Source organism: Echeneis naucrates, chromosome 9 (assembly GCF_900963305.1).
Source record: "Echeneis naucrates chromosome 9, fEcheNa1.1, whole genome shotgun sequence".
Classification (NCBI taxonomy): Eukaryota; Metazoa; Chordata; class Actinopteri; order Carangiformes; family Echeneidae; genus Echeneis; species Echeneis naucrates.
In genome coordinates this window covers 22,156,879-22,277,279 of record NC_042519.1, presented here as the reverse complement: position 1 = coordinate 22,277,279, position 120,401 = coordinate 22,156,879, and the positions used below count along the sequence as shown (strand labels likewise).

The following is a 120,401-nucleotide window of genomic DNA, read 5'->3' as shown; positions in this document are numbered from 1 at the left end:
TCAGAACAGCAGTGAAAACAAAACCCCGTGGACTTCCTGTTTTATTCACCAAGCGTTGAGCTAGATGAGGCATGAACCAGAAAAGAAGTCAGAATCAGATCATTTGGGTTTTCCTTTTCTAAAGTCTGCAGCTTTAGATGGGATCTGTCAACAGATTGTGAAGTAGAAGAGACTAACCTGGCCCGTGTACTAAAAGTCCTGACTAATCTTGGCATAAGCCAAAAGCACTTAGTTCACTGAATGCAAAAGAGGTGCAGCACCCTAACCCTACGTATCCTCTTCTGACTGAATATAATTTCCCCTCAACAACAAAAGCTCTTTATTTTCTGTACAAACTTTACTTTTTACTTTCCCCCTGGCTGCTAATTATCTTTTATCTCTTGAACTTAGATAACCCTCAGTGTATGGGCTGTGTTACATATAGCTAACACTTGTGTGGCTCAGAGTTCAGCTGGTCGAACTCACATTTTTATTCTGCCAAAAGCAGAGAAGCTGCTCGCAGCAAAGCTGAATTATTTTGCTATTATCCCAAATTATTTTTAATGAATCTTTCTGTTATGTTGTCTGAGCTTGTGCAACAGTCTCAGAGGTGAGTTATTCAGTTTTTCTGTAATTAAATCAGTCAGTCCAGGTCTGTTTTCACTGGGCGTTTAATTGAGGTCTTTAATGTTACTAAAGTGCACTGAAGAACATCCCACCTGTGATGAAGAGCAGATGTGCTGAAGTAAACCCAAACTTTTCAGTCATCCATCTAACAAAAACAAAACAAAACAAAACAAAAAATTCTAATTTCACCGTTGGAAGTAAACAGCTTAACAGTTCAACAAGCCAATTATCTGTTTTCATTTTTTATTTATTTCTTTATTTTTTGTACCTCCCCGCCACATCTAAGTGCATCACACTAATGAGAAGGTGGCAAGTAAACAGAACAGGAAGTTAAACGCCCTTACCATCCGTGGCACCACTTTTAGCTCTGCTAAAGTAGGTTTCATTTGAAAAAAGCCATCTAGAGATTCTGTCTTTTATGTATCACAACACGAGATTCAGAGTTTTTGCCATAAAGTTTGCCAAAATGCACCTTGGTAGCTGGCTGTAGTTTCTATAATTTTTGTGTAAAACCCAAAACAATAATATATATCTTCCAATGTAGCTGTTCAGCTTTTGCTGGTGATCTAACTGGGTGAATTTCATGCAAATCCAAAGATTAAATAAATGTGCTCCAACTGTGAAACGCGTATCATCGTCCCTCTGCACTTCAGAAACACATCCTGAACTCTTTGGGTCCTGAAAACATCCATCTAGGTAGTCCCAAAGTAAAAATACCCTGAAATTGTCAGTTTAAGTGGCAGACCTTTCGAGTGCTTCCTTTATGGAGGTTGAGTTCTGCTCAAAGTGACGACCAGAAAAGTCGCTGCAGCAGTAATGTACATCAGGCCGTACGTACAGACGTGACTGGGTTCAGCAGGGTTCTTTAGCACATTCAACCCATCAACAGCATGGCAGGAAGCCACCATGAGTGGGAGGTGGTTGGTAATTATGTTTGAAGGGCATGACACTGGGCTGGGGAGAAAGAGCGGTGCAATGGCCCTGCAGCGAGGGAAATCAGCGCTGGTGTGGCGTGTGAATTCACAAGTGTGTAATAAGTGTGTATGACGGGGAATATCTGAATTCTTTCCACAGGTGCTTGTCTGTGATTGGCATGAAGTCGTTGCCTTCATCCAGATGACGTGGACAACACAAGGAAGGTGACACCAGGTGAAAAACACAATGGCATTGATTGGCCCTTTTGAGATTTCATTTCATTGTTTTGTGTTACTGGCAACCTTTTTGGTCCATAAAGCTACTTCCTGCCTCCACACCAGCTGTCTGAGGGCACATTGAGATGTAATGTTCAACACTTGCCTGAAAAATACAAATTAACATAAATATTTCCAAATTAAGAAAAAAAAAAAGAGGACAGGACTTCAGACGCCTGGTCTTTATTTAAGGGGACATGTCAAAATGAGCTGCTGTTTTTCCAAGTCGGTCTCTCACCTCAGGCGGTGGTAGAAGTTGTTTTACTGTAGAAAAGAAAAAACCTGATTTCCTCTCCAGTGGAGATGTAAAGATTTCAGATTAGCGTGTGCCCCGAGTCGACTTCAGGGGTGCTCCGAGCTTTGCTCTTTTCCGTCGTGCTTATTGAGCCTCATCTCTGCTTTGAATTAAGTTAAAGCTGATGTTCACAGACTAAAGTCACATCTGTGAATTAGCACAATGCTTAATCTTAAAATAGGAGTTTGAGAGATTGAAATCCAAAGGTCACTCATACGCTGCCCTCGTTTTCATTGCCACCATTCTGAAACATCTTGATAAACGCTCCACTGTGTTCTCCAGCTGCTCCGTCTGTCTCGTTCCAGCGTTTTCCCTCAAAAGTGAGTGAACCTAAAACAAGCTAAAAGAAAAATAAGATAAAACTAGTAAAGTTCAACAGGGAGCCAAGAGAGAAAGAGATTTTTCTGCAGCTTCATCACATCCACAGATTTCACGTTGTATTTTTCAGCTTTTCCTCCTCACAGTGAACTTCTAAATGACGGAAAGCTGCAGAACAGGCAGCTCCTGACTCGACCCTGTGAGACTGTTTTTGCAAATTTTAGTCACGCTCTTTTTTTCTGAAAGACAAAACTTCCAAATGAAGGCGACTGTGCCAAAGAAACTTTTTTTCTGCTTTCAGACAGAAAAGCACTTGTGCTATGAATCATTTAAGAGCCGATGTGTCCCCTGCTCGACTTTATTTCTCAATATCTTTGAACGACAGCGGTCAGACTGTGGCGTGTTTGGTGGCTGAGGTTTCACCCTTCAGAGAGCAGCGGGTTCAAAGACAGACCGGCACCAAGGGCTGCAGCAGATAGGATGAGGAGAAAGTGTGGCGTGTGGACAGTGTTCAAGTCATCTCTTTATTCCACCATTTGACCCTGATGTGCTCAGGAGGAATTCAACATCTGAAAGAAAAGCGGGATTAGAAAAAGCCACCAAAGCAGGTGGCTCGATTGGAACAGCGCTTCAACCTTCTGATAACATTTTCTCTGCAGCTGGGCCGCCCGGGCTTTTATTTCACTTTGCTAACAGAGCCTTCACAAATATCCCAATAGAATGAGCAGGTTCAAACAGATTTCTGACATTTTTCTACCTGGCACCTCCTTTTTTCATCACGCAGACAGCAGACGGTTCAGTCGAAGTCGTTAAGTCTAACGTAGCCGCCAGCAGAGACTCAACTCTCAGCGAGATGAGTTTGTTAGCATTAACGAATATATCAACCCCATCTAACCCTAACCAGATGATGGCTTTTCTCAAGAGAAGATTAGTCAGGCATCACCTCACCTAAACGCTCACACGGGGAAAGGAGACCCCTCGTTTAACACGGAACAAGGAATTTAAGATGGTGGTGGCTCCTAATTTAGAATATACAGCTGCGTGAAATGGAGCTTTACTGGTATTATACGAATTGCCTGGAAAGCATTAGGAAGATTAAAGGAGGACAACTGATTCCAAATATATGCCAAATTATCAGACAGTGGAGCCTGAAAAATGTGTTTCTGGCTCTAATACCAGAGCGTTTCACTTTGGACGGAGCACTTTGATACTAGACTGGCTTTATAATTATATCAGAAGTTGAAGTGAAAGACGGAGAGGTGTCTTTTTTGGATTAATAATAACTGAATCGACGTGACTTCACAATCTTACAGTTGTGTGGATTGGCTTGCTAACTCCAGCCTGCAAATATTACCAACTGTGACTGAAAACTTTAAAATGGAAACGACTGTGCAGAGAGCCGTCATGCCTTGACTAATTATTCACACATGTATTTTTAGAATAAGGAATTGGCCAGTGGACATTTTCCTTTTAGTGAAATAATTCTCCGCACCAAAAGCAGAACATTCTTTAATCAGTTTTGATTCTAATCACGGAAGAGATCAGTGGCAGTTTGGTGCTTGATAACTGAATGTTTCTGTGAGGAAAAGTGGCAGAAAAGCAAACATTCCTCTATTTCTGAGTGAAAAGTGTAAGAGGCAATGACATGCAGTGATGAGGTCCGTCCTGCGGCCGTGATTTGTTATTTTAGAAAACACAGATCTATGCATTGAGCCACTAAACACGTAGCACTCTAAAGGTAGAACGGGAGTTATTTCAGGTGAAGCTGGTCCCGCTCTATAAGGAATTTCCTTCATATTTCAGGCCAATCAAAGCTTTTTTACTATACTGTGTATTAAATGGACTCACACTTTACTACAGAGATGCAGATGAACAATTTAGAGTAAGGAAAGGGGGGAAAAAACAAAATCTGCTAAGTGGACTAATCTAAACGACTCAAAAGATGATGAGCTGCCTCTGAAGAGCAGACAGGCATTCATTTTGCAGCCTGCCCACACATACCCTCCTGACCAAATATTCACCAGGCATGTAGGCAAACCATCCATCTGCATTCCTGCAATCCTCTGGGGTCTGCAGAAACAAGAGATTCATGGAGATCACATGAGGACTGTGAAAGAAGACTTTCTCAAAGCAAATGCTGCTTCAAGGAGGGGAAAAAAAAATCACAACTAACCATCAAATATGTTTATTTTGAAAGAAACACCGGCTATAAATAAGTCAGTTAAGCTCAATGTCCAGAAAAGCTTGGCATGCCTTCATCGACAGTTATTAAAGGAAAAAAGTTGTTGGCCGACAGCTCGGTTTTAAGGATACGCACCGTAAAAGTACAGTAATGCAAAAACTCAATCGTTGTCGCTCAGCTGTCTACAAAAACCAAAAACGTTCGCGCCTGGAGGAATTGTGTTGGCTTAACGAACGCCTGAGAAATAGGAGCTAGAAAGAAGTCTTTTTAAGAACATTTCATCGTCTGAAGAATGCCGCAGTTTAACTCTGATGGTCGTTTTTACTTGTGTTACTGTATTTGGGCTGACTTGAAATTGTTGTGTGTCTGTAATATCTTCAGCAGAAGAAAACAAACACAAAAAACTGTCCATTGTGCACATTCTTTGTCCGCACATTACAATCTTTGTCTAGCGGCCTTCCCAGGACGGTGGATTTAGTGTCTATCTGGCAGGTCCCTCACCAATATTTGGCTTGTTTTGGCTGTTGTGTTTCTTCTTTTTGGGGGTTTTGTCAACATGTTGAAGGACATTATGTGTTTATCTACTTTGCCTCGATGTAATCCTTTCATTTCAATTAACACACAAAAAGCAGCAACTTTATTTGAAAGTCAGTGGAGAGAGAGACAGTTTTTCCAAACGAGGGGGAAATTTATGTTCTGTGTATCAAATGACATCACAGATTCTTCCTCTTGTTGTGTTTTCATGTTCTTTTGGCCATTTATCCATTTCTCATGTAATAAAAGCTGCAGAATCCCTCGACATTTAACACTGAATGTCTGAGCAGAGGAGACTAATCGAAATGCTGAGATCATTCCGTAGATTTTATTATGCATACTATAACTGAATGTGATGTGACTGGAGCGTGCACAGAGAGCATCCACTCTTTAACTTTTCTATTCAGGGCTCCTGCTGTACTTTCAAAAGGAGGTGCAGAGGTGCAACTGAATTGACTTCTCCAGGCTCATAAATTTTAATATTTTCCAGGGCTTGATATAGTAATGGTTGATATCAACATAGTAGACTTAAATTTTGGGGGGACTTATTATTCGTGTCACTCAGGTCTTCAGGTGCCTGCTGCTCTTTATAGCAAAAAGACATTTTCCTTAGAAATAAACTCCTCTGTATGGAGGATCAGTGATGTCCCAGTTAAAGTAATAAATACTTTGCTTGATTTCATATAAAACCAGTGACTCTAAATCCATCAATACATGTAAACTACAACCTGAACATTTTATAAATACAGGTGTCAATGTACAAATTAAAAACAGAAATGGAAAACTAATCAAGAAGTCACTTTAAAAATGCCAATAAGGAACTTTTTAGAGTTAATAAATGAACCGTATTAATGAAGTATTTCTTTCCATTCTTTCTTCGAATTGAACTGCACTTGTATAACATGTTTTCTACTCTTAAAGAACAGAAGCAACAACCATCTGTCTTGTGATCACTGGACAACCTGCTTTACCTCACGAGTCGTAGTAGATATCCGACATCCTACACTGATGCCCGTTAAATCAGGAATTTAAGGAGATTTAGGAGGTTTTTATACTTCCTTAGCATCACTGGTCCTCTCTACTACTGTCCAACTAATTTAAATGGAAATTGTACAATGAACTGGATAACCTTTCATTAATTTCATTAATTTTCACTTTTTGGTATAAGAACAGAGTTTTGTCTCCCCACCCACAGAAACTTCATATTTTGTGTGCACAAAAAGTCTGAATTAGTCATTTTTATTGCATATGTAAATTCAAGAACAAAGGAGAAAAGAGGTCTTGTCTTGTTCATGTAAATAGGAATCGTTTTCTCTGTTTGATGGCCATTATCTTCTCCACACTCAGTTACTGAGCTCTGCATCCCTGCTGCCAGAAGTCTCTTTTATCTCAGCATTAAGATAATCTCCTATTCTGCTTTCTAGAAAATCTTATAACGAGCGTTTGATAGACAGCTGTGGAGGAGGAGGAGGAGGAAAAAATTCAACATCAATCTTACTGCCAGGAAATCTCAATGTCATATTATGGCACTTTGGAGATTCATGAAGATGCCGGGAGCAGCTGTTGTCTGGAACACAAGTACATCTGTTTATGTTTAAATCAGAGAAATCCATTCAATCATTCAGACACAAGCATCTTATCAAGTTATGGCTCACCTGTGACTGTATTCCTGCAGATCTGCCAGGAACAGAAAACCATCAGCATGACTTTGGAGTTGTGTTTCTGAAAATTCATATATTCAGTTTCCTCAAGTCTGTAATCAAATGGGGAAAAAAGGATGAGAATGTTTTGACTTTTTTTGTTTTGTAAAATTACCAAGTGCCCAAAATCGCAGTTTAGCGTAGCATGTATGATAGTTTCTGAAATGAGCGGTTAGAAGACATTTGATATATTTCTCATATTCGTCTTCTCCACATTGTTCCTTAAGGTGTCGTCGATGTCACAGTTCCTCTTCAGAATCAGAAGTCTATTTTTTATTTTTTTATTGTCATTGCCCCCCAAAGAAAGCAGCACAGCTGGCTGAGTTTTCCACCTCCTGTGTACACTTGGCTTGTCTGAGTTGTGTTCCTGGAAATCCACTGAAAGTTTAAAAAAGGCACTTGATGGGAGCAGTTAAACTTGAACTTGGAGTTAATTTTTAATGGCAGTGGAAACGAGCTGTGGACGCACCACTGATGTATTTTTTAACTCAGTTGTCAAGTCGACAGAACAGATTTGTTGCTCATTTAGACATTCAGCCGTTGTTGTTGTGTTTTCTGCCCACAGATGTCGTGATGTCCATCTGTCACGCAGATCTGCTGCTCATCCTATGAGGCCAACCAACGCTGGATGGGAGGCGAGAAGCCAACTGAGCGAGGCTGCGGCAAGACCCAGAGAGTGTCTTGGTCTGAGGTGAAAGTGCTGACACTGCTGCCTCATTCCTTGTGTAATGTAAGTCTGGTATTCACTCCTTTAAGCTCTGTGTTTGGTCTCTGCCAACTCCTGAGGGTGATATGTGTCTCATCCCCTGCTCAATGATTCACTGACTTTGCTGCTTGGTGCAAAACCAAGAGAGAAAACCAGCAGTCTCAACATCTAAATCAAAAATAAACTCACGATGAAAGACATTTAGCTATGGCAGCTTTAAATAATAGATTATATTCATATTTTTACTTCTTTAAGTTTTTAGGAACACAGCATAAAAAAATAGGATTGTTAGAGGAGACCAAGGCAAGTTGTAACAGCCAGTGACCAATTAAAACCGAGCTGTGATGATGTCAGGCCGCTGTGAGCTACACACAAAAAGAAAAGTTCTTCAGTCACAGTGACATTTTAGTGTCTAATGAATTTTAGATGGTTTCGACTTTCACAGAATAAAGAAGCAGTTTAACGTCATCCTTTCATTTTAACTTGAAACTCGTGTGCTGAAGCAGTTAGTGGTGCATCGTGGGATATAATCATCGTAATGATTCATTAAATTATTGGAGCCGTATTTAAGGAGCACTCAGAGTGGATTTTTCTTTCCAGCACGTCCAGGCAGTGGCAGCGTAAAACAGGCAGGAGTGTCCCTGCAGATTATTTGACAGAGGCCCCAATTCAAGTTAAGCGAGACGAATCGATGGGATCGGTCGCCAAGCTCCATTCCATCTGTCATGTCGCGTTGTCCTGACGTTGCAAGATTAACAGAAGCTACGAGAAGATGGCTAAAGTGGTAAGCCCCATGCAGGATATCATAGTACTCACACTGAAGCACAAAAGGAACGCCAGGCTTCAATATCTGAAGGAAGCAGCTGATCTGTGTCGTGGCTTAATCTCCAGAGTGGTAAAAGTGATGGACCTGAATTAAAAACGGTTATTTTTATCTCGACGTTGAAGCGGCAGAGATGACTGATAAACAGATTTTTCCCAAACGTTGTTAAGACTTCATCGTTTGCACTAATTGTCGCTGAGGGTGATACATCATTCATGGGAAATCTCATGTTTATTCTGGACCTACTAGTAGGTCAGGAAGTGTTTATGCACGAGCTGGCAGGGGAACGGTGACACTAAACACCCCCAGTCAGGGGATGAGGAATCCACAGCAGGATGTGAAGGCTTTCCAGGCCTCGTGACAAACCGTCCAAAAGTGCACGGCCACGAGCGTCACATATCCAAACGTGGCTTTGAACATGGATGAGATGGGTCAGTCCTGAGAGTTTTGGTAGTATGCATTTTTCATTCTCCGCTGGCACAAGGACAACGAAAAGGTGAAAAATACGAGAAGAAATCTGAGAGTAGGGGAGGTGGTACGTTCCTCTGTCTTCCCTCAGACAAAGAGCATTAACCAAACACTTTAAGTGAAATGCAAATTAAGATAGAAAAAAGGAGCCCGTCCTCCTTTTGTTTACTTTATGAATAGGAGTCAATCTAACCTGAGCATCTCCGTACAAACGGGGTATAATGCATTCATGAGTTTCATTCAGTTGTATTCACACTAAAGGATTTGCAGGAATAAAGAGATGCGAAGTGTCTGCTGTTCTCACAGGAAGGCTGTAAAGATAAAATTTCATTCACAGTCGCTTCCAGTCTTCCATTAAAATCTGGTCTAAAGCAGTGACACATTTGGATGAGACAACAATCTGAGCAATGAACGTCTTCACAGCATCAGTGACACGTTTTGTTTTAAAGCAAGAGAGAAAGAGGCGTTATGAGTCCCAAAGAAAAGGTGATGAAAGGTGAAGCTTTGGGTATATTGTTTGGATAGAACTTGTTTGAAAACAGAAATGAGGATTGTGAACATTTTTAAATGTGTTGATTTGAACAGGTTGATTTATATAAACGTCAGCTCAGGATCAATTCATGACTAGCAAGGCTGTAAGTATGGAAATGAGGCAGATCTCCGAATCTTTCAAGTCTCTAATATTCGAGTCTCAGACTTGTTTTCTCAGGTTGGAAAGGTGGAAAGGAGTTCCTGTGAAGGTGCATGATTGCTTTTAAATCATGACCAAAAAAGATGCTGAGGTCTGACATTGCACAGAAGCTCTCGAACACTTTACCGCTGATTTCCGCGATAAACACTTCAAATGCACGTGTTTGAACTGACACACCAGTTGTGCCTTTTTTACATTTTTATTGAAGACAGAAAGATTCAAAAATGGGACCAGCCAGCTCTCTCCTCTGTTCAGTTTGTAAATTAGAAATGCAGATTTATGAAGTATGCTGGGTTTCTCTCATGCAAGCAATTCTGTCCCCACCATAATACCGTAAATTCAACAATTAATCAAACAATTAATCCTGAGTGTTCTCGTACAGCTGTCAGTCATGAGTGCTTGAAAAGCGGCCAGTATCTGGGGACACTGAGGGATTGTATCTTAAATCTGCATGAAGTTAACACATTTACTTACACTGCAAGTTTATTATTCTTTTTTTTTTTTTTTTTGCAGCGTGCTTTCCCTCTGCACTTGAATTGCCCACACAGAACTCATCAGAATGAGAGAGCACCAGAGAATTGCTGATGTAGTGAGCAGCACTGCATCTCTTTTGATATTCAGGAGGGGAGGCGAGGTGATTATTACATTATGGCAATGATTTGCCAATAGTGAGCAGCTCTATGTGCTATGTATGTATGTATGTATGTATGAGATGTATAGATGAGGTGTGAAAATTGCTCAAGAACCAAACAAACCGTGCAAATCAAAAATCATTCAAATCTGTCTTTAGTTCAGATGGATCTCAGTCAGCAGCTCTAAAAACAGCCAAACTTATAAACACAAGCTGAAAGGTACATTGCAAAAAAAAAAAGAAAGTCTGTTATTAATACAAATAAATCTACCAGTGCAGCGAAAACATGTCAGTCTGCTTTCCATATAAATAACCAAGAAATGATGGTCTGTGTCTGCAAAGGAAAAAGAAGAAGCAACTTTCTGCACTCGTATTCTAAAATAATTGAAAAAGTTGAGTTGTATTTGACACTTTTCTCTAGAAAATATGACTTCTGCTCAATAAGTAAACATCTTATATTTGTTATTTTGAATGATGTGTGTTTTTTTTTTCATACGTCTATGAGCTCTTCCTTAAATACTCTGTTTTGATCCAGATGTTTCCCATCATTTCGTATCATCTCTGCACTGTCGTCTTATCGGCGGAAATGAAAGTAGACAGCGTAGTGATCGTTGCTGATGATAGAAAGATGGCCGTCCTTTTTATTTTTCGGCAGCTATTTTGTTTTGACTCTTTTTCTGGACCGCAGAGCCGACCTTATTAACTGTGACTGATCAAGTTACATCATTTTCAGCTGAGTTTGTCCCTGTTGGTGTTTTCCTCTTTAAAAAATGCTCGCGCATATTGACTTTGTCAAAAAAGCATCTAACAACAAATGGGACTTATTTTTATTTATTTATTTATTTATTTATTTGGTACTTTCCATGGAAGATGATTTCCAGGATTGGACACCTCTCTGTGCTGACAGCACGGCTGCTAACTTCCTTCCCAAAAGATCTTTTTCCAGGTTAAATGGAGCCAAAATCACCACAAAACTTTCTTTCTGAAGTGTGCTGCGATTTGTCCGTCACAGCTTTAAAACGATCTTCGTGCATTTTAGCATCCCGTCTTCCAGTCAGTATTTTTTACTTTTACATTTACAGAACAAGTAAATGTAAATATTTGAGAATTCGCATTAAAGTCCGTGTGTGCGTGCAGAAAACGGGTAGCTGACGCCGAGCAGACAGCCAGTATGATGCGGTGCAGCCGTGCGCTCGGCTCTGACCTTGTCTTGTTAAACTAATGTTTCCCACAGCAGTGCAGGGAGTAGAAGTGTTAACACTGACAGTCTAGTCTCTGTATTTCCTCTGTCTGGTGGTCAGACGCACCATCAGCCAATCCACACTGCAGTGGAATAAGAGTGAAAAGTTCAAATATTGGACTTTCCTGTGAAGCTGGTTTGGTGACGGCCGGTCTGTGCCAACATCAGCACAAAGGGATGAGGGTAGCGAGCAGCTCTGCAGGGTCTGTGGCCGAGCCGGTATGTGTCTGACATGTGGGAGCAATATCAGTGTGAAGCTGTGAATCTGTGTATGTATGCACCCCCCCCCCCACACACACACACCCTTCAGCTATTATTCTCCATTTTTTGTCTCTTTCATGCGATGTGCTTCTTCATTTTCCTCCTCAAAGACTCGTGCGTTCTGAAGGTGGTTTATTATGGAGATTCAGGCAATCCGGGAGTTTTCTGGCTTTTTTTCTCCACATGTTGTCAGTTGAGAAGGAGACTCTCTGCCACTTCCAGGTCTTTCTAGAGAAAGGTTAACTCGTTTCCTTGAGTGCTTCTGTGGAAACATGGACTTGACCCCGATCGATGCCCCTGAACCAGAGCGTGTCTCAGCGCTGTTCTCAGGGAATCTCTCTCTCTGCTTCTCTGTACTTGTGATCCTTTCAGGTTTTTCCTCAGCCCTGATCAGTGTAATGCTGATCCAGGACCTGAACCGGGTTTCAGTTTTTTTTTTTTTTCACGTGTTGTTCACGGACTGGAGGTTTTGTCTGGCCAGTCGTGGTTCTTAGTCTGGAAGTCTCTTCCATCTCTGGATCTCTGGAGCTGAGCCAGAATGAGGATCGAGTGAGTTCTTGGCCACCTCTCTTACCGAGCTGCTCTTTTCCTGGTTAGCTCCAGGAAGACGTTGGTCCAATCTTTGTCCATTTCAGAATTATTGAGATGTTTCTGGGGAGCTTCAGTGGAGGAGGAATGTTTTTATGCCTTTCCCAGAACTGATCTTTTCTTTCTTCCTCTTCATTGCTTGGTTTGTGCTATAGCCTTTTTTAAAAACAGGTGTCAATTAAATCCATATTTTTACTGCAGTGACTAGAATCATCATACAACAGAAGGCGTCATATTTTTTTATTTATTTTATTTTATTGTCAGAAAGACTTATGACCCCCTTTCTAAGGTTTCTGCTTCAGTCAGCTGGAATCATTACAGAAATCAGCCTGACAGCCCCGAGGACACAGTTAGCATTAGTTAAGTGTGGAATGAAATATTCACCGTGCTCCTCTATAATTTAAATCATCACTCGTGATGTCATTCTCACCGCAGCTAAATTACAGGTTGTGTGCTTTGTATTAGACGTGCTCGTTACACAAGGCTCGCCAAGAGAGGATACCATTAACACCTGCAAGCGACATTACAACACCCAATTCATGTGCCGGGGCTTTCTTTAATGACAGCTGGACATATTTATCGGGCAACTTTCCAACATGTTGATGAAATGTTTTAAATGTTTTAAATGTCTGGGTAGGAAAATATGTGTGACATTAACAAACATAAATGCCAAATCTCAATAATAATAATGATGACAGCTCCAATTCAAAGTCAGGGTATCAGACATGGATGGAGAGGCGTCAGCCCAGGCAGGATTTGTTATTTTTGTAGTTACTTGTTGGGTCTCTTCAAATAATTCAATAAAGAGTTTGGTCTAGACTTGCTCTATATGTAAAGTGCCTTCATGTAGCGTTATTTTGATTTGGTGCTATTCAGATAAATCTGGTTTGATTTGATTTGGGGAAAAAAATGGCCCACATTAGTGTCGAGGATTTGACACAGTTTAAATGTTAATCATCGCTCCTGGAGGAATAAATCAGCTCAATGGAGGCTATCGGAGGCATTTTAAACTAAATTAATGAGCCAAGACCAAAATAATTTGCAACAAAACAGACAATTTCTGAATAGCAGAAGTTTTTCTGGATTTGATTTTTCAAAACTTTCAAAACTCAGAACTCAACAATGAGTTGAGATTCACAAATAAATCAGTCTGCATTTCTGTGGTGGCACAACATTTTACAGAAGAAACAACAGATGAATGAAAATATGCCATCGTAGCATCTGGCAGTATTTTCCAAACTACCTTCAGCCATCTATTAAAGATGTATGGTGTTTACACTGCGAGTCAAATATTAAAAGCCCAGACTTTAAATATTTCAGATGTTTTGGAGGTCACCTGTTCACTTTTTTCAACAAGTCAGCCCAGCAATATTACTTTTGAATCATTAAGATCAGCACAAGACCACAGTTGGGGCAGTTTGCTAATATCTTTGTTTTTCAAATCGCTGCTCGACTGGAAAATGTCCAAATTACACACAAAAATGGATTTAATTTGTAAAAAGGCAGATCAGCTGTGACTAAATATGAACATTTCTCCCACTGCAGTTGGCATCCATCCGTTTTTTATTACCTCCATTATCAAACAGGCGTGGAGTGAAATAAATGTTAAACTTCTTTTTTAAATGGAAGCTAAAATGATTTGACAAATCTTAGCATTGTCAATAACCTTAAGAGCCTTCTGGAAAATTAAGCAGCAGGAGTAAAATGAGCCAGAAAGTATTTCATTTGTATTTCCAGCCTGCGTGTTTCGAGGCAGACGGCCTGGCTCTTTATAAGTAAAGTCCCTTGATGCAACTTTATGATGAGTTGGCGTTATACAAATGAATCTGGTTTGATTTGATTTTGAAGAGAAAAGGAGGACTTTACCTGGTTTGGGGAAATGCTGAATGGGGCTGATGTCGGTCAGCTGGCGCGCCGTTCCATCCGGTCTTAAAACTTCCGTTTGAATCATCCAGCAGTCTGTTCAGTCGTCTGGCTGGAGATTACTGTTTGGATGAAATGAGGATTACAGAAGTAACTGGACTGATCTGTTTACTTACACATGTGCAGCGTTTGCAAAGAGCTTTTTGTTGTAGCCTGCTTGTTCTGGATTGTGCGAAGGTGAAACATGTTTGTTTGGGAGATTTTCCACATTAGTAATGTTTTCACATACACAGAAAACTAATTTAGAGGGAATATCATATCGTGCATAAAATCTGCAAGAATAATACCAATAATACAAGCTTGCATGAGTTATGAGTGGAAGAATGGATCCATATTTTGGCGCTGTTGTTTTTGTTTTTATTTCATTACACAGTTGTCATCATCTTTTGAATAATGAAATTGGGATTTGTGTTGTTTGGCTGCTGTCTTTACTTGATCCAGTTACACCCCATGGTTCACACCTCAGGGAATTGGACCTTCATTGTTGTTTTGTTTTTGTTTTTGTTTAGTTTTTTTGTCGACTCCACCACATAACTGTGTGTTTTTGGCCAAATGTGGAATTAGTTATAAGCTTTGAATGTACGTGCTGGCTGAATGGTAGCGGGTGTATTTGAATGTTATCTCATCTGGAAAAACTGCCGGTCTTCTGTCATTCCCTCCTTTTTGTAACTCTGTATGTTTACAAGGAAGATTTCCATTTCTGAGATAACTCAACATGCTTCATTTCCATTTCCAACCTGCTAGGATTTGTCTCATTTGGAAGCCTCTTGGACAAATTTGCATTAATTCACACCCACTCCTCCTTCCTGTTAAGCTCCCTTTTGAACTAGCAGAATGACTCTCTGTATCATAAACTGTTCAAATATCTCACTAAGTCTGAAGTCTCTTTGGCTGCCTGGGATTCTGTGAAATTGTTATAGTTGATATTTGAACAAGCAGTCTGGATCCGTATAACTGAGAGGAGTTGCTGATTAGCAATTTTCACATGCTGCTGATTGACGTTGTATTTAAATAGCAGAATAATTGTGTGTTTCCAGTGAAGTAACTTATATTTATATGATGAAAAATCTTTTTACCTTTTTACTTTTAACACGAAGTTAAACCAAGTCAAGTCCTCAATGGGAAGCTTCAGCCATAGATACTGCAGGATTCAGCTAAAGAAATACATTCATTTATAAGAAGAATTGAAGATTTGAAGTGAAGCCAAAAGAGGAAGATGAGAACAGACAAAGGCGTAAGAGTTATGGAAATGGTCAGTTTATTATTTTCTGCCATTTCCCAGAGTGAAATAAAACTGAAAACCTAAAAGAGAAAAGCATCTTAGTTAGCCTGCACTAACACTGAGGTGAAACTGAAAAGGTTGTGACGCTATTTATTCACAAATTAAATCAGTTTTATAGTCGGTGAGGTCGCTGGCGGTCTGAACTGCCCTTTTCCTCACGTTGGAAGTCTGCATTTCCTTTCCAGTGTGTGTGGTTATGTCATGTGTTTATGCAAAGCCTTGGCCTTTACTTATCTCTGCCTTTCATAACGGGAGCAGCTAACTGTTTTCCAACTCTGGGAGTGAATAATCTTTCAGATGTTTGGATATTATGAATGGATGCATCAGTTGTGGTGAAAACGCGCTGCCTTGGGCTGCCTATGCAAAAATGTTTCTTCTCTTTGGTGAATACGAGGTTTGGGTCGAGTGGTGCGAAGGCGCCTCAAAGGCTAAACGTGTTGGAGGGAAAAATAAAGATGACCTTGGCAGCACAAAAGACTATTTCATAATAAGAAGAAATAAAAGATGATCAGTCATGATGAGATCTGCTGCCCAACGCAGACGTCCGACGTTAATGGACTCATGAAGACCGAATAACCTGACGTTGAATTTCAAGCCTCAGATTCTGATCATAGTGTTACTTGGACAAAAGGAGCTATTTTCAGACTCCTCCTTTCACTAGCTCAGCGTCTTCCTTATTCTCCAAGGCCGTAATTAATCAGCCAATTAAAGAAAAACATTTGGTAGTTTGGTAAAACATCAGCTCTCCTCTTCTCCTCCTCTTTTCTGACTAACGGCAGACGGATGGTTCAGTTCACGTCTACGTTATTTTACAGACGTGTTGTACAGCAGGAGAGAAAACGCACAACACAGCAGCTCGTGGAGATGACTAGCACCCGGGGGGGGGGCTCTGTTTCAGCTTCTGTTTAGAAGGTGACGTGGATAACCATCAGATTGTAGCGGGGGGGCATCCTGACCCAGTTCTGACTCCTTATGGGGGCCCAAAACAATTATTCACCTTCACAGTTTGGGCACAGTTTACGTCTGAACTTCTTCTGTTCAAGTGAGAGTCATGAAAGCAGAGCGGTGGGGGGGTAGGATGGAGGCCGGGGGCTGTGTGGGGGGGGGCAACCCTCCACTTTCATTATTCACTATTGTTTCAGCGGTATGCGTGACATGCTGCAGCAAGTAAGGGATGGCTGCAGCTTTGAGGAAGGACCGCTGGCTCACGGTGGGCGGTGTGTCCAACAGCCATAAAATCGTCAGGAAATTTCATCTGACAAGGGTTCACATGCTAATGAAGCAGAACGTCTCAAATGGGTAGAAACTTTTCCGGAGAGATTCTGTTTTTTGCCGCTTTTGCCGAATAATGAAGAAACGTGAACAAGCTCCTGTTCTGTGTTTTTTTTTTTTTTTTTTTTCTCTGTAGATTTTAAATGAGGCCGCTAAGTGAGATAAAACATTTTCACACAGTGTGAAACAATCTGTTATATCATCTGCCTTCAGTGTCTTCTGATTCATCAGATGGATCTTTTGTCTCTGGATGGTTTCTACAAACTCCTGAAATGATAAGATAACAATAAATAAGTCATTTCTAGGTTAAACCAAGTTAAAAGAATAATAGTTGGAAAGGTTTTGTTTTGTTTTGGTTTTTTTTTTTTAAAGGAGCCTGATAGACCACGGAGACGTTCTCCGTCTCTCTGGCCATTGTCTAATTTTTTTATGTGGCTGTTGTGGATTTGAATTTCACCTAGAACATTTTTTTCCTCTTATTCTGAACCAAAAAGAGGGGGGTGTGTGTGGGGGGGTTTAAGGAAGTGACGTATTTCACAGATGGGGATGCTGCTGTCTTCCAGTTGGCTCTCAGATGTAGGATTTGTAGATGTGAGGACTCAGTCTGTCACTTTGGCTCCAATGTGATACAAAAATAAATAAATTAATAACCCCCCCCCGGGATTATTTCATACAGTCAGCTGTTTCTGTGTGATATCAGTGATGTCACGATGTTTCAGGATGTTTCAGGATGGAGAGTCTTAGCTGGGGCCGCCGTTCCCGCTGAGTTAGATCTGAGGGTCGTTGAAATTCACAGACTGCCGGAGGCTCCGCTGGTTCGGTTTCCCTGGAAACGGCAAAGGGATGGTGGGAATTGAGGAATGCAGGACACCAGTGGTGACATTCCCATGTGCTGGGAAAGGCTTTCATTCCTTCACTCATTGAAGAAGAAGAAGAAGAAAACGCTGCTAAATAATGTGAAGAAACATCACTTCCTGCGGCGCTGACGGGGTTAGAAACTGTTCAGCAAGTGAAGGGACGACAAATATACAGGAGAGATGAGCAGAACAAAAAGGTTTGAATGTATTTACAGAAGTCTAAAAGAGGGAAATAAGCGTGGTGAAAAACATTTAAACGGACGGGCTCAGAGTCGGGCTGACTAATATCTGCTGCTCAGCCGACCTTTGAAACAGGGATGAGAATTAAGTCTCAGTATGAAGTCCATTTAATAGTTTCTGATGAAACGATCCTTCAGCCATAAACAACTGATCCAAAGTTGAATGTTAGCTGGTAATCAGCCAGCAAAAGAGAGAAGGAATTAATAGTCATGCTTTCTCTACATGAAAGTACAGAAAGTGAGGAAATTTTTCAGAAACACCGTGTTTGAAAATATGGAAGAAGCCTTGAAATCGACCCTTTTCTTTCTGATCTGATCTGATTGTGTGACATCATCACTCATATTTAACTGTAAACATCACGTCTCTCCTCTTCAGTCAGTTCAGGCATATTAGAGAACAAAAGGCCAAAACATGAAGGTACATGAAGAGGCACTCAGTTTGTGCTGCGCTCCCTTTTCCATCCACATGGATGCAGTGAGGTTTCCTTTCACCTGCACACGGAGACACACAGAGAACAACAACAGCAAAAAGATCTCTCCTCAGGAGGGGGGGGGGGGGCGGCGGGGGCTCCCATTCAGAATATGACAACCATGTTTTAAATTATGTCAGATCCCACCACACACACCCTCCCTCTGCCGGAATGTCTCCTTTCGTACAGAGGAATTTTATTACCCCACCTTCCCTCTGTCGTGGTGTCACTGGGGGACAAAAACCCGCGCTGACCCCACGGGGGGGCATCTGCTCCGCTCGCCACCTTAGATGCACATTGTGACTCCGGCATAACTTCGCCGTCAGACGTCACGAGTCATTGTGTCGGGGAGCGTTTTTTTGTCTGTCGGGGGACAAAGCGTGAAAGAGAGAAAAGAAAACAATCCAGATGCCTCCTCGGAAAACGGCCCAGCTCGCCCCCTTTTACAATGCTAGTGGGGGTCAGCTTTGTTCCAACGTCGTCGTTTCAGAGAAACCAACTTTCAAAGCACATACCTACGTCTTGTAATTAGGTTAGCCCCCCTCAGTCTGGACTGGCTGATGGCTCGGTCCTTTCTTTCTTGGGGATTGGGCAAAATTATACAAATTAAAATCAGGTGGTGGAGCCATGTATTCATTGTCTTCGACTGAGTACCACTTACCCAAACCCAACGCACGCAGAGGCCGTAATTAAAGACTTTGGAAACAATGGCTTTTCACCCCGAGTATAATATTTGTTTGCCTTGTCTGCTTTTTGTAAATATGGTGAAATCGTTTGCTTCAATTAGAGAAAAAAATAAAAAGAAGAAGTAGAACCCCAGAAGGGGGCTTGCTGTCTTTCAAAAAAAAAAAAGTCCAGATGTCTTTGCGACTTAATTTTACACTTAAGTTTTCTGGAATTCACTCAAAAAGAAGAACAAATGAAACAAAATGTGAAAATACTCAGCACCTAAAGAAGAAGAAACTGCACCCGGAAGTGCCAAAAGTAAAAGTAGCTTTCATCAGATCGACTGATAAATATCATTAACTCCTAACGGGATAGTTACCAGACTGGAGTGTTTCTCGGGAAGTTGCTGCAGGAAAAATGCCTGTAACTGTCCTTTTATTAGCCGTTTCGACATCTGGAAGCCAGAAGAGTGAAGGAGATAGAACTTGAAGTCATCACTTCACCAATTTAAATAATTATGCAGGCTACGAGCTGCCGCCCACGAGGTCACGTCTTTCTATCACTACACACAAATCACGATACTTTTTATGATACAGTAGAAGCAATAAAGAATATAAATCATATCAGCAGCCAGAACTGTGACAGACAGTTGGACTAAAAACAACTTACTTCTTGAATCTTTTCAAATGGTTTTCCCTTTTAAACAGAAACTTGTGGATTGAGAGGAACTCTGCCTTTTATCTTAAACAATCAAACTGGTTTTGCAAGCTCGGCCTTAACTGGAAAACATTCAGCTGTAAAATATGGAGGAGCTGAAGCTGTCAGATAAATGTAGTGGGATTAACGCACAGACCAGCTTCACCGGTTGTCTAAGTGGCCTCCAGAGACCTCCGTATGTCCTTGACGGACTTCCTCATGTTCTCCGGCAAGAATGGGAAAGAATATGTTTTCATTATTTAGCATAAGTAGCTCAGACAGATGTGGGCTGAGCTTTTAAACGCTTCCTGGGAGAAAATCTTATGAAAGGGCGGTCTGTGGTCTAATTTCCATCAGTTTAGGCTCCTTTATGTGAAACGTTTGAGAAGCTCTGCAGTATTTCCCCCCTGAGATGTAGACGGCACCATTACGTTCATTTAAATGTCCTGAACGGCAGACGGAGGGTTTTCTAAAGCAGGAAATGGACGGAGCCCCGTGTTTGTTTTCCACTCACGTAAAAAATAACAACGCGGCGGTTGTGTTACACTTCTTCAGTGAAAGAATACAGCAGAAATGTCACTTTTCCCGCTCGGTGGAATCGCAGGGAGCGCTTGTTTTGCTTGAATGACGGACAATGAGCGATCCCACACCTGTATAAGCAGAAAACATCTGTTCTCTCCAGCGACATCCTCTTCAAAAACGTCTTTAAAAAAAGAAAGAAGAAGTGAAAGAAAAAGTGAAATCTCCTTCCCGCTCCCTCTTGAGTTAAAATGTTTTATCACACTTATCTGAATAGAAATCCCATTTTGGCACAGAGGCCTGCTTTCAATTTGCTGCATGTGACTCACTGCCAATTGTAACAGCAACTTATTTGTCTGGCTCCGCGGTTGCGAGGAAGACCAGATGTTGGACTCTGAGGCCAGATGAAGGAAGTCTGAGGGTCTGTGTCTGTGCGGCGGGTCAGGGATGGACAGGATGTTGATAGACCAGGAAGCCAGTAAACTCTCCTGCTTCTCTTCACCTCCTCGTCCCCCCATTTGTTTCCTTCTCATCACCTACTTCCTCTCACCTTTGTCCCCTCCCACGGCAGCGAGGCCGTGAGGCGTACAGATGTGCCGGTCCATCACGTCTCCTTATCTGCAGGTCTCCGAGCCGACAGAGCCGACTCCATCACAAACAGGAACGCGAAGAAACGCCGCCGGTCTCCCTGAATCCAGCGTCCAGCTTTGGGTCACCAGGAAGGAAAATGGAGAGACGGCTCTGTAACGTCTGCGCCGCCGTGCCCGATTTAAAAACTGTGATATACATCATCATGTGTGTCCCGTGTGTGATGCCGACGCCGCCGCTCCGTTGGTTCATTCGCACGAGACAAAACAGAGAGCCCTGACTTCATCAGAGCAGGACAGACCTCTTCTTCCTATTCGACCTCATCTTTTTGTTTCCTTCTGAAGTTCTGCCCGTTTCCCTTCATCATCGTCTTCTCCTCATCTCATTTGTTCCTCCTCTTCTTCTCTCTCTGCTTTGTTTGTGCCTTTTTCCTCAAATGAATCAGAGAGCTCTTTCAGGCAGCCAATTCTGGTGTCAGAAAAGTTCACCTTCAGAGCAGCATTGGGCAACAATACAAGCAACTAACAGAGAGGTCAAAGGTCAAAGCGCCTTGAGACCATTACAGAAACCAAACCAGCCTTTGGTGGAGGTTTTATGTGTACCTCAGAGAATTTATTGGCTCGCTCTTCCATTTATTTTACTGTCCTTGGGCACAATATTGAGCTTTTAGTATCTTATTTTATTTTATGAGTTGAACACCAGCGTGTTGCGTTATTTACCCCCATTTATATGACAACTGTAATCTGTTTTGTGAAATGTAACACACGAATTCAGAGGAAGTTCACATAAATATTGAAAATGACACATTTTAAACCAGTTCTGTCTCAAAGAAATAAAAAAAATAAAAAAACTAAATCAACTCAAAACTCATTGACTTGATTTTTGTACAGAAACCAGACATTTTTTTTTTTTATTGTGTTTTAAAATATATCCAGACAATTTCCCTCATGTGTGTTATTTTCCAGCTAGTTTTCAGTCAAGTCATGTTGTTTGTTTTAAACCAAGTCTGTAAAAGAAAAGCAGAACGTGACTCAGCAGTTATTGATCCAAATCAACATCTTTACTCTGTTGATTGAACTTAACTTGGCCGTTTTATTATTCTCACCATTTTAAACAGAAACTTCTCATATATTTTGATTTAAATAACTGCTGTTGACCTGAAGACGTAAAGTTTTTTTTTTAACTTTTTGGTTTATCCTCTTTCCAAACAAATCACATAACACCTTCTGACGTTTATCCCAATTTCAGTGTTAAGATTTGAATGCAGGACTTTGTACTTGGCTGTTGCTCCCAGCAGCAGCTCAGAATCCGAACCTGGTTCCTCAAATCCAGTTTGGAGGTTGGAGGCGTTTCAGCATATCTCATCACTGTGAACCATCAATATTTATAAATGTCATTGCTATTCAGAAGGTGTGAGCCCGAACTATGTGGCTGCTTGTTAATTCGACATTCAATACAAATGTTTTACAGCCTAACCCCCGCACCACCCACAGACACACAATGAGGCAACGCTTGGCTCACATTTCTTTAGATGACTGCGACCTCCCCTAACTCCATATTACATGTGGCTCTCGCCCTCAGTCGGCTCATGAGTGCTTTGTAAAAACATTTTTTTTTTTTTTTTTTTTCAGTCTGAATATTTTAAAACTCACAACATTATTCTGGGAAACGTGAGTGATGGTGCCAAAAACACAAACAAACAAAAAGTTCCAAAAAACTCACCAACAATTGAAAGAATTTAAATCCTCTAATTAGGACTAGTTTTACAGATTTACAGTTTTACAGAAGTTGGACGTCCCGCTCTGTCCTTGTCCTCCTGTCCCACCGTGTGTCCAGAAGAGGAAAGGTAGGTACAGTCAGTGCAGCGGTGTCCAACGTGAGGCTCCCGACCCCACAGAAGGGACACGAGATCACTCCGACGGTGCAGCTGTTTATAACTGCAAGGATTTTTACTAGTTTGATATTTTTTTTGACGTTTTTTGAAATTTTCACTGAGCATCTGCTGAGCATGTGTTGAAAATCTAAATCAAACTATCCTCCTCTTCCTCTTCCCCCCCATCTTCATCCTCTGCCCCAGGAGTCCGTCACTTTAAGTCCAGGATGATGTCAAACACATTTAGTCATTGGTGATTTTCACCCTGATATAGAGATGTGTGATGTGTATTGTTCAGCCCTGTTAAGTCAGAGGAGGGCGGGGGCTCCTCTTCCTCCTCTTCCTCCTCTTCCTCCTCTTCCTCTTCCTCCTCTTCCTCCTCCTCTTCCTCCTCCTCTCTCCTCCTCCTCCTCCTCTTCCTCCTCTTCCTCCTCTTCCTCCTCTTCCTCTTCCTCTTCCTCCTCTTCCTCCTCCTCCTCCTCTTCCTCCTCTTCCTCCTCTTCCTCTTCCTCCTCTTCCTCTTCCTCCTCTTCCTCCTCCTCTTCCTCCTCCTCCTCTTCCTCTTCCTCCTCTTCCTCCTCCTCTTCCTCCTCCTCCTCCTCCTCTTCCTCCTCTTCCTCCTCTTCCTCTTCCTCCTCCTCTTCCTCCTCTTCCTCCTCCTCTTCCTCTTCCTCCTCCTCTTCCTCCTCCTCCTCTTCCTCCTCCTCCTCTTCCTCTTCCTCCTCTTCCTCCTCCTCTTCCTCCTCCTCTTCCTCCTCTTCCTCCTCCTCCTCCTCTTCCTCCTCTTCCTCCTCCTCTGTGTTCAGGTACAGGATTACAGCTTTTTTCTTTATTTTTATTTAGATTTTTTTAACTCTGTCATTGTGTTAGTCCTGGCCCCCCTCCCCAGGATTAAAATCACGGAGCTGTGATCTTCCTCCTCCTCCTCCTCCTCCTCCTCCTCCTCTTCCTCCTCCTCTGTGTTCAGGTACAGGATTGACAGGATTACATCTTTTTTCTTTCTTTTATTTTAATTTTTTTTTTAACTCTGTCATTGTGTTAGTCTCTCTCTCCTCCCCAGGATTAAAATCACGGAGCTGTGATCTTCCTCCTCCTCCTCCTCCTCCTCCTCCTCCTCTTCCTCCTCCTCTGTGTTCAGGTACAGGACTGACAGGATTACAGCTTTTTTCTTTCTTTTTCTTTTTATTTTTCTAACTCTGTCATTGTGTTAGTCCTGGCCCCCCTCCCCAGGATTAAAGTCACGGAGCTGTGATCCTCCTCCTCCTCCATGTCTCTGGACTGGGGGGGTGGGGGGGCGTGCCGACGTCACTCAGGGCTGGTCCTGCTCTTTATTAGCCGGAGGAGCAAAGTGCCAGGTCGGAGCTCCACACTGCAGCTCTGTCCGGCCGGAGGCGGAGGGGATGTCCTACTAACTTCACCCAAACTTTCTCAACAACAACAACAAAACAAAACCAAAACAACAACAACAACAAAAAGAGAAAAACCTGAAAAACACTGAGTGACTGACTGACAAAGTGTCGCAACTCGCCTCACTCCCGTTTAATGAAACCTGTTTTTATTTTGCTGCCTTCTTCAGACACGTTGATAAAGTTTTGAATGAAGTTCTTTATTTTTTATTAATTATTATTACTTTTTCCTTTTTTTTTTTTTTATTTTGAATTTGACGTTGGGATAAAGTTTTTCTTTATCATTTAAAGACTCGTGATGGCTGTCCTGTCACTAGCGTTCCTGCTTGTATTGACTTCAGCTGCCAAGGTAAGTGTCTGCACGCAACAGAATTGATTTGATTTCATTTTCACTTTTCCTGGTTGATATTTGGGAGGAACGCAGCTGCTGGTGTGGAGCCGATCGGCTCTCCCTTTCCACTTTTTTACGCACAGTTATTGCGCACAAACGCTTCCTCTGTCACACGCATGACTGTAGCCTGTTACATAAGACACGTCAAATAGAGGCATTTCTGTTCAGGCTGTGTGTTGTTATTTATTTATTTATGTGTGTTAAAACAGGCTGCAGGGCGGTTTGTGTTTCTGCTGCCTCTCAGATAGATGATTCATGATTTCCCTGCAGCTTTTATTTGACTCTTAACCAGCTCTCTGTGTCTTCTCTTGCAGGCTGGTGAAGTAGATAGAGAGGGTAAGTCCTGCTCCGTTTCCTCTTCCTCTTTGTACAATCATCAGAAATGAGCTGTGAGAAAAGTGGGAGATTTTCCTGAGGAGGACAACTTGGTGCTCCGAGATCAAAGTGGGAGGAGAGTCTGTCTGTAATACACCCTCCCTCCCTTCCTCCCTCCCTTCCTTCCTACCTACCTTCCTACCCTTCTCTACCAGCCCACCGTTCCTCCTACACACACACACACACACACACACACACACACACACACACACTTCTGCTACAGGAGCACACTGCTTCAAGGGCTTTGTTATACAGGAAAGAAAATTCCACTTCTAAATCCTGCACATCTGTTATTCATTGTGAGGGAAACAAGTGAGTTGCAACAGCGTCCACGTAGGATCCTTTTACGCCCGCTGTTATCTCCGGAACACCTCCAGGGCCCTCAAACGCCGCCATGACAGCTCCTCGGTCTGCCGCCGTCAGCTCCGCTTCGCCCTCCTTCAGTGTCGTTTCATTTGTTCATGTACTGTTTATACCCTCAGCTTCATCAGTAGAAGAAGCTCCCGTCAAGCCAACCGCCAGCTCCTGTTGCACCTGGCTTCTCGCAGAGTCCGCCTTGTACTTAGTTTAGGTCACGTCGCTGTCGGGTCATGTTCCCACCACAAACAAACCGCTCCACAATTAGTTTCTCTGAAGGATTGTGGTGAGGCGTTTTGGTCAGTGCCCAAGCACTCGATTGTTGTGTTCTGCCCAAACGAATCGCACCAAGGGAGAAAATGAAACAGAGTCTGATTCAACCAGACTAAACAGAGAAAAACTCCCAAAGTGGCCCAGAACTGTTCTAACCAGAGTCCAGATTCATTTATGGCTCAATTTTTAATATTTCAAAGTGCTTTTTTTGTCCATAAATAACAACTAACACTGTTAATTTTTTTAATGAAACCATCAGCTGAAGTCTTGAAGATGTCCTTCATTTGCTGTTTGGTGGAAGGACACTCTCACATCCACCCGTCCCAGCGTCCAGGAAATTGTTGGCTGAAGTCTTTGTGGTTTGTTTTAGTTCTTTGAGGTCAGTTTAATATCCAGCCTGTCCCCCTTCCCGACCTTCGAGATGAGAGGCCACTCGTCTCTCTTGAGTGGAACATTGTGAATGAGTTTGAAGCCCGACTGTCCAAAGGTTTGAACCGTTATCTCCCTTTGTCGTCTTAATTGCATCTCATCCCTCCTCAGACTCGCTGATTCGTCTTTTGAGCGGACTTTGAAGGGCTCTGAGATGGCTTACGTTAGAGCTTCGGTGGTTTTCAAATTGAGGCGATGCATCAGCCAGATGGTTGAGGTCACAGTGATGTGTCAGGTACTAAAAAATGCACATAATTCCTCGCTGTGTTTCTGAGCTGGCTGTGTGTCCTATGTGGTGGATTGTTGTGCAGCACGTCCCTCCCAGTTGCTCCACAGTCGTTTGGTGGAGCTCTGGTGACTGTGAAAGGTCAACTGTATGATTCACATCATGGTCATCGCCAACAAGCTCATTCATTGGTATTTATCATAAAGCACCAAGTAACTGAGAAGGTGAAAGAGAGTTTTCTTGTTTGTAAATTCACCAGTTTTTAACTCAGGGGTTGAAAAACTTGGCATTTCTTGGCTCATATGTCGCTCTCGCTTTGGACAACTGGCCAAGCAGATGTTGCGCTTAGATGTGTTTTTGTTGGTTGTTAGCAGAGATTTCAAACCTCTGCATTAAATGTCAGGTTCCAGTGTCAGACCCTCACAATCAAAGAACAACGGGCGTCTTTGGGGAGCTGCCATTTTGCACCGACGTTCAAAAATCATGTAAGTGGAGAAATCCATCACAGTGGAGGGAGAGAGACACTAATTTCTTCTCTCACAGGAGCACAAAATAGACAGTGGCAGCGGTGAGAGATGCCAGTTTTACTTTTGGTTCTTTTCTGCACGCTGGCTCTGCAAAACCAGTCCACAAACTTTGCTTTGCTTTGCTGAGTGTGGTCAGGCAAAGCTGAAAGCACATTTGCTGAGTTTTTCAGGGGTCATGGCCCCGAGGTTAGCTGCGGACGCCGCTTTTGATCAATTAATAGACTGCATATAATGAAGCAAGTCACTCTTTTCAGGCCTTAAACTCTACAAAAAAAAACAAAAAACAAAAAACAATCTTGACAAAAAATATCTTTTGCCCATTAACTTACCAATGAATGCCCTAAGAAGACTAATAACCTTCATCAACCAACATCAACAGATACATTTCCACCAAGTTTTGTGTTAAAGCTGCAACAATTCACTGAAAAACTCATAAATTTTATCGTCCAAATGTTCCAAACATTCATGTTTGTTTTATTGAATTATGCTCGGGGTGTAAACTGTCAGTAATTATATTTAGATAACAGCTCTAAAATTCCAGTCTATTTGTTTTTACTGTTTAAAATTTGGTGCCTATTGCTAAATGGCATGATTTCAAATTGGGGACTTTTGCAACTAAAGAAGTCAATAGATGAGGAGAAAACTAACAAAATAAAAGCTGGTAGCCTTCATCACTTTGACAGAGTCGGGATTTTGAACAGGCTTGAGTCTTTTCTGACATGATGATAACAGCAGGTCTGTGAAGTGATGTCTGACTTTAGCTCTTTGCTCAGTTGATTTTGTCTTTTGCTCAAAATTGGGACCCCTTGGAGAACAGCCACATATTCAGAGTTAAATTTGACCTTGTAAACCTCCAACTTTTTTCAGCCTGTCAGTTCCAGCAAATCGCTGCAGAGATCAACTGTACCTACTCAGAATAGTAAGCTTCTATTCTCTTTTATTCCTACATAAACAAAATGGATTCCACTTCTTGGTTAAAGGGTTGCAGCTCAGGTTAGTTGGTCTTCCGTAGGAGTCTGTTCAAAAATAAATGTTCCTTTAAATGTCAAGCTTTCAGAGGACGAGGAATTATGGCAGAAAACGCTCTAATTTTACCCTTGATGCCACTTCATGAGCTGAGCTGAACCAAACCTTTATGGATGAGTCAGAAAAGAACTTAAAGGCCGCAAAAACGTATTTGTTTTTCAACCAGCTTCTTACTGGGAGCATCTGCATGAACACAGTTTTATATTGTCAACGTTTTTAAGTCAAGATGAATGAAAAAGTTAAAGTGCTTTAATCGATAGTTTTTATCAGAAGCCAATGTGGGCGGCGCCACCTGCTGTAATTAACTTAGAGAGTTACCGTCTGTTTCTTTAGGCGGCAGGTATTCCATGTAAAAAAATACACTTGCAACTGCAACTTAAAATAAAATATAAAAAGATTTTCCCAAAGTCACAAATACTGAAATCTGTAAAAATGTTGGAGTTGAATGGTTAAGTGGATGTTAAGAAGATCTAAAAATACACTCTTTCCTTTCTTATGAGAAGAGGAAACGGCCCCAGAGATTAGACCTGGGCCTCCTGAGGATTAAGCAGCTCTCTTGTCTCTCCTGTCAAACACAAACTAATGAACGGAGCTAATTCTTGACTTCTCTTTGACCCGTGGCTCTATAGAGTCTTCATCCCTTAAAGATTTGTCACAGCAGCTTTCTCACAAAAAATCTAACTGGGGAAATGTGAAATACTCCATTTAAAAAAAACCTCAAACAGCCTCTTTCAATTGTCTCCGTGTGGTTTGTGTTGGTTGAAGGGGTGAAGTTAACATGATGTAGCTGAGGTGTTGGTCTCATTTTCTCAGAATCACCATCAAAGCCACTGTGAGATGTTTCTCTGTCTTCACAAATTGGATTTCCTTTTTTTTTTTTTTTTTTGCCGTCACATGTACAGTGTGTGCAAACTGTGATTTGTAAAGCATGTAATTTCCTTAAACGTGTAATTTAAGTTTCACCATTGACACCTGTTTGAAAGTATTCGAGTCAAAACCTATATGATAATTACACGGTTCCGGTGTTCATCTTGCACCCAGCCATCGAAACATTTCTGAATGCGTCTGCCATTGCACACATTTTTTAAAAGCAAACCAGCGTTGGGTGGAAATTTCCTTTGTAAAACTGCGTGTCTCTCAAGTGCCCACAGAATTTCCTCGCACAATTGACTCGACCACAAATTTGCCGACGAACACGGCCCTGAGGGCTGATAATGATTACCATCCCGTCTCGGATACATATTTTTTGGTGCGAGGTATTTACTTTGGGCGCGTTATAGGCCGTAACAGCTTAGGAAGAGCTCTCGGAAAGGCGTATTTTCTTTCCCCTCGACACTCTCTCAGCCTGCTGTCGAGCTGCCAGATCTAAAAGCTTCATTACCTAAAAGACAGACTGGCAGCGGTCTTGACGAATTTCAGATCTGTAATGGAGAAGTAAAGCATACACAGAACGACCGCAGCGGCTTCAACCAAACGCCGATGGATTAGCACAGAATCAGAGCCACTGGAAGGGAAAGGTGTAACTTCTGCCAAAATGTTGTCCAGCGCACGCCGTTCTGAACGATCAAATACATGCACGCTACAATTTCACGTAGACTGATTCCCATTTAATTCACTTATTAAGTAAATCCAGCCTCCCGGGAGAATTACCACTCAATGACAGTAATAACAAGGACAGTTATAAATTGGGGATACCTGATATTACGTCCATTCACAGATAATGAGCCATTTATTGGTCAAAAACACTTAACCAACATGTCATGGCTCAAGTAAAACTCCGGAGGGACAATATTTGGGCTGGATATCATTTATTTCTGGCTCAGCTGGTTCCAGGCCTCAAATCTGTCCCATTTTCAGATCATGCTTACACAATTTGACTCCCAGTTCTGACTTCGCCCTGTCAGTCAGACACAGCAGGGTCAGATGTGGAAGAACATCTTTCGTTTTGCTGTCTGGAGCTCAGAGCGCTGTGTTGTGTAGAGTGTTGTTATCTTCCCGTTGCCTCGGGGAGAAAAAAGGTCACATTGTGGTTGTTTTGCAGATCAGCTGAGGAGCCGCCTGAAGGAGTACGGCCTGGTCACTCCCTTCAGCACCGACTCTCACGGACACTTCCTGTCCCACCTGCTGTCGGCCACCCACAAGCAGCGCGTCAAGAGGGAGGCGTTCTCCGCCGACGCGGAGCAGAAGATTTTCTTCAACATCACCGCCTTCGGGAAGGAGTTCCACCTCCGCCTGCGACCCAACAACAGGCTGGTGGCCCCCGGTGCCATGGTGGAGTGGCACGACGAGGTCCAAGGATCCGTGAATGTCAGCGACGGCAACGTCACCGGCACCAACCAGACTGCCAGCGATGTGCAGGAGAGGATACTGCAACGCGAGCTGCTGAAGACGGATTGCACCTTTATCGGGGATATCTCAGACGTCCCCGGGGCCTCGGTTGCTATTAACAACTGCGACGGACTGGTAAGTCCTCCTTCGCCGTAAAGCCCCTGACTTCCCCGCCCCCCCTAAAAGCCTGTCTTTTCATTCCCAAAGTGCCATGACCTTATCAAGTGACACCAGGGGATTTTCAGACGTCCGTAACTCCTTAAGTTTAGCCCGTCTTTACGTCAGCACTCGACATTTTTACAGCACATTGTTCCAGAGATATTCCCAGACGGAATCACTTTTTGTACAGCAGTTTGTCACGGGTGAGTGCCTATCCATTGCACCCACAAACCTGGCAGATCCCCCCTCCCGCCACTCCGAGCTCTTCCCAACATAAAACACGAGTAGCCTTTGTGCCTCACAAAAGTCTGCAGTGCTATCCTCCCCATCACCCCTCATAAAACACTTGAGCGGTAATTGGGAAATGACCAGGGCAGAAATCTCCTCCGTTAGCCAAAACCAAATAAAACCAAAACCTCTGCTGGTTTCTTTTTTTGGAAAAAGCAACATGAAGGTCGGAGCAGAACTCTTCAGTTCAGAATCACCGCCGTGTTAGAAATGTAAGGCTGCCGTTGTTTTAGCGTTTTATTCTGAACAGCAGATCAGCAGAGGAAACTGAACGAAGGATGAATTTATCCCGTTAATAAGTGCAGTCTGTGTAGCTGCGGTCAGATGTTGCCTAAGTGCACTAAGAAGAAACAGGTGTGCTGCTCCTCAAACCAGTTTTTTTCCCCAAAAGAGAGCGAATGATAAAAAGTAAAAGTTACCTCATGTCTGGTTTAATTTTGGTGAATTTTATTTCCATTTCAGCGGACTGACAGAGTAAAGGCTTCATTAGAGCCTTGAACGTAATAAATGACTCCCCCCGGCTCAGAGGCGTGTCCTCAAACATGATGTCAGGAATTAGAAATGCAGCTGCAGACTAAATGCACTTAACAGCATTTATCACCTGACGCAGGAGTTACTTCACCACACTAGTGGTGGATCTGCAGGAATGACAGAGACAGAGAGCGTGCACAGATATTTGATCACTGTCCTCGGAGTCGCCCTCGCTGTTTACCTGACGGATCAGTTTGAGTGAGATATCTCAGAAACGATTACACAGACGCCATTTCGCGTCGCTCATTAACTGGTCAGTGTTTCAGTTTGTGCGTTCTGGCTGTAGTTGATTTCCCCTCAAGAGGACGATCAACGTAAGAAAAACGGAGCTGCAGCCGTAGAAGACTGTGAGTGTGTGTGTGTGATCGTGACAGATCCAAACCCGGGCCGCTGCAGTTTGGACGACGCCTTAATGGTACACTTTCTGAGAGATAAATTAATGGTTGGCTTGAGTTTCTTCAGGGGTAATAATGCTAAGAGGTGGTAATAAAGAACACCATCTTATCTTTTAAATTATATATTATCATGGCAAGGAGTTTAATCTGTTCACAGCGGTGCCAGCTGCAGCCTTCCTCTGCCCCTCAGGGGCGATACGTTGATGTGGTGACTGTCGATGAAAGTGCTTGAAGGACTTTAATTGAAATCATTGTGAGACATGAAGCTGAGACGTGGCGGTCTGCAGATATCTGTGTGTGTGTGTGTGTGTTAAACCCCTGAGGATTTGAATCTGGGCCAGAAGGTGCTCAGCAGGGGTTCCCTTTATTCTCTCCACGTTAAAACAGTTGTAACAAGGCAGCACATGTTGAGAGAGATTCTCACAGGCGCCTGTGGGAGTGTGAAGGCTTTGACAGATTTGCTCGCCAGCAAAAAAAAAAAAAAGATAAATAAATAAGTGCAGCGTGTGCGATACTGACGCTGAACTGGCGGGAGAAGGTCGTCATGATATATGAGCTCTTTTTTTTTTTTTCATGGTGCTGACTTAAAGGAGGAAAGCTGACAGGTTTTGTTTTGGGTTTTTTGCTTGAAAGCTGAATCCGACCGTCACGGCGCCGTTTCAAGTGAAGGTCAAAAAAATCGTACCGTGATGAAGCTGAAAGAACTCAAACAGAGGACATCAAGCCCTGCTGCGGTGAGACGGACATCAGTGAGCCAAATCAATCAATCAAAGATAAATACGACACGTGCGTCATGACCCTGAAAGCTTATTTCTAATAAACAATGCTCTTTTTAAACATTTAAAAGGTAGTTACTAACTTCCCGAGGCTGGAAAAACTCATTTAGACACAAGTGAAATCTCTGAATTATATTTAGTGAGGCAATTTCAGCGAAGCAGTTTTAGAGCGAGGCCGGAATAAAGCACCAGGCATTAGTCCAAATGAGAGGAGGCTAAAATGGTCAAAGTGCGTTTTCCTGTCTCTAACGAGCAACAGAAAAAGCACTTGAACTTCCCAGAACACAGGCTTGACCTCCCGCATTTCATTTAAACCCTTTTTAGCTACTAAATCGATCCTCAAAATCATTTCTGATTCGTTTTCTCTTAATAGTTTCCACTCAACAACCAACAAAGTCCACAAAATTTGAGTCCTAATTAACATCTTATATGGGTTGGTCCAGACCTCCAACCTCAAGAGGGGCCCCTGAAACTAATTTTATCCCCCAGGGCCCCTGTTGGGGATTAATCCAGCTTTAATCAAGGTCACCATCAACACAGGACATCATTCTGTGAAAATCTGAAAAAAGAAAAAAAAAAAAACCCTCTGTGATGATGATGCATGATTTTTTTTTTTTTTTTATTAGTAAAATCATGAAGAATCGTAGTGATGCAAGAAATTCATCAGTCCATGATACAAATTGCCGTCGATCACAGACTGAATCACCAACAGTACAACTAAAAATGTCTCTCCGTGGAGGAAAGCTGCTTTCGCTACAGAAATATAATTCACAATTACTTTTTTCAAACAAACGAGCACGCACGTCCAAATAAAGACCAAAGTGAGGGATTTCCTGGAGATTTAAACTAAATTCTCAGTTGAAATAGCATTTAGGAAATGCTCTGCTCTTTTTCTGAGATGCTTCATTCTTTCTGAAGTGAACAAGTTGTGGCGTCTCTCCTTGAAATGCTAAATATAATCTGTAAAAATATCACAAAGGCGGCACGAAGCTCCGAGATAATGCCAGTCAGTCCTGCGCTGCAGGATTTTGGTCGTTTCCTTTGATTGGAGCAGGAGGAAGCACTTCATCACTCGGACAGTCTCGGCCTCTCCAAGTCTTTCTTCTTTAAGAAATTTATAGTTGAAGCTTGCAGGAGATCCAGAGCTGAGTGGGGGCCACACAGGATGTGAGAGTTTCTGCTTTGTAAATACTGTTGTGACAGGATGTCACTTTGAAGACGGCAGGTCAGTCGCTTTGTTCAGTGAAAGGATGATTTGAGACGGCTGCTGCTGTTACCAACGCAGCTCATGCACTTAGCAGGAACGGTCACACAAGTATGAAGGGGGAAAAAAACAACAAAACAGCCAGAACCAATCTGAATATTTTCTACAGCGTTTTGCTGATCTTATTTTCTCAACTTTCTATAACCGGAGTCATTTTCTAAGCTGTCAACGTCGTTCAGTGTAGAATTAAAGAAAAAAAAAACAAAATAAAAAAATAAAAATTGCCATGAAAAATGAGTGAAAACCAAAAGCATTTTACCATATGTATGAAGAAAATGAAGAAACCCAAGAAGGCATTCGCGGTTCTTGCTTTGACCACTAGTTGTTTGTGTGTGTAAGTGATTAAAATGGACCCAGACATGAACTCTGCCACTCTTTGTGCTTTAAAATCCAAATTTCTTTTGTCACTTTCTGTGCTGTCAGCATCACTTCCTGTAAACTGCAGCGATCGCTGCTCTTACACAACAGGAAACAACACATTTACCCCGTGACATTCTTTTTCACAAAAACCAGTTCTAAATTTTTTCAATCAGCTAAAGCACTTTATCACATTACAGTTCCATCAGTGCCAATATACAGTAAAATATCCACTTTTTTTCTCAATGGATAGTTTGATTTTTACAACAAAAAGGCCAGAATCTGTATTTATATGGACATAATGTCTTTCTGTGTGAGGCGCCAGTTCTCTCCCCACCTTCTGTTGCTGGAAGGAGGCTATGAACCATAAAATCACTACAAGGGCTTATTTATTGTAAACTTTCCCCTTTACAGCAGGAAACGGACGTGAAGCCACGTTTAGTTGAACATCTATACAATCTGGACAAAGCTGACGTTAACCAGTAAAATCATGAAGGTGCCAAAGAATAAAATCTGGGGATAAAATAAGTTTTGTCACATTAAATTAATAAATAGGTAAATGGTGATGTGGGGTGAAAGGCAGCGAAACCAGAACACGACGCGGTGCAGAACTGGCTGCAGAACGCCATCGTCACTCGTGTTGTTTGCAGCTAAATGCAAAGCGTGCAGGACTGCTAACTCCACATCAAACGCTCTCCAGAGCAGAGGCTGCTGGAGAAAAAGCCTGTCGTTGAGGGCCGGCCGGCTTTGATCTCAAGTGGTAGCCCGAACCCTCGCTAGGTGTGTGTTTTACTGTATCTTAATTATAGCCAGGCTGCTGTCTGGAAGTCTTTACTGCAGCCCGGCTGACGGCTGAACGCTCACGAGGCAGATGCTTCTGCTTCAGCAGCAGAAGGGTTAGCAGCGTGGGGGGTGAAGCCGGCCCGATCTGGGACGCCACCTTCACGCTGGAATGAGACAAGCAAAAGGCCGCCATGATAAAAACTGATTAAGTTGAGGTGAGGACCGGAGGTGGATCTGTCAGAGTCACAGCAGAGGCCGTGTTGGAACACAGGATGAGTGGAAAAGACAGAACTTATTATTCAGGATTTGATGCGTCCTGCTCTCATGGACAGAAAGAAAACCCTGATGCTTTAACCCGTTAACATCTAAGATTCCTGTCGTCCTCCTGGATTTTTCTGATTCACAAAGCATCCTGTCAGTTAGTGCTTTTTCCAGTTTTTCCAGAACACTTACAACCTTCAACATACGGCAGTTTATAGAATGTGTTAACGGTGAACAAGGAGCAGAGTCGCCGACCTCCGGCAACAGCGCGGGTGGATTTACCGCCGTGGCCCAATGTTGGCTGCGACGCGCAACTTCTCAGTTTTCAGAAACCGCTGGAATTTCTCCTTTAGAGCAAACATTCACGAAATTTGACCAATTCGAAGTGCCGTCGTGTGAATGTGCTGCCAGCGGCACGCTCGTTTTCAAAAGGTTCAAATGAATTTGATGAGAGCGGCCATTCGGTATCTTGGCTGAAAAGAAAAGTTCTTCTTCATCTGTGAGGTGCGAAGACTCTTCGGTGCTCTTTGATATTTCGAGGGCCTTTTTTCTGAAGACACATTAGTCTGATCAAAGTCTTAAAATTTCGAACTCATCTGTCGCATCCTCTCTACGTAAAGATGAAAGAGTTTGTCTGAAATCTTTTACTGTTTCACCTTTTTTTTTTGGGGGGGCTCCAACAAGGTGTTTGCTTCTGTCGACAAGATCTAATGACAGTGTTTGATCCTCCAAACATACCTGGTCTGTTAGGAAGCTTTCAATAAAAGGGACGGCACTTTTTTTTTTTTTTTTTTACAAGTTCAGTGAGTCTGTCATAAACAGTCAGGAGAAGGAGGGATATCGGTCAGTTCTGTCAGTCTCTCTCTCTTTCTCTCTCTTTTTTTTTTTTTCACGTGGGTGAAACCTACAGCGCACGACTCTTTAAAAATAAGGATGAGAGCAAACAGCGAAGGAATGCGGCCGACCTCGAAATGTCAGAAGAGCGTGTATGCTGTATCATCCTCCTCCTCCTCCTCCAACATGACTCTGGCTTTCCCTCATGAACTCACAGGGTTTCCTTGTCACAGACTTGATGGTTCACATACTGCAGATATTTTATTGTGGGATCGTTACCCAGAAAGGCAAAGAAGGGGGGAAGCGCATGTTGCAAGTATTTTTGGACTAAATACTTCAAGACGTAATCTCTCCATCTGTTTCTTGTCCAGACGTGTCCGGGGGGGGGGGGGGGGGGGGGGGACAGTCAAGGAAATTAACAAGCTGCCTCCTAAAACTGATTTTAAAACAAATCACACAGTGGCTGACGGAGCTCCAGGCCTCAAAAAATCTTCTCATTCATTTTCCTCGCAGTGAAAATCTCCACACACCATCCCATATACCAGATGGCATGGTGTGGTGGCGCATGGAGAGATTTTGGATGAATTAGAGCGCCGACTTAGAGCCAGGCCTTCTCCTGTGTGTGACCTCACAAATGTGCTTCTGGAAGAATGGTCAAAAATTCCCATAAACACACTCCTAAGGCTGAAGAGGTGAAGCTGTTGTAGCTGACGTCATATTAAACTCTGTGGATTACGAAGGGGATGTCACTTCAGTTCTAATGCGATTCCAGGCAGGTGAGCGAACACTTATGAAGACGCACCGAAGAGGCCAATCAAGTCTTCCTCCAGGCCGGATCCTTCCGGTGATAGTTGTCTGCTGTACGTTTTATTGCGCTCCAGCAGCGTAGTTCTTCTTTGGCCTTATTTGTCCACATGCAGGCCCGTATGTGGATGTTCATCAACTTCACGCTTTTAAACAGCAGCACGCGTGTCCTGAAGGGTCGCTGGAAAAAAGTTTAAGGTGTAATTACTACGACAGAGAGGCAGAGGAGGAAAATGACTGATCACGGGAAAAAAGAAAACCTCCTTTCCTTTTCCAGAGAAATAAATCCAGTTTGGCTTCACTTTTTAGAGACGCACATCACTTCGATCTGAACTACTATCAGATGTCGACCTGCCTGACCTTGGAGTTGTGTAACGGTCTCACACCACTCTGGTACTGTTTATACCCGTCTCGTGTTCTTGATAGTCTTTCTTTTACGGCTCAGATTCTGAATCCAGGCTGTGAGCGTTTCTCTGAACACAGTAAGACCGTAGAACCAACACTGGTTTACAGTCAAAGAGCACGTGGAGCTCGACATTTTAGGAAATCAGTGCTCAGTGCACCTGCACGCACTTTTCCAAAGCACTCGGCAGGTAGATTGGACAAAGCGTCGTCTCTTCATGTAATAAATATTCCTGAGTAATGATTTCATGAGCTCTTCCACCGCTGGAAGACTGCAGCTGTGTGTTTGGGCTCGTCACCACGCACCGTTATTCCTGACGGTGTTGCGTGATGAAACTTGATGAAACCGCCGCAGTGCAATCTCTTAACTCGTCGTGGGAATTGAAATCACAGCCATTTTTGGGGTTAAAAAAGAAAAAAAAGGAAAATGGCATCCCTCTTTATTGTCACCGTTGTGCTGACAGGTCGTGATTTCAAACAGAAATCTGTTTGATTTGCTGCCACATGTCCCTGCGGCTCAGTGCTGCGCGCAGGTTTTTCCAATCCCGCTGATTACGGAACCTAAGATCTGTGTCACATGTGACTCTTTGGTCTGCAGTCTGAACGACGTCGACATGCCGCAAAGTACCAGCTTTTGTTTCATGGTGATAAACAAACCGTAAGCTGCCTGGAAAGGCCTCAAAGCAACCATGAAATGCTGCTTAAGCCGCATTCGTTTGTTTCCATGAAGCAGGACAGCTGGAACAAAGCCCCGTGTTGCATGACGGAGGATCGTTTTCGCCACTTTTTTCTTGCTGTTGTTTTGTTTATTGGCTGACCTTGACACCGGAGCTGACCTGAGCTTAGTGCCAACCTGATGTCTGCCCATCGGTTTTAACCCCCACTTCGGTCGTCACTGTAAAAAAAAAAAAAAAACAACAAAAAAAACCAAACTTGGCCTTCTCTAAAATGTGTGTCATGTTGCATAATCGGCTCTGCCAGCCAACAGGGTGAGGCGCTGCTGTGTGTCTGTGTGTGTGTGTGTGAGAGAGAGAGAGAAAGAGACTTGCAAATGTAAACACACTGCGGTCCTGATGGGTAACGCATCAGTTGGAGTATTCCTTCAGAGCAAAAGCTCGCCTGTGTTGGGATGCTTTAGCTGAAAAGTCCAGCTAACGCTTCCTCTACGAACCCCCTCGGTTGGCCCGAGGAAACGCTCACAATGCTGAGATTCATGGAGTGCAACAAAAATCCAGCGGCCTAAACTTTTGGCCTCTGAGACATAAAAGAGCGTTCTGGACGTGCACAGCTCCTGACATATCTGGAGCTGCTGTGGCAGGAGGGGGAAAAAAAGCAAAGAAAATATCCTTTTTGATTAGAAAAAGAAAGTCAGCCAGTTCCTCTTTGCAGTGAACTGCAGTCGGGCACAAGAGTTTTATTCACTAATAGTTCTTAATGTTCCTTGTTGACTCAGCCAAGGCTTGTTGCAGAGGCTTGACCCCAGAGCTGTTTGGGTATATGGTTTGAGGTGCAGGAGGGGAGGCACACCAAGATATGCAAAGCCAAGCTGTTTCTTCCAAGCGTTCTCCCGAGCGAGTCCAGTGTGTGCTGCCGAGGAGCTGGTATTGATATTTATGTGTTTAAACATTTTTAATCATGACCTATATAAACTCAACAAGAGCCCACATTTTCTGTTGTCGTTTCAAGTCGCACATTGAGAGCTATTCAGCAGCGCAAGGTTGTTTTTTTTTTTTTTTTTTTAATTTTAAGTTTAAAGTGCAGACTCCTCAACGCCTCCTCAGTAAATGTTTGCTCTGCACAAAAAGACAGGCCTAAAAGTAAAAAGTCATATTGTCCGAGCGCAGAACACCGCGTCGCCTCCCTCTCCTTCACTTCCTTATTTCATTATCTGTTGCGCCTTTGTTTTCTTGCAGATATTTCATTCTGGTCAAACATCAGAACACAAAGGAGAATTCTTTAGGAAGCTGCTGGACTTCAAAAATGACAAGGACACAAATAAGTAGAAATATCTGTGTTTTTTTGTTTGTGTTGGGATGAAATTCCTTTTAATGATTGCAAAGCACTTTCAGAAATACTTTGCAAATCTTCTTCAAGGGGTTGAAGACTTTCAGCACACCCCTCCCCGCTTCACTTTTTCAAATCATAAGAAATGAACTTGTGTGTTTTTTCCCTCTTGAAGGATGGGGATGAAAATGGCAGGTAATGATGACGAAGGTTTGCTCACATTTTTGAAAGCAAACACACCTTTGAACAACACCGAGGGTGAAAGGTGGCAGTGTCCTGGCTGAATCCAGACCTTTTTTCAACGTTTCAGTACCTCAACTTTCTCTCTCTCTCTCTCTCTCTCAACGAAAGCACGTTCATACCGACCTCCTTAAGAAGTTTAGACTGAAAGGGACTGTTTTTGAAAAACTGGAGCCCTTCAGCTGAATCCCATATGTTTTTTTTGGCAGACGAGTGCTGTCTGCTTGGCCGGGGCTGATGTTGGGGATATTAAACTGATGGAACACAGGACTCTTGATCCTTTTTTTTTTTTTTTTTTTTTTTAAGGGCTGTGTTTGGGTACCAACGGCCGAGCCTCTATCAGACACCTGCCATTGTCTCTTCTGAACACTGGATGATTAAAAAACTCGTGCCCTGGAGAACCCTCGAGCTACAGAGTATTCCTCGGGTTATTCGAAAGTCTTGCGTAAATGTGACAGAAGGCGTTTTTCAGTTTTCCGCACTGATGATGGGATTGATGCCAGATAATCATCCTGCAGGCATTTTACCTCACACACACTTTCACTCCCTCTCAGAGATGTATTCTCCTGTTGTTTTTGTTTTGTTCGCGAAAGAGATTGGATAATTTTTGGTTCAGATTATTGCACAAATAAAAACATCACCTGGCCTGTAATTGACCCGGGTAACATTCAGCAGGCTAGTCGTTGGAAAAACTAAGTTGTTTGAGGTTATGCAGAGTGTCTCTTATTGTTTAGTGCTCTTTGAAGTGCAGCCTTAATTAAAGGTGCAGGAAGTCCGTTTTTACTGGCTTAGTGTCATCACATCGTGCTGCCACCCAGTGAAACATTTTAAAATCTGTTTACTTTAACCAACCAACAGCAAAGACCTCAGGACCTTTGAATTAAGTCAATGGCCTGACCTCCGATAAGCGGACGAAGATGGATGGATGGATGTTTAACATTTCAGGCAGCATAGTGGTTAGTGCTGTGGCCCCTCAACAACAAGGTCACGGGTTCGGTCCCCAGACTGGGTTTCCTCCCACCGTCCAAAGACGACATATTTGGGTTCACTGGTGACTCTAAACTGTCCGTAGGTCTGAGTGGTTGTTGGTCTCTGTGACGGACTGGCGACCTGTCCAGGCTGACCCCGCCCCTCACCCAGTATGAGCTGTGATTGGCTCCTGCATGCCCAGTGGTAGAAGACGAATGAATGTTTGACATTTTTGCATCATGAAAGACTTGAACAGTGAATCAAGTTTCCCTCTGAGACGATTTATTGATTCATTTTGTGTGTGTTTGTTTGTTAAGAGATTAACACAACTTTTATTCCGCCGAGTACCAATCTTTCACTTCTCGGGCATAAAAATACATCAAATGTCCGTTACGATCCTCATTCATCACTCTTCTCCAAACCCCCCTCCGTCTGCTGATGGAGGCCATGATGGTTTCCTCACTGAAATAAGTTCTGACGTGTTTGTTTCAGCTGATGACTGAGAACTCATTGGCGGTCCCATGAGAGTGTTGACTTCCTGAGCAGATAAATGAAGACATGAATAACACCGATCCAGCTGCTTTAACGGCCCGTATAGTAAATACCTAACGCCCTCCTCCCTCCTCCTCCGTATCTCACCTGGAAACATCGGACCGTTCACTTATCACCTCCTGTGAGCCGCAGAGGCCACACACCACAGATAATGATGTTACACTGCTGCGGCTAAAATAATCATTTATTTATCACGCAGCGGTCAATCGAATCAGCTTTTTCATCTTTGATAACACAGAGATGATGATGTTGAGGTGAAGCGTTGGAAGGAATCCACCGTGAAAGTGTGAACCACATAACGATCCCTTCGGTGTCTCATGTGTTGTCAGTATTGCGATAAATTCAGTTTGGGTTTGCAGACACGATCATTTCAAGTACAATAACATCAAACATTTCTTAGCAGAACTGTCATTTCTCTTAAAGGCCACGTTGGCCTAAACCAAATCCCCCGGTTCAATAAGAACAGCCTCCCAGAGCTGAGGCGGTGCAGCAGATGTGTGTTGGGTATTGTACGTCTCTGAGTTTCTGTTCAGAGTGACGATGAGCTGCAGTTATGTCATTTTCGCAGGACGGCTGAGCTAAAAAGGGCACATTTAATATTTCTGCGGCCTAAAACACAAAGGCAGCGGACAGTGTGGGACATTTCCAGCTGCAGAAGTTGGTCTCATTTTTACAGAATTGATCTTACTGTATCTAAACATTTTTTGGTAATTGCTGTGCTGAATTTAACCGGAGGTTTGGACTCTAATGCCTTTATGCCTAAAATCCTTCCAGCTAAATGAAGCCAAGCTGTCGCTGAATCAGCCAATAGACCAGTCTTTAGAGGGAACTTCTCTGGCATGTGTAAAACCAAAAATAACAGTTTTTGGGACGACCACCTACTTGAGTGTCTGAAGAATCTCGACAGTCCTTGCAGTGTTTGCTGTGGCCTTCTGTGCAGAACTTCCTGTGACAGCAGAGGATGAATCCGTATATTTCCATCACATTTTAACCCCGGAAACACTGAATATGCCTCTTTTATTTCACAAAGTCACAGACTGAAAGAAGTGTTTCGGTCTCAACATCGGTGCGGCCACATTCGCCATGCTGGGGTTTTAATTTACTTCTCTTTCCCAACTTTATAACGACTTTCAGCTCTCTGCACTGGAAGGAGATTTAAAAAGGCAATTATAGTGAAGTTAAAGTAGTTCCTGAAAGTTTAGACTTTAAATCAGGAAAAATATTGGAGAGAGCGTCACCTTTGGACGAAATCTCTCTTCTCTGAGGATAAATGGAGAATTAATTTGTCCAGCTGCTTTGGTCTCCAGAGCTCAGTCATGTCTGTGTTGTGACAGAAAAAAGAATTCAGTGTGTCACATTTTCACATTTCTTTTCAACAGTTGCATCTCTATGGAGCTGCAGGAGGAGAACAAGATTCGTTGACCAAATTTTAGTTCAAGTTAAACTCCTGCACCCGTCCCAGCCCGATTTTAAGGTGAATTTGTTTGGCTACGAGTTGAGGGCTGACTCAACATGAAGAGCTCAGAGTAAATAAAGGAAAATAAAAAAACGCTCCTGCAACAGGAGGGTTAATAATTGCACATCGTGAAGCGAACTGCAACAGCTGCTGATAAACAGATAAACAGTGATTCCTTCAAGTGTAAAATAAATGCAAAGAGGCAAAATCCCCGCTGCAAGTATGAACAACACGAAGCAACATTTCCAACATGAACTTTTTACATTTATGTCTTTTCGTTAACATTTGTAACCCCCAGCTAAGCCTTCCATGGCAGCTACGTGGTTTTTATAGACACTGAGGCCGCCACACATCACTCTGCAGGAGGAGAAGAAAAAAAAGGACATGCCACAAATCGCTGCATATCTCCTGTTGTGTATAGCTCCCCCCCCCCCCCCCCCCCCCCCTCTGCACTTTCCTGACATTCAGGTTTTGATCACTTCTAGCTGTCATCACAGCTGTCACATCTAGTTTTCACCTCAATAAGAGAAGTCATCCCGCTGTAAGTCATCCTTTATTTCAGGATTTATCAGTTTTTTTCTCTGCTGTGGATTCAATGACATCATGTTCCACACATCCAGGGCTTTGATTAGGAATCCATCACACAAGCAACATGTGGTTGGTCATATTGGAGTGTGTTTGTCGGAAAATATCAGGTTATGTTCTGAGTTGAGGTTGCAGTTTGTGATATGAGCCTGGAGGTGTGCGTGGATTTGTAATTACTCTCTTAAAGGAAAAAGTCTCTAAGATTAAATTGGTCTTTAAAAATGGAGCAGCCAGGATAATCATTTGTTTTCACACTTTATCTGTCTTTAAGACTTTTGTCCTGCACGGCAACAGATAATAACTCACCTGGTGAGCGTGCTTTGGCAGTTTTTCCCGAAGAAATGACACACAGCAACATTTTGGGGATGATCGTGTCTTGTTATGCCCGCCGGGGAAACGAGGAGTCGTCTGTGTGGCGAGCAGTGCAACCCGCCGGTCTCAGGACATGAATATTCTGTTAATGAGGAGGCTCAGCTCACAGTATCAAAGCTACACGCCAACCTGAACGAGAGCTTAAATTGGAGTCCGGCCAGCAGCACGCGTAAATAGGAAGGGAGGGGGAGGCTGTGGGGTTGTTTTCCGTTTCACCGGGGACTGTGGGAGTTAGTCAGACTGTGCACATGTGGTGCTTTGCAACAACAACAATGTGTGCTGGATTCATTTTCTGAGTGTTGGTGAAGAGGCCTGCGAGGTGCAGCGGTGGAGCCGGATCGGCCCGCTGACCAAGAGCAGGGCAGAATTTCTGAAGGGAAAGTTTTTCTGTTTTGCAGGAAACGGCCAGATGTCAACTGTAAACGTGAACAAATGTTTCAGCTCATCATTCAGTCTGTACGTCACTGTGTGAATCTCCATATCCTCCCTAATGCACGGGCGTGACTGGACTCTTATTGGAGGAACTCTGAGGACAGCAGGCAGCCATCACAGAACGATTGTGCACCAAAGTGTCACGAACGATATGAAGCTTTGTGGTGGAGGTGACACCTGCAGCTGTTGAGTGATAAATGCAAATCATAGACAACATTTGCAAAATGCACAAGGCGGCATGTGGAGTAATTACAGAAAACGGCGGTAGATGTCACCTGCTCTAAGCCATTATTTGGATTTAATGAGCTGTGCAGCCGCTTTGTTCGTACACTATTGTGTTCCCTGGATAGTGTGAACCTTTCTGTCTACCCTGAACGGGTATGACTGGACTCTTATTGCAGTAAATCTTCAGGTTGCAGGGAGCCATCACAAAACAATTTGGCACCAATGATTCGCTAACGACATGAAGCTGTCTGAGCGCCGCGTGGAGCAGTCGAGTAACCAGCTGATAATTGTAAACAAAAACAAAGTCGCAGGGAAAAGAATGAGAACATGAGGACGTTTAAAACTGAAAATCAGCACATTCCCTCTTAAAATCGTTTCCTGAATATTACAGCAACATCACATTGTTGTATATTTTATGAATCTGCTCTATACGAATGAAACATAACTCATTTCCAACAGAAGCTGTAGATGATAATTAGTTTTTCAGGAACCTTGCCAGCGTAAATTTGCATATCGCTACAGATTCTGCCTTAGTGGCTCTCTGCTGGACAGTAATAATCCTCTCCGAGGGTTTCAGGGACAAGATTTTTCTCTGAATCCGGTCCCTTTGCTGTAAGATAAAGAAAATCTAGAAAGCTTTACCATTAAGATACTGAATATAATTCAGGTTGGTTCGGAAGAGATGACGGTTCTACACCTTCACGTTCCTGACGTTGTGTTGCAGGCCGGGATGATCCGCACCGACTCTGACGAGTACTTCATCGAGCCGCTGGAGAGGGGCACTCAGGAGCTGGAGGACCAGGGCCGAGTCCACGTGGTCTACCGCAGGTCGGCCCTGCTGCAGGCCGCCTCCGACATCTCTGTGGACTATCAGCTCCAAGGTAGGATGCACAAAACACAGGAGGTTTGTTACTGCCGCTGACACAGCTGTCTCCGTCTTCTTACGCTGTCACTAAAGATTCACGAGCACGGGCACAGTCGGTTTAAAAATGAAGTGAACAGATCTTCTATAATCAATCAATCAATCCACAATGTTGTCTGTGACCTCATCAGGTGCTGCTTTCGTAGGAAATAAAAACGCTGCTGTGGTTTTTTTGTTTTTTGTTTTCCTCACGCAGAGATATCATATAGATATCACAGAGCAGCATGATGAAATAATAAAGAGCTGTGTATTTTCTTCAATGGACAGCTTTTTAAATATCACGCAGGTTTAATCCAAACGGGGGACGTGATCGCGGTTCCCATTCAGTATCAGTATCAGTGGAGGAAATAAATTTCTGCTCTGACAAAGGAATTTTGAAGCACGGAAGCAAATTCAGTCCAATCTCCGAAAAAAAGGAAAAAAGCAACCTGTGATCCACAATGAATTATTTCTGTGTTGCTCACTTTTTTTCAGTGACCTTCCGGTGTGAGATGGTTGGATGAACATTTCTGTAGACGTGACCTTTTTAGTATCAATCGTACAGACAGGCTAGGCGCTGACTTCATTTTGTTTTTTTTAACCGTGATATTTTTCCTCTTATGCGCCGCCTGTGATATTGACCAGTTGGTGTGAAATTGTGTGATGAGCCGTGGTGACAGCCTTGGAGAAGTCAACATACACCTGTGGCCTCACAACAACGGAGCCCGTGGGGGGGGGGGGGGGGGGCAGACAGAGCTGCCTCCAGCCCTCCTGGTCTGTTTGTGTCTGCACCGGCTCCAGAGTCTCCAAATGAGCAGCTGCTGAGTGTGAAAGCCGCGACCCGGAAACAGATAAACAGTTGAAGATGAATGAATGAGTGTGAAAGGAAAGATGCCGAGGAAAGTGTTTCTCAATAGCAACATTTTCACATCGCAATCCTTTTTGGGGTTTCTTTTTTCCTGAGTGTGTGTGTGTGTCTTTGACTGACAAAACATCGAGGGGGGAAACTGCAGATATATCATTTATCAGGTTCCCATCATTTCTTTGGGGGGAATTAAATCTTACATGATGGTTGTATAATTAGTGACTCTTTTTTTTTTTGCCTGCTCTCTGAATCACTTTTTTTAATGGATTCAAACCAAAGACACTCCTGAATTACACACCAGAGCATTAAGGGCACATTCAAGGAAGATGTCAAAGCACTGCACAGTGAGTTGTAACGCGCCTTAATTTATCGTTAGTTATGAGGATTAAATTTGCAGAAGTAGAGTTTTTAAAGTAGCTTAATGGCCCTTGATGTATTCTGTTGGCCAGCACATCTCGGTTCTGGGTGATGAATGTTGCAGCAAAGCTGGAGTGGACCTGTTTCTCCGGAAGAGACCGTGTTCGCTCTCTTTTAATTAATGAAGTAGCTGCTCTGGATTCTGTCCATTTCATTGATAGCCATCCCCTGGGCCGCTGATAATGACGCCACGTGTTCCTGCTTTGAAACACTACACTCCCCGAATCTGCTGCTACAACGAGCTTCCGCTCTTCTGGTCGAAAAATTGGCTGCAACCACACCGACGTCAGCGAGGTGCCAACCAACATTGTGTTCAAACTGTTTAGCGAGACACAAAAACTCGAGCAGCAGCGAGGTGTATTTATGGCCGTTTTTCAGAAGTATCAGGAAGTTATTCTAACACGTGTTGTCGTGGAAACCATCATTCGAGGTTTGTATTTCCCTTCTGTTGATGGATTCCGTATCCACGGTGGCTTTAAAGTTGAGTTTGACCCCATTCTTCGTGCTAACCTTTCTCAGTAAACAGCTTTTACTCCAAACGGAGTGTTTCTGTATTGCAGCGCTGTCACCAACACCATCCACACATCATGCCTCGGTGTGACTTTGTTATCTGACACAATCATGTTGGTCTCGCTGTGCCTTCTGGCAGGCGCTTCTTCTCCCGTCTCCTCGCCGTCACGCTGTTATCAGACCCCTTCTGCTTTTTCGTTTCATATTTGTGCTAGCGTCAGCCGTGGAGCTGGCGGGTTACGGATCATCGACAGCGAGTCATTAGTTACTCCGCTTCAGTCAGAGATCCTCTCCGGGGCTGCTGCTGATAGAGCAGGATGCTTTGGCGCCCGGTAGGGAGTTTGGAGTAAACAGCACTAAACCTGTACTGAGGAAGTGTTACCCCACCTTTAGCCTTTAGCTATCAATGAATTATTTTAAAACTTCATCCCAGAAGGGCTGAGGTCTTGGCTGTGTGCAGTTTCTTCCCCAGCAAACTGGGAAACGTCATAAAATCCACCACCATACAACTTTTGTTAAGGTCACTTTGACTGTGGGAATCGAGCCTGTGGCGGCCTCACCTCAAACAAAAGATTATCCCTGTTTATGGAACAGGAATCTGAGAAAATAACTCTCCGGCCCTTCGCTTAATTTCTCAGTTTTAACAATTCACGTAGTAGGAATGGGATTCCGCTGACACTCACGCAAGTTAAACAGCCGTGAGCATTTTCTGTTTTCCCATAAAACAAATTTTTGTGATAGGAGATGCCAAAGAAAGCAAACAAAAGCCGGTGGATTACAGATGGAAAGGTGCTAATAATCATCCAGAACAGTGTTTCCTTACAGAGCTCCTCTGGATCAACAGCGTGATTCGTGGAAGGGATTCTTATCTGGCCAGGCCTCAAAAAAAAAGAGTCAAATAAAATAAAAATCGTTATATATGTTTCAAAGTTAAGAGGTTTAGCATCAAACCTGCTCACCGAAAAATATTAATTACATCTAAGTTAAGGTTCAAAGTTCATCCGCAGATTGAAATCAGACTGAAAGTTGCTCCAAACTGGAAATTGTTTTTTCAACTAAAGTTTTCGAGGTCAACAGTGAGCTTTGGTTTTTACTCCATCGTAACAAAATCATGACACGTTTTCAGATTTAGTTTTTTTAAATTTGCGTCAGGCACCTCAGTCTGAATTGTTGTAGGTTCCTGCTTGTGTTTGCTACTGTGGCAACGCAGATAAGACTGCCCTGTAGAAAAAGAAAGAAGAAAACGAGCCTCTCAGTCGTCTGTTTTGGTTTTGTTAGGCGACAGGAACAAAACACAGGATGACGTGTTCGGTTCCCATCCGGCAGTAGCAGTTTGTGTTGTCTCTATTATCAACAAATGTGCGACAATTTGTTGTCATCGTGACCATGACAGCGGGGAACATGTCATGTTGACGAAGTAATTATTTTAATCCAAATCACCATCTTTTCTTATTCCATGGACCTAATTAGTGTTATTACCATGACAACCAATGAAGACTCAAAGCTCCATGACGACCATCGAGTCGATCTAAAGCTCCAAAACAGCTGAGCCACAGTCACTTTGTTTTTGTGGTATCAACGGCGGAATGAGGTCACACCGTTGCAATAATTACCTCAGGGCGATAGCTGGGGGATTTGTGCGACTCAACACAATACAGTCTGGTATCTATCCTGACAAAAGTCAACAGCTCTCATCCTGTGAACTATTTCTGTCAGTGTGAAAGTTGCTGGCTGTCCCACGGCGCACAGTTAGAGGAGTCACACCGGGAGCTTTGTGGAGACAAAATGACTCAGGTAACCAACAACTGGAGGACGCTGCTGACACGTTGTCTCTGGTGTGAGAAGATTTTAAGTGTGTATACCGAGGCAGCAGCGGGGAGGGAAAGCTTCCTGCCTATCAAACCCTGCAGGTCTCTGCCGTCTGTAGTCGTCAGTGATTTCCTCTCAGCTCAGAGTGTTTGTAAAAGCCAGATTTAAAAGATCAATCAGTCTCTGGGAGACAGAAGGAAAAAGAGAAGGGCTCCTGCAGCCGGAGAATTGATAGGTACTATTATTAGTCTGCTGTTGTTGCATCTACACTAACTAGAGTGGTGTTATTAGTCATTATTACTATACATTTCTTGGCGCCATTCAGCTAATATAATCTATTCATGTGCCCTTTATGTTAGAGTGTACTGAACATGGATGCTCAAACACAGAGAGAAAAACAAAGGAAATATATGATGCGTTTCAAATATCTTCTTTTGAAACGTACTCAAACATAAAACAGATGGAAACTTTTGGTGAGCAATTACACAGTTGTTTTTATTATTGATTATATTTTGATTACAAATAAGACAAAACCAGGTTCATTTTGAGAATTAAGGCGGCGTAGTTTAGGAAAAACATGTGATTTTTGTCTTGATGCCACAAATGGCTTTTAAAGGTGTGGTGAGAGGATAATGGAAAACAGACCGCTTTATAGAAAATCACAAGAGAAAGAGCACACATTTGCACGAGCTAAAATAGTTTTTGGTTTGAGGGGAAATTTTTTATTTATCTGACTCCCGCTGCAGATGAAAATCTGTTCTGCACTCAGACTGGATCCACTTTCACTTCCCACCACGGTGAAAAGAGCAAACAGCCAACGAAAGAATTGCTCAAACACCACGATGGTCCGTGTCAACAGAGACAACGTGACCAAGTGAGATGTGCGACAGGCTGCGTGACAAGGTCAGAGGGCTTCTGGGAGATGTAGTCCAGTATTTTACACTTTTCAGTGTTTTAATTTGAAGGGATGGTTCAGAACAGAAAAACCATCTCAGTGTAGTTTAACGTATCTTCTCTCTTTGAGGCTTCAAGAGGTGACTGTCTTATCTTAACATCCACCCTTAGACCTGATGGACCTTTAACATCCACCCTTAGACCTGATGGACCTTTAACATCCACCCTTAGACCTGATGGACCTTTAACATCCACCCTTAGACCTGATGGACCTTTAACATCCACCCTTACACCTGATGGACCTTTAACATCCACCCTTACACCCGATGGACCTTTAACATCCACCCTTAGACCTGATGGACCTTTAACATCCACCCTTAGACCTGATGGACCTTTAACATCCACCTTTAGACCCGATGGACCTTTAACATCCACCTTTAGACCCGATGGACCTTTAACATCCACCTTTAGACCCGATGGACCTTTAACATCCACCTTTAGACCTGATGGACCTTTAACATCCACCTTTAGACTTAATGGACCTTTAACATCCACCTTTAGACCTGATGGACCTTTAACATCCACCTTTAGACCTGATGGACCTTTAACATCCACCCTTAGACCTGATGGACCTTTAACATCCACCTTTAGACCTGATGGACCTTTAACATCCACCCTTAGACCTGATGGACCTTTAACATCCACCCTTGGACCTGATGGACCTTTAACATCCACCCTTAGACCTGATGGACCTTTAACATCCACCCTTAGACCTGATGGACCTTTAACATCCACCCTTGGACCTGATGGACCTTTAACATCCACCCTTAGACCTGATGGACCTTTAACAGGTGGAAACAATACTTGAGTAAGCCAAATGTGACAATCATATACAGGATGACAATGATTCCTTACTTCTTTAGGAGATCTGTTTTTATATAAAAATAAAAAAAACAGAAACATCTAGCATATTTCCACATTTTTAAATTTGAAGATTAATTTGGCATTGTTTCATCAATAAGATTTAATTATCTTAATAATTTAATAATCTCTTTGATTTATTGACTAACATGCAGTTTTTTAGTCATTTTGTGGAACGCATCAATCACATCACATCACATCGTGTAGCCAGTTGCTGCATGTTGGTCATCCCCAACTGCACACAGACACACAAAAGACACACACAGATGTTCGTCATGTTGACAGACGGGTGTGTGTGATCCGAGGGAAATCAGAAAGTGAGAGCAAATGTCTGACATCTGCTCTCCTGTTATCTGGCCTATTTCACCGGTGAAGGATTCGCCCTCAGCAACACTTTAATTTTCACATGGTGGTGAAAATGGAGTGAGGAACTCATGAGAAGGGCCTCGTGTCTGAAAGTGTATCGATGACCTCGGCGAGCCCTTGGCAGCTTTGGGTGAGAAAAAAAAAAAAAAAGAAATCCGTGCTCTCTGAAAGACAGAAAGAGAAAAAGAAAGAGAGAAAGGGATCCTGAGGGAAAATCGTGATTTATATTTGTCACACAGATGTGTAAAGCAGAATGGGGGCTGGCTGAGTGTGGAGGAATTTGGTGAGCTGGCAGGAATGAGAAACATTCAAGGGAGGAAGAGACAAAAAAAAAAAAAAAAAGCCAAAATTAATAGTCTGTCGTGCGTAATCCTCCGAGAATTTGCCTTAAAATGCGATCTGAGTGTGAGCGGCCACTGAGGATGAGGAGGAAGAAGACGCCTTACCTTTGTAATTATTAAACTAATCACCTTAACAGCTCACACGTGCAGTTGACAAATATCACAACTGTTGAGAGCAAAACCTTTCTCTTTCCCAACACCTCAGTCTGGAGGCAGGTCGGAAAACGGCGGTGCCATTTTTCACTGTCCAGCTCCAAGCTGTGAGGAAATCGCTGTTGGATCTAAATCGTATTCCGGGTCGGACTGAATCCTGTTTTGTCTGGGCCGACGGCAATCAGTGACTCAAATCAGGCTGGTGTGTGCTCGCCGAGATCTGTGATCTTCAGATGCAGATACTGTAGTCGGCTGTCATTCGACCTCGCTGGCCTCAGGATTCCTTTGATTCCCAGACAACTTGCAAAAAAAAAAAAAAAAAAAAAAACTCCACAAAAGCTTCCAGAAGGCTGCGTCAAAACCGGCGATGTCGGTGAAAGATGAATGCTGTTCGACCATCTGTTTCCAGGTGAAGCAGACAGGAGGGCGGGCTTCATTCCTTCTGTCTGCCAGCGGCCGGTGCCAGAAACAGGATGGGAACGTTTTGTCGCTGGCCGGCTGTCGTAAAAAGACGACGCTCTGTGATAATCTGCGGCGAGTCACAAGACAAAGGTTTGTCGACTTGTGAGGGTCAGCAGTTTCATTCCTGAGACAGACTGACACAATGTCGTCTCTCTTTTTTTTTTTAAAAAAAAAAAAAAGGTTATCTGCAGTTTCAGTTGCCTTTGAGCAAGGCACGTCACCGCAAGCTGCTTTTTTAGTATGTGAGATGGCTCATTGTGTCGGTGATGCCAGGATCGGCCACCTGCGTTGGACTGTAACTACCAGTTTACCACCAACGAGTTATTTTCTTTCTCATCAACGCACAACTGAAAGCTGCAAGAGCACTGCAGATACCCTCTTAAAGATCTGCTGCTTTTTAAAGTCTGATCTGATGAGGAGACAGAGAAGGATTATAAATCTTTCTGCTTATTTTCGTTTCATACATTGATTTCTTTTCTGCTCTAAAGCTAATCTGCATCTCGCCAGCACTTTTTATTGGCTGTTATCGATTAAATACACAAAATCTGGGATGTTTCCTCGTAATCTATGTGGCCAAAGTAGGAGTAGTAGTCCAACAGCAGGTCAATGCAATCCAGCGAGTTAAAATGAGGAAAATAAATCACAGCAGTTTGGACAAATAAATGCTGCTGAGATCTAATGTGTTGTTTCTTGTTTGCTTCCTGCACAAACTGCAGCACAACGAAAAAATGATAGCTCGTGAAGTAATCGTCGTAGCTTTGCTGTTTGTTTCTTTGTCCTTTTTTATGAATTGATTTCACACTGAGCTGTGCTGTAATTCTTGGCACACAAAGCCGCTCTGAGATGAATGTAAACACAAATGTCTGCGCTCTTTCTTTCACGATTGAGCTTGGAAAAGGGACATCCGTCTGATTTATATTTTCAGGACGTAAGGACGAGCACAGAGGTGAAAGCGATCTGCCTGAGTGGTTTTCTGGTGTTTAAAAAGGAATAATTAGTACGATTTAGGGCCTTCACTGCTCAACCATCAGGAGCATGTGACTAAATGTGTGTGTTCAAGATACGTTAAAAAAAAAAAAAAAACTGACGACAGCCGCTCTGAAAATCAACAGACTGATGATAAATCCTGATTCAGATGTAAATATAAGATGAGATGAGATAAAGAATAATTATCTTAAATTATATATGAGCTGACATTTAATGGGGTCCACATGTTCAGGTGGAGTCTTCCAGGGTTGAATGTTTACAAATGCACCAGCTGTAATTTTCCTCTGAGTCTGCCCAACAAAACAGGTTGTTGTGAATACGTTTTAGGATTACGCTGCTAATGACGTGAAGAAAGAGTCAACTAAATTAGCATCCAATGAGGGAGAAACGATGGATGTCGCCAACTTAGCAGGAGGAAAAAAAAAAAAAACAGATCAAGGTCGTCGCTATTGAACAAATTTTACATTTCTCTTCTCAGCTGTGATGCATTCGTGAGCAGATATCAGGGAGAGTGTCGAGGGAAAATGGAGCTGCAGCTTGATGCACTGTGATGACACAATTTCAGGATGAAATCAGTGACTCTTTAGGGAGGCTGCTCGTGCTTCTCCTGATATTCCTCCCCGTCCCTGTTTTCATGATGAAACAGCAGATCGGGGAGATATTTTCCACATTGCCTTACGTCTTCAGAAGAATGAACTCTGAACACATCTGATGAGTTCTTTCCATTTGAAACCTGGTGATAATTAGCCGCTCCGGCCCGAGCCAAGGATCTGGATGGAAAAGACCTTGAGAGCATTGAGCAATATTTTGAATCAAAAAAAGAAAAAAGAAACTTTCAGTTGTGTTTTCTCTCCTGACTCACCCTGAATCATCCAGTTGCTTCCCAAAAGTCACATGGCAGCTGAAAGAGACTCATGAGCATCTTTTCCTTCTTTCCACCGCAGAGCGCCTACTTCAAATACTTCAAATTCCTGTTGCTTGTTGTGATACTACATCCAGTGTCCTTCAGAGAGAAACAGCTACCGATCCAGAGGAGGGGGGGGGGGGGGGGGGGGGGAAGACCAAGATTGCATTTGTTTATGAGACAACCCCACAAAAAGGTCGTTTGTTTAGCATTCCCAAGTCTTGCAACACTTAATTCCTGATGTCTTTTGCGTTGTGAAAGAATCAGAAAGCTGCACTAACACAACCCACATGTCTGGAAATTAAAGCATGCACATCAGAGAATTAGCCAAGTGTTGCTGCAAACGTCTCCAGTGCTGCTTTCTTGCTTTTGGGTTCGTGCTAACCCTTTTTTTAAATGAGTTTTTTTACAGCTGAGGTTTGCTTGTGTCACGCGGGCTTTTAGACAAAAGCATGATTGAGAGTAATTATAACGATCATGATCACGACATCAATGTCGTACTGTTCTTATTAAAAACCTGAATGCAGTTTCCACCTCCGGGGTTTTTTCTGAACAGTCTTCATCGAAGGTAGTAGGTGTTGCAGAGAGCCACAAATAGAAGCAGCAGGTGGACCTTCTGTTAAGATTGTCTACTGTCGCTGTCTAAAAACACAGAAAATGTGTGTACAGTATAATACAGAGTGGGAAGATCACAGGTGGTTAGTTTTTTTGTTTGCTCAGACTATGTTGGGACTAACAGTGGTGGGATCCGTTACGACAGTTTCAGCCAGATTTAATCTCGAAAATCTCTCCAAACTGTGTCCTCAGTCTCAGGCGGCATTAACATGCCAATCCACTCCGCCACATTGCCATGGCAATTAAACTTTTCATACAACCCACGTGATTATTTATTTATTACCGATCAAATGGCATCAAAAACACCTTTGAATAAAATGAGCAAAGAAGTCACTCAAAACGCTGCGAACTTGAACTTAGTTATTTAAGTGAAATATTCAAAGGATTAAGGTGGTTTCTGAGAGCTCCGCACCTGGAGCTGGATCGTTACCAACCAGACCAGGTCAAAAGGTAGCACGTGATTGTTGTGGAGCTGAAGGAACGGCCCCCGATGACGTAATAAAAAAATAATGATTGAATTTGTCGCTCGCTGATGTAACGCCGGTGACCCAACACTTCACAAAGTTTTATTGCAATTTGTAGTTTTTTAAGATTTCCTGCCAACGAAAGGAGCAAACAGGACCAAAAACATCCTCGGAGGTAAAAATAGGCTCCATTCACGTCTCAGCATTTCAGCTTCTTACATTTCAGCATGTAATTAGTCGTGTTGGGGAGGGAGAGAGTGGAAACAGTTTGTCACTTGACCTTTCAACGATGACATTGGGTTGTTTGTTCTTTGAGAGAAAGAGAAAGGAAAAAAAACAAAAATGGATGCAGGTCACCAGAATATATTGAACTCCCCTGAAAGGAAATACAGTGAGCATTTCTTCCAAAAAGGCAGTTCGCACCACACCATGAATGAAGCCTAAGTTTTGCTGCGTGTTGTAACTTACCGACCCCAACAAGGCCGGCCGTTGTCTGCTCCGGAGCTCGCTCGATTGCTCTCTCTCCCCCTTTTGACTCGTACACAAACACACTCCACACAAGTTTCTCAACAGCAACAACACAACAACAGATGTAGATCAGTTTGTAAAAGAGAAAACACGCCTGCCGTGAGAAGAGTATAAACTGATTCAGGTTAAAGGGACAGTTTGACTTTTTAAAATTGCCACTGAAAGAGGAATTGAACAGATTCAGACTTTGTGTGAAGTACGACCTGGGACATAGTACACAGTTTGGCAATGAGACTGGACGTAGGAGAGAGCTAGACTTAAAAAAAAAAAAAAAAAAAAAGCTGCCCAAAAAGCTCTGCAGCTCGCTGACGTGACCATAAACCAAAGAAAGCTATTTGTGAATTAGATTTGAGATGAATCACTTCAGCAGCTATCGAACTCTCGATTTCACACCAGCAGACCTTTAAGGTGCTTTTTTTTTTTTATTTTGAGACAATCTGTGGCCAAACTGACGGAGAAGCTGTAACTTATAAAGTAATTTCCCGGCACGCTGTATTTTCTGTCTCTGTGGTAATTTGTTTGAGCGCTAAACTAAAAAGAAATTCTGGCCATTGGAAATATCAATTTTTAACAGTTTTCTATAAAAGATGTAGATTGGCTGAAGTGCTTTTAATGTTTCAGGCTGATAATTGAGGAGAAATTCTCTCTCTTACTGTCAAGTTAATGTGCGACATCGTCCACACTGAGAACCAGGACGTTAAAATCACTACAAACTCTACTTTTCCTATTTTATATGCAAAGCCTGTGTGCTGTTGTCTCGGTTCCTATAGGCTTTTGTCAAGAAGTGTATCGACTATGAAGTCTCGCTTCACCGGTCCTAAATGCTTTCAAATGCATTTTGGTTTAAAGTTGCCTCAATGCAACAAAACAACAGAAACTTTCCTAAGTCTGATTTAAAAATATCCAATCAGCCCTTAAGTTAACCTGACGAAGCATTCAGGACCAAACTCCAGCTGAAGTTCAGGAAGACTGGTGCTTCAATTCAGAGCTGTAATGCAGCAAAGAAAAAGTCAGCAGCTTTTATGGTTCATCTTTACAGCGTCAGATAAATACGGTCTGGAAACGTCTGTGGATTCACTTAAATAAAAAAAATTATGTTGTCAGACAACAAACAGACTGATTGTGAGGTCAGGAGATGCTGCAGAAGCGAGTGAGTCCATTCCACCCTGATGACAAATTAATCAGATGAAACACTGTGAGACAGTTTTCAATCCTTATTTCTTGGTAGTTTGGTTAAAATGTGCGGTTGCTGGTGGTCTTGATGCAGAAACACACTCATAGTGCAAACATGAAACGCAGAGGCAATGAAAATTAAATGTTTTTTTGATGCCATGATGTTCCGAGTATTATATAAAAGAGCTCTGTAGCACTAAACATCTGACTTTTTTTTTTTTTTTTTCAATCAGCTGAGAAAGGCACAAAGCTGCTGCCATGATCCAAAACGAGCCATTTAGTGTCTCAAATGAAGTTTTCAGAAGCTTTGCATAACATTTCAAAGCTGGTATACAGTGCTGCTTTCTGCAGATGAATTAGCAACCCTTGTGTTATTTTTCTTTGGTGGTGTTTTGTTTTTGTTTGTTTGGTTTTTTTTTTTGAACATGCATATCACCACAAGAAAGGAGTGCACAACCTTCAATTGCTCAGCAGTGAGTGGGAACAACAATGCTGCAAAGTGAGTTCCTTCAGAAGCAGCCGGTCTGAGAATGAACGTCAGAAACATAATTCACATTAATTACCTGTTTGGCTTTCTCTGTTACTTACTGCGGTGACTTTCATACTGAAACGTGAAATTTTTCCCAACAAGGTGCCACGACTGCGTTTGTTCCAGCAGAATTATTGAGCAGCTTTTGGAGATGGCCTTGACTTTGGCAGCAGACGTTGACTTTGATGTTGAAAACCTCCAGCAGGTGGTGAAATTAAAAATTAATGAGGGAGTGAAATCTCAATTTAATGAGGTCCAGTTTGTGTTTCATTTGCACTTTGCTTTACAACTTTGTACATATTTACATATTAATCTGCTGCAGAGACACGTGTGAGATACAGCAATCTGAAGTGTGAATGGCAAAAAGGGAATTTGGACCGGAGGATATTCCTGTTTGTGTTGTGTGACCATTTCCTGAATATGAGGGCAGATTTCATTGATATCTGAGGAAACCATCTTTGGACAGTCTGCGTCTCTCGCCTCTTTTCAGAATGACAGATTTTATTTTGTTTAGTAAGTGATATATGTAAAGTTAAAAATTGTTGATCAGTGGCTGACGAGCGTGTGACTTTTTCCTCTGTTTGAGCGTAAAGATCGTTTTTGTTAAAAGAGAGCGTGAGAGAGAATAAAACCAGTTCGGAGGTTTTCACGTCCTGCCAGCTTCAAGCTTCCAGCAGCTTGCGCCAATTCAGGAAGTGCAGGGCTCCGGTATTACCTGCTTGTTTCGTCCAGCTGGGCAACCATCTGTAAACTCATCAAATCCCCTGAGCACACTTACCTGTTGAGCTAATAGTTGAAGTTACACCCAGCAGACAAAAGGCGACCACTCTGCTGACTGCTCTGTGTTAGTTTGCGCCGACTCTCGGGGGAATATTCGGTTCTTTAGCTTCTAAATGCTGCGCTGTGTTTACCAGGTAGCTGCTAACTTTGTTTGCCTGCTTGGCAGGTAGTGTGCACTCAGTTTATTCAAGATGTTCGCTGAAAACACCTGCCTGTGTACGAAGGTTTAAAAAAAAGAAAAAAGAAAGAGAAAAACTACAGTTGTGGGCAGTAAAAGCAAAAATAATGAGCTGAGATGCAAAGATGTAGATTAAAAGGGGCTGCAGAGTCCGGTTGGATTCCTGAGTCTAAGCTGTGGATGACAGAAATCTGTGACATCACCATCTCATCTCCGACAGCATTTTTAGCTTTTGCACTGAAAAACTCCAAGATTATTTGCTTTGCTGAAGCAGCCGAGACTTAGAAATCATTAGTGATGCTTTAATATAAAGCCCAGTGGGAGCAGAAGTGTTGGCTTCAATTTAATGCCTGAAACTCCCCATGAGGCTGCTAACGGTGATACAGAAGCTCCAGGTGGGCTGCTGAGAATGCACCCTTTAAACTCTCCACCACACCTTCGGCTCAGAACCGCAAACCTGCGTGGCGTCTCTGCCAGCGTCTTTTTCTCCCGTTATTGGTGCGCTGCTGGTAATTAGGCTGCTGTTGTTGCTGCTGCGGCCGCTCATTTTCAACCTTATTGACGCCGAGGGGAAGAAAAAGAAGGCTAAAACAATATTACCTCGGCCGTAAAACTCGGTGCAGCTACGCCAGCTTTTATGTGCCCCGGGGAGTGAAAAATTCCCTGACATGACAAGCGGCTTGCCAGCACTAAATCAGCTGCAGCTTCAGAGCAGACCACCGTGCCGCCAAAGCCACGACGCTCAGGAAGGATGGCGACTTTGTTTTGTGTTTGTCATTAGAAAGAAGGATTTGTGGCGCTGAAGTGGGCCGGCATTGATTCCAGACCGTCGCTCGCTGTGAAAAGCCACATTTAGCTCCAAACCGAAGGAATAACAAAACATCATTCATAGCTACTGTAAAACGAGAAGACGGGGGAAGAAGATTTGTAGCGTCGACGCCTTCGGTCGCTTCCTGGGTCTGGACTAATGGAGGCCATGCATCAGACTAGATGGTGCTGCATAGAAGGAAGTGGCCTGCGGCGTTTTGTGCTCGGACAAACCCATGATCGTCGCCGCCAACAGCCACGGCACATTGTTTAACTGATTAAAATGAGTGAAGCTTGACCAAGCACACTTTAATGTCTGCCGCCAGCCGTTGATAGCGGCGTCCCATGGAGAGCGTTATCTTGTCCTGAAGTTTTGGTGCAAAGTCCGGCGTTCTGGGAACTGCTAAGAGTTTAATTAATTACCTTATTTGCCTTCATGAATTTTCAATGGCGGCCTCTGCTCCAGTCGCTGTTGATGAAGGAGGGAAATCAGCAGGCCGGGCTTTAATGAAGAACTTCTCTCACTTTACTCACTATCAGCATCACATTTGTTCAAAAAAGGCTGTTTATTGTGTTTCCTTTGCATTTTGCTGTTTGTCTCCAGCTTTCAATGGAGCCTGGAATACTTCAGTTCAGCCTTTTTGAAATATCGATAATATCATCTGGGTTTGTCATGAATGAAACAAAGAGAAGGTCTTTTTGTTTTTAACTGACAGACTGCAGGGAGTTTTAAGTGTTGAAAGCATAAATAGGCGATGGATGTGTGTAATTTTTACTTGGTTTGCAGTCTCACAGTCAGACAGATCAGACCCCCCCCACACTGCTTCCACCTGCCCACAAGGTAAATGTCTTGTTTCTTTTTCACTGAGCTCCTTCCAGCCGCGGTCAGGGTGACACTCCAACACGCTCTCCTGACACCAGTGATCAGTGAGTGTTTCCTGCTCAGTGTCTGACGTACGTGAACGTGGCCCGACATCTTTGTAGATTTCCTGAGAGACACTTTGCTTTTGCATGTCGTGAATTTTATGCAAACGCCTGTCCTCAATCTTCCATGCACACAGCTGGTACAGTACACGACAGGACAGAAACAGATAAAAGGATTTGCAGCTCATATTTTAATGCAGAAAACGCTGCTTATTGTGGCTGTAAATAGTAGTTTGGTATTTTTCCATGCATGAAGACACTTTGTCCTTTTTCTTACAGTTATGATTAGAAAACTAAAGATCTTCATCCGCAGCAGAGCAGCCTGTGGATGAATTTAACCACAACCGCAGCGCACACACACACACACACACACACACACACGTATACATCCCTATAATACGTTCCTCTGGAAGCATATCTGAGTCCTCCTTATTAATGAGGCTGCAGGAATGTGTGAGCGTCTGAACGGTGCAGTGTGGATATTAATGCCGTCACAGCAGACACAGTAGATTTCCACTCCGAGGCTGATGGCGAGCTGCCTGTCGCCTACCTCTGTGCCATTTTTAGCCTGCGGCTGCTCTGGCCGGCTTCGCTGCCACCTTGCTGCACAGTGCCACGTGTGGGCAGGAGCCGGGCGTTTGTTGGGGCTGCTGCTGCTGCTGCTGCTGCTGCTGCTGCATGCTGGGGCTCCCGTGGGACTGGGCTGTGGTGGAACTGGGTGTGGGGGACCGACTGACCGACAGGGCGGGGGCGGGTCTGCAGCTGACTGAAGCACACTGGCGATCTTAAGGAGCGCTGCTGAGGGGAAGTCCTGTGCGTTTGAAGTAGGGACCTCAGAGAGGCTGTTTACTCAGGAGGGGGTGAGGCGGCGAGGGAGCGAGGGAGGGAGGGGGAGCCGCTGGGCCGCTGCACAAGAATGCCTGTGTCATGACGGGAGCAGCAGAGAGGAGGAATGTACTCCACAATCCCAACACTGTAGGAGCTGGGCCACGGCTGAGGTGGCAGCCATTTCTCACTATTTATTTTAGCTCCCTCTCCACTCAATCACCGGCCCTGTCTGCGGCCCTAAGCATCCCTGGAAAAATGAGAAGTGGCCCGCGTTTTTATTTATGGCTTGAGATTCGCCTGCATTTGCCAGCTCTGTATCTGCACCATACAAGCTGATGAAATATAAAACCTGTGACCTTTTTTGTTTTTTCACGCAGTTTCTTTTTGCTTGAATCTTTTTATTTTAGTTTTTATAAGTGGCAGGCTTTCATATTTTAGAGGCTGTCAGTTGGATGTTGGTGGTTTACTGTTCACCCAGTTTGGTGATAAATAAGACGGCACGACTGAACAGTTTGATATGGGTTAGAAGAGCGGCTCAGTGGTTTTAGCTAAAGTCACTGGAAGGAGATTTGTTTTGACTCGTCCCACGGCCAAGTTTTCTGACACGGCAGGATGACGGCTGACCAAAACGTCTTCAACACACAGGCTTCTTTTGAGTCCATGTGACCTTTGTTTACCAACCCCGGTTTGTTTGCAGATTGGCCGCTTGAACCTACATGAACCTGCTTTATTTAAGCCGAAGTCCGACGCTCGTTTTGTTGGCGGACTACAGGAATAGAAGATGACGTGCGTTCCCTCAAAGCTGTATTCAATTTAAAGAATGAACACAACGCTCAACGGATATGTACACAAGCAGCAATTGAATTTAGCCGTTCTGCAAGTGGGGAATATTTGCCAAACAATGTCGGCTGTGAGCCCATGATCGATATTCAGGGTGTGCTTCGTGTGCGTATTAGTGTCAACAACACGACAACAGCAGTGGGGAAGCAAAGAGTGGATGCTCTTAAATGGGCTCACAACAACAGATCATCCTCTCCACAGCCGGCTCACTCTGAAAGAAACCAAACCAAATTTAATTGAGCTGCAGTATTGATAACTTTGGGATTGTTCTGCCACCCCCCCCCCTCCCAAAAAAAAAACTAAACTAAATCTTTCCTTGGCTGATGGTGCTTCTGTCAGACGTGATGCCTGTTTCAACTCAGCGGGCTCATGCACTTCAATTCAATTTAAGATTTAGCAGACAGATTAAAATGACCTCCTCCAATGTGGCTGAGACCAAATAAAACAAAACTGCAGGCACGATCGCAGCCTCACTGCTGGCCAACAGCTACAGCAAATAAAAATGCACCCTGACGGTTTTTCCTCACCGCGGTTTGATACCTGCAGCGCTCCTGCTGGCTCCTTTATGGCCAACCAAAGCTTTTTTTTTATTATTTATTATGGAGGAAAATTTGTTCTCCAGTGCTTCGTACTGTAAAGCAGCAAGGCGTGAAATACGGGGTCGTTGGATTACCAAGGGCACCGGCTGAAGGATTTCCTATCAGCGCCGCTCCCTGAGAGGCTCCACAGAAACGTCCTCAGCCTTCAGAGTGTGAAGCTCAGCACTGTTTTGGGGCACGTGAAATGGTGCAGGGCTGTTCCATCAAAAAAAGGGAAGCATTAGCAGTTTGACTCGGTCCCAGGGAGCGTACAGGGGGGACCAAATACTGTCAAGTCAGGTTATTAACTTTACTATCACAGTGAGTCTAATTTCCCTGTTATGTAACCCCAGAGGATCATCTTTATTCCAACAGTAGGAAAACAAAAAAAGGCCTTAAACTAACTGTGGATTGTTTGTCTTATGGTCCCATTACGGCCGCTGATTCACGTTGAAACAAATGGAATTGTGGTTTGACTAACTCGATAGAAGTTCAGCAGCGTGTGAGTCGCTTTGGACCTGTAGCCCTTTTTTCCAGCTGAAGAGATTTCCAGCGGATTTCACGAGCTTGTGAGGTTTCCGGGTTTTTCCGAGCAGTGCCGTCACAAAGCCAGCTGTCCCGAGGCTTCGTTAGCAGCCAGGAGTGAGTTAGCGGTTTGACTCATTAGCTGCGTGTGGCACAGTAGTCTGCACGTTCAGAGAAAACACACGCTGAGTCACCGACTCAGTGTCGATCATACAGTGAGCATGAGATCATGAGATCGTTTTGCTTTAACAGAATATAGAAGATAACAGAAACACTTCAAACGCTAACACCTTAGTGATCCTCATTGTTCAGCTCTTCAGGTGTAATGAGATCCAGCAGCCGCACCAGCACACTTGACTTCTAATGCAGCTTTAATCTTCTGACCGGATCCAAACTGAATTCTTCATTAAGCCCCGAGGCTGCTGTTGTTGACCAAACCAGCAGTGATCTGGTCGTAGAATGATATGAAAGCAAAGTTCAATTTTGCAGCTTTTATAATGAATTCTTGTTCTTTAACCTCCTGCTCTGTTCGTGGCCTCTGTCTTGGTCTCTGTACAGAACCGGAGCTGGATGTGCCCGGGACTCTGGACTCTGTGGCCCGGCAGGTCAACGAAACCATCCGCCGCCGTCGGCGCCGAGACGCCGGGGAGGACGACTACAACATCGAGATCCTGCTGGGGGTCGACGACTCGGTGGTTCGATTTCACGGCAAAGAGCACGTGCAGAACTACCTACTGACTCTCATGAATATCGTAAGTGTTTGGCTCCTTGTGTCGACGTTTGTTGTTGTAGATCTGAATATCATCATCACACATCGGTGGAACTGTATGCGCTCTCTGAGGGATGATTGAATGTAACGTCATCGCCGGAGTGAGACGCTCCAACTTGTCTCCCAGCAGGGAGGAATCCACTTGAAAGAGAATTTCTACAGTCTGGTATTATCGACGGCTGAGTGCTGGCTGCGGATTCTGTCCATTTTTTTGTTCTGTCAAGCTCCTTTGCAATAACGTCACGTTTGGAGGAGAATGTGAAGAAACAGGGATCTGAGCTGCTCTGTGCTGCAATCAGACAGTAACCACACTGCCCCCCCCCCCTCGTTTTATGGTCTGCTTTTCATTGTTTAAATGTAAATGTAATTTCAATATATATTATAGCCACATCTGAAAGCATGCGGTGCTGCTCTGGGACCACAAAGTCACATGAAATTGAAGAACTTCAACACAATCTGAGTCGTTAATTAGACTCCAGACGTTAAAGCGTTCACTTTTCAGCCTCGGGGTTTGCGACCACTTTTACTCAGGAAACCTTTCCCTTCTCGAGGAGGATCACTTTAATCATCACTGCAGACATTTAAACTCAATTAACGACACAGGTAGTTTGATCGGGATGAAAGTGTCGTGAATTCCGTCCACACTTATTGACATATTCCTGTTTCGTGCCCTGGGTCTAGTGTTAGTCATTCACAAAGCATTCCCTTTCATATTCACAGCGTTTCAAATTGAGGTGCTTGTTGTTAAAAGGTCACTCATGCTGACAACAACAAAAAATGTAAATTATAACTCTGCAGCCTTGGGGCACTTTTATCCTCCGTCAGCTTTGAAGCATTTACTTCAACTCTGGCAGCAGAAGGCTGAAGCTGTTTTTACACGCTCCCCGCCTGGTGCAGAGCCAGAAGCAGACAAGGGCAGTGACTAATTGCTGCATCTAGCAGCCAAAAAAAGCTGGTGTTTTCTCAATTGCCCAAATGAGTCCTTCACTTCGAGTGTCTTCGAGTGAATGTGAGAAAAATAAGGTAAAATAATTTGAAAATAAGTGAACTTTCGGGTTTTGCGGGCCAGTAGTAGCGTTTCCAGAGTCGTTCCAGTCGGAAGTGACGCTCCTGTGTGATCAGCGGTAACAACCACAGTGTGATCTGAGTCTCCGCTGTGTCGGCTGATCCAGACACGTCTGTCTTCTGTAAAAACAACTGCTTCCATTCGGGGTTTCGTTTTGTTCCTCTCAGGGGTCACTGATTCAAAATACTTGGTTGGTACTTGAGAATCGCTCGAGACGGCCGTTGGAGTTGAGAGTCGGGTAAGAGAGGGCTCATGAACGGTTAGGGTTAGGGTTAGGGTTGTGCTTCCACGTTTGCTCCTTTTCACGGATCTTCTTCCCCCGCCGCTTCCTGTTGGGAGAGGCGTCACTCCACTCCTCTGCAGCAGATCTGCAACGAAACAAAAGTACAAACCGGAGGATTCATAATAGCAGCTCACGGGTTGGAAATGGGACCGCCGAGCCGTATCGCTCTGATTGACTTTTAAAGGATCTGGATCCGTTTAGCTGTTTGGGCTTGTTTTTTTTTTTTTGATAGAATAGACCTAAAATGGAAAAGTGATTTCACAGCAGGAAGTGCCAGGCGCCCAGTTTGAGCTGTGTTACGGACACCTCCACGTATGAGCGAGCAGCACTGATTCTGTCCGGGTGATATTAGCGAGTCACAGTCGGGCTCTGCTGATTGCAGAAAGGACTGGCTGTGTTCCCTTTGACTTTTCATGCATTTCCCAAAAATGTTTCATAAATCAGCACAAGATAATCCTTTCAAACACATATTCTCAAAGGTTGATTGCAGAATCGTGTTTTCTACCTTTTTTTTATCTTTTGTCTTCGTACACTTAGACCTCTTGACTCTGTTTATGCAGAACAAAATGTTCCCATATTGTGTGTTTTTGTGTTTTGGAAATGAAAGCAGTTGAAGAAAAAGCTGAAATGAATTAGCTAAATTGAATTGCCTTGATTTAAAGAACAATCCTAATCGCAGCACTCGATCCTGGCCGCCCGGCATCATTCTTCAGATGAGCTGCATCTGCTGAGTGGATGGAGGCTTTTCTGGAGCCACTGAGAGGATTTCAGTTATTTGTGTGTCGATGGCGGCCAATCAGGACCAGTCAGTTATGCGTTTCCTGGAGTCTGGGTTTGGGTTTGAGAGGCTGCCCAGGAAAACGGATGAATGGACTGAATTAACCTTAAAATCAAAACAAATTCTTAATATTTCATTATTGCGAAACATGTGACATCTGTTTATTTTTTACTGCAGAGGCCTATTTCTGCCTAAAAATAATAAAGTCCTTCTCTCTAAACTACTATCTAATCAGATTAAGTCACATATTTGGCCCAGATTCTCATAAATCTTTTAATTCTCAAATAACTTTTGTGAATATTTCACTTCATTTTCATTTAATCTCTTTATATTTCGACTCATTTGACTTGATTTTTCCGAGTAGTGACACTCAAATCTCACAATTCTAATTTCACAGCTCACTTAATAATATAATAATATTATATATAATAATTCAATGAATTAGATTTGCCATCTTATTATCTAATTATATATCTAAGTTGGCACCATTGCCGGTCCAGAACAATTCATCTACACTCCTGAATTCCAGAGATAATTAAACTTTGAGGTTTAACATTTCAATAAAATATGATGTTTCCACTCGTGACCCGGCCCCGGATAAGCGGATGAAGACGGATGATGTTTCCTTTTTAAAATCTTCCTCGGGATAACAAAATGTTACAAATCTTAGATTCCTTCACTTATTTAAAAGTTTATAAAAGTTGGTTTTATTCCAGATATGCAAAAGGGTGAGATGTAAAATCTGCCTCCTTCCCTCCACTACTCATCAACTGTCTTCTATTCGCACCATTTTCCACAGAATTGTGGCTGTTTGGAACATTTTGTATGAACCACACAATGAGGATGGAGACTGTGTGTGTGTGTGTGTGTGTGCGCCGTGATGCGATCAACAATTCTCAGAATGAAGTTTCTTATTGTATTGTAACATCCTCGGTCATTACTTGACCCCCCGGACACATTTACAGCTCTGTTGGACCGCTTTCTGTTTCTGAGTCTCTCATGACGTTCATGGAAGTCCGAACGTCCAACTGTGTTCTTCATCTCCATTATCTCCATGAAACACGCAGAACAGAGCAGTCCGTCTGTTTCTTTCTTGTGATTTCTGATATGCTATATTGACCCGTCTGTGTTGTAGTGACGTGGAGGAGGTTTCCTGTCGTTATTCATTTCTTTTTTTGGCTGCTCCCTGGAACCTAAAACAAAAGATCGTGAATGCTCGTTGATCTGTTTGGGTCTCTGATGAGAACGTCACAACACATGGTGGGAATGAAATCGCTCCCCCGCTTCTTTTTTTCCTTCCTCTTTGTTTGTTCCTCTCAGCTTGTCATATATTGATACCGGCCCTGTTTTTGTTTAACATAAGTCCTGAAAGTGGATGCTGTTATGTGTCTCCTCTCTGGCCATAAGGTTCTTCAAAAGTTATTGTCCTGAGCCGACCGCTCTCAGCAGAAAAGGCATTTTTAAACAAAATCAACCCGCCAGCTGTCGAGATAAGAGTCTGAATCTTTTTCACAGGATGATAATCCGCCTGTCTGAGGTCAGAAGATTTTAACTAATAGCATCCAAATCTAAATCCATGAACTGGAAAATAAATAAAGCAGAACCTACCCAAATAAACCAGGGGCTGATTGATGAGCGTGTCTCCTGGGACATTAAGTAACATCTGACTTTTATGGACCTCTGTTGGTGAAATTCAGGTACTGCGGCAAAAATCACGTCGACAAGAAGCATTTTAGGTTGCACTGCATCGTGTTGGGAACATACGGCCATCTAAATGTAGTCTAATGTAAGAACACCACGGACAGGATCACGCGTCTCCCCAACATCTACATGGCAGGGCCGTAAAGGGAAGTTATTCAGCCATCATCATGAAGAAAGCCGGAGAAAATGATGCATGACTGCTTCTGTTGATTCAGAATCCGCCTACAAGTAAAAGCTCAGATAAGCAGGCGAAGCCAGATGTACGTGAGCCGGAGTGATTTTCAAATATCAGCTGCCTCCTTTTCCTCGGGTCGGGAAACCCGGGATCAAGGATTTGTTCCTGTTCAGCCACAAGAGCATTATTGAGGTCTAGTATCAATAAAGGTGTTGTCTTCTGCGTCTTCCTCAGCGTAACCGCCACATCAGGGAAACACAGCTGTCTGAAATGAACAGATAGCTGTGGCGGAAATAAGCTTTTGTGTCGTGGAAGTAAGGAAAAGTGTGTGTGGGAGGTGACCGTCTGTTTCTGGCACGTCACACAGTATTTAAAGCGCAGCAGGTCGATAAAGTGAGAATTTCATCCACTCCATTCGTCTCGTTCATCAGCTGCTGTTTTCATCACGCTTCAGGCTTCACGTCAACTCTTAGCCGTCATCCAACACTGAATCCTGCCAATCATTTCATTTACTCCGCCGATAACACTTTGTGATGAAACTCTTTCTCTTTGTGTATGTTATGTAACGTCCTGTTAACACATTTATCGGCTCACATTCACATGAAATCTTTGTAAAATTCTAAAGCGTTTTCACTCAAAAGCTCTGACATAAAGCCAACACAACAGTTTGTGATGTTTAATGGACTGAAGAGAGACAGCTGTGGAAGCGAAGGGGATCCATTTCCATGCCCCCCCTCCCCGGTGATGTGCCGGGGCCATTTTGAGCTGCGGGCCAGTGAGCACAGTTCAGGATAAAATGTGAAGAAACAGAAAGCGTGAGAGGAGGCGCAGCAGTAAATGCGTGGAGGAATCTGTTAAGAAGTTGCTGTGGTGTCAAGTACGTTGTTATGAACGGCCTTCGAGAGCGAGCGAGCGAGCGGATCAGCGAGTGGGAGTGAGATAACATGCGGAGTAATTTTAACTCACCCCGAAGCAGACGCAAGTTCAGGCTGAGCAGCGTTTAGCAGTTTTTGTTGTTGTTGTAGTTGTTGTTGGGTCATTTGAAGGAGTGACCTCGAGGAAGACAGCAGCTTCGAGTTTGTTTCACTGCTCTCAAAAAGTCGATCAGGCCAGAACCGGAGCGCAGAGGACAATTAAGCTTCTGATAATATTCTGCTGGAAGCTTTGTTTTTGCTTTTGTTTTTTCCCCGTGGTAGGACAAAACTGACGCTGTGCGATGAGGCGGATAATATTTGTGAGGATTCAGTGGCCCAAAGAAAATGAGACCAACAGCGGCGCTGCCCAAATGCTCCTGGTCGCTGAGTAGAATCTGGAAAACCGTTGATTTGTTCAGTGATTCTGGTCGGAAAGCAGCGAAGGGCGTCTAAACAGGAGTGGAAAGCTGGAATCATTCGTTTTTTTGATGAATCAATTCCACTTTAAATCATAACTGATTAGTTATCGAGCTGGAAGCCAAGCTTAGCGTAAACAACTGGCTGCGAGGGGAAACATCTGGCCAGCTGTGTCCAACGTTCAGCAGCATTTCTGTCATTCTAAATGTCACTGATCGATGCCTTGGATGTTTTATTGAGCTTTAGATGGCAGAAAGGCTTCTACTCATCCTCTAACTGCACATCGTAAGAGCTCAGAGAGGACAAAAAATAAAAATGATGCTGCTCGCTCACTTTTAATCTGACTGGTCTGGCCATTTTCGTGCTGCTGGTTTTGAACCGAAACCCACGCAGACACGAGGAGAACATCCACGGAAAGGCCCCAGGCCGGGAACTGACTCCACGACCTTCTCATTGTGGGGGGACAGCGCTAAGCACTATGCCTTCAACATTTTAACAGGAAAATCCGCTAATGCATTCAACACGTCCCAGATATCAGCAGCATTGTTCGCTTTGACACGCCAAAAATAAAATGTTGTTCTCATTCGGCCAGCTTTCAGAACCTCGGACAGCGTCACGTTAAAACCAGCGATCTTCGGCTCAAAAAGCTGAAAACATAAAAACAAATTGTTGTCTGTTGACAATCGAAATTTATTCTGGCTTTCGCTGTAATACTAGTGAACATAATGATAATAATCATCTTGTTTTTGTTACTTTTGGCTTTACAGGTCAGCCAAATCACTACCACACGACCTAAAACAAAAAAAAAAGGAATAAAAATCGGACATGAACATTACAAACAATAATAACAGAAATTAATCTTGCCTGACCAGCATGTGTTGTTTCTGTTATAATGGATTTGCTGCCCGGTGGGCTTTGTAAGAAAAAATTAGAAAGGGCTGCGTTCAGAAATAAAGGCCCATTTGAGCTCTTAGTTTGAAACAATAATGTGAAAACACTTATCCGGCTAAATCTGCATATTAAAAAGAAGGAAACTGGTCTGAAATAAAAGTCTGTCCCCTGCAGCTGAGTCAAAGGAAGACACTCATCACATCATTGGGGAAAAACAGCCAACAAGAGAAGCCCTGACAGCTGGAGGTGAAACGTCATTATTCACTGAAGGTGTAGTGTCACGCAACAAAGGACGAGTGTTGACAGAAAGGGATGTAAAGCAGCGTGATGGCTGCTGAGACCTGCAGCCCCTCCTCCCCTGATTTAAGTCGATGGAAAAGATTATTAAAGCCTCCTGCAGAAAATCCTTCGCCGCCCGGGCTCACTGAATCAGCCGCATCTCTTTACATAAAGAGGAGCTGCAGGGCGCTAATAGGTCTGAATAAAGGCATCTTTCTTTGTGCCTTCATTGTGTCTTCTTTCTCCTCCACACCCTCTCGTGTATTTCCTCTCATTATTTCTCCGTCATCAGCCGTACTTTGGTCACAATATATCTGCACAAACAAGCTTCATCCGAGCGCACAAACAGCAGGCGCCGTTTTAAAACTCCTCTGCCTGTAAGAGGATCCTCGTCGCTGTGCTCACTGGCTTCACAGCTGATAGTTACTGATAGTGATTGACAGGGTGATTTGTACAACCGCTCCTCACAGGTAGAAAGGACCCAGAATTAACAGTATGGGAGATGTGATGGTCTTCAAAAGTCCTTCATTTCACATCTCAATTTTTTTTTGAAGTGGCGATATTCTCCTTTTTTTTATGACATCACAAAGTCACAGAAGTCCCTGCAGCCTCAGTTTCTGCACACAGGCTGTGACATTTGATTCGCACGGGAGACTGCGTGTCAGGAATCTGAAATTAGCTATCTCATTTCTAATTATTCCGAGATTAAAAAAAAAAAAAAATCAGATAGATAGATAGTCGTACATATGTGTAACCGTTCTGCTTCTTATTCTTCTTCTTGCTTCTCAGGTGAACGAGATTTACCACGACGAGTCCCTGGGAGCCCACATCAATGTGGTCCTGGTGAGGATGATCATGCTGGGCTACGCCAAGGTGATGACTTTCAGTTCCTTCTCTCCCTTTTTATCTGCCTGTTTTTTTTTTTGTTTTTTTTTTTTTGAAATGTGGAAAATGACAGATAATGACAGAAACTCAGATGGGAAAGAACCTTTCACTGCAGACAGCAATTTCTGAATGAGTGGGAGAAAAATGTCATGCAGGAGGAAGGACACAAAAATGTGTCTGAAGACAGCTGTCTTTATGGATGGACGTTGCCACGGATTCAGATTTCATCATTTTGCCAAACCCAAATGTCTTGCGTGGAGGTGCAACGTGACGGAGACCAAACAAAACACAAATCAAGATTCAAGATACAAAAATAGCCATGAAAAAATCAAAAGTGCAAATATTATGGAAAGTGACAAAGCATGTCATGTTAGGAAACAGTGTCGTCTCAGTTATAGACTCATTAAAGCCAAAGAAGAAAACTATTCATTATTATTCAAAGAAAACATTAACAGGTTTGTTCAGTAACGCAGAGATAAATAAATAAAATAAATAAAAGCTGCTGCTGCTGAGGCATTTATAAAAGGATTTATATTTCCTTATAAAAATACATTTCAGGATCTATAAACAACTCACAAGTCTCAGTTTATCAGTTAATTCATTCCTTATTTTACAAATACTTATCTCCAAAAACTCAGCATTTTGTGAAATTATTCACAACAGCTGCCAACATTTGATATATTTTGACATTTAGTATCGAGGAAAAAATCTGCTTATTGCGAAAACTCTCCCTAAAACAAAGACGCTCTGGCTTCAGAACATTTGGGTGCTTTCATCCTCCTCCTCATACAGAAAGTTTGTAGCCAAAACAATTTGTTGCCTCTGACCGAGAAGTGCAGAAGCAGCAAATATAATGTTTCTTCTTCAGTTTGGAGAAAGTGCAGAGTCACCTGAGAGTACAGACACAGAACAGGCATCACCAATTTTCAATTGGCAGCCTCATTTTTAATGTATTTCAAATACTCCCTGCTCCTGTTAATAATCTGCAAAGTTACACACACACAGGATTTCAGAAGTGTAATGCAGTAATGGAGAGTCTAAATAAGGAAGATAATGAATGCAGTCTGCAGAGGTCAGCCACTCTCACTCTCTTTCAGAAATACTGTAAAAGTGCAGGTAATGCGCAGCGTAAGCAGCAGACGGATGTATGTTTGCTTTTTAGATGGTGTCGGGGAAATGCTTTCCTCTCCCCGTATTATCCAGCTCGCAGCAGTCTAATCTCTTTATTCACACTCGCTCTCCGTCTCTCCTTGCAGTCCATCAGCCTCATTGAAAGAGGAAACCCATCACGGAGCCTGGAGAACGTGTGCCGTTGGGCGTTCGTGCAGCAGAAGGGCGACCCTGAGCATGCTGAACACCACGACCACGCAATTTTCCTCACCCGCCAAGGCTTCGGCCCCACGGGGATGCAGGGTAAGGCCCCCCTCCCCCCTCTGCCTGCAGATGTTTGATCCGTCCAGTGCTGCTGGACGGGTATGAAAGTGGCAAAACATGTTAATGAGCCTGAAACGCCGACTCATTTTAATGGATTACACGTCACAAGGTTAACTTAAACGTGCCTCTGTGGCCTGATGTGGGAAAAAAAAATATAAAAATCAAGCAACAATGAGCCCAAAGCATCAGCCTTAAAAGCAGTTTCTTCCCCCAGGCAGCCGACTGACAACCTCATGAACATTTGCACATTACTGCACTATTGCACCAACGGTACCAATATATATATTTTCTTTAAGATTGAACACAAATTCCTCGTATGTTCACACATACCTGATAAAAGTACGTCTGATTCTGATTCTGATTCTGAAAGCGGAAATCTCGACCCCCGTATTATTTGGCACCTTTCCCTAATTTCGGTTCTTTGAAAGGCTGGAAATCTCAAAAGAAAACTTGTTGTGACTGCCAGGTCTTGATGTGTTCACTCCCCGCAGCCAAACTGAAACAATGAGGGCAAATCACCTCGAGACTTTTAGGTTTAGGGGTGTTTTTTTTATGGCTCTTTGAACAGCAGCTGCATTTATTTTTCTTTTTGCTACCAGGGAGCTTTGGCTTATCTGTTAATTCCCTCCTTTTTTGTGCAGACGTGTAGCCGACGTTTTACACATTACCTGACAAGTCCGAGGCGTGTGCAGAGCTCAGTGTCAGATTTATTATAGACGTTTCTAATTAAGCTTACCCAAGTAAAAGGTTCCGTTCATAATCATAACAATAAAATATGTTTATCAGACGTATGACGAAGAATTGTTTGTAAGAAACACAAAGACTCATGGGAGTATTATCTAATCTGGCCACTGCAGACAGTGAGGACGAGTCTTATTGTGTTGAGCTGACGCGGCAAGAATAAGAATCCAGTTTGTTTTGACTCAAGAGAAGAAGCAACTGGTTTTGCAGCAGTAAAGTGGAGCAATCAGCCAATAAACCCCTCAGTGCTGTTTCCACTCCAACAATAGGAGATATTTACATGTGTGTCGGTCTGGTGGCTCTGATGGCGTTCATTGGAAACCATCTAGCAGACAGATCTTTTTATTTCAAAGGAACTTGAGACAGGAAGCACAGTTGGAGTTGGAAAATAAAAAAAAAAAAGCAATAAAAGCTGAGGGGACTGGCACAGTGTCATAAAAAAATGTCATCCCCAGATTTTATAAGCAGAAAGAGAAACCCAACATTTTTATTCTAAAATGTGTCAATAATAATGATTATCAGGGAGTCTGTTTTTAAATTTATAACTAACAGAGACTGAATGTGGTTATTAATTATCTGTTCAGGTTCAGGACTCATAGATTATATTATATAGGAGAAGATCACATATATGGAGGAACCAAAATCTCATCTGGAATCAGTTTATTTTAAACTAAGTTCATGGCATCAATATCTCAGAGAACTTGTGCAGCCTGATCATTATTTTTAATCAGTCTCACCATCGAAGTGAGTGTCTGTCTGCTGCTACAGTTTAAAGATGAAATCTTTAGATATGCCAGGTCATTAAAACTGAGTTAATAAAGCCACATTTAATGTCAGAACAGGGGCTCATAAACAAAACAAAAAACAACAAAAACCAAAACACATTAAATTCAACAAATACAACTTTAATTTAGTTCTGAAAACTAATATCCTCCTTCCGAGACAGTCCAGTCAGAGTCTGGGCTAAATAAATATGATAGATATCTTTACTCCTGTGCAGTTGGTCCAATCAGAATTTTCCAACATGGTAAGAAGAGAGCAGAGACTTTATGATTTTAAAGAGAAGATCTTATCGCAATAGTATCAGATTGAGCAGCTCTGGTGGCTTAATTCAGCGTTTTTATTAGCACTTTGTGAATTTACCCTGACCTATAATGGACTTTCAGACACGAGGTTGTCATTGAAGTGTGAGCTGAAGTACGAAGACCGAATGTGAAGCAGAAGGCCGTTTATTTCCTGGAGGAGCGTCTTTCTGTTTAATTACAGCTGCTCCTTATATGAGTTACCAAGAGACCTTTAAAAATCCCGTGAACCGACCTAAACCCCCGGAGCTCGACTCGGCCCCTGCAGGTCTGCTGTCTGTCTTTTCAGCCACAGAAACCCGCCGCTCCGTCCTGAAGCTGCATTTTGTCAGTGATAAAATGTGAAAAGGTGAACCTGCAGATAATGACCCCTCCAACGCTGCGGCCAGTTTCAGCTCATCGATTTCCTGCTTTGGCTCAGCCAGCCCTCTGCTGACGCTGCTGTCAGTGAAAACAGCTAAAAAAAAAAAGATCAGCAGGGATCAACTGGCTGGTAATTACAGCAAAGCGTTTAGCAGCTAAGCAGCAAGATGTTTCCCTCCGGAGTCGATGGACAGAGAATATTCAGGACTCAAACTAATGACCTGAACACGGATCGTATCATCTCGTGGCCTGGAGAGAAGCCAGATATGGATTTTTTCTTCATAATGTCTTAATAACAATTCTTAATAATGAACTAATGGGATTGTTGTAATGTGATGAAGTGCTCATCACACATCAGGGGTCAAGGGTCAACATTACTGTCTCTATATATATAATAAATGTAGGTAAGAACATTGCTAAGGAAACAAAACCACTGACTGATGAATAAAAGAATCGATCAGGGACGACTGTTGATAAATGAAAAGAAACAAAAACTAAAGCACGAATAAAAATAAACCGGCCCTTCCGTCAGGGACAGTCCAGGCTTGTTTTTTTTTTAAGCCATCACCTGCACTTCCTGTTTGTAATGGCGTTTTTGTAGAGGCAGCTATTCAATCCCGTGTTCCCCATTTTCACATCTTAATGTTCAATATCAGGTTGTGTTTCCTCCTGAACTTTTAAGAGTAAAGCCTGAAAAGTTACAGCGAACATTTCTCACTTGTTCAAAAGAAGAGCAGGTCACCCCACATCTGAGACTGAGAAATCAAAAAAGGTTCACATTCAGTTCATTAGACACAGATAATCCCTGAAGAGAATAAACCTGCAGCCTTTGTTCAGCACAACAGATTCAGGATTCCATAACGGCTTTTTGAAAGTACAGGAAATAAGTACAAAGGTGCGTCTGTGTTATTTGTACCTTAGAAGTTTGAAATCCACTTTAATTTCAGATATAAAACATCCCACATTGAAATATTCTTATTACATGTTTTTCTTTCGGGCCTTTCTTTAATTTATGCACAAAATACTCTGAAGCATCTTTTGTCTACCTTCTCAGTAGAGCAGAAGACCGATAATTCTCCACCCACAGCTCCGTCCAGAGAGGAAAGAAAGAAAAATCATTGTTTTAATAGTTCTGTTTATTCATTCACTCACAAGTGGGCCATTTGTGGACCCTTCTGCTGCAGAATGCATGTTTTTTTTTTGTTTTTTTTTGGTGACACTCAAACCGAAGCCGCAGAGTTTCCTCAATTTGAAGCTGAAACTTATTGGAACAAATCGGCAGGACGAAATGAAAGCACAGCTGCGGTCTTTTAGGTGGGAATCAAATATGAGGATTTCCACCACGGAGCAGCTTCAGCGTTGTTCGAGGCCATCAAGAGAGTTAAGCTGTGATTGGCTTCACGGCTTCCTGTTGGACGTCTGAGGAAAAAACATCTTCCCCTCAAGCCGCCTTTAGGCCTCAATCAGAAATTTGTCATTAAGCTCCTCTGTTGGTGTGTGACATGTTTAGAAATGTCCTCATTTTCACCGGCTTCTGGGGGGAAAAGAAACAGAAACCATGAACAGGCAATAAGAGGTTGATAGAAAGAGTTGATGGCGAAGGTAGAATGGAAATGCCGCTCCCGCCTTCCCTTAATGCCAAAACTAATCCATCACACAAGAGAGGAATAAGAAAAAATCCTTCAGGGTGAGATTGGTGTGACATTTCAGAAATTCTTGTTTTTGTCATTGAAGTGCGAGTGAGAGTTAAATGTTGTTAAAGAGGCAGCGTGGACCGGGATGCTTTGACAGTTTCCAGCTCCCAGTGAGGCGTCGCGTTCTAAACGGGGAGAAAATCAGTTTAACATCCAGCAGATCGTTATCTCTGAGCGACAGGAGGACCTGGAGAACATCCGGAGCTCAGGTGGAAGAGATGTTTTCCATTCAGCCGTCAAAAACAAAAGACCGAAGTAGGAAGAGAGTCTGACGCTGACAGAAAGCTGCAGCTTCACGTTTAAAAAAAAAATAAACGATAAACAATAAACAAAAAATAAAAATAAACAAAACTAATCAACAATCTTCCCAATTACACCAAATTTCTTCTCCTGTAAAAACAGCAGCTACAGATCACCGAACATCACGACGTGTTGATTTAAATGTTTCTGCCATACCAAATTAAAAAACACATTTTTCTTCGTTCGGCCTTTGTGGTTTTTGTGGGTTTCGCTGTTTTTTGCTGATGCTGCTTTGGTTCTTTCCAACTGTGCTTTTAATTTTGCAAACTCAGACGCTCGATGAGTCGACCTGCTTCCCCGCTGTTGGCTCTCCTTGTAACTCCGGAGGTTGACGCGGTCTGCTCTGTCCAGTTGTGTGAATTTTCTTTAAGTCTCAGTCGCCTCATGATTCCTCTGGAAGCGCAACACCTGGACTGCGTTTAGGAAACTCAGGGAGCGAGGCCCGTCGTTACACATTCACAAAACTGTCTAGACAAACATGGATTTCTCTCCTTGCTGTGAACTTTTTACAAAACAGAGCATCAGAGGAAAATCGATAATACACAAACTAAAGCGAGGCAATTCAGAACTCATCGACGACACCTCACTGTGGCGACAGTTAATCTCAGATGCACCTGAGTTTTGGATGTAGGATGGATTGGATTTTTTTTTTTTTTTTTATAGTTATATAATTAACACGTGATCAGGTGATCTTTAAGAGCAGAAGGACTGGAGTGGGGGGTTTTCGCACAATTGAACAAAAATCCTATTCTTATTCTTTGCACACGAATCGTTAACTAAACAAGATAAGATCAGATTTGTTGGTTTGTTCAGGCGACGCTGCGTCATTCAGCAAAAACATTCGTCCATCCAAAGTTTGAATCACTGAAAAATAAGGAAGGACAGGCATCATTGGAATCTATGTGCCAAAATCTGCCCTCCCTCCATCTGTTGATTCACATTTTGTATATCTCACTTTTTGCGGTTCGATAATGCCAAACAAAGTTCATCTGTGTTCGTTAGCAGCTTGATGAGGTGTGATTTTGTTAATTAGGCGGCAAAACACCAACACAGAAGGAGGACAAAATGAGAAAACACGTGTTCATTCAGATTTTGTCAAAGCTGAGGTTCACCTTTGCATTTACTGACATCAACACTGTGACTGGTGAAAAAGCTGCATTCTTAATAATAATAATGGATAATTCTTCCTCTTCTTGTCACCTTTATCTGAACTCAGCATCACTGACAGCTTCACAATCAGGATTCATGCGTGCACTTATGAAACACACAACGTGCACTCACACACATCTGTCCTAGTTACAAAGAAAGGCATCCAGTAAGCAGCACGGACTGAACTGAATTCCTTTTGTGACTCTCAACAAATTGAGTAAAATAAACAGCCTCTCCAACATAATTACACACTCTTTCTTCGTCTTAATGAATTTTGCCGATAATAAAAGCAGATAATTAACTTTGCTTTAATATTTACACAGTTTTGTTTTTTCTCTCTTCAGCATCTTCTCCTGCCCAAAGCGTGATAAACTTTTATATAATTACGTTTAATTAATTCAATTCAGGCAAGCGCAGACACCTTTTCTTCCCGATATTCTAACCAAACGAGTGTTTTCGAGGCCTAAACTGTAAAACGGGGTGTGAACTAGGGGGCGTGGCTACAGTCTGATTGACAGGCCCACACACACTAAAACACTGAGGGTATCTCAGGTTTATTATCTTACAGAGAACATTTTGACATCAAACCTGTGGCCATCAGGTTAAATGGCCAGCCCAGACTTTCCCTCTGGACGCCGATTAGCTTTGATGGACTGTCTGATTGTAATCAGAATGATGGCAGGGGTCAGATTTTTTTTTTTTTTTTAACCCAGAAATTTCTAAGAGCAGACTACGAAGATGCCAGTTCAAGGCTGGAGGATGGATATTAAGTTTTTTTCCATCTCATCTGCTTTGCATTTGAATTCATCCAGCCTGCTTTTTCTCCTCCGTCTGTGTGTTTTTTTATGGTGTCGACGGTGCGGCGCTCTGTGAGCGTTGAGGTGTAAACACTTCTGTCTTTATGTTTAGATCCAACAAATGTCAAAGTGGGAAACAAACATTTGAATCGTTTTCTGCTGTAAACACAATTTACTTTTTAAAATTTCAAATTTTCCTTTGACTGCCTGTAAAAATGACCCTCCTCCTTCCTCCATCAGGTTACGCCCCGGTGACGGGAATGTGCCACCCCGTCCGGAGCTGCACCCTGAACCACGAGGACGGCTTCTCCTCGGCCTTCGTCGTGGCTCACGAGACCGGACATGTGTACGTTCTTCTTCTTCTTTGCACTGTTCTTACTTCTTTATCTGCGACGCTTCCTGTGGCAGGAGTTTATTGTTCTGCTGCACAAACTCACAGCAGAAGGTGATACATGAACATCTCCCCGCGTGTTTTATTTCCCTCTGACGGAAATATCAGCAGACACCGGCGACCTTTAAGGAGGCTGGCCTTGAGCGCTACGGCAGGAAACGTGTTAGCCTTTATTGAATTTTATAGTTGTTCTTCAAGCATACATCCAGAAACTCAGAGTCTGTTGTCTTGTTGTTTGATCCGTCACACATTCCCCTTCTGGAGTGATATTCACAAGAGACTCACTCTCTCATGAATTGCAAACGGAGAGGAGAAAATGAACCGTTGAAATACAACACGCTGAATAGAGACTCAGGCTGAATTGGCATCTTGGCTCCAGGAAACGTCTGAATCTCATAAAAAGAAAAATCCTGCATGTTAAAATATGCAGGTTGGACTTTTCTTCATTATTAATGTAACACGGACGAAGCGAAGAAACGTAGAAAGAGAGGAATTTGGCCGGAGTGGACGAATGCACCGACGTTAGTTCACACAAACTCACTCACTGTTGAATTACTGTGTTTTATTTGAGTGGGTTTGAATTTGTGTGGAAAAATATGCCTTTCTGTGTGGAGCTCCAAACCGTCTGTAGGTGTGAGTGTGAGTGGTTGTTGTTCTCTGTGTGTTGTCCCTCTGACGGACCGGCGGCCTGTCCAGGGTGACCCCGCCCTCGCCCCCCGAGACCCGGAAACAGATAAACGGTAGAAGATGGATGGATGAATGGCTGAATACATTAGAGCCTGTCAAAAAAAAAAAAAAAAAAAAAATTATGGGTTTAACTTGACGACGGCAGGAAGAATAACACAAACAGAACAAAGTCGAAATAAATTGCTTTTGAATATTCACTGTGAAACCATCTTCTCAAAGAAAGAAACAAAAAGTGATTTTTCAGATGAACCAAAGTTGAATGCACTAATCAGCCGGTCATATCGGGCTGTTTAGCATCCCCCCCCCCCCCCCCCCCAAAAAAAAAGCAATCACACCTCACAGGTGTGCTGTTGGTGGTCCAATTTCAAGCTCAAGTTCAGCTCCAGCCAAAATTCTGACAGAAGCACAAGTTTTGTTTTGTTTTGTTTTTTTTTCAGCAAGTACAAAAATCCAAGCAGGCAAAGTCGGGCTGAGGCAAAATCCAAAAAACACAAAACAGGGTCGAGATCGGAGCTGCAGTGACGGCAGAGCGACACATACAGACCAAAACCCGAGACCAGAACCAGGAAGAGCTGCCAGAGTCAACCTGTCGCTCTGCAGGTCGGCCCTCAGTCGGTGCTCAGCGGGACACATCGACGCTCGATCAATAAATCAGGCCAGAAAAAATAAAAAAAACATGCACAGCCGTCTTCTCCTGAGAAGTGAGCATTGAGTTTTTCAGATTCAAGATGAAATTAAAATGAAATGCACTGAAGGGAAGTGTTTCCTGAGATGAGGAGAGACGCGACAGCGCAGGTCAGAGATAATGAAGAGCTGAAACGAATCAGGTATTCAATCTGAGAGGACGGACGGCGTCATTCTGAAATGATGATTCGCTGTCCAAAACTCGTCTGTGAGCCGTTTCCGTGCTTCACATCACTGAGTGGATGCTTTTCTACATTTTCCTAAATATCGAGGCACTAAGGCTACAGATGATAAATAAACCTGTCCGAAATGAAAGCGTTGAGCTGATGAGAAGCTTTTATCAACATGAGCCTCCGCTGGTTTCTAGGTAACTGCACAGCAGAGCGACTGTACTTTCAGGTTTCTCCATCACAGTGCCATAAAATGACAGACATCCTGAACTCCTCGGGGGAGGCTGTGCTGTTTTAAACTTCTGTTTGTCTCGGGCAGGTTGGGCATGGAGCACGACGGCCAAGGCAACCGCTGCGGGGACGAGACGACCATGGGCAGCGTGATGGCGCCGCTGGTGCAGGCGGCCTTCCATCGGTACCACTGGTCCATGTGCAGCGGGCAGGAGCTGAAGCGATACATCCAGTGAGTCCGGTTCAGAGGCCTGAGCTCGACAACAGGCTGAACAGATCCACTTCACACCAGAACCTGTTCAGAAGTGTTTCGCTCTGAAAAGAAAATAGATTGTTTGTTAACTTCCTCATTGACTGTTTCTGTTGAAAATGGCACTTCATGTCCAGAAAACCTCTTTTCAATTTTTACACGCAGGTTTTTGTATTTGGGGACAAACTGTAGAGAAACATGATTTCTTTTCTTTGCTTTTGATGATGATACAACAGAACATTAATAACTAAGATGACCTTTGTTGTCATGGTTACAGTAATAAGGTTGTCAGACATTAACGGATAACTGGGAATCAGACGCTGCCCTCCTGTGTCACATTCCTGTCGCTCTATAAACTACGCCGCCGCACTTTTACTTTCACTCCTGTCGTCAACGTTACATCCCCTTGATGTTGCCTGGAAACTAAATCCTATCTGTGATGTCATTCGGCGCCGAATGACGTCCGGATAATAAATATTTTGGACTGAAGTCAGGAGCTCCGGCAGAGTGGTGTCATTATATTTTCATTTTAGATGAGACGAGGAGTAAACATTAATTTCATAGTTTCAGCAGGAGGAGCTGAAGCTGTTTTCCAGCGTCCCACCTAAACACGTCTGCGTGAAGAAGTCGACTTAGAAACATCGTGTGGAGTCCACAAACGTCAGCGTTTATCGCCCAGCTGACAAAGAGTCGATTTGTGATTGGGCGCGTCCTGCAGAGCGTGAAAACATAAAAGGACGTGACGGCGACAAGATGCAATCAGCCGCCCACACAGTCTAGCTCCCGGCTGTTATTAGTGAATCTGTTTCAGGGTAAAATCAATACGTCCTATGAAGAGTAGAGAATGACAAAGTGCGCCTGGTCTGACTGAGAGCTGGAGTTCAGCTCGGCTCAGCTGGTGTTTACTGCCGCTGAGACATTTTCCACCTGCAAACTGAAACGTGACGGCGTGGCAGATTAAACAGAAGCACGACAGGGAGCTGCCGAGTTTCTCCGCAGCAGAATATTCACAGGTATTAAAGAGTGACTCACGGATGCACAAGGAAGCAATCAGGAGGCGCGCCACATCAGAACTCCTACGCTTAATGGCTGGATGGATCTGGGGGGAGGCTCGACTCCGGTCTCACCCATGTTTAGGGAATGCCCACATCACTTGCCAGCTCGTGTTTGGTCACATCATGAAGAACTGATGAATCCTGCCTAAAATGGGCTGAGCTGCTCTCTCATTCCAACACGATGCACCCTGTCTTTGACTCGGCTCCTCTTTAGGGACACCTTCTCTCCAGAGCACCAGTTCCCACCAGCACCACCTGCTTCCCTTCTCCTCCCACATCTTCTGTCCTTCATCCCCTCCCTGTGTTCACTGAGGTAGAGCTCACAAAGGTCAACTGCATAAATCTCAAATAATGTTGACACCCTGCGGTGTTAAACTATGAGGACAAATGCAGAACAAAAAAAACATTTATAAAACCCATGACTCTGCTTCAAGGCAACTCAACTGCCTCAGCCTCTCAAATGGCTGTCGGCTAAACCTCCTACAGATGTTTCACAATCAACATGTGCAGTGAACACGAGGAGGAATGATTTATTGATCCTGTGTTAGACGTCATCACAAAGGGAACGCTTTCAATGTGAAACATCTGATGAAGAAATAATAGTTTCATTGATGGCGGCCAGCGTGTTTAAAAAAAAAAAAAAAAAGCCAATGAGAATACGTGTTACTCAGCAGGGAAACATGGAGGAGCTGTGGCAGCGAGTGACTTCAAAGTGGTAGATGTATTTTAAAAAGGGGGATGAAAGCAAATCATGTATATCAGATAAAGATTCTGCTCTCTGCATGTGAGGGAATCGACTGTAACAAGTGGCGCCTCTTTTTCCGTTTCCTGGCAGCACCTACGACTGTCTCCTGGACGACCCCTTCAAACACGACTGGCCACAACTTCCAGAACTTCCTGGAATCAACTACTCCATGGACGAGCAGTGCCGCTTCGACTTCGGAGTGGGCTACAAGATCTGCACTTCAGTGAGTACAGAGTCCGCAGGGATGGGGAAGATGAGACGTCACTAAACTTTGGAGGTGAATTTTGACTCCAGGTGAGCGGAGCTGAAGAGTTCTTTTTGCAGAGACATCCAAGAAACACACGCTGAAATATCAACAGCGTCATCATCCCAAACAAACACACACACACACACACACACACACACATGCTTCACCGCGCTCACACTCGCTTTCTGATGAGATGATAAAATATTCTGTGTTCTGAGCGGCTGGCTGCTCACGTCACTCCGATACACACCTTTATATATGATATATATCATATCATGATGCTCTTCAGAGCAGCTGTCTAATCCAATGATGCAAATCAACCAGAAAAGTGAAATACAGACACGACCGTGACATTATGACTGCTGACAGGTGAAGTAAATAACATTACCCATCAGGCAGCAGGTGACCGTTTAGTCCTCAAGTTAATGCGTTGAAGCAGGAAAATGTTTCCTTAAAATCATTTTGAATTTCAGTAGACGTCGACGTTGTCACGCTAAATCACGAATTATAAAAAGAGAATTTACACCCCAGCAGCTGCTGCATTCCAGTTTTTCTTCAGCAGTTCTTCAGGATTTTACTGAACTCCAGCAGTTGCTGGATCCCAGAGATTTAACGGTGGGGCAAGACTTAATTAGGTCCTTTACTGAGGACTGCTATAATCAATAATTGTCATAATACATAATCAACTCCCACGATGAAGGGTGATTGGATATTGTGTAATCAGCAAACATATTGAGCCTGTTCCCGCTGCACAATCTGCACACCCTAAATGACACGGAAGAAATCAGATTATACACATCTGAAGGAAGAAATCAATATGAAAACGACACAAATAAAGTGCCTCCATAACGAGTGAAGGCTGTTTGTCAGGCTGCACAGAGAGAAGCGTGAAGGAGTCGTCGGCTTTTAAAAAAACACACAGATCTTCTTATGGATTTAAATATTTCAAAAGAGAATAAAATGTCACGTCGTGGTTCAGATTACAGACCTGAAGAACCCTCTCTGGGTTAATCTACTCTGTCTGCTCTCTCCAGGACTCCTCAGTACATAAATATATATAAATACAGGTTTGATGAAAGTCTGCCGGCGCGCCATCAAAAACCCTTCGGCCTTTCTGACGTCAGCAGACGTCAGCCTGCGTACATATCTGATCAGACAGTGAGCCCTCTGACTGTTGATCATATTATGGTTTATTAATTGCACATTTGACTCTTTTGAGCTCAGTTTATGAGCTGTGAGCTCATCGAGTGCAGATTAAATGGAGAAGAGAATCCTTCAGTACGGGCTGAAACATCACGTGTGTTTGTCCTTAAAGACCGTGACTCTTATGATGAGGACACCACGTTATTCATATTCACTGACACAAACAAAGAAATTATTTAGTGAAGGCATTTTAAAGTGACTTCTGTTGATTTGATTTGGCATTTTTGGGCTGAGCTGATGTTCAAATCACCAGTCAATCTCTGAATCAATCAGACAATGCATTGGTGTTTAGAACAGAACTATTCAGAACTATTCACGATTGACATTTTTGCAATTGCCAAATATGTAAATTACAACCATGTCCTTATCAGTTTATTAAAAAACGTAATTAGAGTGCAATATCGTCCTTTTAAAGTGGGTTGTTGATGTCAAGTCAGGTGTTTAGCATAATTTCCAACAATTATAAATGTGGCAGCACGGCGGTATGGGGTTAGGGTTAGGGACTCTGAAGTTGGTCTCTGTCTGTCTCTGTGATGGACTGCACACCTGTCCAGGGTGACCCCGGACCCCGGCCTCCAACCAGAGTGGGCCGGCCCCGTGACCCGGAAACGGATAAGCAATAGAAGATGAATGAATGAATTAACTATAAATGTCATTTCACCATGTTATCTCAGATAGACTCATCATCAGAGCTGGAGCAGTTTTTTTCTGTTTGAGTGTCATTCAGTGATGTGTGGGATTTAAGAGGCAGGCTAACGGTCAGGTCGTGACGTTGATGTGTTTGGGAGAGAAACTGACAAGCGTAAAGATCTGAGTGACTTTGATAGGAGCTGAACTGTGGTGGAGTCCGTCTGCGGCAGGTCGAGGTCAGACCTGCCAAAGAAAGTTCGGGTTTGGAAAGTGAAGCTGCTGCTGAGGAGCCTTACGCCTGAATTCCATCGAAATAACTTGATTTATTAGCTCAGTAAAAATGTTCCTACTGAGTTCAGGGTCTCGGGCTTCAGCTTCAGATATTTGCAGAGTGAAGTTTTTTCACTGACGTTCCCATCTGGAGGAAAATAGATCACAAAGCAGGGTGTGAATTAGGGGGCGTGGCTACTGTGCGATTGGCGTGTACCAGAAATCGAGATTTGCCCGAGAAAGCACAGATGCAGCCCTCCCTCCTCCTCAGCTCCACTTTCTCCTCCTGATTTTATGGTTTACTCTGGTTTAAAATCAAGACATAGAGACGCTCACCTTGAATTCAGCAGCTCATGAACTGACGGTTGGCGTCACGGTTGTACTCAAAGAAGCTGATAATGTCTGATTATCTGGTTGCTTTGAAAGAGAACAGAAGCTTTATGACGTGTCCTGGTAACTGTAACGGATGTTCAGTTGTTTATTTGTAGTGTTTTTATTATTTATCTCCAAAAAAGCCCAAAAAAAAAAAAAAACAGGTGGCAGAAGCAGTTCTGAATCAGCGGCGCTGAACTCCACCAGGCCTCTCTGTTCAAACGCTGCAGTGGAAAGACAAAAAAACTGGCCTTCTGCAGAAGTACTGTAACAAACAGCGTGATTACAGGCCAGCAGATTTGACTCCATCCAGCAAAATGCATCTGATTACAGACAATGACGCTGATTATCTGAGATTCAGAGATTTTAGTTAGCATTGAAGTCAACCACAGAAATATTATAATGTCACGATGCTGCTGTCTGGCTTCAGATTTACGACTAATGTGTAAAGTGCTTTATGTATTTAGACTGAAATAATTATAGATTTATTTTTGATCTGTATTTTATCCTCACGACGAACCAGCTGCTGAGACTTCTGAGGTTAAAAATATTCCTCTCTTCTCTGTTCTGTGCGCCCACGCTTCACATTAGTAATGCGAGGAGGCCGAAGAGCCGCATCAATACATCTGATATGATGCTTCAGTTGCCCATATTCCCAGACAAACTCAAGGCAGGCGAGGAGCTGCTCCAGAAACTCCTGCCTGAACCTGAACCAGAACAACAACGTGAAAACCAACGCGGTGTGCTTTGAGTGAACAGCAGACAGAAGAAGATAAAAGCCGAGATCATTCACAGAACTTTTTACATTGTTGGCATGTTTTCCTCTTAAGAAGGATGAGATACGCTGTGATGCCATCTTTTAGCACCTGTCAATTTTATTTAGTTTAAATTAGCAGTACAAGCATCAGCAAGATCAGCTACAGCCTTAAAATCAGTTCGGGGGAAATCAATATTGGTGTTTTGGGAAATGATTGCACAGATTAATTAAAATGCCTCCTGCTGGAGTTATTGGAACAGCTGCGTTGTGAATTAGATGCAGATTTGTTGGAGCTGCTGTTGTTGGCCGCGTGTCTGATTTGTTTTTGTTGTTGGTTTTTTTTTGTGTGTGTGTATTTTTGCATCGTCCCAAAGCAGCCTGATTCCCAGTTTTCGTGTCTGACGGCTGCCCGAGAGATAAAACAAGACGTATCCAGAGAAATCCTCTTCAGTCCTCTCAGCCCGTCGTGGATCTTTAAACCTGTGACTCAGACTGTTGGCCGGTTTACAGCGTCCTCCCGTTTATGTGAAACTGATTCAAGACAACAAAATCCACAACGCTGAATGTGCACATGGGCGTTGAAAGAAATGCTGCAGCTGGATTCTGTCCTTGAAGTGGATGACGTAACGGAGTCTGACGGACAGATGCTGTTTTCAGAAGATTAGTGAACGCTGCTTTTTTCTCCTGCAGTAAACCAGCTTGTCTTCTTCTGTCCTTGTGTTTCAGTTTCGCACGTTCGACCCCTGCAAACAGCTGTGGTGCAGCCACCCGGATAACCCGTACTTCTGCAAAACCAAGAAGGGCCCCCCCCTGGATGGGACCGAGTGTGCTCCTGGGAAAGTGAGTTTTCCCTCTTATGAAATGGCCAGGCCAAAAGTTTGAGGACGGAGTCTCCTCCGCCTCCTCCGAGTTCTGATTTGTGCCAGAAACAGCAGCTGAATTACAAATATTGCCCCCCCCCCCCACCCCCACCTCTCCTCTTCATAACAAACAGACATTATAAACAGTAGACTCAGGGGACAAAGCTGTTTTTTATTTAAAGAAGCGTTTCACCAACGCAGGACGTCAGGGGAGGTTCGAGAGCCGAGACTGTTGCTAACCTTTCTTCCAAGTGCTCCTCTGCAAACTTATCGGACAGATGTTCAGGAGATTTTCAGCAGCTGGTCTCTTCCTCTTCATAATAAATGGATCGGGGGATTAAAAGTGCTCGAAATGAAAACTACAGCAGTGAATTTCCAACGTTCAGGTTGTCTCTGAGCTGTCTGACATTTGTTTGGCTTTCTCTCTCGTTAATGGTAAAAGTGAAGTGCTCCGTAAAGATGTGGCCTAAAAGTGATGACAGATATGTGACACATGTCAGCTCCAAATGCAAAAAAGGTTTAGTTTAGTTTAGTGTAACTTTGATTTAAAAAAAAAAAAAAGGAGCAGCATCATATTTGATGATGAATGCTAAAGTCAGCATTCATCCTGCAGTCAGGTGTGATAAATCACCGTGCCGCTGCTGTAAATCTCTCCTGTGAAGCCTTTTCAACAAGATTTCTGAACCCGGCTGCAGGAATTTCCTCCCGTTCGGCCTCCGGAGCATCAGAGAGCTCCGACGCTGCTGGTGAGCAGGGGGTGATGGATGGATTTCAGGTCTGGGCTTTCTGCAGGCCCGTTAGGTTTTCCACACCGCGCTGGGGAAAAACGTTACTGCGTGGAACTGGAACAGGCTTTCCCCAGCAGCCATGCAGCTGGACTCACACTGTTGTCTAAAATAAAACTTTATTATGCAACATTCAAATTTCCCACAAGTGGAGCGGTGCTGTGCGCAGAGTCTAGAGAGGAGACTTTCGTGTCTGGTTCACTTCTTCTTCCTCCTGCCTTCCTCCTCAGTGGTGCTACAAAGGTCACTGCATGTGGAAGAACCCTAATCAGGTCAAGCAGGACGGGGCCTGGGGCTCCTGGAGCAAATATGGCTCCTGCTCCCGCTCCTGTGGAACCGGAGTTCGCTTCCGGACGCGTCAGTGCAACAACCCAGCGTAAGTGACCGAAGTGTGGAGTACATTAGCTGTACGATTCCTTTTTTCATGGTGTCTTTGTGTGAAACCTGGAATGATTCCTGCCTGCATAGAAAAATTCATTTCTCAGAAGTTTAATTAGCCTTCTGATGGTCAAGGATTTTATACTACAATGGCACAAAGGTGCAAATGAACCATGTGAGCACCTGAAGCGTATGTAAGGGATATGAGGGTGAAATGAAAAAGATAAATTATTTAAATCAGCACGATGAGACCGACGAGGCTCAGATCAGCTGCGTTTTTTTTATTTGTGTCACGTTTTGTGCAGAATGTGTTCTGGATTATGTCTGATCGTCTGTTTTCACCCCCCCCCCCCCCCCCCCCCCCCCAGACCATCCAACGGCGGTCAGGATTGCCCCGGAATCAACTACGAGTATCAGCTGTGCAACACAGACGACTGCCCCAAGCACTTCGAAGATTTCCGGGCTCAGCAGTGCCAACTCCGAAACTCCCACTTTGAGTTTCAAAGTGCCAAACACCACTGGCTGCCCTACGAGCATCCGGATAGTAAGCCGCAAAAGTTTTCCCTCATTTCTTTAATGATGACAAAGAATCTGAAGTCAGAACTGAAACCATCCAGCTACAAAATCTGCATCCAAATTTTACAGATATAGAACTTTCAGTGATTTGCTTTTATCTGCAGGCCGTCAGAGAGAAAATGAAACGTCTTTGCTTCCTTTAGCCTCAACTAACTTAAAGTCAGTTTGAGCACAAATACGTTCAGGCTGCTGGATATTATGAATCCACAGCAGGTGAAGTTCACAGATGACTGAAGATGAAGTCGAGTCAAGACGACCCAACTGGGGTCAAGACGACAAATGGCCGACACCAGACAGCAGAAAGAAGAAAGTCGATTTTCTGAAAGTACACAGAAATCAGTTTTTCTGACTGATGAGAGTTTATTAATGAGGCTGGATGATTATAAAATGGTTCAACTTGAAATATTTACTGGTGTTTCTCTGAATATCCCACACGGTGACGCATTCAAGTTTTTTCACGTCCTTATAACCGTCAGTGTGTCTCATTGTGTTACAGTTACAAACTCATTTTATAATAATCATAAAATAATCTGCTTCCCAGCCAGCAGGAGGTGTCACTTGTACTGTCAGTCAAAGGAGACGGGAGACGTGGCGTATATGAAGCAGCTGGTGCATGATGGGACGCGCTGCTCCTACAAGGACGCCTACAGTATCTGCGTGCGTGGAGAGTGTGTGGTAAGGACACATTAAGAGCCGCATTATATGGTGTGATGTTCGAATGTGTGAGAGGAGACGTGACTCCAGCTTCAGAGGCCGTCGACTGAAAGGCCGAAAGGGGAATGTCACCTGATCCGCCTGTTTTGTTTTTTTTTTTTGTGTTTGTTTGTTGTTTTTTTGGGGGGGGCACCCAGAAAGTCGGCTGCGACAGAGAGATCGGCTCCAACAAAGTGGAGGACAAATGTGGGGTTTGTGGGGGAGACAACTCCCACTGCCGCACCGTCAAAGGAACCTTCACCAGGACGCCAAAGAAACCAGGTAAGAAGGCCGTTAACGATTCGTTCTCAGGCCACAAAGACACAAATAATCTCCCAGTGAACGGATCATTATTTATCAAAGCTGGCAGAAAATACTTTTGTTTTTGTCCAAAGCACGATTCAAATGCTCGATATTCTTCGTTATTATTCTGATGACCACACATTTACATATCAGGAGTAACGCCGCTTCTCCCACCAGCGATGGAGTGAGGCCTCAAATATACATCTTTAAAAGCAGCCAACGAGTGTGCGATTAAATTCTTTGAATGCTAAATTATTTCTTTAAACTTTTAAACGAAACGCAAGCAAGAGTAATAGATGTTTTATCAGGGATTTTTTTCAGCTGTGGATTGAGCCACTTTCGGAGCAATTGATTTTTATTCCTTTTTTTTTACAGCAGCAGGATGCAATGAATTCAAAACACCTGGAGTGCTCCTGTTCATGATAATGAATGAACATCAGCCTGTTGCCATGTACGGCTCATTACTGTCTCACTTCATTCTGTTGTTATTGTGAAATCGACCTTACTTTGGCTTCATTTGAGCCGACTTTTATTTCCTCTGCTCGTGCTGCACGTTGCACTCAAAGTCTGAGCAATAAATCAGCGTAAACCTTCATTTAAATTAGGGGACACAGGCATGAAAAATGAATTCTCTGGATTTGCAGAACGGATGATTACCATGCCACACTTTGGTATTAATTTATGGCCTTTCTTCGCCTCCTTTAATACTTTTTTAGCCTGAAAAAAAACAAAAAAAAAACAGCCTTCCTCACACTTACTATAAAAAGGACAAGTGACCCGTTGTGGCATTTTATCCAGACTCTGCATCACAGATTTGTGCAGCTCGACTCTGAGCAGCTGATATTCATCTGAAAGGAGCTCAGCAGCCGGCTCAGTTCATTCGCACAGCAGACAGCAAACAGGTAAAGAGCAGCCACCGCCAGCAGGAATCAGGAGCTGGCTGCCAAAAAAACACCTGCGCTTGATGGTAAACCAGGAAGCTGCCTCAAAAGTGACACTTACTACAGTTTGAGCGTCAAAGTAAAGCAGGAAAACCACTTAAATGAAAGGTGGAAGGCTGCAATTCAGATCTTTCTCTCACGCTTTTTTCTCTTAAACTGCGTCGTCGTACCGATTTTGAAGTTTCTTCTCAACCTTCAGAGGACGAGTTCACCAGAGAAGAAAACCAAACTCATTTTCTACTTTGGCTTGACTTATTACGCCTTGTGAAGCTTTGATGTGTGAGAAAACTGGGCAGTTTATTTTCCGTCTTTTTTTCTTATGATCCTGCTCCTCGTCGGCCTCTCCCCTCATTTAAAACCACACCGATAACTCCACACTTGTTGTAGCTCATAAAGAAACTGTCGGGTTTGTGCTTTCACTTAAATAAAAAAGTGAAGTTGCAGGTTATTGGCCCGTCATCACTGTTGGGACCATTTTAAGACTCAAGATCAGACAAAACCAGCAGGAAAATAGTCCTAGTGGAATGAAACTGAGATTTATATCAAATTTACCAGCTTATTAACGAAACTGCTCTGGAAATCTGTGCAAACTCTAAACAATATAACAGTAAATATCTAAGTATGAGGAGCAGTGAATGCTTTTTTTTTTTGCCTTCAGTGAGGGCTGGCTGTCTGATAGCCGTCGCTCCGATCAGCGTTGTTCGTTTGAATTAAGACCTTTTATTAATTAGCAGAGAAGTAATTAAGCGTCGTTTTTGGATGGAAGTCGCTTTGTTTCTAGTTACTTTCCTCAGGTTATCTCCCCTCTGCAGCCCCAGAGGGCTCACACACACACACACACACACACACACACACACACACTAAATCAAAGCAAACACAACTTGGCTATTTGCTCCCTGAAGCGTTAATCTGAACGAGCGTGAGCAACAAGATGTGCCTCCACTTTAACCACCAGCATGAAAGGTATGAGTTTGTGAATTTGCATGTATTTATTTAATGTGTGTCCTGATGGCAGCCGCCTCTGTGGTGAATAATTAATCATCGTGCTTTTAATTTAAAGGGGAGTCATAATGTCAGAAAGTCACGGCACCGTCCCACGATGCTCTCTCGTGTTTTATTTTTCTCTCTCCTCCCGTCTCACTGTCATGTAACCAGTCACCCCTTTTTTAACAGGAAAACAGTTAAGCAAGAGAGCCCAAAAAGAAACCGCTGTGTTGGAAAACACAATATGCAAGTATCCAGTGTCACAGCCTCTCTTCCTGTCCAGCTTGTAGTGCAGATGGATGGCTAACACGGTAGAAACGTAGAGACATGAGTGATATAAGCTGCTGCTTCCTCTGATCCTTGTTACTAATGAAGCCTCCGACTGTCACAGGCTCGTTACACCACCCAGCCTCTGAAACTCTCTGTAAGAAGTTATTCTTCGGCCATTTAACGTAAGTCTCTGCCAAGCAGTTGCTTCAGCAGCCTAACAAACTAACATTTGAGTGTTCGTAAAGTGTAAACGGAGGCAATCTACGACGTTGTTGGCCATCTCGCAGCCGATGGACTGAAACTGGCCCTCAGAAGTGAGAAGGCCTCCTTTTGATACCGCAGAGCGGAGCGGCAGCTGCTCGGCCGCACAGTGGCGTGCCAAACAAAAATGAATTTATAAGCATCATCTCAGCAACAGAGCTGCGTTGGCGTCTGGTGGCGCGGCGCGTTGGACCTGCCTGTCACATCTAAAGCCGAGTAATTACCGCGTGATTGGCATGTGCCACACTGCCAGCAAAAAAATAGTTTGCCTCCTCAGTATTACAGCCTGCTGTTCCCTGCTATGCTAATTAAACATCCAATGTAGGTGCTACGTTGTTTTGTTGCTTATGTTTTATTTAACTGTATTTTTCGCAGAAAAACATTGAATCCCTCAATGTGCAGAGGAGATTTAAAAAAAAAAAAAAAAAACTGAGTAAAAAAAACCGTGATACTGACTAACTGATTTATCTCATTTTAAAGGGAAGACCCGAGGAGCCTTTTCTTTGCCCAAAGGAGCTCGAAATGTGTTTTTAAATGAAACAGAAGACTCTAGAAATGTTCTTGGTGAGTCATAACCGGTTTGCTAGCGGTGGACATCACAGACAGAAGCTGCTTTGCTGCCTTGTAGTCCAACAACGCTGTCTCCTTATTGAAACGTGGCTGCGGGCTCTTTTCTTTTTTTTTGGTCACATCCAGTCTGCACATCATCAATATGAAGTCAAAGGAAGGAAAAACTTCCTTTCACGCTCGTACGCTGTGTACCAGTTGTGTTACGCTCCTCGGCTGGCACAGCAGATGGATGTGAATGAACCTTTATGGCCTGTTTCAATAAAATCTTTACCTGCAGCTTCCGCGGCGAGACGGAAAGTTGAATTTCTTCAAACTTTTTTTGTAGAGCAAAGTGCAGAAAACTTCTGAAACCTGAAACGTGATGTCCACCTCTGCAAACAAACGGATCTGTCCTTTATGTGCTTAACTTGCCTTTCCTTTTTTTTTTTTTTCTTTTTTTTTTTTGGGCATTTCTTCGCTTCTGCTTCTGCTGCTACAACAAACTCGGCAAAGGTTACCTTAAGATGTTTCTCATTCCTCCCGGAGCTAGACATGTGATCATCCAAGAACATGAGGCCTCCCCTCAGATTCTTGGTAAGTGTGACTTCACAACACAAACATGTAAAATCAGGACATCCCCAGAAAAAGCTCGTTACCACCGAGCGACCACCTAATAGGAGCATGAAACGTAAGATCATAGATTTTAGAATTTACATAATGTATTCCTAGCTGAGAAAATGAGCCTTCATATCGTTCATCCATTATTCATCAGTGTACTCAAAGGAGGTTTCTGTGTTGGACAGAAATGTGAACAAAACACTCAAGTTTTTCTCAAATCTGGCTTTTCTCATTTTTCCAAACTCATCGGTCCCCCGACAAAAAGCCAGGATTACTGGGGCTGAGGGGTCAGTATTCAGTCATACCCCCGTGGATTCATTCGGTCTAAAAGCCGAGCCGTTGTTTCTACATCAGCATGAAGGTCACATTAAGGTGCATGTGTGCATTTATGGTCCGTTCTCTGCATGCAGATTTAATAACTGTTTTATGTGGCTGTGAAAGAAGATGCCCGAAGGCCTAAATTGATTTGGTCGTTACATGCCAGAAAACAAGAGCAGACAAAAGACCGCTACAGTTTTCTCCGCAAATTAGATTGGTTAGGTTCTACATTCACTGCATGGAAGTGATGAAAACGGTGATAACCTTCAAGCTGCATGAACAGTTTCTTTAGCGTGGATGTTATCTCCACTCCAAATATAATAATAGACGGCAAGCCAGAGCAGTTTATCCATGAGCATTATGAAACCGCAGCTGCAAAATAAATCTGCTTTATTAATTAGCGTTTAGTTTGGTCTGGCTTTAAAATGACTGTGGCTGAGTCCAAAAAAACATTTTTAAATGTGAATAGCAGTCCACCTAAAGATGTATAGGAGATTATAGTAGAAGTATGAACATAAACTCCTTGGTGGAGGTGACAATAGAAAGACTAATGATTGATGGTATTTGCACCAGCGAGAGGCTGCAGTCACAGATCACCTACGAGAACGGTACACGAGGCGGAACAGTTGTCATCCTGAAAGTAAATCTAAGGTTGTCGTCCTCAGCTGGTTTAAATCTGAAAACTGTGGCTGGGAATAAGAAACTCGTGCGGTTTGGTTTGACGTCAGGGACTCAGCAGTGTTTGGAAAAGTTCCCCTGATTTTAATTACGCCGGACTAAGACAAAGAGAGGAGACAGAAACACAAAGCTGCTGTAGTTTTAGAAACAGCATCACTGTCATCCACCTCCGGATGACACGTGCTGATGGATGGCTGTTAGTTCTGCATTTCTGCCACTTTGTCTACACTTCTTTTGCACTAGCTGCTGAAAATAATCGGAGTTTCCTCGTCACAAGCTCGAGACCTGACGTTGGTTTGTATCTGAAAGCTGAAGTTAGTGTCGAGGGATAGTTCAGGCTTTGACCTGGTCAGATCTGTTTTTCTCTGGTGCTCACAGATCATACTGAATCAGTCAGGACGGCAGTGAATAACTTCTCTCACAAATAATGTCATTACATCAGAGTTATGTAACTTCGCCGCTTCTTTAGAGATTTTACCATATTCTAGAAACTGCAACACAAAAAACACACACAAATACCGATAGATTGAACATCAGAGTCTAAATTAACGGAGACAAAACTCCTCACAGAGTGATCAAAAGCTCGTAAGCGTAAGAGAGCCGACCCAGTTTAGGTTCACTGATGTGAGTGAGTCTGAGCACCGGAGGAAATCATCAGTGGATCCATTTTCAGGAAATCTATTTCTGACAAATTAACTCTTCTTGGCTGTTCAGTGTAAATGAGTCAGATTAAATGTTTTTCTATGAGTGAGACAGATTTCTGTGAGTCAGCAACTTTAGCTTTTCCTCTCAATGAATAATTCAGAAAGACATTTGCAATCTGCCAGTGGCTCATAACAAGATGACTGATTCCAGCAATCAAGAACCAGGCGACGGGGCATTATATTCTCAACGGGAAAGGGGACGAGATCAAGTCCCGGAGTTTCATTGACTTGGGTGTGGAGTGGCACTACATCATCGAGGAAGACGTGGAGACTCTGCACACCGACGGACCTCTGCATGACCCCGTGGTGGTTCTGGTAATAACGTCTCTTCTTCTACAAAAGCTCATCTTTGAATGCATTCGTTTGTTTGCCGATGAGCTCCGTATGCGCGTCCCAACGCCTGTCCTCCTCATTAACAGCCGCTCAGATATTTCCTGATGAAACTCATTAATTAGCCAACAAACTAATTAGAACGTTTCAAATGGCGCTTTTCAATCTGTACATTATTCATGTCTTACAGCCTGAAATGATTAAAGTCAGTGAAGAAAGATGGGCGCTAATCTAAAATGTATCTCCGTTAAATATCTCACAACTTCTTCTTCTGCACAGTGTTGAAAAGCAAATGCGCAACAATATTGTATTTTTAGTTTTGACCAATCTGCTTTTTTGGTCCATCAGTCCAAGCTTAAAGAGACGACGGTGGCTATAAAAGGTCAAGCCTGAGAACGTACAGTAGATTTATTTTTAGAATTGTACCTGATGAATCATCGAAGCTTGAGCAAAGATGTCTGCTTAGTCAGCTAAAGAGGTTTTCTGAGTGAACAGTTCGAGGAAGTCAAATCAAAATATCAAATAGTTGAAATGATTGCTGCCTGGTCGGTGTCAGACTTCTTCTCCCCAAACTCTTTAGTTTAACAGAACTATTGGACAACAAGTGTTTGTTTAGGATCGTATCTGCAGATCAGACGGAAGAGACAAACTAAATCCCGTCTTCTAGACTCTGGGGAGGCGTGCTGACGAACATCCACGGTATCCAAAATGTCAGGTCTAAGTAGTTTATTTCTCATCAGTGACGTTTTTCTGCTCGATTTTCATGTGGATGGAAAAAAAAGGCCCAATGAGGTGTCGCTGGTTGCTCGTTATTTATGCACATTCACAACTTTATCGATGTTTCTGTCTGGCTGGATGGTCACCAGAATGACAGAGATCCACACAGAAACCCTCTGGACTCCGCCACCTGCATCTTCTCTGGCCTCCCTGACACACAAAGGTCATTCCACTCGATAAAGATCAGCAAACTAGCTTCCAGTGAGGGCTGCTGATGGTCACACACACACACACACTCTGACATAATAACAACACTATAACTGCATCAATCTCACGGCCAACCTAATGACACCCTGCAGTGATAAACTAAAAAAAAAAAAAACAGAGCTCCCCACAGGACTGTCCGAAAAGTCAAATTCTGTGAAATGGTCATTAATTTTACTCCCTCCGCCCAAATCTGAGCTCAAAAACTCTGAACCTGCCATTTTAATGTAACCTGAAACTACAAAACCTTTCTGCTAAATGTATTTTATAGGCTCTCCTTTTAACTATTTATTGGCCTTGATCATTTTTTTATTGTTGCACTGCAGCACTTTGAGATTGCTGAATTGTAAAGTGCAATACAAATAAAATGTATTATTATTATTATTATTATTATTATTATTATTATTATTATTATTATTATTATTATTATTATAAGACTTAAAGAAGCCTCAAAGTTTCAACTTCTGGGTCACACACATCTGATCAGATTTCGGCTTTTAGTGGTTTTGTTCCAGAAGGTGTTTAAAACCGAGACACCAATCGCTGCACAATCTGAAATAAAAAGCTGGAAACCCCGAGAAGGTGGAACCACAAAGAGAGCTCTTTTTCTTTCATGACGGTTGGATGCGTTATTTCAAAGCTGTATCTCACACATTACACTGTCAATTCTAAATTATATGTTCTAAAAAAAACATAACATGAACTAACGGAGGCTTTTAAGACGAGTAGATAATTCCATGCACTCTTTTCTAACTTTGTGCAGCAGGTATATAATCAAAGTAATCTCTCTCTGTCTGTCTGATCTGTATCTGTGTTAGTCCCACCAGCGTTTGATGGTTTATAATTTAATTCCCTAGTCCACTCAGGAGCAAAGCTGAAAAAAAAAAAAAAACATGTACCTGAGAAAAGGCCTCTGAGCCTCGAATCGTGTTTTAGGCTGAACGTTTTTTGGTTTTTTTTCCTTCTCATGTTTTGCAGATTATTCCCAAAGACAATGAAACAAGGTCTACCTTAATGTACAAGTACATCATCCATGAAGATTCGGTTCCCGTCAACAACAACAACGTCATCCAGGAGGACACGTACGAGTGGGCTCTGAAGAGCTGGTCACCGTGCTCCAAGCCCTGTGCTGGAGGTAATCAATAAATTAGCATCACATTGGAAATATTTCCTTTCAACTTAATTAGGCATCATTACCTGTGAATTAAACTCACGCTTGCATTTGTGCAGAGGCTTCACGCCTTTTATCATTTTTGTTTTTGGTTTTTATCACTAAAAGTAGTTTATTCATGAGCTTTTTTTTTGTGTGATAAATAAATGATCCCGTTAACTAATATTAAAGTCAGACAATCTGCCCTCCATGTAAAAGACAAGACAGTAAATAAAACACAGTTTCATTTAGTTTTTTAAACACTTTCTCATACTTTGTTAACAAAAGAATAACTAAATGAAGATTTTAATAATAGATAATTTAATGGATCCTTTCAGTCCATTTGAGATCATAAAATTATGATCTGATGATGTTTTTATCATTTATTCTCTATTCTCTATTTCTGATGTAAATTTTACTGAAATGAAGCTTTTCTCTTTTTTGATGCTTCATACAGCATTGCACAATGAAAAACTGTCTCCTCACCCGTTCGCAGGCTTTCAGTACACCAAGTACGGCTGCAGAAAGAAAGGAGACACGAAGATGGTGCATCGAGGATACTGCGACGCCGGCAAGAAGCCGAAGCCGATCCGCAGAATGTGCAACCTGCAGGACTGCACGCAGCCGCAGTGAGTTCAGACTTCAGCTCGCAACATTTTGTTTTCCTGAGTGGAAAAACACTTGAGGCATCAATGACAAATGATTTCCTCTCCTGCTTTTATCTTCTCTTCGCAGATCCAAACTGAGTTAGCAGTAGATGGGTAAAATCCGCAATAAAGCTGCGAAGCAACACAATGTCGCGTTTATTAAATTAGTTCCAAGAGCCGTCTCTAAAACAAGAGAGAAACGTTTTATACAATAGAGTGACGGAGGCGGGTTGGCTGATTACACTTCCGCTCATCATGTCTTCGGAAACAGGAAACATGGAAACACTTAGACTGTAACCTCCATAACCGAAGAACGGAGGGAACAGGAGCACGACAGCATAAGACAAACACGAGTCATAACCAAATTTAATGTCACGTCTCAGTGCTTCTGCAGATACTTCATCTTAATTCATTTCAATTCATTTCAGGGAACACTCACATCTTCATTAAAGATAGATAGAATAACAAGCATACTAATTATCACCTGTAAGGACAGCTGGAGTGACCTTTTCCACATTTCTGTCGATAATTGGAGTCTGACTGTTGCTGAAGACTTTTAATTTTGCCTTAACTTGGACTCTTAAAACATTTTTTTCCACCTTACTTTATATCAGCACTATGATGACGCACCAGATTCAGAGGATGGAGCTGCTAACCATCCAAAGTGCTCCATCAGCGCCCCGATGGGAACCTATTCTGCAGAAATGCAGTATATTTGTTGGCTTTAATTTGCAATAACAACGGTGATAGTGATCTACAGATGCACCGTGCCTTTGGGCCAGGATTGATGACAGAGCAACTGGTGCTGGCGCTGCAACCAATTTCAGCTCTGTTGTTCCAGACATCCTCCCTCTGCGGCGCTGCATAAGAGCAGTAATGTTGATCTGAAGTGCTTCTTGTCCCTTAATGTCTGTTTCACTGCTTCATTTAGTTCCAAGACTGAATCAAACCTTCAGCGCCCCAAGTCGATAAATCTCTAAAAGCCAGGGAGGACGTTACGCTGCGGAGACTTAAAACTACTGCAGGTGAAAGAAACGGTTCGTTAGAGGAGATGGAGCCACACAAGCTGATTAAGCGAAACACCAACAAAGAGAGTGCAGCTTCAATGGCAGCTGCCCTCGTCCAACATCATCCATCGGAACGTCAGACGGAAGCTTATAACCGATGAAGACCTCGCAGGGAGCTCAGTTTTACCTGCCAGCCTCTGTGCTTCGGCTTTAAACCAGAGAAGCAGCTGAGACGAGAGCTAAAGCTGCTGCAGCAATGAATTCACTCCCTGCAGCTCAACAAACTCACAAGCTCAAACAGCTCACACACAAATCTGTTTGAACAGATGAAATAAATAGAGACTTTGTTTTGTTGTGTTGCCTTCTTCAGTGCGTCCTGAAGCTTTAGGTAATATTTCAAGAACCAGTGGAGGTAAAATACGAAATATACAACATCTGTCGGAGGGGGAGGGAACTTTTTCTTCAGGACGAAATGCTTGACCTGAAGACTGTTCCATTCGTACGTCGTCCCGTTCAGCCGCTTTATGTGAAATTATGAGAGCATATCGTGGACTGAAGGGAGCTTTTACTTCTCGAACACAGTCACCAAGTATGCGAGCAAGTGAATGCAATAAACACACAACAGTGTGATTTCTTTCATATACGTTTTTGAAGAAATACTTCCTTCTGGCTGCTCACACTTATTTTTTAAATCCCATTTATCTGCCAGCTGTGTCTTTTCGATGTCATAGCTGTTGTATCTGACCATTCACACAGAACAACGGGACTGACGTGTTCTTCCTCTGCTGCTTAATCAGGAATCTCCGGGCGCTGATCCCAGATTGCAGAGGTCACCGACTGCTCAATGCAGCTTTGATATTTTTCCAGGATTTACCTTTTGTATGTGTTGTCAGTGGTCGAGGTTTAATGACAAACCTCAGCTGTTTCCAGATAATAACTGGCTCTTCCTGCGGTGCCACTTTTTTTTTTTTTTTTTTTTTTTTTTTTTTTTTTGATTTTGAGCGAAAGGTCTCGACACAAGCTGAATGGAGGTCCAGGAAATTAGTGATAGGCTTTCATTTTTACCTCAGCAATATTTCCTGTGATTGAAATGAACTGAAATGAAAGATCAGAATGACTCTGCAGCTTTTGTGGACGTGAATGGGTTTTTTCTTCTTCGGTGTGTGAGACCTCAGAAAACAGAAAACAATTCTGTCAAAAGTTCAGTTGGACTCCTGACCTTGTTTCATGACGATCCTCACCCTCTTTTTCCATCAGGAGGAGGTCAAGGTTTTCAGTCAGCAGTTCCCCCCATAAAAGATAAGACAGAAGACAGAAAACTAATTCAAAAAGTTCAGTTTGAAGTTGAAGCTGACCCTAAATATACACTTCTGAGTGTAATAAATGTGCTTCAAGAGTCACTGATTTCAAAACATGCGCAGCTAAATCTGATCCCATCTGTGGAAGAATTAAACATGCAGGTTTCATAATTAAAATACGTTTCATGCACAGTTTATTTCCGTGTTAAAATGGTTAGAATCATCGTCTCCATCATCTCTCAACCATTTCATTTTCCTCCGTTAAATATTCATGCTGTCCCGTATGAGCCTCTTAAGCTCATTAACTGAAGGCAGAAGGGCGGTCGTCGCGGCAACATAAGTGGAAAATAATTTTTCTATTATTTAATTAATAGAAAAATAATTAATTTTCTATAAAGATAATTGGGGGGATTCAAAGCTTTTCAATCCCTGCTCCTCATTTCCATTGTAAATTTAGCAAAATAAAGAAATCAAAGGGGGATTTCTTTTTTTTTTATTTCCTCCCTTCACTTGTTTACCACCTCAACGCCAATCCTTTTTAATGTGCTCTAACCCCGTTCATCTTCTTCTGTGGTGTACAGAAGGTAGTTCAATTTAAATGGATTCACACATTGAGAAGGTTGTTACCGATGGCGTCAGCACAGCTGCTAATAGTCTGCGCTCCCGACATAATGAGGCGGTTTATCTTGTTGCACAATGCTGCTGAATAATCCACTTCAGCTGCACGGTGATGGTGGCTGTGATAGTCTGGAAAAAGTTTCATATTTTAGTCGTTTAGTACATAATTAAGTTTTACGCCCTCAGTCATCTCTTCGTGTTTATTTGTCCAGGTGGGTCGCAGAGGAATGGGAGTATTGTACCAAGACCTGCAGCAGCCTGGGCTTTCAGATCCGGACCGTCCGCTGCATGCAGCTGCTCCATGACGGCACCAACCGATCCGTCCACAGCAAATACTGCAGCGGCGAGAAGCCGGAGAGCCGGAGGCCGTGTAACAGAGTCCCATGTCCTGCTCAGTGGAGGACCGGCGCCTGGTCGGAGGTTCAGTATCCACGTTACACACTGTATCTTTCTATCATGTCTGCTAAACTCTTTTCAGCATGAACACAAACACACACAGCACTGAAATCCAACTCTGGCCAAAAAAAGATGACCAAAATCAACGCGGAGTCCGGGTTTCCCAGACTGATTGAAAGATCATCATATATATGATGTTGAGTTTGGACTTTTTCAGATATTCGGCTCTGTGGAACATGTGGGCAATTTAGATTCTAGATTTTGAATTCTTTTCAGGCAAAATGTGAATAAATTTAGCCACAGCTGCTACCGTCAGCCCAAATTTACACAATTATATACCACAACCAACCAAACAAACCCGGCTTTGAACGTTCAACACAGATGGGATTGACATTAAGCCCAAAGAAAAGAAAAAAAAAAGCACTGATGAATTCAAAGATTAAACCCTGAAGGAAATTTCTCTTCAGCTGTTTTCTTGGAAAGTTGGCCTGGATTCCTCCGGCGTCATTTTGAGGATGATGAGTCAATATTAGTCATTGCATATGTTGTGAGTAGAACCTGCAACCAACCTGCACATTTCTGCCGCTTCGGCTGCACAAAGCCTTTTGGCAGAGGAGGAGGAGGAGGAGAGAAACAATAGGACGCTGCTGGAGCTCTAAATCTGGCGTTGAGCTGAATGGAGCAGCAGATAAGGCCTAATAAGATATAATTCTTCATGTCAGCCGTTAATTATGTAAGATGGGTTTTTGATAGCACGGCCTATCTCCTTATTAGAACATAGATCTTTATATCTGCTACCAAATGCACATTTGAATAGATTTAATCAGTCATAATAATATATTAAACCTAAAATGAGACTTTTAGGTCTAATGTTTTCATTAAATAAGGCTGAATTGCTTTTTTGTAACCAGGCAGCTTAGAACATTTGTATCATAGCTCCGTGTGAAGTCTCAATCAGGAGCGAGCGGATTTGAAGCGTTTCTCAGCACCGGCGACACATCAGGAGAGAGATCCACCGAAGATGAATGGTCTTTCTGCTGATTGTTGTTTGTGCGTTTACCCCACTTGAATTTTGAGGTTTTACAACAGCTGGACCGGGATGGATGCTCTTGGAGCAAATTAGTGTTGCTTCATCACGTCTGAGGGCAAAAATGTTCGTTCCTGTCTGTCAGGCAATGAAATGATCCCTCCTCAAGGTTTAACTCGTTTGTGTGCAAAAAAAAATAACGTTTTAAAAAATGCTGGATATCATCCCACACTCCAGGGAGGATATTTCAGATGCTCTAATTTGAAGCAAACTTAAACTTTTTGCTCCACCATGTAGGCTATTTTTCATGGCAGGATGTTCGTTTTCCAGTTGATTTGTTTGTTGGTCTGATAACCAACCGGATACGCCAGAAAACCCGAGGCCAGAATTTGATTACATTTTGTGAAGAGTTCGTCCTCGAGCCAAGAAACATTTTTAGCTCGTGAACCAGCATGTTTCAGTGGTAACAAGGACGACTTACCCAAAGCAATTTAGGCCGACGTGTTTTTGATGTTTACTGACAAAGCTCTCAGGAGCAGATATTAAGAAAACAGCCTTGCTGTTTTAGATTTGAACAAATCCACAGAAAAACTATTCACCGCCCAAAGGCCTGATGCTGTAGCGCCTCAGCTGGATTTTCATGATGACTTTACAAAGCATGTTTGAGCGTCTGAATGTAGATGACCTTTCTGGACAAACGTTTCATCCCATTTCAGAAATGTCATCCGGACACAGCAGACGTCTCTGTGCCGGGTAAAAACAAAGCGTTGCTGCTCTGACCCGGAGCAGCGTCGGCCTGCTGTTGTCGAGCAGAGGTTGTTTTGTTGGTATGTGTTTCCCCCCAGCAGAGTCTGCTGTTTGCTCGACCCCGGGGTTTACTGCCGCTCGCATTTCAGCGCCGAACTGTCTTGTTTTGCTGTTTGGGACTGATTCCCTGTTTGCTCTGGTTCACAGTGCTCGGTGACTTGCGGGGAGGGGATGGAGCGGCGCCTGGTCACTTGTCGGATTGGAGATCAGTGTAATGGAGAGAAACCCGAGGCTGTGAGACCTTGCAGACCCGGACCCTGCCATGGTGAGTGGCCTGAGGCAAAGTGAAAGTCTCTCACAGCCAAACACCTTCTGTTCAGCGTAGAGTCTTTTCTCTGCATTTCAAAGATACAAGAAGGAGAAATTTCTCCATGGGTTCGTTTGTTTGTTCAGTTAATTCTCATACAACATTGAAACGAATTGGCGTACAGATTGTTTGTGCACAGATGAAAGAGTTCTATAAGCTTTGCAGGTAGGAGGAGTTCCCTCAGAGTTTTGGCCCTTTGTAGGCAAAAATGTTGGAACTTAAATCTGCGGAGGATTTTTTGATAGCGAGCAAGTTCGACATCATGGGACTTTTTTTCGTATCAAAGCGTTGAGGTTTTTCAGGGCCATGATTTTGTGCAAGTGAACAACAACAGTTGTACAATTATCTGTCCGACTGAGCAGAAACATTTAACAACGTTTAGTAGCGTGCTCCTCTGGCTTCCAGCCGGTCATGAAATAGGACTGCCTGATGATTACACCCTCAGAAACCTCAGAAGAAAGTGTAGCTCCTCCACGTTAATGCTGGATCGTTAGCACACCAAAGCTACTGCTGTGTTCCCTTCCTGACACGTTTGTGTTTGTTGTCGTCTTCAGGTCCCCCATCAGTTTCCTCTGATGATGTTTTTAACACAGTTAAATTGGGCTCCAAAAAGTGGACACCTTCTATCAATCCAACTAGAAGGACAGACCACGAGCATAATGAAAATAATTCTCGTTTTTCTTTCGAGCAGGGAAGGACATAATTGCACATCCTGCTCATCTAACTCATCTGCAGTTCCACACCGGTAAACAGGGATAGGAGGAGTCGATCTATAAGTCACGGTCTGATGGGCAGAGACCAACGAGGACAGGCCCAAACTCAGCTCAACGTGTTTTACTTTCCGGGCAGATTCACGTTCATGTGGAGTTCAAAGAGGACAGAAAGGCTCAGAGCTCCAAGAGCAGCCTGCCGTGATGTCAGTGTCACCATGATTCCCTCCACAAGACGTCCACGGGGGATTTTTTACAGCAGCTTTTAGATTTAGTCAAAGTCGAACAATATTTACAGGACACACAGCACAGAAAATAAACACAATCTAGACAAGAACACACGTCTGTGCAGAAAGTAAACGTCATGCAGGATAATCACCACCGCTACGTGACTTCAACATTACCGCCTCTAATTTCTCTATTTTAGGACTCCTTATTCAATACAACTTTTACTGAGTGCACAGCATACGCAACAATGCATAGTAAACAGTATTTTTACTTTTAAATGAAAAGATTCAAACGAGAAATGATCTTACGGTGCAATTTAAATGCAAAATATGTGGAACTGAATGCACTTTTGGAAATCAGTTCTGGCTGGTAAAAGTCAAAGAAAGTATTTAAACTGAATTTACTCCTTACTGGATGAACTTATTGCTGTTTTCCTGAATCTTCCTCAGACTCTTGTTGGTGTTCCCTTTGTGTGTTTCACTGATAGCGGTGGCCACAAACAGCACAAGAAACACAAAAATACTGACAGACGTAAGTTGGATTCAAAGCTGGTCTCAGTCTGAATCTTATTGGCCACAATGTGGATTGGGACTGAATTCAACCTTTATTTAACAGGTTAAAAGTCAGTTTTAATCAGAAAATCTTTTTAAGATGCGTTTATCTTTTGGAGGAACAAATGCTCCCCGCTGTGACTCGGATGTAAAGCTAAAGCTAACCTGACAGACCCACACTGGGTCCAACTCAAACCAACAACTTTAGTTTAAGCAATGTAGACTTTGTAACATAAAACTGGGGCAGCAGATATATTGTGGCTGAAATGTGCTGCAGTTTTTTCACCCAGCTGTCAAGAGTCCCTAATCGCTACTGCTGCTCATCTTCTCTGATCCCCATCCAAGGCCGATGACTCATGACGAGCACCGAGCTCACACTTTCTGCTCTTCAACTTTCAGATGAGCCGTGTAACGGGGACAAATCCATCTTCTGCCAAATGGAGGTCCTGGCACGATACTGCTCGATTCCAGGCTACAACAAACTGTGCTGTGACTCCTGCAGCAAGCGCAGCGGAGCTCTGTCCCTGTTCTCCGAGGCAGCCGAGACAGAGGAGCACGTCCGCTTCGGATCGGCCTCCCAGCTCCTGGAGACGTTGACGGCCTCCGTAGCGGCCAACGCCACCCGTGGCGGTCGGCCAGGCTCGGGGAAGGGGTCTGCAGCATCGGGCGGTGCTGCGAAACAGGCATCCACCCCGGCTCCGCCCCACAAGAAAACCCAGTCGAAGGTCACCACGGCACCGAGACGAGTCCCGCGGCACGTGGGCCTCGTCAGCAGGAAGCTGCCCACCATGGCAGATACGACCCAGGGTCAAAGGTCAAGCAGTTTGACAGAAATCCGGCAGCCCACGGCATATTCTGAAGTGGAGAGATGAAAGTGACGGCCTCCCCTTCAGGACTCTTTGTGTACAGTAGATAATCCAGCTTCATCTTGAGTCTCCTCACGCCAAAAAAAAAAAAAAAAAAACACCACAGAGACAGAAACACAGAGAGAGAGAGAGAGAAAGAAAAGTGCTGGTTCACTTTGTTCAGAACTTCCCTTCCCTTTTCACCGCCGACACTGATTTTAAATATCACACAGGTATCTCACAGTGCTTTGAACTGAAACATCACTTTCATATTTTATATTTAGTAAAAAAATAAATAAATAAAAATCAACTAAACAACATCAAGCTAAATAAAATGCAACTTTGGTAGCTCACAGGAAATCAATTCAGGGAAACAAAAACAGCCAAAGGACATTTTAATTTTTTAAAAGATGCCTGATTTTGCAACACTTCCTCTCAGCGCGTGTGGCAAAGAAACTTTTTGAATAAGTATTGAAATTTTCTCAGTCGGTCTTCACACAGGTGCAGGAAGGCGTCACTTCCTCTCTGGTCTTGTAATTTAAGGAATCAGGCGCCTGATGTCTGCAGAGCGCTGACTGCAGCTCACACTCAGCAGATGGTGAGAGAGATCAGGTGCCGTCGTTCCAGCTGATTCAATTTTGGGCATCGCCATCCAGACTTGCACAAGAAGAGCTCTCCCGGTACAGAAATAGCTGCAGGAATTAGTGCGGAAAGGCATGCTGCACTTTTAATCCTGTCAAAACAATCACTTCTCATCCTGAGCGTTAACTGTTACAGAGTTAGTGTGCTACTAAAAATACAGCTGAAAATCCCCTTTTACTTGAATGTTACAAACTGCCATCTTCTTGCCAAAAAAATAAAAAAAAAAAACAAAAACAAAAAAGCACACACGTGAACGGTCACTGCATATAAAAAGAATAAAAATAAAAAATCAAACTGCAGACTTTGAGTACATGTTGAAAGTGAAAGTAAATGGTTGTAGTTGTATAGTTTCTTGGGTATTTATAAAGGTTCCTGTAAATACTGTACATGAAAATATCAGTATTGCTTTGAAAAGCCAAGGATACTTTGGAAGACCCTTTTTAATGGATGACAGAGACTCCTGTCAGTAGAAGTGTTAATACTCCAGTTCTCCGGGGCAGTTTTCCCTGACTGCCCATTTTTCTGTTTCTATTTTAAATCTCACAGAACCTTTTTTTTTTTTGTTTGTTTGTCCTGAGTCAGAGAAGAAGATTGAAACCACTCTCACACCTGTACGCTAAATATGAAGCTAGGTTAGCTTAGCATAACGACGTGTGTGCAGGCGTGACCTTTAGCTTCATATTTAGCATACTGATATACGAATACGACTCCCAGCAAGAAAGTGAATGAGTGTATTTCCAAACATGTCAAATGGCCCTTAGCCAGCCTTCACCTTTCTCTAAACGAGAAGTTTAAATGGTGCTAGCCGTTTACGTTTTTAACTTTTTGTGTCGTTCCTGCTCGGAAAGTCGAAGAAGGAAAGTAAGACCTCTTTCCTGGTTGTTTCTCACAGCAGGTTGTTTGTTCAGCTGAGAAATTCACAACACATCTAAAAGACACAAAGTCTCTCATCCTGAAGTTTCGTTTAGTGTTGTACTTTCCGATTCTTTTCTTGAAGCTGCATTAAGCAATTTTTGACCACTGGTGAGCAGCCGAGACTCCCACGTTAGCTCATACGTAATAAAATGCTGATGGCTGAACTGGATATTCACACTTCAGCAGACGGAGAAGGATCCAGATAAATGACGTTTCTGTCAAAAGTCACATTCTCACAAACGGTCTCCTAATAAGCTGTTTAAAAATTCACGGTCCACATTTTTTTTAAAAGCCGTGCAAAATCTGCAGGGATGGACGTTAACTCTCATTTTCACATTACGCAGAAGTCAGTGGATTCAATTAAAACATCCAGAAAGTGCTTAATGGAGCTTTAATCTCATTACACCCTTCGGTCCGAGAGCAGTTCTGTTGTGCGTTGTGTGTTTGCAGGAACAAAGCCTCATTGTAAGCACAAGCCTTTCAAAGAGTTTTACTGTATGTGGAAATTGTTTTTCTTTTTCTTTTTCCTTTTTTTTTTTTCAAAGTATTTCAATTAAATGGCTTTTTGTAATAGCGTTGAAAGTTTCAGGAGAGAGAAAGCTATTTATGTTTAAAAAAAAAAAAAAAAAAGGATTTCCTCACAACCACCATGCATCTGACTGCAATAGCAAAAAAACACAATTTTGTGTTTTCAGCAAAGAAATAGCTCGCAACTATTCACACTCACTCCTGTGTGCCAATGTATAGTACATGTATATAGCATTGAGTACATGAATATTTATTGAAGGTTAAAGGGTTCTGCTTCGTTTTTTCAGCGCCGGCTAATCAATAAGCTGCATCTAATAAACCATTGAAAACCGATTACCTTTTAATTCTTTCATCCACATTTTCAAATTTTAACTGGATTTCTACTTTATTATTAGAAAAAACCCGCCATAGATTAGAAATTACATTGTTTTTTGCAAACAATTAGATGTAAATATACATGCTCATTTTTGAGATGTTTTACCTTTCGTCAGAGAGCTGTCTTTTCACAGCTGTTTTGTAGAAGTTGTTAACAGAGCTGTTACATCGCAGCAACATGTACTGACCAGACAAATGCTTTATTCTAATCAATAAAACATTAATAGTGTAGCACCAGTAAACCAGTAAAAGTTCTTTTGTTTTTTTTTATGCTGTTTGTAGTTGTCAGTATCGTCTAACCATTTTACATTTTTCTCCCCAGTTTGATTGTTTGGTTTTTGTTTGTTTTGTTTTGTTTTTTTTACTTGCTGCCTTTAAAACATTGCTGCTAATGTTATAGAGAGCTTGTAATAATTATAGGATAGTTGTAGATGTTACATTGACAATCCCTGAGCCTCAGACAGATATTACTGCATAGGATTCTCCATGTACTGTATCGATACCCGAGTGCTATCCGTGCATCGAAGAATTGCGATTGTCATGACTGTCAGTCACGCTCTGCTCTATTCGCTTCTCTATGTATTTGTTTAGGTTGAAGTGTACACTACTGATACTGTTTGTTGTAATGGGGAGCACATAGCAATAAAAGATATGAGTAACTACTCTGATTTCTTGCTTTCACTCACAAAATGCCCTGAAGGTTGAGTAGTTTCTCCAACATGAAGCACCCTTTATCTTCAAGTCCCAGTTTAAGGAAAACAACATGACAGACGGTGGAGAGAATGATTTTCTGAGAAATGGCCTCATAAATATGTAGTTTTGCCTTTTTAAAAAGGTGTAGTCTTTTTTTTTTTTCTTTTTTTTCTGTGATTGTTCCTATAACAGCAGTAAATAGTGGCTGTTTTGTTATTTATGTTCTTGGGTTTTTCTTTTATTAGATTTTCTCCCCACTGTGTGATTCAGCAACAGCGATAATTACGTTGCCCCGCATCCATTTACGCCCAAGAAACTGTTGGAAATCACCATAATTACAGCAAACAACACAAACATGTGACGTCAATGGTTTATATCATACATTGACTGAAGAGTAGAATAATGTGGAAGTCATTTCTTAGTGATTTTACAGTATGACCTTAAAATCCTGTAAACGAATTTCAGCAATATGACAATACCAAGGAAATATTCATTTCTGTAGCATGTTGTTTTTGCCTCCTTCATCATTTGTGATGTCATATTTAAATTCAAATGTGACATTCATATTTGAAGCTCGAATAAAGCTCCAGGAAGAGGGATACCTAAATGTTTAAGTAACTCGGTATTCTGCTTGTGAGTCATGACGTTAAAAAAATTGAAATAATCAATCCTCAGCTATTACAGCTTATTGTGATCACATCCTATCTTCCTTTACTCAGTCAGTTATGTCCAAATTAGGTTTACATTTGCTGAAACAACGACGTCTCTAACAGAGCATTGATTCAGCTTATTAACATGGAAATGGCCTTTTAGTTCTAATTAAAGCAGATAGCATGAAAATGAGATTTCTGACTTCTCCAAACATGTTATAACTAGAACTTTTCTTCTTGGCTGGAATGTACACAGTTGATGCTAATGCTGCTAATGCTATCATAACTGCTCCTTTAGGGTCAGTGGAATAATTTGACTTCGGTTTAGGCATTTTCAATATAACATATTACAACGAAGTGACAGAATTGGCCTGAAGATGTTCTAGTTATTTTGTTAAATAAACTAGAAGCAGATATCACAGAAGGACCGATTCGTTACACACTGATAAAGAAACTTATTGCAAAGGAATAGCATATAAACTGCAAACTTTCCAATTTCTCCGTTCAGAGAGGATTTCCTGGAAAGGTATCTAACTCCATCCGGACAGCCAAAGATTCTGTTTCATCATTTGACTGAGAATATAACCAGGCTGCTTATTCACCCTGTGGTTGAATAAAAGTAAATCATGAGTGTAGCAGGAACTTTAAATAGGTTTCTAATCTGTCTAATTACATCTCTGGTTGAATTTTAGATGTCAACGGATCCAACAAAGTATAATTTACCATATCTGTAACTACAATCTGTCTGTAGGAATAACCGAAAGAAGATTTCAACTCTTCAGTTTTCTACAATAACGTCACAGTAATAATCAAACTGATTTGTTATTTATTACATCTCCAGACGTGGATGGATTAATGGATCACTCCCCCTGGCTACAGACTCAGGAGATCAGAAGGCCACTGGAGAAAAGCTGTCAAAATGACAACAAAGACAACATAAGTGCCAAAAAGGAGACGTGATACAATGAGGTGAAATAACCACAAAACTCTCACAGAATGGCCACATAATTCTCTAGACAACATGAAAACATCGAGATGTTCATCAGAGGTGAAAAACAACAAGAAAGTGACTGAATCCCCGAACAGAGACACAATACAACCAGAAAACACTCCATAAAGAGGCTGTTGGATCTAAGAACCATCTTGTTGGAAACCCTGAAAAAAACCCAAAATAAATAAAATAAATGAAACTATGTACTTGCACTGTTTAAATATATATATAAAGTCATCTAAATTATATTCTCATATTTAAGAGTTTCAGAGATAAATGAATTACTATTATTAATTATGGGACTTTTTAGGTGTACTTAAAATAGAGATAACTGGATTAGCATAGAGCAGAAAAATCTAACTGTAATTAGTTATATTTTGTTGATACAGACTCCTTGTAGGTGAGTGTGTTTCTCCTTTGTTCACAAAACTTGTTTATGTTATGTGATTAAAAAAAAAAAAAGCAAGTGCATAGTTTCATTAAGCATTTGAATTTTTTGGCAAACACTATTTTTTTCTCCTTATAAATTAGGTAATTTACTTATAAATTTAAGTAATTAGCATGATGCGGATTTTGAAGATGATCTCAACAGCAACAGAAGCTCCCAGCGCCTTTTTGCCAGGAAGGAGCAAGTATATAACATTTATAATAATAATAATAATTGGTCTGCCTATTTTACACTTTTAAAAAGGAGTCTAGATTATTTCCCGCTGAGATGTAATTCGTTTTATTGCTGTATGAGTGAGTTTTATTATTCTCTACATTGTGGGTAAGTGAAGATGAGGAAAACAGGGAAATTAGAGCTATCTGAAAAGAGTTTAGGCCAAACTGTAATTTATCTGGAGGAGACATGAAACAGCTTGAAAAACTTGGGAAAACAAAGTGCAGAGACTGGAGGCATCAGTTCATGTAAGCCTCCGAGCTCTGCTGAAAGAAAAGGATGAGACGGATCAAACGCAGCACCTGAAAGGCTGGAGGGTGGCTGTCAGCCAGAGTTCCCACCAGAGTCACTGTGCTGCGTGACTAAATCATCAGTCGACTACAGGAAGGAGATTCAGAGTGATGACAGAGTTTCTGAATCAAAGAAGTGGAGCGGGTGTAGATTATCTGATTAAAGCCACAGGAAAGTTAATTAGTCTGATGGGGCTTTTTGGGCAATATACCGTATTAAACCTAAAAAAAAAAAATAAAATAAAAAATCTTCTTTCTCCCCCCACAGGAAGAGCAGCTTGTTATTTCATGCCAGGCGACTTCCTTTCATTCTTCTGCTCTCCACTGAGCAGGCAGCCGCTGTGCGTGACTGACGGCACTTATCCCCCAGACCAGACACCACACTGCGCACTTGGGTGGCTGCTTTGGGGCGATGACATTTGACTTCATCTTCCGTGTGGCATGTCCGCTGCCTTCATCTGCAGTCAGTAGTTGAATTTACACAAGCTTAATAAACGCAGTTTTTCGCTGTTTTCCCCTTTATGTTCGTTTATACTTTTATCTAACAGCTGCAGTTGCTTGTTACTTTAATTTTACACACACAGAGTGATTCCCAAACACTTGAGATTGTGGCCCCTTACTGATTTGCTGTGCTGATTTGGGTCACACTATATTCAGCAAATGATTCTGAAAAGATTTCCACTAATTCTGCGAAACCTTTTCACAATGGTTCCATTATTCTGTCCACGTTAATCACCCTGTAAATGTCCCTGTTTGGGGCCTGGTCTTTCAGAAGTTGTTGTTGTCCCGGCTGGTAAATGAACCCATTCAGAGCCGCCTCAGTCACCAACCTTCACCTCGAGGGCGGCTGGAGTTCATCGTGTTGCTCAAGGACACCACAACATGACACATTATTATGGCAAACACTTTCATCTGAATCTCTGCCGAGGACGCTCCGTGTTCTCTGGTACGTATGAGTTTGTTTGTCACAAAAACTCATTTACATTCTATTTGGTGGAAGGAAAGAAAAAGAACTTACGTGCTGATTCACTTACAGAGATGTTTTATTTTTCAGAATTTTGGTTTGTTTATCTCTTGAAATAATATTTGAATCCTGATCCAAACATGGTGGGATTATTCAGATTTTTATGAGGTCTGTGTTCCAGTTGACTGTGTGATTGTCGGAGCCAGGCCCGCCCGGATGTGAGAACCGTTTCCATCAATCCAAACAAAGTAGAAGGAACAAAAGCAGGTAAATGAGTTCGAGGGTAGTTCATTAAAAGAAACAACAATTCAAAGGAATTGTTGTTTTCTATTTCACCATCACAGTTAAAAAAATTTCAAAAACATAAAAGCCCAGAGAAAAGTCATTAAAACCAAAAGTGACCCTCTTGGATCAATATATCCTAACGTTGGTCTCTTCTCAGTGTGTAACCACCAACAATCCTTCCATCAATCACTTCCTGACATGTGTGCTGAACCTCATGAAAGCTTTTGTTGCTGAATGAGAAAATGTTTGTGAAGTCGCTTATTTAGTTAATTTCTCGTCTTATCGAGCCCTCACAGCGTTTCACAGCTGAAGCCACAGTCATGTCATGTCAACACATATCGCTCTCCTACACACACTCAGCCGCCGATGGAGCAGCAATCAGACTCCGTATCTGGACTGGGCACTGTTGGAGCTGGAGATTGACTCACCAACACAGACGTTAAAGTGATGCTTGTCAGCTTGTATGTACTTTCAGACATTAAATCCATATGTTGCCGAGCTCAGAGCTGTGCGAGGAAGGCCACGACGTGACATTTTCCACCAGACGCCACAAAAACTGAAGTCTTGGAATTAAATAGTCAAAGTGGACCAACTAAGAAGCTGCTGAGAATCAGAGGAGCAGTGGTTGTCAGCCACGTTTAAGCCGAGGAAATTGATTTTCGGGGCTCAAACGTGTAGATGATATGCTGCCACAGACGGGAGACTGTCTCTTCTTCTGGATGGGACTTTGTCACAGGTGTGCTGGGATGCACATCCATTGATCCAAATCTTCCTGTAGTGACTCTGTGTGCTTCTTTTTTTTTCTTGGACAAGAAGCAGATGAGCTCTTTCGTATTGATTTATTTTTCTCTTTCATTTTTGAAGCATGCACTGTCAAAGTAGCAGCAGTCTGTCCCCATGGCGGGTGGCCAAGCGGGATCGGCCTGTTTCACGCTTTGCATGGTTGGGTCTCAGACTGTGTAGGCATGTCTGAACAAACTGCAGGCAGAGATGGCTCAGTTTCCAACACATGCAAGGGTTTCTGACAGACTCTTGGGGAAATGGCTTCTTCTGGTTGGACGTCTGTCATTTGACTGTCTATCCTTCGTTGGCTGCAACAGCAGACTGACAGCCCCTTTTTAACCTGAATGCGACATTATTACTCGATGTGGGAGAGGAACCTGTCTCCCTGCGGCAGTAACTGGCACAAAACTGCAAATTAGCTATCTGTTTGTGTCAAACCTGCTTTTAATGTTGTTATGTTTTTATAAACCTGCTCCTGTCTCTGTGGTTCAAAGACAGGAAATGAAAAAGCTGCTTTATATAATTAATATCCTAAATCCAAATCCAAAAAGAAAGTCATGTCAGTTTTTCTGTTTATAGGCAGTTATTATGACCTCATAGCTTTTCATTACCTTTAAACTCTTTGACAATCTAAAAAAGATTGTACGGGCATTTTTAAACTCAACACAATCATCACACAACACATCTGGACATACCTGGGATTCTGTAGGTATTGGGTCTTGATTAAAAAAAAAGAGAGATTTCATATAAGATCAAGTGCATTTCTGAGTATATGACAGTAATCATGAAAAAATCTGTAAAAATATTTTACCTCCTGCTGCTCTGCATTTCCTGGCATCCACAGAGAAATGTTTCATGTGAGAAGCAGAAATACTGTAATAATTTCTTCATGCACAGTCGTCCCAGTGGAGCACACTGCACAAAAAGGAAAAGGTGTGAATGCTGCTGCAGACACCTCAGTGGTTACTTAGTTATTCATACCGCCATCCTTCAGCTTTTCCTGTTGTCAATAAACTCATCTTAATTTGGTGTCAAGAGGCCAAATTCACGTGGAGGTCTATAAAAATGGAAATCTAATCATATCTCCAGGTGTTTTCTGATTTCTATAGTCAAAAAAAAAACCACAAGTAAGTAAGTGATAAACCGTCTCTCTGTGAACTCTTGTTGTGACTTTCATTCTCACAGAGCGTGAACTGTGGCCTTTGTGTTTCTCCCTGTGGCGGGACTACCAAGGGTCACGACCCCCTGCTGCACGAGGCACTCGTTCACTGCAATGCTGCTGTTTTTCAAGCTCTGCCTGCTTTCACACCTCCACTCAGCCAGCAAGCCACCGCGTGGCACGCTGCACCGGGGTGCCGTTATTGGATTATCTCTTTTGGAGAGAAATAAACAATGCAATTGTGTCACATACTCGCAGTTTTGCCAGATGAACTTGTTGAATCCCTTGGCACTGATCACTCTGGTCGTCATGGCTGAAACATTAGCATATGAAGCATAATTGAAAAATACAAAATAAATTAGAGAATGTTAATGCAAAGAAATTCTCTTTAATTGAATTCTAAAACAAATCAGTTTTCACTACCTTATCGTTTGTGAACTTTGAATATCAATGTACTTTTGATGTAGATTACTTTTTTTAGTTTTTACAGACGCCCATTTTGTATCACATCCTATTTTTTTCTGCAATACATTTTCCAGTCTTGATTCCAGCATTTTTCCAAGACTCCAGGATTTATTATTTATTTTTTGGATTGGCAACAACAGAAGACAAGGCTGTCCTTGTTCAATACATTTTTAATGCCTAGCTGTCGGTTTTGTTTTGTTGTAAACATCATATCAGACTGCCAATATCAAAGGCTAGAACAGCCTTTAAATAAACTCTGAAGCTGTAATTACATGAAATATGGTCACTAAACTGCTATTGAGCCAAACTCTTGAAACCAGCTTTCTATTAACATCAACACTTCACTGAGCAAATCAACACAACCACACTTATTCGGAAACAACTGGTGCTTTCATTCTCCCTGCTCTCCATTTCATTTTTTTTATTCAGGGCAAAATATTTGTTTCCATCACAAAGCCATCGCTCATCAAAGTGACTGAATTGTGACTGAGTGGGTGTAAACCCTGCTGGACTTGACTGGCAATTGATACTGGAGTATTAGCTGTATTGTGAATACTGCGTGCATGGCTTCTCTGATTCCTCACCCCTAGAGCTGGTGTTTGCTCATACAGTGTATTAATTCGGCCTCACTGCTCCCCTCACTGCACCCTGTGGCATAATCTGAGTTATTAGATGAACAGTGGTGAGCCATGTCACTGTGTGCCATGAGTCTTTATTCACTCCTAATCTTTTGCATCTGTTTAGCATTTATGTAGAAAAAGTGGTAACACTGTGATGCAATCCACGTTGAATTTCGATGTGATTTATTCTGGGGGGAGGTGGGGCATTGTCTCTTCCCAGTATTTGTGTGGTGCTGTACAAATAAACTCTGACTAATCCATGTTCGATGTGCAACCTGACTCAAAATCTACGCCTCTAATAAAAAATGTGATTCTTTCAAGGTGGAAAAAAAAAAAAAAAGATTTCAATTTGCTATATTGGAAAATTATTTATTTCAATTTGAGAGCAAGGACATTTTTACGACAAATTTCAAAGGTTGGATATGAAAATAAAAGTGCATTTCGAGGGGGGTCAAGACGGCTTTTGTTTTACTCTTTATGAACCTTCCTGAGGTTGCAGAAGTGCACTCTGATGCGGTGGATGGTGCTAATAACTCAGACCTGAGGACAAACACACAGGCAGGCTGACGTAGTGGGTTCACTTGAACAGAATAAATGATGAAGACAAGGGCTGACACACAACTGACCACAGGTCTATAAATACAGCCTGAATAACAAGTGAGCTACCTGCCAGACACCCCAACAACAAGAAACACTGAGAGGTGAGACAGAAGTCTTCACCTATTTGTCATTTTAACGTCTGCTGCTCATTAAAATCAGATTTCACAGCTGATCAGTGTTGATGTTCCTCTGCTTGGCAACGTCACTGACTTTTCCATTTCCGGCGGGGGCGGAGTCAGCCGTCAGGTGTGAGTCATGGCCGTACTCGGTAGTTTATAAAGTATATTTAATCACTTTAAAAAAGAAATCATATCGATGTTTGAAAGGGGAAATAGAAGCCACGGCGGCGAGGGGAGGAAGTGCCGGCCCCGCCTCTCTGCACACGTTTCGCCGCACACCGGGATGAATTTCAAGTGCACCTACCTCCTCAGTGCGCATGTCAGAGGAAGACGACAGTTACAAGATGGACGGCGCCTCCCGGGCCGGATTAGCTACCTGTTCATGTAAGTATTTCCAGGATTAATCTGAAATAGTCAATGTGGTAATCGTTTAATGTTCGCTTGTATTATTTTATACATATTTTATTATGTATTTATTTATACATAATTTTGCTTTTCTACCATCTTTACTTGTTATTTAGCTGTAGCGTGTTGCTAGCATGATCTTGGCGCTGGTGTAGGTTAGCTTTAGCTGTAAAAACGGATTTCTGCTGATTAATGATTTAGTTTACAACAGACACAAACAAAAAATGGTTATGTGTCTCCACATACACAGTCCAAACAAGCTGTGTGTTTTGTTTTGTTTTTTTTTTTTTTTGATTCAGGTGCAGGGATCTCCTGGGAAAATGTTACACCCATGAAAAGATCCATTAAAAAGTACGAACATTTAACACACAGGTGGAAAATGGAAGGATTTAAAACAGTCAAACACTTTGGAAACTTGCTATACTGGCAGTTTTCAGAGTGTTTTTCTAACTGTGTTCAACTGACAAAAAAATGTGTAGGCTGCTGTCAAATGATAAAAAGTCTCTCAACTGACAAATGTGGTTTTTATCATTGAGTTGATTGGAACAGTCTTTCAGGATTTCACTGCAAGCAAGACATGAAAAGTGAATTTATCTACCAGCAAATACTTGAGGGGTAGAGCTGTCGAAATGGGCAAGTAATATTATTACCATTAGAAGACACATCATCCTGAACCACGAAGACATAATTTTGAACATCTGGCGTTATAACTGCTTGTGTAAGCTCATCTGGGTAGAACCAGCAGCTCAGACACAAACTGGGTCCTGGTAAAATAAACAGAATTTCTTCTTTTGTTGAGGAAACTTCATAAAAATTCATGATGTGTCTGAAATGTTTTAAGTGAAAACGTGATGAAAACTGGGACAGCAGCTGTCACTGGCAAGTGAGAAGCCTCTCAACATGTTTTTCCATCACAGAGAACCATGGTTTTCATATTTGAGATTTTCATGTTTCATTATCAAATGCAGAATTTTTTATGATGCTGCAAGGCAAGCAGGTCTTCCCTAATGGAATAGCTGAAAAATACAATTGTCTAAATAACATTGTCACTTTCCCTCAAGATTAATGCTTATTGTATGTTTTTATTATGCTGGTATGAGACAGGATACTGCAGAAAACCTGGAAGATGTCTTCAAACATAACTACGTGGATAAAAATCTCCCAGAGTAAAACTATTCTTTGAGAGAAATTTTGGTGAAGCAAATTTCTAACTCCTGGTGTTAAAATTGGCTCTTCTTTTTTCTTCTTTTTTAAATTTGCTTGCTAAATCATATATTTGATTTCATATTCGGTCACATCATTGACTTACACCAGTATTTCTACTTGAAATGTTTGAATCCTTGATCAAAATGTTTTCATATGAATTTCTGAGGTGTCTGACTGAAAAAAGTGACAAAAGCGGGGTGTTTAAAAAAAAAAAAAAATCCTGTCTGACTTATTGTGAGAATATGTTGTTCTCAGTACAGCTTGTTAGCTTGACTGCTTGTTAGTCATTCCAAAGCAGTGCATCAGTCAGCTGGTGAGTACAAAATACTTGTTACTGCACAGCATGTTGTATTATTTTTCGTAACTAGTTGTGTCTTCATAGGCAATGCCTGCTGGGAGACAAGACCAAGGCTCTTTGGATGTGATTAGAATGTTTTGCTCCCTCCTTCGCTGATCAACCTTCAGGTCATGTCAGATGAGGTATGAGTTGAAATATGAATGTACAATTTTGATTTGGTAATCAATTTTTCTTGTTTGAATTGTTTTGTGTTAGTCTTTATTTGTCAAGTGTTGTTGGCAGATTGATGAAGTTTATACTTAAAGTCAACTGTTTCATTTCTAAATTTATACTGCAAACAGAGACGAACAACTACTCAGCTTGCATTCACGCCTACGGTCAATTTAGAGTCACCAGTTAACCTAGACAGGCATGTCTTTGTGCGGTGGGAGGAAACCCACGTACACTGGGAGAACATGCAAACTCCGCACTGAAAGGACCCAGGCCGGGAACCGAATTTTGGCATAGTTCTATAGTGTAGAGCAGGTTTCCATCTGTATTCTGCAGTCAGCTTCTCATTTGTTCTGGATGTAAATGTGCTCCCACAGCCACATTGCGCAATATGTTTTTATTGGGATTTGAGAGGCAGTTGTTTCCTGTTGATTTGTGTGTGTGTATATATATATATATATTTGCTCTGTTGACAAAGGTTCAGTCACTGTCACTTATAAGACATATGGACTCCACAAACAGCAGCCCTTCCAGGGGGTTTTTGAAATGATGAAATATGACAAACAGACATTTTCAGCAGTTTTATGAGGTCGCTGGGTATCTTTGGGCATCAGGATGTTATCTAGTACTGTAAGTTTCACACTCAATATTTCATCATTTGGTATAAAACTCGGCAGCACAGAGATTTATTCCGTCTACCAGGCCTATTGCTAATGAGTTACAAATTAGTGTATTCAGTATGGCATTTTATGAGCACAATTAATTCTTTCTTCATTACATTGTCAGTGAACCACAGTCAAACATATAAAGGCAGAGAAAACAAAAATCTGACTGTGAAAAAGGAGAAGGTTTCTATCTTCACTTTCTGGTGGCCAAGCACACATGGATCTCCTCCACTGTATATTTACAGCGAGGCGAAACATCTGGGCACATTGGAGCCAATTATATTTCACAGGAAAATTTTTTTCCATAGTTATCTCGGTTAATGATTGTCTTGTTGCTTGGGTCCTGTGAATCAGGCATGTTGAGCGAGGATTATTGCCTTATCTCACTGCAGTCTGTGGGTTTAAAAACCACCTAATGAAGCAGTAAGAACAGCAGAAGTACAGTTTTACGCATAAAAGCATATTTTCACTGCAGGCTGCTGTACTTGTTCACACGTGGTGAAAAATTAAGTAAGGTTGTCTAAAGTCTAACGTGTCCTCCAGAAGGTAAATTGATTTCAAGTTGAAGTAGAGTTGGGACCACCTGTACATCTGCTTGTCTCCTGCAATCTTTCAGTCATACAAGGCAAGGCAATGGCAAGAGCTGCAATTGTGCAGAAATTATGTGATTCTATTATGTTTATGTGGAGCAAAATCTGAAATGAACTTTTCCAGAATCTTGTTAAATCCACAAGGAGCGAATACTGGGATAAAACCTTTTCTAAATCTAAGGGATTAATTTGGCATTAGGGTGAAGCTAAATTACATACAGTGTAGTTTTGCTGATGGTTGGTGGTTTTAAAAATCACATTTTGTCAACAGGGAAATATTGCAATATGGACTAAATGGGTTTATGTGCCTCCAACAAGTCAAAAAAACTGAAGAAAGGGGAAGGGGACTCAGTTCTGGATCAAAAATCTGCCAAGTTTTGAGTTGAGTTGTATTCAATTGAATTCTATTGAATCTATTGTAACAGGTGAAATGAAGTAATTTAATAAGAGTTACTCAAGAATGCTTTAGATGTGCATATGAATTGGCTATTAAAATACTAATAATAAGCCACCATCAGTTCACCGTGTAGCATATGGTGTTATGGTTTTTTTTACTTGAACTACTATACATTTAAATTCCAGGCCTCTTTGAGAAGTCACCCTGTTCTCAGAAGGTGAGGATTATGGTGAATGTATGTACCATCTGGGACTATAAAATTCACTGAGGTTAATTGTCAGTGTATAATCCCAAAGCAGCGTCATTTTTGCTCCCTGGAGCCACTCATTTTAGCCCGAAGAGAAGTTACCACCATGTTAGAGATAATTACACAAGTGAAGCGTAAGTGTCATCACACAGTAGCTTGTGGAATGTCACACAAACTCTGAAAAATGTGCGGTTCCTACTGACAGGATTTATTTTTTTATTTTTTTTTATTCTTCTTAAAGGATGATCCACTGTTTTGAACAGTCAGGTCGGTTCCAGTCGGCTGCTTTTTATTTTAAAGCTACACAGATCAAGTAACTTCTCTCAGTGTTGGTGAGCAGCACATTTTGTTCGCTTATAGATTAAGACACATTTGTGCTTCTGAGCTTTGCTCCCACAGTAGCAAATCTTCACATTTAGTGCTGCTGAATAAATGTTTGGTTCACGTCATGTATGGATGGGTAGGAATC

General features: G+C 42.5%; 1 protein-coding gene across 1 annotated transcript; it reads left to right on the top strand.

The window, feature by feature from the left end:
* The first annotated feature begins 24,322 nt into the window (after nt 1–24,322).
* Nucleotides 24,323–106,065, top strand: adamts3 (ADAM metallopeptidase with thrombospondin type 1 motif, 3). Its single transcript, XM_029511511.1, has 22 exons — nt 24,323–24,373; nt 24,730–24,751; nt 29,670–30,091; nt 44,370–44,526; nt 62,503–62,696; nt 70,007–70,090; nt 71,359–71,515; nt 77,903–78,008; nt 79,914–80,057; nt 81,966–82,098; nt 86,081–86,194; nt 87,230–87,375; nt 87,746–87,921; nt 88,495–88,628; nt 88,805–88,928; nt 91,886–91,969; nt 94,424–94,587; nt 96,562–96,718; nt 97,230–97,362; nt 100,516–100,723; nt 102,681–102,798; nt 104,729–106,065. Exons 1-22 carry the CDS (start codon nt 24,323–24,325, stop codon nt 105,199–105,201), a joined length of 3,501 nt encoding a protein of 1,166 aa, XP_029367371.1. The 3' UTR covers nt 105,202–106,065.
* Nucleotides 106,066–120,401: the final 14,336 nt, after the last annotated feature.

What these genes read in the sequence shown, in the direction of transcription:
- adamts3 (XM_029511511.1), top strand. Translation starts at nt 24,323, where the DNA reads ATGGCTGTCCTGTCACTAGCGTTCCTGCTTGTATTGACTTCAGCTGCC. An exon ending in TGTGGACTATCAGCTCCAAG is followed by an intron (nt 44,527 to 62,502) that starts GTAGGATGCACA and finishes GTCTCTGTACAG; the next exon opens with AACCGGAGCTGGATGTGCCC. An exon ending in CAGGACGCCAAAGAAACCAG is followed by an intron (nt 88,929 to 91,885) that starts GTAAGAAGGCCG and finishes CTCATTTTAAAG; the next exon opens with GGAAGACCCGAGGAGCCTTT.